The sequence below is a fragment of the Ambystoma mexicanum genome, unplaced genomic scaffold (assembly GCF_040938575.1).
Source record: "Ambystoma mexicanum isolate Mex_15411 unplaced genomic scaffold, UKY_AmexF1_1 Mex_scaf3, whole genome shotgun sequence".
Lineage (NCBI taxonomy): Eukaryota > Metazoa > Chordata > Amphibia > Caudata > Ambystomatidae > Ambystoma > Ambystoma mexicanum.
This window is the reverse complement of record NW_027182444.1, coordinates 4,300,673-4,444,851: the sequence shown is the minus strand read 5'-3', so window position 1 is coordinate 4,444,851 and position 144,179 is coordinate 4,300,673.

Here is a 144,179-nt window from a genome sequence, read left to right as displayed (position 1 = left end):
ATATCCAAATCCTTCCCCTTCCAAACCTGAGACCTTCCCTTTAGCATGAGATTTGATATCCAACTCGTTCCCATTCCAATCCTGAGACCCTTCTGATAGCATGAGATGTGATATCGCAATGCCTCTAATACCAAACCTGAGATCCTACCTCTAACATGAAATGTGATATCCAACTCCTGCCCTTTCCAAACCTGAGAGCCTTCCTATAGCATGAGATGTGATATCCAAGTCCTTCTCATTCCAATCCGGAGACCCTTCCTATAACATGAGATGTGATATCCAACTCCTTCCGATTCCAACCTGAGAGCCTTCCTATAGCATGAGATGGGATATCCAACTCCTTCCAAATCCAATCCTGATACCCTTCCGATAGCATGAGATGTGATATCCCAATGCTTCTACCAAACCTGAGACCCATACTATGACATGAGATCTGATATCAAACTCCTTCCCATTCCAATCCTGAGACCCTTCCTATAGCTTGAGATGTGATATCCAACTCCTTCCCTTTCCAATTCTGAGACCCTTCCTATACCATGAGACTTGATATCTCAATGCTTCTACCAAACCTGAGACCCATACTATGGCATGAGATGCGATATCAAACTCCTTCCCATTCCAATCCTGAGACCCTTCCTATAACATGAGATGTGAAATCCAAATCCTTCCCCTTCCAAACCTTAGACCCTTACTTTATCATGAGATGTGATATCCAACACCTTCCCATTCCAATCCTGAGACCCTTCCGATATCATGAGATTTGTTATCTCAATGCTTCTGATATCAAACTTGACACCCTCCCTATAGCATGAGATGTGATATCCAAGTCCTTACCATTCCAATCCTGAGACCCTTCCTATAGCATGAGATGTGATATCTCAATGCTTCTAATACCAAACCTGAGACCCTTAATATAACATGAGATGGGATATACAACTCCTTCACATTCAAATCCTGAGACCCTTCCGATTGCAGAGATGTGATATCTCAATGCTTATACCAAACCTGAGACCCTTCCTAGGGCATGAGATGTGATATCCAACTCCTTCCCATTCCAATCCTGAGACCCTTCCTATAGCATGAGATGTGATATCTCAATGCTTATACCAAACCTGAGACCATTCCTATAGCATGAGATGTGATATCCAAATCCTTCCCATTCCAATCCTGAGACCCTTCCTATAGCATGAGATGTGATATCTCAATGCCTCTAATACCAAACCTGAAATCCTTCCTCTAACATGAAATGTGATATCCAAATCCTTCCCTTTCCAAACCTGAGAGCCTACCTATAGCATGAGATGTGATATCCAACTCCTTCCCATTCCAATCCTGAGACCCTTCCTATAGCATGAGATGTGATATCTCAATGCTTATACCAAACCTGAGACCCTTCCTATAGCATGAGATGTGATATCCAAATCCTTCCCATTCCAATCCTGAGACCCTTCCTATAGCATGAGATGTGATATCTCAATGCCTCTAATACCAAACCTGAGATCCTTCCTCTAACATGAAATGTGATATCCAACTCATTCCCGTTCCAATCCTGAGACCCTTCCTATAGCAAGAATGTAATATCCAACTCCTTACCATTCCAATCCTGAGACCATTCCTATAGCATGAGATGTGATATCTCAATGCTTCTAATACCAAACCTGAGATCCTTCCTATGACATGAGATGTGATATCCAATTCCTTCCCATTCCAAACCTGAGACCCTTCCTACTGCATGTGATGTGATATCTCAATGCTTCTAATACCAAACCTGAGACCCGTCCTATAACATGAGTTGGGATATCCAACTCCTTCCCGTTCCAAACCTGAGACCCTTCCTATAGCATGAGATGTGATATTCAACTTCTTCCCATCCCAATACTGAGACACTTTCGATAGCAGAGATGTGATATCTCAATTCTTATACCAAACCTGAGACCCTTCCTATAACATGAGATGTGATATCCAACTCCTTCCCGTTGCAAACCTGAGAACCTTCCTATAGCAAGAGATGTGATATCAAACTCCTTCCCATTCCAATCCTGAGACCCTTCCTATAGCATGAGATGTGATATCTCAATGCTTCTAATACCAAACCTGAGACCCTTCCTATAACATGAGATGGGATATCCAACTCCTTCCCGTTCCAATCCTGAGACCCTTCCGATAGCAGAGATGTGAAATCTCAATGCTTATACCAAACCTGAGACCCTTCCTATGGCATGAGATGTCATATACAACTCCTTCCCATTCAAATCCTGAGACCCTTCCTATACTATGAGATGTGATATCTCAATGCTTATACCAAACCTGAGACCCTTCCTATAGCATGAGATGTGATATCCAACTTCTTCCCATTCCAATCCTGAGACCCTTCCTATAACATGAGATGTGATGTCTCAATGCTTCTAATACCAGACCTGAGATCCTTCCTATGGCATGAGATGTCATATAAAACTCCTTACCATTCCAATCCTGAGACCCTTCCTATAGCATGAGATGTGATATCCAACTCCTTCCAATTCCAATCCTGACACCCTTCCTATAGCATGAGATTTGATATCTCAATGCTTCTAATACCAAACCTGAGATCCTTCCGATAGCATGAGATGTGATATCTCAATGCTTCTAATACCAAACCTGAGATCATTCCTATAACACGAAATGTGATATCCAAATCCTTCGCCTTCCAAACCTGAGACCCTCCCTTTAGCATGAGATGTGATATCCAACTCCTTCCCATTCCAATCCTGAGACCCTTCTGATAGCATGAGATGTGATATCTCAATGCCTCTAATACCAAACCTGAGATCCTACCTCTAACATGAAATGTGATATCCAACTCCTTCCCCTTCCAAACCTGAGAGCCTTCCTATAGCATGAGATGTGATATCGAAGTATTTCCCATTCCAATCCTGATACCCTTCCGATAGCATGAGATGTTATATCTCAATCCCTCTAATACCAAACCTGAGATCCTTCAGATAGCATGAGATGTGATATCTCAATGCTTCTAATACCAAACCTGAGATCCTTCCTATAGCATGAGATGTGATATCCAACTTCTTCCCATTCCAATCCTGAGACCCTTCCTATAACATGAGATGTGATGTCTCAATGCTTCTAATACCAAACCTGAGATCCTTCCTATGGCATGAGATGTCATATAAAACTCCTTCCCATTCCATTCCTGAGACCCTTCTGATAGCATGAGATGTGATATCCAACTGCTTTCCATTCCAATCCTGAGACCCTTCCTATAGCATGAGATGTGATATCTCAATGCTTCTAATACCAAACCTGAGATCCTTCCAATAGCATGAGATGTGATATTTAATTCTTCTAATATCAAACCTGAGATCCTTCCTATAACATGAGATGTGATATCCAAATCCTTCCCCTTCCAAACCAGAGACCCTCCCTTTAGCATGAGATGTGATATCCAACTCCTTCCCATTCCAATCCTGAGACCGTTCTGATAGCATGAGATGTGATATCTCAATGCTTCTAATACCAAACCTGAGATCCTTCCAATAGCATGAGATGTGATATTTAATTCTTCTAATACCAAACCTGAGATTCTTCCTATAACACGAGATGTGATATCCAAATCCTTCCCCTTCCAAACCTGAGACCCTCCCTTTAGCATGAGATGTGATATCCAACTCCTTCCCATTCCAATCCTGAGACCCTTCTGATAGCATGAGATGTTATATCTCAATGCCTCTAATACCAAACCTGAGATCCTACCTCTAACATGAAATGTGATATCCACCTCCTTCCCCTTCCAAACCTGGGAGCCTTCCTATAACATGAGATGTGATATCCAACTCCTTCCCATTCCAATCCTGAGATCCTTCCTATAGCATGAGATGTGATGTCTCAATGCTTCTAATACCAAATCTGAGATCCTTCCTATAACATGAGATGTGATATCCAACTCCTTCCCATTCCAATCCTGAGACCCTTCCTATAGCATGAGATGTGATGTCTCAATGCTTCTAATACCAAATCTGAGATCCTTCCTATAACATGAAATGTGATATCCAACTCCTTCACTTTCCAAACGTGAGAGCCTCCATATAGCATGAGATGTGATATTCAAGTCCTTCCCATTCCAATCCTGAGACCCTTCCTATAGCATGAGATGTGATATCTCAATGCTTCTAATACCAAACCTGAGACCCTTCCTATAACATAAGATGGGATATCCAACTTCTTCCCATTCCAATCCTTAGACCCTTCCGATAGCAGAGATGTGATATCTCAATGCTTATACCAAACCTGAGACCCTTCCTATGGCATGAGATGTCATATACAACTCCTTCCCATTCCAATCCTGAGACCCTTCCTATAGCATGATATGTGATATCTGAATGCTTATACCAAACCTGAGACCCTTCCTATAGCATGAGATGTGATATCCAACTCCTTCCCATTCCAATCCTGAGACCCTTCCAATAGCATGAGATGTGATATCTCAATGCTTCTAATACCAAACCTGAGATCCTTCCGATAGCATGAGATGTGATATTTCAATTCTTCTAATACCAAACCTGAGATCCTTCCTATAACACGAGATGTGATATCCAAATCCTTCCCCTTACAAACCTGAGACCCTCCCTTTAGCATGAGATGTGATATCCAACTCCTTCCCATTCCAATCCTGAGACCCTTCTGATAGCATGAGATGTTATATCTCAATGCCTCTAATACCAAACCTGAGATCCTACCTCTAACATGAAATGTGATATCCAACTCCTTCCCCTTCCAAACCTTGGAGCCTTCCTATAACATGAGATGTGATATCAAAGTCCTTCCCATTCCAATCCTGAGACCCTTCCTATAACATGAGATGTGATATCCAATTCCTTCCCATTCCAATCCTGAGACCCTTCCTATAGCATGAGATGTGATGTCTCAATGCTTCTAATACCAAATCTGAGATCCTTCCTATAACATGAGATGTGATATCCAACTCCTTCTCATTCCAATCCGGAGACCCTTCCTATAACATGAGATGTGATATCCAACTCCTTCCGATTCCAACCTGAGAGCCTTCCTATAGCATGAGATGGGATATCCAACTCCTTCCAAATCCAATCCTGATACCCTTCCGATAGCATGAGATGTGATATCCCAATGCTTCTACCAAACCTGAGACCCATACTATGACATGAGATCTGATATCAAACTCCTTCCCATTCCAATCCTGAGACCCTTCCTATAGCTTGAGATGTGATATCCAACTCCTTCCCTTTCCAATTCTGAGACCCTTCCTATACCATGAGACTTGATATCTCAATGCTTCTACCAAACCTGAGACCCATACTATGGCATGAGATGCGATATCAAACTCCTTCCCATTCCAATCCTGAGACCCTTCCTATAACATGAGATGTGAAATCCAAATCCTTCCCCTTCCAAACCTTAGACCCTTACTTTATCATGAGATGTGATATCCAACACCTTCCCATTCCAATCCTGAGACCCTTCCGATATCATGAGATTTGTTATCTCAATGCTTCTGATATCAAACTTGACACCCTCCCTATAGCATGAGATGTGATATCCAAATCCTTACCATTCCAATCCTGAGACCCTTCCTATAGCATGAGATGTGATATCTCAATGCTTCTAATACCAAACCTGAGACCCTTCCTATAACATGAGATGGGATATACAACTCCTTCCCATTCCAATCCTGAGACCCTTCCGATTGCAGAGATGTGATATCTCAATGCTTATACCAAACCTGAGACCCTTCCTAGGGCATGAGATGTGATATCCAACTCCTTCCCATTCCAATCCTGAGACCCTTCCTATAGCATGAGATGTGATATCTCAATGCTTATACCAAACCTGAGACCCTTCCTATAGCATGAGATGTGATATCCAAATCTTTCCCATTCCAATCCTGAGACCCTTCCTATAGCATGAGATGTGATATCTCAATGCCTCTCATACCAAACCTGAAATCCTTCCTCTAACATGAAATGTGATATCCAACTCCTTCCCTTTCCAAACCTGAGAGCCTACCTATAGCATGAGATGTGATATCCAACTCCTTCCCATTCCAATCCTGAGACCCTTCCTATAGCATGAGATGTGATATCTCAATGCTTATACCAAACCTGAGACCCTTCCTATAGCATGAGATGTGATATCCAAATCCTTCCCATTCCAATCCTGAGGCCCTTCCTATAGCATGAGATGTGATATCTCAATGCCTCTAATACCAAACCTGAGATCCTTCCTCTAACATGAAATGTGATATCCAACTCATTCCCTTTCCAAACCTGAGAGCCTCCCAATAGCATGAGATGTTATATCCAAGTCCTTCCCATTCCAATCCTTAGACACTTCCTACAGCATGAGATGTCATATCTCAATGATTCTAATACCAAACCTGAGACCCGTCCTATAACATGAGATGGGATATCCAACTCCATCCCATTTCAATCCTGAGACACTTCCGATAGCAGAGATGTGATATCACAATGCTTATACCAAACCTGAGACCCTTCCTATAACATGAGATGTGATATCCAACTCCTTCCCGTTCCAAACCTGAGACCCTTCCTATAGCAAGAATGTAATATCCAACTCCTTACCATTCCAATCCTGAGACCATTCCTATAGCATGAGATGTGATATCTCAATGCTTCTAATACCAAACCTGAGATCCTTCCTATGACATGAGATGTGATATCCAATTCCTTCCCATTCCAAACCTGAGACCCTTCCTACAGCATGTGATGTGATATCTCAATGCTTCTAATACCAAACCTGAGACCCGTCCTATAACATGAGTTGGGATATCCAACTCCTTCTCGTTCCAAACCTGAGACCCTTCCTATAGCATGAGATGTGATATTCAACTTCTTCCCATCCCAATACTGAGACACTTTCGATAGCAGAGATGTGATATCTCAATTCTTATACCAAACCTGAGACCCTTCCTATAACATGAGATGTGATATCCAACTCCTTCCCGTTGCAAACCTGAGAACCTTCCTATAGCATGAGATGTGATATCCAACTCCTTCCCATTCCAATCCTGAGACCCTTCCTATAGCATGAGATGTGATATCTCAATACTTCTAATACCAAACCTGAGACCCTTCCTATAACATGAGATGGGATATCCAACTCCTTCCCGTTCCAATCCTGAGACCCTTCCGATAGCAGAGATGTGATATCTCAATGCTTATACCAAACCTGAGACCCTTCCTATGGCATGAGATGTCATATACAACTCCTTCCCATTCCAATCCTGAGACCCTTCCTATAGTATGAGATGTGATATCTCAATGCTTATACCAAACCTGAGACCCTTCCTATAGCATGAGATGTGATATCCAACTTCTTCCCATTCCAATCCTGAGACCCTTCCTATAACATGAGATGTGATGTCTCAATGCTTCTAATACCAGACCTGAGATCCTTCCTATGGCATGAGATGTCATATAAAACTCCTTACCATTCCAATCCTGAGACCCTTCCTATAGCATGAGATGTGATATCCAACTCCTTCCCATTCCAATCCTGAGACCCTTCCTATAGCATGAGATTTGATATCTCAATGCTTCTAATACCAAACCTGAGATCCTTCCGATAGCATGAGATGTGATATCTCAATGCTTCTAATACCAAACCTGAGATCATTCCTATAACACGAAATGTGATATCCAAATCCTTCGCCTTCCAAACCTGAGACCCTCCCTTTAGCATGAGATGTGATATCCAACTCCTTCCCATTCCAATCCTGAGACCCTTCTGATAGCATGAGATGTGATATCTCAATGCCTCTAATACCAAACCTGAGATCCTACCTCTAACATGAAATGTGATATCCAACTCCTTCCCCTTCCAAACCTGAGAGCCTTCCTATAGCATGAGATGTGATATCGAAGTATTTCCCATTCCAATCCTGATACCCTTCCGATAGCATGAGATGTGATATCTCAATCCCTCTAATACCAAACCTGAGATCCTTCAGATAGCATGAGATGTGATATCTCAATGCTTCTAGTACCAAACCTGAGATCCTTCCTATAGCATGAGATGTGATATCCAACTTCTTCCCATTCCAATCCTGAGACCCTTCCTATAACATGAGATGTGATGTCTCAATGCTTCTAATACCAAACCTGAGATCCTTCCTATGGCATGAGATGTCATATAAAACTCCTTCCCATTCCATTCCTGAGACCCTTCTGATAACATGAGATGTGATATCCAACTCCTTTCCATTCCAATCCTGAGACCCTTCCTATAGCATGAGATGTGATATCTCAATGCTTCTAATACCAAACCTGAGATCCTTCCAATAGCATGAGATGTGATATTTAATTCTTCTAATACCAAACCTGAGATCCTTCCTATAACATGAGATGTGATATCCAAATCCTTCCCCTTCCAAACCAGAGACCCTCCCTTTAGCATGAGATGTGATATCCAACTCCTTCCCATTCCAATCCTGAGACCGTTCTGATAGCATGAGATGTGATATCTCAATGCTTCTAATACCAAACCTGAGATCCTTCCAATAGCATGAGATGTGATATTTAATTCTTCTAATACCAAACCTGAGATCCTTCCTATAACACGAGATGTGATATCCAAATCCTTCCCCTTCCAAACCTGAGACCCTCCCTTTAGCATGAGATGTGATATCCAACTCCTTCCCATTCCAATCCTGAGACCCTTCTGATAGCATGAGATGTTATATCTCAATGCCTCTAATACCAAACCTGAGATCCTACCTCTAACATGAAATGTGATATCCACCTTCTTCCCCTTCCAAACCTGGGAGCCTTCCTATAACATGAGATGTGATATCCAACTCCTTCCCATTCCAATCCTGAGACCCTTCCTATAGCATGAGATGTGATGTCTCAATGCTTCTAATACCAAATCTGAGATCCTTCCTATAACATGAGATGTGATATCCAACTCCTTCCCATTCCAATCCTGAGACCCTTCCTATAGCATGAGATGTGATGTCTCAATGCTTCTAATACCAAATCTGAGATCCTTCCTATAACATGAAATGTGATATCCAACTCCTTCCCTTTCCAAACGTGAGAGCCTCCATATAGCATGAGATGTGATATTCAAGTCCTTCCCATTCCAATCCTGAGACCCTTCCTATAGCATGAGATGTGATATCTCAATGCTTCTAATACCAAACCTGAGACCCTTCCTATAACATAAGATGGGATATCCAACTTCTTCCCATTCCAATCCTGAGACCCTTCCGATAGCAGAGATGTGATATCTCAATGCTTATACCAAACCTGAGACCCTTCCTATGGCATGAGATGTCATATACAACTCCTTCCCATTCCAATCCTGAGACCCTTCCTATAGCATGATATGTGATATCTGAATGCTTATACCAAACCTGAGACCCTTCCTATAGCATGGGATGTGATATCCAACTCCTTCCCATTCCAATCCTGAGACCCTTCCAATAGCATGAGATGTGATATCTCAATGCTTCTAATAACAAACCTGAGATCCTTCCTATAACATGAGATGTGATATCCAAATGCTTCCCCTTCCAAACCAGATACCCTCCCTTTAGCATGAGATGTGATATCCAACTCCTTCCCATTCCAATCCTGAGACCGTTCTTATAGCATGAGATGTGATATCTCAATGCTTCTAATACCAAACCTGAGATCCTTCCGATAGCATGAGATGTGATATTTCAATTCTTCTAATACCAAACCTGAGATCCTTCCTATAACACGAGATGTGATATCCAAATCCTTCCCCTTACAAACCTGAGACCCTCCCTTTAGCATGAGATGTGATATCAAACTCCTTCCCATTCCAATCCTGAGACCCTTCTGATAGCATGAGATGTTATATCTCAATGCCTCTAATACCAAACCTGAGATCCTACCTCTAACATGAAATGTGATATCCAACTCCTTCCCCTTCCAAACCTTGGAGCCTTCCTATAACATGAGATGTGATATCAAAGTCCTTCCCATTCCAATCCTGAGACCCTTCCTATAACATGAGATGTGATATCCAATTCCTTCCCATTCCAATCCTGAGACCCTTCCTATAGCATGAGATGTGATGTCTCAATGCTTCTAATACCAAATCTGAGATCCTTCCTATAACATGAGATGTGATATCCAACTCCTTCCCATTCCAATCCTGAGACCCTTCCTATAGCATGAGATGTGATATCTCAATGCTTATATCAAACCTGAGACCCTTCCTATAGCATGAGATGTGATATCCAAATCCTTCCCATTCCAATCCTGAGACCCTTCCTATAGCATGAGATGTGATATCTCAATGCCTCTAATACCAAACCTGAGATCCTTCCTCTAACATGAAATGTGATATCCAAATCCTTCACCTTTCCAAACCTGAGAGCCTACCTATAGCATGAGATGTGATATCCAACTCCTTCCCATTCCAATCCTGAGACCCTTCCTATAGCATGAGATGTGATATCTCAATGCTTATACCAAACCTGAGACCCTTCCTATAGCATGAGATGTGATATCCAAATCCCTCCCATTCCAATCCTGAGACCCTTCCTATAGCATGAGATGTGATATCTCAATGCCTATAATACCAAACGTGAGATCCTTCCTCTAACATGAAATGTGATATCCAACTCCTTCCCTTTCCAAACCTGAGAGCCTACCTATAGCATGAGATGTGATATCCAAGTCCTTCCCATTCCAATCCTTAGACACTTCCTACAGCATGAGATGTGATATCTCAATGATTCTAATACCAAACCTGAGACCCGTCCTATAACATGAGATGGGATATCCAACTCCTTCCCATTTCAATCCTGAGACACTTCCGATAGCAGAGATGTGATATCTCAATGCTTATTTCAAACCTGAGACCCTTCCTCTAACATGAGATGTGATATCCAACTCCTTCCCGTTCCAAACCTGAGACCCTTTCTATAGCATATGTGATATCCAACTCCTTCCCATTACAAACATGAGACCCTTTCTATAGCAAGAATGTAATATCCAACTCCTTCCCATTCCAATCCTGAGACCATTTCTATAGCATGAGATGTGATATCTCAATGCTTCTAATACCAAACCTGAGATCCTTCCTATGACATGAGATGTGATATCCAATTCCTTCCCATTCCAAACCTGAGACCCTTCCTATAGCATGAGATGTGATATCTCAATGCTTCTAATACCAAACCTGAGATCCTTCCTATAACATGAGATGTGATATCCAAATCCTTCCCCTTCCAAACCAGAGACCCTCCCTTTAGCATGAGATGTGATATCCAACTCCTTTCCATTCCAATCCTGAGACCGTTCTGATAGCATGAGATGTGATATCTCAATGCTTCTAATACCAAACCTGAGATCCTTCCGATAGCATGAGATGTGATATTTCAATTCTTCTAATACCAAACCTGAGATCCTTCCTATAACACGAGATGTGATATCCAAATCCTTCCCCTTCCAAACCTGAGACCCTCCCTTTAGCATGAGATGGGATATCCAACTACTTCCAAATCCAATCCTGAGACCCTTCCTATAGCATGAGATGTGATATCTCAATGCTTCTAATACCAAACCTGAGATCCTTCCAATAGCATGAGATGTGATATTTAATTCTTCTAATACCAAACCTGAGATCCTTCCTATAACATGAGATGTGATATCCAAATCCTTCCCCTTCCAAACCAGAGACCCTCCCTTTAGCATGAGATGTGATATCCAACTCCTTCCCATTCCAATCCTGAGACCGTTCTGATAGCATGAGATGTGATATCTCAATGCTTCTAATACCAAACCTGAGATCCTTCCAATAGCATGAGATGTGATATTTAATTCTTCTAATACCAAACCTGAGATCCTTCCTATAACACGAGATGTGATATCCAAATCCTTCCCCTTCCAAACCTGAGACCCTCCCTTTAGCATGAGATGTGATATCCAACTCCTTCCCATTCCAATCCTGAGACCCTTCTGATAGCATGAGATGTTATATCTCAATGCCTCTAATACCAAACCTGAGATCCTACCTCTAACATGAAATGTGATATCCACCTCCTTCCCCTTCCAAACCTGGGAGCCTTCCTATAACATGAGATGTGATATCGAAGTCCTTCCCATTCCAATCCTGAGACCCTTCCTATAACATGAGATGTGATATCCAACTCCTTCCCATTCCAATCCTGAGACCCTTCCTATAGCATGAGATGTGATATCCAACTCCTTCCCATTCCAATCCTGAGACCCTTCTGATAGCATGAGATGTTATATCTCAATGCCTATAATACCAAACGTGAGATCCTTCCTCTAACATGAAATGTGATATCCAACTCCTTCCCTTTCCAAACCTGAGAGCCTACCTATAGCATGAGATGTGATATCCAAGTCCTTCCCATTCCAATCCTTAGACACTTCCTACAGCATGAGATGTGATATCTCAATGATTCTAATACCAAACCTGAGACCCGTCCTATAACATGAGATGGGATATCCAACTCCTTCCCATTTCAATCCTGAGACACTTCCGATAGCAGAGATGTGATATCTCAATGCTTATTTCAAACCTGAGACCCTTCCTCTAACATGAGATGTGATATCCAACTCCTTCCCGTTCCAAACCTGAGACCCTTTCTATAGCATATGTGATATCCAACTCCTTCCCATTACAAACATGAGACCCTTTCTATAGCAAGAATGTAATATCCAACTCCTTCCCATTCCAATCCTGAGACCATTCCTATAGCATGAGATGTGATATCTCAATGCTTCTAATACCAAACCTGAGATCCTTCCTATGACATGAGATGTGATATCCAATTCCTTCCCATTCCAAACCTGAGACCCTTCCTATAGCATGAGATGTGATATCTCAATGCTTCTAATACCAAACCTGAGATCCTTCCTATAACATGAGATGTGATATCCAAATCCTTCCCCTTCCAAACCAGAGACCCTCCCTTTAGCATGAGATGAGATATCCAACTCCTTTCCATTCCAATCCTGAGACCGTTCTGATAGCATGAGATGTGATATCTCAATGCTTCTAATACCAAACCTGAGATCCTTCCGATAGCATGAGATGTGATATTTCAATTCTTCTAATACCAAACCTGAGATCCTTCCTATAACACGAGATGTGATATCCAAATCCTTCCCCTTCCAAACCTGAGACCCTCCCTTTAGCATGAGATGGGATATCCAACTACTTCCAAATCCAATCCTGAGACCCTTCCTATAGCATGAGATGTGATATCTCAATGCTTCTAATACCAAACCTGAGATCCTTCCAATAGCATGAGATGTGATATTTAATTCTTCTAATACCAAACCTGAGATCCTTCCTATAACATGAGATGTGATATCCAAATCCTTCCCCTTCCAAACCAGAGACCCTCCCTTTAGCATGAGATGTGATATCCAACTCCTTCCCATTCCAATCCTGAGACCGTTCTGATAGCATGAGATGTGATATCTCAATGCTTCTAATACCAAACCTGAGATCCTTCCAATAGCATGAGATGTGATATTTAATTCTTCTAATACCAAACCTGAGATCCTTCCTATAACACGAGATGTGATATCCAAATCCTTCCCCTTCCAAACCTGAGACCCTCCCTTTAGCATGAGATGTGATATCCAACTCCTTCCCATTCCAATCCTGAGACCCTTCTGATAGCATGAGATGTTATATCTCAATGCCTCTAATACCAAACCTGAGATCCTACCTCTAACATGAAATGTGATATCCACCTCCTTCCCCTTCCAAACCTGGGAGCCTTCCTATAACATGAGATGTGATATCGAAGTCCTTCCCATTCCAATCCTGAGACCCTTCCTATAACATGAGATGTGATATCCAACTCCTTCCCATTCCAATCCTGAGACCCTTCCTATAGCATGAGATGTGATGTCTCAATGCTTCTAATACCAAATCTGAGATCCTTCCTATAACATGAGATGTGATATCCAACTCCTTCCCATTCCAATCCTGAGACCCTTCCTATAGCATGAGATGTGATGTCTCAATGCTTCTAATACCAAATCTGAGATCCTTCCTATAACATGAAATGTGATATCCAACTCCTTCCCTTTCCAAACGTGAGAGCCTCCATATAGCATGAGATGTGATATTCAAGTCCTTCCCATTCCAATCCTGAGACCCTTCCTATAGCATGAGATGTGATATCTCAATGCTTCTAATACCAAACCTGAGACCCTTCCTATAACATAAAATGGGATATCCAACTCCTTCCCATTCCAATCCTGAGACCCTTCCGATAGCAGAGATGTGATATCTCAATGCTTATACCAAACCTGAGACCCTTCCTATGGCATGAGATGTCATATACACCTCCTTCCCATTCCAATCCTGATACCCTTCCTATAGCATGATATGTGATATCTGAATGCTTATACCAAACCTGAGACCCTTCCTATAGCATGAGATGTGATATCCAACTCCTTCCCATTCCAATCCTGAGACCCTTCAAATAGCATGAGATGTGATATCTCAATGCTTCTAATAACAAACCTGGGATCCTTCCTATAACATGAGATGTGATATACAAATGCTTCCCCTTCCAAACCAGAGACCCTCCCTTTAGCATGAGATGTGATATCCAACTCCTTCCCATTCCAATCCTGAGACCGTTCTTATAGCATGAGATGTGATATCTCAATGCTTCTAATACCAAACCTGAGATCCTTCCGATAGCATGAGATGTGATATTTCAATTCTTCTAATACCAAACCTGAGATCCTTCCTATAACACGAGATGTGATATCCAAATCCTTCCCCTTACAAACCTGAGACCCTCCCTTTAGCATGAGATGTGATATCCAACTCCTTCCCATTCCAATCCTGAGACCCTTCTGATAGCATGAGATGTTATATCTCAATGCCTCTAATACCAAACCTGAGATCCTACCTCTAACATGAAATGTGATATCCAACTCCTTCCCCTTCCAAACCTTGGAGCCTTCCTATAACATGAGATGTGATATCAAAGTCCTTCCCATTCCAATCCTGAGACCCTTCCTATAACATGAGATGTGATATCCAATTCCTTCCCATTCCAATCCTGAGACCCTTCCTATAGCATGAGATGTGATGTCTCAATGCTTCTAATACCAAATCTGAGATCCTTCCTATAACATGAGATGTTATATCCAACTCCTTCCCATTCCAATCCTGAGACCCTTCCTATAGCATGAGATGTGATATCTCAATGCTTATACCAAACCTGAGACCCTTCCTATAGCATGAGATGTGATATCCAAATCCTTCCCATTCCAATCCTGAGACCCTTCCTATAGCATGAGATGTGATATCTCAATGCCTCTAATACCAAACCTGAGATCCTTCCTCTAACATGAAATGTGATATCCAAATCCTTCCCTTTCCAAACCTGAGAGCCTACCTATAGCATGAGATGTGATATCCAACTCCTTCCCATTCCAATCCTGAGACCCTTCCTATAGCATGAGATGTGATATCTCAATGCTTATACCAAACCTGAGACCCTTCCTATAGCATGAGATGTGATATCCAAATCCCTCCCATTCCAATCCTGAGACCCTTCCTATAGCATGAGATGTGATATCTCAATGCCTATAATACCAAACCTGAGATCCTTCCTCTAACATGAAATGTGATATCCAACTCCTTCCCTTTCCAAACCTGAGAGCCTACCTATATCATGAGATGTGATATCCAAGTCCTTCCCATTCCAATCCTCAGACACTTCCTACAGCATGAGATGTGATATCTCAATGATTCTAATACCAAACCTGAGACCCGTCCTATAACATGAGATGGGATATCCAACTCCTTCCCATTTCAATCCTGAGACACTTCCGATAGCAGAGATGTGATATCTCAATGCTTATTCCAAACCTGAGACCCTTCCTCTAACATGAGATGTGATATCCAACTCCTTCCCGTTCCAAACCTGAGACCCTTCCTATAGCATATGTGATATCCAACTCCTTCCCATTACAAACATGAGACCCTTTCTATAGCAAGAATGTAATATCCAACTCCTTCCCATTCCAATCCTGAGACCATTCCTATAGCATGAGATTTGATATCTCAATGCTTCTAATACCAAACCTGAGATCCTTCCTATGACATGAGATGTGATATCCAATTCCTTCCCATTCCAAACCTGAGACCCTTCCTATAGCATGAGATGTGATATCTCAATGCTTCTAATACCAAACCTGAGATCCTTCCTATAACATGAGATGTGATATCCAAATCCTTCACCTTCCAAACCAGAGACCTTCCCTTTATCATGAGATGTGATATACAACTCCTTTCCATTCCAATCCTGAGACCGTTCTGATAGCATGAGATGTGATATCTCAATGCTTCTAATACCAAACCTGAGATCCTTCCGATAGCATGAGATGTGATATTTCAATTCTTCTAATACCAAACCTGAGATCCTTCCTATAACACGAGATGTGATATCCAAATCCTTCCCCTTCCAAACCTGAGACCCTCCCTTTAGCATGAGATGGGATATCCAACTACTTCCAAATCCAATCCTGATACCCTTCCAATAGCATGAGATGTGATATCTCAATCCCTCTAATACCAAACATTAGATCCTTCCGATAGCATGAGATGTGATATCTCAATGCTTCTAATACCAAACGTGACATCTTTCCCATAACATGAGATGTGATATCAAAATCCTTCCCCTTCCAAACCTGAGACCCTCCCTTTAGCATGAGATGTGATATCCAACTCCTTCCCAGTCCAATCCTGAGACCCTTCTGATAGCATGAGATGTTATATCTCAATGCCTCTAATACCAAACCTGAGATCCTACCTTTAACATGAAATGTGATATCCAACTCCTTCCCCTTCCAAACCTGGGAGCCTTCCTATAACATGAGATGTGATATCGAAGTCCTTCCCATTCCAATCATGAGACCCTTCCTATAACATGAGATGTGATATCCAACTCCTTCCCAATCCAATCCTGAGACCCTTCCTATAGCATGAGATGTGATGTCGCAATGCTTCTAATACCAAATCTGAGATCCTTCCTATAACATGAGATGTGATATCCAACTCCTTCCCATTCCAATCCTGAGACCCTTCCTATAGCATGAGATGTGATATCTCAATGCTTATACCAAACCTGAGACCCTTCCTATAGCATGAGATGTGATATCCAACTCCTTCCCATTCCAATCCTGAGACCCTTCCTATAACATGAGATGTGATGTCTCAATGCTTCTAATACCAAACCTGAGATCCTTCCTATGGCATGAGATGTCATATAAAACTCCTTCCCATTCCATTCCTGAGACCCTTCCTATTGCATGAGATGTGATGTCTCAATGCTTCTAATACCAAATCTGAGATCCTTCCTATAACATGAGATGTGATATCCAACTCCTTCCCATTCCAATCCTGAGACCCTTCCTGTAGCATGAGATGTGATATCTCAATGCTTATACCAAACCTGAGACCCTTCCTATAGCATGAGATGTGATATCCAAGTCCTTCCCATTCCAATCCTGAGACCCTTCCTATAGCATGAGATGTGATATCTCAATGCCTCTAATACCAAACCTGAGATCCTTCCTCTAACATGAAATGTGATATCCAACCCCTTCCCATTCCAATCCTGAGACCCTTCCTATAGCATGAGATGTGATGTCTCAATGCTTCTAATACCAAATCTGAGATCCTTCCTATAACATGAGGTGTGATATCCAACTCCTTCCCATTCCAATCCTGAGACCCTTCCTATAGCATGAGATGTGATATCTCAATGCTTATACCAAACCTGAGAGCCTTCCTATAGCATGAAATGTGATATCCAAATCCTTCCCATTCCAATCCTGAGACCCTTCCTATAGCATGAGATGTGATATCTCAATGCTTCTAATACCAAACCTGAGATCCTTCCGATATCATGAGATGTGATATCTCAATGCTTCTAATACCAAACCTGAGATCATTCCTATAACACAAGATGTGATATCCAAATCCTTCCCCTTCCAAACCTGAGACCCTCCCTTTAGCATGAGATGTGATATCCAACTCCTTCCCATTCCAATCCTGAGACCCTTCTGATAGCATGAGATGTTATATCTCAATGCCTCTAATACCAAACCTGAGATCCTACCCCTAACATGAAATGTGATATCCAACTCCTTCCCCTTCCAATCCTGAGACCCTTCCTATAACATGAGATGTGATATCCAACTCCTTCCCATTCCAATCCTGAGACCCTTCCTATTGCATGAGATGTGATGTCTCAATGCTTCTAATACCAAATCTGAGATCCTTCCTATAACATGAGATGTGATATCCAACTCCTTCCCATTCCAATCCTGAGACCCTTCCTGTAGCATGAGATGTGATATCTCAATGCTTATACCAAACCTGAGACCCTTCCTATAGCATGAGATGTGATATCCAAGTCCTTGCCATTCCAATCCTGAGACCCTTCCTATAGCATGAGATGTGATATCTCAATGCCTCTAATACCAAACCTGAGATCCTTCCTCTAACATGAAATGTGATATCCAACTCCTTCCCATTCCAATCCTGAGACCCTTCCTATAGCATGAGATGTGATGTCTCAATGCTTCTAATACCAAATCTGAGATCCTTCCTATAACATGAGGTGTGATATCCAACTCCTTCCCATTCCAATCCTGAGACCCTCCCTATAGCATGAGATGTGATATCTCAATGCTTATACCAAACCTGAGAGCCTTCCTATAGCATGAAATGTGATATCCAAATTCTTCCCATTCCAATCCTGAGACCCTTCCTATAGCATGAGATGTGATATCTCAATGCTTCTAATACCAAACCTGAGATCCTTCCGATATCATGAGATGTGATATCTCAATGCTTCTAATAGCAAACCTGAGATCATTCCTATAACACAAGATGTGATATCCAAATCCTTCCCCTTCCAAACCTGAGACCCTCCCTTTAGCATGAGATGTGATATCCAACTCCTTCCCATTCCAATCCTGAGACCCTTCTGATAGCATGAGATGTGATATTCAATGCCTCTAATACCAAACCTGAGATCCTACCTCTAACATGAAATGTGATATCCAACTCCTTCCCTTTCCAAACGTGAGAGCCTCCATATAGCATGAGATGTGATATTCAAGTCCTTCCCATTCCAATCCTGAGACCCTTCCTATAGCATGAGATGTGATATCTCAATGCTTCTAATACCAAACCTGAGACCCTTCCTATAACATAAGATGGGATATCCAACTCCTTCCCATTCCAATCCTGAGACCCTTCCGATAGCAGAGATGTGATATCTCAATGCTTATACCAAACCTGAGACCCTTCCTATGGCATGAGATGTCATATACAACTCCTTCCCATTCCAATCCTGCGACCCTTCCTATAGCATGATATGTGATATCTCAATGCTTATACCAAACCTGAGACCCTTCCTATAGCATGAGATGTGATATCCAGCTCCTTCCCATTCCAATCTTGAGACCCTTCCTATAACATGAGATGTGATATCTCAATGCCTCTAATACCAAACCTGAGATCCTTCCTCTAACATGAAATGTGATATCCAACTCCTTCCCTTTCCAAACCTGAGAGCCTACCTATAGCGTGAGATGTGATATCCAAGTCCTTCCCATTCCAATCCTGAGACCCTTCCTATAGCATGAGATGTGAAATCTCAATGCTTATACCAAACCTGAGACCCTTCCTATAGCATGAGATGTGATATCCAAATCCTTCCCATTCCAAACCTGAGATCCTTCCGATAGCATGAGATGTGATATTTCAATTCTTCTAATACCAAACCTGAGATCCTTCCTATAACACGAGATGTGATATCCAAATCCTTCCCCTTACAAACCTGAGACCCTCCCTTTAGCATGAGATGTGATATCCAACTCCTTCCCATTCCAATCCTGGGACCCTTCTGATAGCATGAGATGTTATATCTCATTGCCTCTAATACCAAACCTGAGATCCTACCTCTAACATGAAATGTGATATCCAACTCCTTCCCCTTCCAAACCTTGGAGCCTTCCTATAACATGAGATGTGATATCAAAGTCCTTCCCATTCCAATCCTGAGACCCTTCCTATAACATGAGATGTGATATCCAATTCCTTCCCATTCCAATCCTGAGACCCTTCCTATAGCATGAGATGTGATGTCTCAATGCTTCTAATACCAAATCTGAGATCCTTCCTATAACATGAGATGTGATATCCAACTCCTTCCCATTCCAATCCTGATACCCTTCCTATAGCATGAGATGTGATATCTCAATGCTTATACCAAACCTGAGACCCTTCCTATATCATGAGATGTGATATCCAAATCCTACCCATTCCAATCCTGAGACCCTTCCTATAGCATGAGATGTGATATCTCAATGCCTCTAATACCAAACCTGATATCCTTCCTCTAACATGAAATGTGATATCCAAATCCTTCCCTTTCCAAACCTGAGAGCCTACCTATAGCATGAGATGTGATATCCAACTCCTTTCCATTCCAATCCTGAGACCCTTCCTATAGCATGAGATGTGATATCTCAATGCTTATACCAAACCTGAGACCCTTCCTATAGCATGAGATGTGATATCCAAATCCCTCCCATTCCAATCCTGAGACCCTTCCTATAGCATGAGATGTGATATCTCAATGCCTATAATACCAAACCTGAGATCCTTCCTCTAACATGAAATGTGATATCCAACTCCTTCCCTTTCCAAACCTGAGAGCCTACCTATAGGATGAGATGTGATATCCAAGTCCTTCCCATTCCAATCCTTAGACACTTCCTACAGCATGAGATGTGATATCTCAATGATTCTAATACCAAACCTGAGACCCGCACTATAACAAGAGATGGGATATCCAACTCCTTCCCATTTCAATCCTGAGACACTTCTGATAGCAGAGATGTGATATCTCAATGCTTATTCCAAACCTGAGACCCTTCCTCTAACATGAGATGTGATATCCAACTCCTTCCCGTTCCAAACCTGAGACCTTTCCTATAGCATATGTGATATCCAACTCCCTCCCATTACAAACATGAGACCCTTTCTATAGCAAGAATGTCATTTCCAACTCCTTCCCATTCCAATCCTGAGACCATTCCTATAGCATGAGATGTGATATCTCAATGCTTCTAATACCAAACCTGAGATCCTTCCTATGACATGAGATGTGATATCCAATTCCTTCCCATTCCAAACCTGAGACCCTTCCTATAGCATGAGATGTGATATCTCAATGCTTCTATTACCAAACCTGAGATCCTTCCTATAACATGAGATGTGATATCCAAATCCTTCCCCTTCCAAACCAGAGACCCTCCCTTTAGCATGAGATGTGATATCCAACTCCTTTCCATTCCAATCCTGAGACCGTTCTGATAGCATGAGATGTGATATCTCAATGCTTCTAATACCAAACCTGAGATCCTTCCGATAGCATGAGATGTGATATTTCAATTCTTCTAATACCAAACCTGAGATCCTTCCTATAACACGAGATGTGATATCCAAATCCTTCCCCTTCCAAACCTGAGACCCTCCCTTTAGCATGAGATGGGATATCCAACTACTTCCAAATCCAATCCTGATATCCTTCCGATAGCATGAGATGTGATATCTCAATCGCTCTAATACCAAACCTGAGATCCTTCCGATAGCATGAGATGTGATATCTCAATGCTTCTAATAACAAACGTGAGACCCTTCCTATAACATGAGATGTGATATCCAAATCCTTCCCATTCCAATCTTGAGACCCTTCCTATAACATGAGATGTGATATCCAACTCCTTCCCAGTCCAATCCTGAGACCCTTCTGATAGCATGAGATGTTATATCTCAATGCCTCTAATACCAAACCTGAGATCCTACCTCTAACATGAAATGTGATATCCAACTCCTTCCCCTTCCAAACCTGGGAGCCTTCCTATAACATGAGATGTGATATTGAAGTCCTTCCCATTCCAATCCTGAGACCCTTCCTATAACATGAGATGTGATATCCAACTCCTTCCCATTCCAATCCTGAGACCCTTCCTATAGCATGAGATGTGATGTCTCAATGCTTCTAATACCAAATCTGAGATCCTTCCTATAACATGAGATGTGATATCCAACTCCTTCCCATTCCAATCCTGAGACCCTTCCTATAGCATGAGATGTGATATCTCAATGCTTATACCAAACCTGAGACCCTTCCTATAGCATGAGATGTGATATCCAACTCCTTCCCATTCCAATCCTGAGACACTTCCTATAACATGAGATGTGATGTCTCAATGCTTCTAATACCAAACCTGAGATCCTTCCTATGGCATGAGATGTCATATAAAACTCCTTCCCATTCCATTCCTGAGACCCTTCCTATAGCATGAAATGTGATATCGAACTCCTTCCCATTCCAATCCTGAGACCCTTCCTATAGCATGAGATGTGATATCTCAATGCTTCTAATAACAAACCTGAGATCCTTCCTATAACATGAGATGTGATATCCAAATCCTTCCCCTTCCAAACCAGAGGCCCTCCCTTTAGCATGAGATGTGATATCCAACTCCTTCCCATTCCAATCCTGAGACCGTTCTGATAGCATGAGATGTGATATCTCAATGCTTCTAATACCAAACCTGAGATTCTTCCAATAGCATGAGATGTGATATTTAATTCTTCTAATACCAAACCTGAGATCCTTCCTATAACACGAGATGTGATATCCAACTCCTTCCCATTCCAATCCTGAGACCCTTCTGATAGCATGAGATGTTATATCTCAATGCCTCTAATACCAAACCTGAGATCCTACCTCTAACATGAAATGTGATATCCAACTCCTTCCCCTTCCAAACCTGGGAGCCTTCCTATAACATGAGATGTGATATTGAATTCCTTCCCATTCCAATCCTGAGACCCTTCCTATAACATGAGATGTGATATCCAACTCCTTCCCATTCCAATCCTGAGACCCTTCCTATTGCATGAGATGTGATGTCTCAATGCTTCTAATACCAAATCTGAGATCCTTCCTATAACATGAGATGTGATATCCAACTCCTTCCCATTCCAATCCTGAGACCCTTCCTGTAGCATGAGATGTGATATCTCAATGCTTATACCAAACCTGAGACCCTTCCTATAGCATGAGATGTGATATCCAAGTCCTTCCCATTCCAATCCTGAGACCCTTCCTATAGCATGAGATGTGATATCTCAATGCCTCTAATACCAAACCTGAGATCCTTCCTCTAACATGAAATGTGATATCCAACTCCTTCCCATTCCAATCCTGAGACCCTTCCTATAGCATGAGATGTGATGTCTCAATGCTTCTAATACCAAATCCGAGATCCTTCCTATAACATGAGGTGTGATATCCAACTCCTTCCCATTCCAATCCTGAGACCCTTCCTATAGCATGAGATGTGATATCTCAATGCTTATACCAAACCTGAGACCCTTCCTATAGCATGAAATGTGATATCCAAATCCTTCCCATTCCAATCCTGAGACCCTTCCTATAACATGAGATGTGATATCTCAATGCCTCTAATACCAAACCTGAGATCCTTCCGATATCATGAGATGTGATATCTCAATGCTTCTAATACCAAACCTGAGATCATTCCTATAACATGAGATGTGATATCCAAATCCTTCCCCTTCCAAACCTGAGACCCTCCCTTTAGCATGAGATGTGATATCCAACTCCTTCCCATTCCAATCCTGAGACCCTTCTGATAGCATGAGATGTGATATTTAATGCCTCTAATACCAAACCTGAGATCCTACCTCTAACATGAAATGTGATATCCAACTCCTTCCCTTTCCAAACGTGAGAGCCTCCATATAGCATGAGATGTGATATTCAAGTCCTTCCCATTCCAATCCTGAGACCCTTCCTATAGCATGAGATGTGATATCTCAATGCTTCTAATACCAAACCTGAGACCCTTCCTATAACATAAAATGGGATATCCAACTCCTTCCCATTCCAATCCTGAGACCCTTCCGATAGCAGAGATGTGATATCTCAATGCTTATACCAAACCTGAGACCCTTCCTATGGCATGAGATGTCATATACAACTCCTTCCCATTCCAATCCTGAGACCCTTCCTATAGCATGATATGTGATATCTCAATGCTTATACCAAACCTGAGACCCTTCCTATAGCATGAGATGTGATATCCAACTCCTTCCCATTCCAATCCTGAGACCCTTCCTATAACATGAGATGTGATATCTCAATGCCTCTAATACCAAACCTGAGATCCTTCCTCTAACATGAAATGTGATATCCAACTCCTTCCCTTTCCAAACCTGAGAGCCTACCTATAGCGTGAGATGTGATATCCAAGTCCTTCCCATTCCAATCCTTAGACACTTCCTACAGCATGAGATGTGATATCTCAATGATTCTAATACCAAACCTGAGACCCGTCCTATAACATGAGATGGGATATCCAACTCCTTCCCATTTCAATCCTGAGACACTTCTGATAGCAGAGATGTGATATCTCAATGCTTATACCAAACCTGAGACCCTTCCTATAACATGAGATGTGATATCCAACTCCTTCCCGTTCCAAACCTGAGACCCTTCCAATAGCATATGTTATATCCAACTCCTTCCCATTCCAAACATGAGACCCTTCCTATAGCAAGAATGTAATATCCAACTCCTTACCATTCCAATCCTGAGACCATTCCTATAGCATGAGATGTGATATCTCAATGCTTCTAATACCAAACCTGAGATCCTTCCTATGACATGAGATGTGATATCCAATTCCTTCCCATTCCAAACCTGAGACCCTTCCTACAGCATGTGATGTGATATCTCAATGCTTCTAATACCAAACCTGAGACCCTTCCTATAACATGAGATGTGATATCCAACTCCTTCCCGTTCCAAACCTGAGAACCTTCCTATAGCATGAGATGTGATATCCAACTCCTTCCCATTCCAATCCTGAGACCCTTCCGATAGCATGAGATGTGATATCTCAATGCCTCTAATACCAAACCTGAGATCCTTCCGATAGCACGAGATGTGATATCTCAATGCTTCTAATACCAAACCTGAGATCCTTCCTATAACATGAGATGTGATATCCAAATCCTTCCCCTTCCAAACCTGAGACCTTCCCTTTAGCATGAGATTTGATATCCAACTCGTTCCCATTCCAATCCTGAGACCCTTCTGATAGCATGAGATGTGATATCTCAATGCCTCTAATACCAAACCTGAGATCCTACCTCTAACATGAAATGTGATATCCAACTCCTTCCCTTTCCAAACCTGAGAGCCTTCCTATAGCATGAGATGTGATATCCAAGTCCTTCCCATTCCAATCCGGAGACCCTTCCTATAACATGAGATGTGATATCCAACTCCTTCCGATTACAACCTGAGAGCCTTCCTATAGCATTAGATGGGATATCCAACTCCTTCCAAATCCAATCCTGATACCCTTCCAATAGCATGAGATGTGATATCCCAATGCTTCTACCAAACCTGAGACCCATACTATGACATGAGATCTGATATCAAACTCCTTCCCATTCCAATCCTGAGACCCTTCCTATAGCTTGAGATGTGATATCCAACTCCTTCCCTTTCCAATTCTGAGACCCTTCCTATACCATGAGACTTGATATCTCAATGCTTCTACCAAACCTGAGACCCATACTATGGCATGAGATGCGATATCAAACTCCTTCCCATTCCAATCCTGAGACCCTTCCTATAACATGAGATGTGATATCCAAATCCTTCCCCTTCCAAACCTTAGACCCTTACTTTATCATGAGATGTGATATCCAACACCTTCCCATTCCAATCCTGAGACCCTTCCGATATCATGAGATTTGTTATCTCAATGCTTCTGATATCAAACCTGACACCCTCCCTATAGCATGAGATGTGATATCCAAGTCCTTACCATTCCAATCCTGAGACCCTTCCTATAGCATGAGATGTGATATCTCAATGCTTCTAATACCAAACCTGAGACCCTTCCTATAACATGAGATGGGATATACAACTCCTTCCCATTCCAATCCTGAGACCCTTCCGATTGCAGAGATGTGATATCTCAATGCTTATACCAAACCTGAGACCCTTCCTATAACATGAGATGTCATATACAAATCCTTCCCATTCCAATCCTGAGACCCTTCCTATAGCATGAGATGTGATGTCTCAATGCTTCTAATACCAAACCTGAGATCCTTCCTATAACATGAGATGTGATATCCAACTCCTTCCCATTCCAATCCTGAGACACTTCCTATAGCATGAGAAGTGATATCTCCATGCTTATACCAAACCTGAGACCCTTCCTATAGCATGAGATGTGATATCCAAATCCTTCCCATTCCAATCCTGAGACCCTTCCTATAGCATGAGATGTGATATCTCAATGCTTATACCAAACCTGAGAGCCTACCTATAGCATGAGATGTGATATCCAAGTCCATCCCATTCCAATTCTTAGGCCCTTCCTACAGCATGCGATGTGATATCTCAATGATTCTAATACCAAACCAGAGACCCGTCCTATAACATGAGATGTGATATCCAACTCCTTCCCGTTCCCAACCTGAGACCCTTCCTATAGCATATGTGATATCCAACTCCTTCCCATTCCAAACATGAGACCCTTCCTATAGCAAGAATGTAATATCCAACTCCTACCCATTCCAATCCTGAGACCATTCCTATAGCATGAGATGTGATATCTTAATGCTTCTAATATCAAACCTGAGATACTTCCAATGACATGAGATGTAATATCCAATTCCTTCCCATTCCAAACCTGAGACCCTTCCTACAGCATGAGATGTGATATCCAACTCCTTCCCATCCCAATCCTGAGACACCTCCGATAGCAGAGATGTGATATCTCAATGCTTATACCAAACCTGAGACTCTTCCTATAACATGAGATGTGATATCCAACTGCTTCCCGTTCCAAACCTGAGACCCTTCCTATAGCATGAGATGTGATATCCAACTCCTTCCCATTCCAATCCTGAGACCCTTCCGATAGCATGAGATGTGACATCTCAATGCTTCCAATACCAAACCTGTGATCCTTCCTATAACATGAGATGTGATATCCAAATCCTTCCCCTTCCAAACCTGAGACCCTCCCTTTAGCATGAGATGTGATATCCAACTCCTTCCTATTCCAATCCTGACACCCTTCTGATAGCATGAGATGTGATATCTCAATGCCTCTAATAACAAACCTGAGATCCTACCTCTAACATGAAATGTGATATCCAACTCCTTTCCTTTCCAAACGTGAGACCGTCCCAATAGCATGAGATGTGATATCCAAGTCCTTCCCATTCCAATCCTGAGACCCTTCCTATAGCATGAGATGTGATATATCAATGCTTCTAATACCAAACCTGAGATCCTTCCTATGACATGAGATGTGATATCCAAATCCTTCCCATTCCAATCCTGAGACCCTTCCTATAGCAAGAGATGTGATATCCAAATCCTTCCCATTCCAATCCTGAGACCCTTCCTATAACATGAGATGTGATATCCAACTCCTTCCCATTCCAACCTGAGACACTTCCTATAGCATGAGAAGGGATATCCAACTCCTTCCCAATCCAATCCTGAGACCCTTCCGATAGCAGAGATGTGATATCTCAATGCTTATACCAAACCTGAGACCCTTCCTATGGCATGAGATGTGATATCCAACTCCTTGCCATTCAAATCCTGAGACCCTTCCTATAGCATGAGATGTGATATCTCAATGCTTCTACCAAACCTGAGACCCTTCCTTTAGCATGAGATGTGATATCCAAATCCTTCACATTCCAATCCTGAGACCCTTCCTATAGCATGAGATGTGATATCCAACTCCTTCCCATTCCAATCCTGAGACCCTTCCTATAGCATGAGAAGTGATATCTCCATGCTTATACCAAACCTGAGACCCTTCCTATAGCATGAGATGTGATATCCAAATCCTTCCCATTCCAATCCTGAGACCATTCCTATAGCATGAGATGTGATATCTCAATGCGTATACCAAACCTGAGAGCCTACCTATAGCATGAGATGTGATATCCAACTCCTTCCCATTCCAACCTGAGACACTTCCTATAGCATGAGAAGGGATATCCAACTCCTTCCCAATCCAATCCTGAGACCCTTCCGATAGCAGAGATGTGATATCTCAATGCTTATACCAAACCTGAGACCCTTCCTATGGCATGAGATGTGATATCCAACTCCTTGCCATTCAAATCCTGAGACCCTTCCTATAGCATGAGATGTGATATCTCAATGCTTCTACCAAACCTGAGACCCTTCCTTTAGCATGAGATGTGATATCCAAATCCTTCACATTCCAATCCTGAGACCCTTCCTATAGCATGAGATGTGATATCTCAATGCTTCTAATACCAAACCTGAGATCCTTCCTATAACATGAGATGTGATATCCAATTCCTTCCCATTCCAAACCTGAGACCCTTCCTATTGGATGAGATGTGATATCCAACTCCTTCCCATTCCAACCCTGAGACCCTTCCTATACCATGAGATGTGATATCTCAATGCTTCTAATACCAAACCTGGGACCCGTCCTATAACATGAGATATGATATCCAAATCAATCCCCTTCCAAACCTGAGACCCTTCCTTTAGCATGAGATGTGATATCCAAATACTTCCCATTCCAATCCTAAAACCTTTCCTATAGCATGAGATGTGATATCTCAATGTTTCTAATAGAAAACCTGAGACCCTTCCTATAGCAAGAGATGTGATATCCAAATCCTTCACATTCCAACCCGAGACCCTTCCTATAGCATGAGAAGGGATATCCAACTCCTTCCCAATCCAATCCTGAGACCCTTCCGATAGCAGAGATGTGATATCCAACTAGATGTCATATCCAACTCCTTCCCATTCCAAACCTGAGACCCTTCCTTTAGCATGAGATGTGATAGCCAAATCCTTCACATTCCAATCCGGAGACCCTTCCTATAGCATGAGATGTGATATCTCAATGCTTCTAATACCAAACCAGAGATCCTTCCTATAACATGAGATGTGATATCCAACTCCTTCCCATTCCAAACCTGAGACCCTTCCGATAGCAGAGATGTGATATCTCAATGCTTATACCAGACCTTAGACCCTTCCTATAACATGAGATGTGATATCCAACTCCTTCCCATTCCAATCCTGAGACAAATCCTATAGCATGAGATGTGATATCACAATGCTTCTAATACCAAACCTGAGACCCGTCCTATAACATGAGATGTGATATCCAAATCCTTCCCCTTCCAAACCTGAGACCCTTTCTTTAGCATGAGATGTGATATCCAGCTCCTCCCATTCCAATCCTGAGACCCTTCCGATAGCATGAGATGTGATATCTCAATGCTTCTAATATCAAAACTGAGACCCTTCTGATAGCAGAGATGTGATATTTCAATGCTTACACCAAACCTGAGACCCTTCCTATAGCATGAGATGTGATATCCAACTCCTTCCGATTCCAATCCTGAGACCCTTCCTATAGCATGAGATGTGATATCGCAATGCTTCTACCAAAACTGAGACCCTTCCTTTAGCATGAGATGTGATATCCAAATCCTTCCCCTTCCAAACCTGAGACCCTCCCTTTAGCATGAGATGTGATATCCAACTCCTTCCCATTCCAATCCATATACCGTTCTGATAGCATGAGATGTGATATCTCAATGCCTCTAATACCAAACCTGAGATCCTACCTATAACATGAAATGTGATATCCAACTCCTTCCCTTTCCAAACCTGAGAGCCTTCCTACAGCATGAGATGTGATATCCAAGTCCTTCCCATTCCAACCTGAGACCCTTCCTATAGCATGAGATGGGATATCCAACTCCTTCCAAATCCAATCCTGATACCCTTCCGATAGCATGAGATGTGATATCCCAATGCTTCTACAAAACCTGAGACCCATACCATGGCATGAGATGTGATATCAAACTCCCGTCCTATACCATGAGACTTGATATCTCAATGCTTCTAATACCAAACCTGAGACCGGTCCAATAACATGAGATATGATATCCAAATCCTTCCCCTTCCAAACCTTAGACCCTTCCTTTATCATGAGATGTGATATCCAAGTCCTTCCCATTCCATTCCTGAGACCCTTTCTATAGCATGAGATGTGATATCTCAATGCTTCTAATACCAAACCTGAGACCCTTCCTATAACATGAGATGTGATATCCAAGTCCTTCCCATTCCAATCCTGAGACCCTTCCTATAGCATGAGATGTGATATCTCAATGCTTCTAATACCAAACCTGAGACCCTTCCTATAACATGAATTGTGATATCCAAGTCCTTCCCATTCCAATAATGAGACCCTTCCTATACCATGAGATGTGATATCTCAATGCTTCTAATACCAAACCTGGGACCCGTCCTATAACATGAGATATGATATCCAAATCCTTCCCCTTCCAAACCTGAGACCCTTCCTTTAGCATGAGATGTGATATCCAAATCCTTCCCATTCCAATCCTGAAACCCTTCCTATAGCATGAGATGTGATATCTCAATGTTTCTAATAAAAAACCTGAGACCCTTCCTATAGCAAGAGATGTGATATCCAAATCCTTCCCATTTCAATCTTGAGACCCTTCCTATAACATGAGATGTGATATCCAACTCCTTCCCATTCCAATCCTGAGACCCTTCCTATAGCATGAGAAGTGATATCTCCATGCTTATACCAAACCTGAGACCCTTCCTATAGCATGAGATGTGATATCCAAATCCTTCCCATTCCAATCCTGAGACCCTTCCTATAGCATGAGATGTGATATCCAAGTCCATCCCATTCCAATCCTTAGACCCTTCCTACAGCATGCGATGTGATATCTCAATGATTCTAATACCAAACCAGAGACCCGTCCTATAACATGAGATGGGATATCCAACTCCTTCCCATTCCAATCCTGAGCCACTTCCGATAGCAGAGATGTGATATCTCAATGCTTATACCAAACCTGAGACCCTTCCTATAACATGAGATGTGATATATCAATGCTTCTAATACCAAACCTGAGATCCTTCCTATGACATGAGATGTGATTTCCAAATCCTCCCTATTCCAATCCTGAGACCCTTCCTATAGCAAGAGATGTGATATCCAAATCCTTCCCATTACAATCCTGAGACCCTTCCTATAACATGAGATGTGATATCCAACTCCTTCCCATTCCAACCTGAGACACTTCCTATAGCATGAGAAGGGATATCCAACTCCTTCCCAATCCAATCCTGAGACCCTTCCGATAGCAGAGATGTGATATCTCAATGCTTATACCAAACCTGAGACCCTTCCTATGGCATGAGATGTGATATCCAACTCCTTGCCATTCAAATCCTGAGACCCTTCCTATAGCATGAGATGTGATATCTCAATGCTTCTACCAAACCTGAGACCCTTCCTTTAGCATGAGATGTGATATCCAAATCCTTCCCATTCCAACCTGAGACCCTTCCTATAGCATAGGGAGGGATATCCAACTCCTTCCCAATCCAATCCTGAGACCCTTCCGATAGCAGAGATGTGATATCTCAATGCTTATACCAAACCTGAGACCCTTCCTATGGCATGAGATGTGATATCCAACTCCTTGCCATTCAAATCCAGAGACCCTCCCTATAACAAGAGATGTCATATCCAACTCCTTCCCATTCCAAACCTGAGACCCTTCCTTTAGCATGAGATGTGATATCCAAATCCTTCACATTCCAATCCGGAGACCCTTCCTATAGCATGAGATGTGATATCTCAATGCTTCTAATACCAAACCTGAGATCCGTCCTATAACATGAGATGTGATATCCAACTCCTTCCCATTCCAAACCTGAGACCCTTCCGATAGCATGAGATGTGATATCTCAATGCGTCAAAAACCAAACATGAGAACCATCCTATAACATGAGATGTGAAATACAAATCCTTCCCTTCCCAAACCTGAGACTCTTCCTATAGCATGAGATGTGATATCTCAATGCTTCTACCAAACCTGAAACCCTTCCTATAGCATGAGATGTGATATCCAACTCCTTCCCATTCCAATCCTGAGACACATCGTATAGCATGAGATGTGATATCACAATGCTTCTAATACCAAACGTGAGACCCGTCCTATAACATGATATGTGATATCCAAATCCTTCCCCTTCCAAACCTGAGACCCTTCCTTTAGCATGAGATGTGATATCCAGCTCCTCCCATTCCAATCCTGAGACCCTTCCGATAGCATGAGATGTGATATCTCAATGCTTCTAATATCAAAACTGAGACCCTCCCTATAGCATGAGATGTGATATCTAAGTCCTTCCCATTCCAATCCTGAGACCCTTCCGATAGCAGAGATGTGATATTTCAATGCTTATACCAAACCTGAGACCCTTCCTATAGCATGAGATGTGATATCCAACTCCTTCCGATTCCAATCCTGAGACCCTTCCTATAGCATGAGATGTGATATCGCAATGCTTCTACCAAAACTGAGACCCTTCCTTTAGCATGAGATGTGATATCCAACTCCTTCCCATTCCAATCCTGAGACCCTTCCTATAGCATGAGATGTGATATCTCAATGCTTCTAATACCAAACCTGAGATCCTTCCTATAACATGAGATGTGATATCCAACTCCTTCCCATTCCAATCCTGATACCCTTCTGATAGCATGAGATGTGATATCTCAATGCCTCTAATACCAAACCTGAGATCCTACCTCTAACATGAAATGTGATATCCAACTCCTTCACTTTCCAAACCTGAGAGCCTTCCTACAGCATGAGATGTGATATCCAAGTCCTTCCCATTCCAATCCTGAGACCCTTCCTATAACATGAGATGTGATATCCAACTCCTTCCCATTCCAACCTGAGACCCTTCCTATAGCATGAAATGTGATATCCAACTCCTTCACTTTCCAAACCTGAGAGCCTTCCTACAGCATGAGATGTGATATCCAAGTCCTTCCCATTCCAATCCTGAGACCATTCCTATAACATGAGATGTGATATCCAACTCCTTCCCATTCCAACCTGAGACCCTTCCTATAACATGAGATGTGATATCCAAGTCCTTCCCATTCCAATCCTGAGACCCTTCCTATAGCATGAGATGTGATATCTCAATGCTTCTAATACCAAACCTGAGACCCTTCCTATAACATGAATTGTGATATCCAAGTCCTTCCCATTCCAATCCTGAGACCCTTCCGATAGCAGAGATGTGATATCTCAATGCGTATACCAAACCTGAGACCCTTCCGATAGCATGAGATGTGATATCTCAATGCTTCTAATACCAAACCTGAGATCCTTCCTATAACATGAGATGTGATGTCCAAATCCTTCCCCTTCCAAACCTTAGACCCTCCCTTTAGCATGAGATGTGATATCCAACTCCTTCCCATTCCAATCCTGAGACCCTTCTGATGGCATGAGATGTGATATCTCAATGCCTCTAATACCAAACCTGAGATCCTACCTCTAACATGAAATGTGATATCCAACTCCTTCCCCTTCCAACCCTGAGAGCCTTCCTATAGAATGAGATGTGATATCCAAGTCCTTCCCATTCCAATCCTGAGACTCTTCCTATAACATGAGATGTGATATCCAACTCCTTCCCATTCCAACCTTAGACCCTTCCTATAGCATGAGATGGGATATCCAACTCCTTCCAAATCCAATCCCGATACCCTTCCTATGGCATGAGATGTGATATCCAACTCCTTGCCATTCAAATCCTGAGACCCTTCCTATAGCATGAGATGTGATATCTCAATGCTTCTACCAAACCTGAGACCCTTCCTTTAGCATGAGATGTGATATCCAAATCCTTCCCATTCCAACCTGAGACCCTTCCTATAGCATAGGGAGGGATATCCAACTCCTTCCCAATCCAATCCTGAGACCCTTCCGATAGCAGAGATGTGATATCTCAATGCTTATACCAAACCTGAGACCCTTCCTATGGCATGAGATGTGATATCCAACTCCTTGCCATTCAAATCCAGAGACCCTCCCTATAACAAGAGATGTCATATCCAACTCCTTCCCATTCCAAACCTGAGACCCTTCCTTTAGCATGAGATGTGATATCCAAATCCTTCACATTCCAATCCGGAGACCCTTCCTATAGCATGAGATGTGATATCTCAATGCTTCTAATACCAAACCTGAGATCCGTCCTATAACATGAGATGTGATATCCAACTCCTTCCCATTCCAAACCTGAGACCCTTCCGATAGCATGAGATGTGATATCTCAATGCGTCAAAAACCAAACATGAGAACCATCCTATAACATGAGATGTGAAATACAAATCCTTCCCTTCCCAAACCTGAGACTCTTCCTATAGCATGAGATGTGATATCTCAATGCTTCTACCAAACCTGAAACCCTTCCTATAGCATGAGATGTGATATCCAACTCCTTCCCATTCCAATCCTGAGACACATCGTATAGCATGAGATGTGATATCACAATGCTTCTAATACCAAACGTGAGACCCGTCCTATAACATGATATGTGATATCCAAATCCTTCCCCTTCCAAACCTGAGACCCTTCCTTTAGCATGAGATGTGATATCCAGCTCCTCCCATTCCAATCCTGAGACCCTTCCGATAGCATGAGATGTGATATCTCAATGCTTCTAATATCAAAACTGAGACCCTCCCTATAGCATGAGATGTGATATCTAAGTCCTTCCCATTCCAATCCTGAGACCCTTCCGATAGCAGAGATGTGATATTTCAATGCTTATACCAAACCTGAGACCCTTCCTATAGCATGAGATGTGATATCCAACTCCTTCCGATTCCAATCCTGAGACCCTTCCTATAGCATGAGATGTGATATCGCAATGCTTCTACCAAAACTGAGACCCTTCCTTTAGCATGAGATGTGATATCCAACTCCTTCCCATTCCAATCCTGAGACCCTTCCTATAGCATGAGATGTGATATCTCAATGCTTCTAATACCAAACCTGAGATCCTTCCTATAACATGAGATGTGATATCCAACTCCTTCCCATTCCAATCCTGATACCCTTCTGATAGCATGAGATGTGATATCTCAATGCCTCTAATACCAAACCTGAGATCCTACCTCTAACATGAAATGTGATATCCAACTCCTTCACTTTCCAAACCTGAGAGCCTTCCTACAGCATGAGATGTGATATCCAAGTCCTTCCCATTCCAATCCTGAGACCCTTCCTATAACATGAGATGTGATATCCAACTCCTTCCCATTCCAACCTGAGACCCTTCCTATAGCATGAAATGTGATATCCAACTCCTTCACTTTCCAAACCTGAGAGCCTTCCTACAGCATGAGATGTGATATCCAAGTCCTTCCCATTCCAATCCTGAGACCATTCCTATAACATGAGATGTGATATCCAACTCCTTCCCATTCCAACCTGAGACCCTTCCTATAACATGAGATGTGATATCCAAGTCCTTCCCATTCCAATCCTGAGACCCTTCCTATAGCATGAGATGTGATATCTCAATGCTTCTAATACCAAACCTGAGACCCTTCCTATAACATGAATTGTGATATCCAAGTCCTTCCCATTCCAATCCTGAGACCCTTCCGATAGCAGAGATGTGATATCTCAATGCGTATACCAAACCTGAGACCCTTCCGATAGCATGAGATGTGATATCTCAATGCTTCTAATACCAAACCTGAGATCCTTCCTATAACATGAGATGTGATGTCCAAATCCTTCCCCTTCCAAACCTTAGACCCTCCCTTTAGCATGAGATGTGATATCCAACTCCTTCCCATTCCAATCCTGAGACCCTTCTGATGGCATGAGATGTGATATCTCAATGCCTCTAATACCAAACCTGAGATCCTACCTCTAACATGAAATGTGATATCCAACTCCTTCCCCTTCCAACCCTGAGAGCCTTCCTATAGAATGAGATGTGATATCCAAGTCCTTCCCATTCCAATCCTGAGACTCTTCCTATAACATGAGATGTGATATCCAACTCCTTCCCATTCCAACCTTAGACCCTTCCTATAGCATGAGATGGGATATCCAACTCCTTCCAAATCCAATCCCGATACCCTTCCGATAGCATGAGATGTGATATCCCAATGCTTCTACAAAACCTGAGACCCATACCATGGCATGAGATGTGATATCAAACTCCTTCCCATTCCAATCCTGAGACCCTTCCTATAGCTTGAGATGTGATATCCAACTCCTTCCCATTCCAATTCTGAGACCCGTCCTATACCATGAGACTTGATATCTCAATGCTTCTAATACCAAACCTGAGACCGGTCCTATAACATGAGATGTGATACCCAAATTCTTCCCCTTCCAAACCTTAGACCCTTCCTATAGCATGAGATGTGATATCTCAATGCTTCTAATACCAAACCTGAGACCCTTCCTATAACGAGATGGGATATCCAACTCCTTCCCATTCCAATCCTGAGACCCTTCCGATAGCAGAGATGTGATATCTCAATGCTTATACCAAACCTGAGACCCTTCCTATGGCATGAGATGTCTTATACAACTCCTTCCGATTCCAATCCTGAGACCCTTCCTATAGCTTGAGATGTGATATCAAACTCCTTCCCATTCAATGTGATATCCAACTCCTTCCCATTCCAATCCTGAGACCCTTCCTATACCATGAGATGTGATATTTCAATGCTTCTAATACCAAACCTGAGACCCGTCCTAAAACATGAGATGTGAGATCCAAATCCTTCCCCTTCCAAACCTGAGACCTTTCCTTTAGCATGAGATGTGATATCCAACTCCTTCCCATTCCAAACCTGAGACCCTTCCTATAGCATGAGATGTTATATCTTAATGCTTCTAAAACCAAACCTGAGAACCATCCTATAACATGTGAACTCCAAATCCTTCCCTTTCCAAACCTGAGACCCTTCCGATAGCATGAGATGTGGTATCTCAATGCTACTAAAACCAAACATGAGAACCATCCTATAACATGAGATGTGAAATCCAAATCCTTCCCTTTCCAAACCTGAGACCCTTCCTATAGCTTGAGATGTGATATCAAACTCCTTCCCATTCCAATCCTGAGATAGCTTGAGATGTGATAGCCAACTCCTTTCCATTCCAATCCTGAGACCCTTCCTATACCATGAGATGTGATATCTCAATGCTTCTAATACCAAACCTGAGACCCATCCTATAACATGAGATGTGATACCCAAATCCTTCCCCTTCCAAACCTTAGACCCTTCCTATAGCATGAGATGTGATATCTCAATGCTTCTAATACCAAACCTGAGACCCTTCCTATAACGAGATGGGATATCCAACTCCTTCCCATTCCAATCCTGAGACCCTTCCGATAGCAGAGATGTGATATCTCAATGCTTATACCAAACCTGAGACCCTTCCTATGGCATGAGATGTCATATACAACTCCTTCCGATTCCAATCCTGAGACCCTTCCTATAGCATGAGATGTGATATCTCAATGCTTCTAATACCAAACCTGAGATCCTTCCTATAACATGAGATGTGATATCAAACTCCTTCCCATTCCAAACCTGAGACCCTTCCGATAGCATGAGATGTGATATCTCAATGCTTCTAAAACCAAACATGAGAACCATCCTATAACATGAGATGTGAAATCCAAATCATTCCCTTTCCAAACCTGAGACCCTTCCTATAGCTTGAGATGTGATATCAAACTCCTTTCCATTCAATGTGATATCCAACTCCTTCCCATTCCTATCCTGAGACCCTTCCTATACCATGAGATGTGATATTTCAAAGCTTCTAATACCAAACCTGAGACCCGTCCTAAAACATGAGATGTGAGATCCAAATCCTACCCCTTCCAAACCTGAGACCTTTCCTTTAGCATGAGATGTGATATCCAACTCCTTCCCATTCCAAACCTGAGACCCTTCCTATAGCATGAGATGTTATATCTTAATGCTTCTAAAACCAAACCTGAGAACCATCCTATAACATGTGAAATCCAAATCCTTCCCTTCCAAACCTGAGACCCTTCCGATAGCATGAGATGTGATATCTCAATGCTACTAAAACCAGACATGAGAACCATCCTATAACATGAGATGTGAAATCCAAATCCTTCCCTTTCCAAACCTGAGACCCTTCCTATAGCATGAGATGTTATATCTTAATGCTTCTAAAACCAAACCTGAGAACCATCCTATAACATGTGAAATCCAAATCCTTCCCTTCCAAACCTGAGACCCTTCCGATAGCATGAGATGTGATATCTCAATGCTACTAAAACCAAACATGAGAACCATCCTATAACATGAGATGTGAAATCCAAATCCTTCCCTTTCCAAACCTGAGACCCTTCCTATAGCTTGAGATGTGATATCAAACTCCTTCCCATTCCAATCCTGAGATAGCTTGAGATGTGATAGCCAACTCCTTCCCATTCCAATCCTGAGACCCTTCCTATACCAGGAGATGTGATATCTCAATGCTTCTAATACCAAACTTGAGACCCGTCCTAAAACATGAGATGTGAGATCCAAATCCTTCCCCTTCCAAACCTGAGACCCTTCCTATAGCTTGAGATGTGATATCAAACTCCTTCCCATTCCAATCCTGAGATAGCTTGAGATGTGATATCCGACTCCATCCCATTCCAATCCTGAGACCCTTCCTATAACGAGATGTGATATCCAACTCCTTCCCATTCCAATCCTTAGACCCTTCCTACAGCATGCGATGTGATATCTCAATGATTCTAATACCAAACCAGAGACCCGTCCTATAACATGAGATGGGATATCCAACTCCTTCCCATTCCAATCCTGAGCCACTTCCGATAGCAGAGATGTGATATCTCAATGCTTATACCAAACCTGAGACCCTTCCTATAACATGAGATGGGATATCCAACTCCTTCCCGTTCCAAACCTGAGACACTTCCTATAGCATATGTGATATCCAACTCCTTCCCATTCCAAACATGAGACCCTTCCTATAGCAAGAATGTAATATCCAACTCCTACCCATTCCAATCCTGAGACCATTCCTATAGCATGAGCTGTGATATATCAATGCTTCTAATACCAAACCTGAGATCCTTCCTATGACATGAGATGTGATATCCAAATCCTTCCCATTCCAATCCTGAGACCCTTCCTATAGCAAGAGATGTGATATCCAAATCCTTCCCATTCCAATCCTGAAACCCTTCCTATAACATGAGATGTGATATCCAACTCCTTCCCATTCCAACCTGAGACACTTCCTATAGCTTGAGATGTGATAGCCAACTCCTTCCCATTCCAATCCTGAGACCCTTCCTATACCAGGAGATGTGATATCTCAATGCTTCTAATACCAAACTTGAGACCCGTCCTAAAACATGAGATGTGAGATCCAAATCCTTCCCCTTCCAAACCTGAGACCCTTCCTATAGCTTGAGATGTGATATCAAACTCCTTCCCATTCCAATCCTGAGATAGCTTGAGATGTGATATCCGACTCCATCCCATTCCAATCCTGAGACCCTTCCTATAACGAGATGTGATATCCAACTCCTTCCCATTCCAATCCTTAGACCCTTCCTACAGCATGCGATGTGATATCTCAATGATTCTAATACCAAACCAGAGACCCGTCCTATAACATGAGATGGGATATCCAACTCCTTCCCATTCCAATCCTGAGCCACTTCCGATAGCAGAGATGTGATATCTCAATGCTTATACCAAACCTGAGACCCTTCCTATAACATGAGATGGGATATCCAACTCCTTCCCGTTCCAAACCTGAGACACTTCCTATAGCATATGTGATATCCAACTCCTTCCCATTCCAAACATGAGACCCTTCCTATAGCAAGAATGTAATATCCAACTCCTACCCATTCCAATCCTGAGACCATTCCTATAGCATGAGCTGTGATATATCAATGCTTCTAATACCAAACCTGAGATCCTTCCTATGACATGAGATGTGATATCCAAATCCTTCCCATTCCAATCCTGAGACCCTTCCTATAGCAAGAGATGTGATATCCAAATCCTTCCCATTCCAATCCTGAAACCCTTCCTATAACATGAGATGTGATATCCAACTCCTTCCCATTCCAACCTGAGACACTTCCTATAGCATGAGAAGGGATATCCAAATCCTTCCCAATCCAATCCTGAGACCCTTCCGATAGCAGAGATGTGATATCTCAATGATTATACCAAACCTGAGACCCTTCCTATGGCATGAGATGTGATATCCAACTCCTTGCCATTCAAATCCTGAGACCCTTCCTATAGCATGAGATGTGATATCTCAATGCTTCTAGCAAACCTGAGACCCTTCCTTTAGCATGAGATGTGATATCCAAATCGTTCACATTCCAATCCTGAGACCCTTCCGATAGCAGAGATGTGATATCTCAATGCTTATACCAAACCTGAGACCCTTCCTTTAGCATGAGATGTGATATCCAAATCCTTCACATTCCAATCCTGAGACCCTTACTATAGCATGAGATGTGATATCCAACTTCTTCCCATTCCAATCCTGAGACCCTTCCTATAGCATGAGAAGTGATATCTCCATGCTTATACCAAACCTGAGACCCTTCCTATAGCATGAGATGTGATATCCAAATCCTTCCCATTCCAATCCTGAGACCCTTCCTATAGCATGAGATGTGATATCTCAATGCTTATACCAAACCTGAGAGCCTACCTATAGCATGAGATGTGATATCCAACTCCTTCCCATTCCAACCTGAGAACCTTCCTATAGCATGAGAAGGGATATCCAACTCCTTCCCAATCCAATCCTGAGACCCTTCCGATAGCAGAGATGTGATATCTCAATGCTTATACCAAACCTGAGACCCTTCCTAAGGCATGAGATGTGATATCCAACTCCTTGCCATTCAAATCCTGAGACCCTTCCTATAGCATGAGATGTGATATCTCAATGCTTCTACCAAACCTGAGACCCTTCCTTTAGCATGAGATGTGATATCCAAATCCTTCACATTCCAATCCTGAGACCCTTCCTATAGCATGAGATGTGATATCTCAATGCTTCTAATACCAAACCTGAGATCCTTCCTATAACATGAGATGTGATATCCAATTCCTTCCCATTCCAAACCTGAGACCCTTCCTATTGGATGAGATGTGATATCCAACTCCTTCCCATTCCAACCCTGAGACCCTTCCGATAGCAGAGATGTGATATCTCAATGCTTATACCAAACCTGAGACACTTCCTAAGGCATGAGATGTGATATCCAACTCCTTGCCATTCAAATCCTGAGACCCTTCCTATAGCATGAGATGTGATATCTCAATGCTTCTACCAAACCTGAGACCCTTCCTTTAGCATGAGATGTGATATCCAAATCCTTCACATTCCAATCCTGAGACCCTTCCTATAGCATGAGATGTGATATCTCAATGCTTCTAATACCAAACCTGGGACCCGTCCTATAACATGAGATATGATATCCAAATCAATCCCCTTCCAAACCTGAGACCCTTCCTTGAGCATGAGATGTGATATCCAAATACTTCCCATTCCAATCCTAAAACCTTTCCTATAGCATGAGATGTGATATCTCAATGTTTCTAATAAAAAACCTGAGACCCTTCCTATAGCAAGAGATGTGATATCCAAATCCTTCCCATTCCAATCCTGAGACCCTTCCTATAACATGAGATGTGATATCCAACTCCTTCCCATTCCAACCCGAGACCCTTCCTATAGCATGAGAAGGGATATCCAACTCCTTCCCAATCCAATCCTGAGACCCTTCCTATACCATGAGATGTGATATCTCAATGCTTCTAATACCAAACCTGGGACCCGTCCTATAACATGAGATTTGATATCCAAATCAATCCCCTTCTAAACCTGAGACCCTTCCTTTAGCATGAGATGTGATATCCAAATACTTCCCATTCCAATCCTAAAACCTTTCCTATAGCATGAGATGTGATATCTCAATGTTTCTAATAAAAAACCTGAGACCCTTCCTATAGCAAGAGATGTGATATCCAAATCCTTCCCATTCCAATCCTGAGACCCTTCCTATAACATGAGATGTGATATCCAACTCCTTCCCGTTCCAAACCTGAGACCCTTCCTATAGCATATGTGATATCCAACTCCTTCCCATTCCAAACATGAGACCCTTCCTATAGCAAGAATGTAATATCCAACTCCTTACCATTCCAATCCTGAGACCATTCCTATAGCATGTGATGTGATATCTCAATGCTTCTAATACCAAACCTGAGATCCTTCCTATGACATGAGATGTGATATCCAATTCCTTCCCATTCCAAACCTGAGACCCTTCCTACAGCATGTGATGTGATATCTCAATGCTTCTAATACCAAACCTGAGACCCGTCCTATAACATGAGTTGGGATATCCAACTCCTTCCCATTCCAACCCGAGACCCTTCCTTTAGCATGAGAAGGGATATCCAACTCCTTCCCAATCCAATCCTGAGACCCTTCCGATAGCAGAGATGTGATATCCAACTCCTTGTCATTCAAATCCTGAGACCCTCCCTATAACAAGAGATGTCATATCCAACTCCTTCCCATTCCAAACCTGAGACCCTTCCTTTAGCATGAGATGTGATATCCAAATCCTTCACATTCCAATCCGGAGACCCTTCCTATAGCATGAGATGTGATATCTCAATGCTTCTAATACCAAACCTGAGATCCTTCCTATAACATGAGATGTGATATCCAACTCCTTCCCATTCCAAACCTGAGACCCTTCCGATAGCATGAGATGTGATATCTCAATGCTTCAAAAACCAAACATGAGAACCATCCTATAACATGAGATGTGAAATCCAAATCCTTCCCTTCCCAAACCTGAGACTCTTCCTGTAGCATGAGATGTGATATCTCAATGCTTCTACCAAACCTGAAACCCTTCCTATAGCATGAGATGTGATATCCAACTCCTTCCCATTCCAATCCTGAGACACATCCTATAGCATGAGAAGTGATATCACAATGCTTCTAATACCAAACCTGAGACCCTTCCTATAACATGAGATGTGATATCCAAATCCTTCCCCTTCCAAACCTGAGACCCTTCCTTTAGCATGAGATGTGATATCCAGCTCCTCCCATTCCAATCCTGAGACCCTTCCGATAGCATGAGATGTGATATCTCAATGCTTCTAATATCAAAACTGAGACCATCCCTATAGCATGAGATTTGATATCTAAGTCCTTCCCATTCCAATCCTGAGACCCTTCCGATAGCAGAGATGTGATATTTCAATGCTTACACCAAACCTGAGACCCTTCCTATAGCATGAGATGTGATATCCAACTCCTTCCGATTCCAATCCTGAGACCCTTCCTATAGCATGAGATGTGATATCGCAATGCTTCTACCAAAACTGAGACCCTTCCTTTAGCATGAGATGTGATATCCAACTCCTTCACATTCCAATCCTGAGACCCTTCCTATAGCATGAGATGTGATATCTCAATGCTTCTAATACCAAACCCCTGAGATCCTTCCTATGGCATGAGATGTCATATAAAACTCCTTCCCATTCCAATCCTGAGACCCTTCCTATAGCATGAGATGTGAAATCCAACTCCTCCCCATTCCAATCCTGAGACCCTTCCTATAGCATGAGATTTGATATCTCAATGCTTCTAATACCAAACCTGAGATCCTTCCGATAGCATGAGATGTGATATCTCAATGCTTCTAATACCAAACCTGAGATCATTCCTATAACACGAGATGTGATATCCAAATCCTTCCCCTTCCAAACCTGAGACCCTCCCTTTAGCGTGAGATGTGATATCCAACTCCTTCCCATTCCAATCCTGAGACCCTTCTGATAGCATGAGATGTGATATCTCAATGCCTCTAATACCAAACCTGAGATCTTACCTCTAACATGAAATGTGATATCCAACTCCTTCCCCTTCCAAACCTGGGAGCCTTTCTATAACATGAGATGTGATATCGAAGTCCTTCCCATTCCAATCCTGAGACCCTTCCTATAACATGAGATGTGATATCCAACTCCTTCTCATTCCAATCCTGAGACCCTTCCTATAGCATGAGATGTGATGTCTCAATGCTTCTAATACCAAATCTGAGATCCTTCCTATAACATGAGATGTGATATCCAACTCCTTCCCCTTCCAAACCTGAGAGCCTTCCTATAGCATGAGATGTGATATCGAAGAATTTCCCATTCCAATCCTGAGACCCTTCCTGTAACATGAGATGTGATATCCAACTCCTTCCCAGTCCAACCTGAGACCCTTCCTATAGCATGAGATGGGATATCCAACTACTTCCAAATCCAATCCTGATACCCTTCCGATAGCATGCGATGTGAAATCTCAATGCTTTTAATACCAAACGTGAGATCCTTCCTATAACATGAGATGTGATATCAAAATCCTTCCCCTTCCAAACCTGAGACCCTCCCTTTAGCATGAGATGTGATATCCAACTCTTTCCCATTCCAATCCTGAGACCCTTCTGATAGCATGAGATGTGATATTCAATGCCTCTAATACCAAACCTGAGATCCTACCTCTAACATGAAATGTGATATCCAACTCCTTCCCTTTCCAAACGTGAGACCCTCCCTATAGCATGAGATGTGATATCCAAGTCCTTCCCATTCCAATCCTGAGACCCTTCCTATAGCATGAGATGTGATATCTCAATGCTTCTACTACCAAACCTGAGACCCTTCCTATAACATAAGATGGGATATCCAACTCCTTCCCATTCCAATCCTGAGACCCTTCCGATAGCAGAGATGTGATATCTCAATGCTTATACCAAACCTGAGACCCTTCCTATGGCATGAGATGTCATATACAACTCCTTCCCATTCCAATCCTGAGACCCTTCCTATAGCATGAGATGTGATATCTCAATGCTTATACCAAACCTGAGACCCTTCCTATAGCATGAGATGTGATATCCAACTCCTTCCCATTCCAACCCTGAGACCCTTCCTATAACATGAGATGTGATGTCTCAATGCTACTAATACCAAACCTGAGATCCTTCCTATGGCATGAGATGTCATATAAAACTCCTTCCCATTCCATTCCTGAGACCCTTCTTATAGCATGAGATGTGATATCCAACTCCTTCCCATTCCAATCCTGAGACCCTTCCTATAGCATGAGATGTGATATCTCAATACCTCTAATACCAAACCTGAGATCCTTCCTATAACATGAGATATGATATCGAAGTATTTCCCATTCCAATCCTGAGACCCTTCCTGTAACATGAGATGTGATATCCAACTCCTTCCCAGTCCAACCTGAGACCCTTCCTATAGCATGAGATGGGATATCCAACTACTTCCAAATCCAATCCTGATACCCTTCCGATAGCATTAGATGTGATATCTCAATCCCTCTAATACCAAACCTGAGATCCTTCCGATAGCATGAGATGTGAAATCTCAATGCTTTTAATACCAAACGTGAGATCCTTCCTATAACATGAGATGTGATATCAAAATCCTTCCCCTTCCAAACCTGAGACCCTCCCTTTAGCATGAGATGTGATAACCAACTCTTTCCCATTCCAATCCTGAGACCCTTCTGATAGCATGAGATGTGATATTCAATGCCTCTAATACCAAACCTGAGATCCTACCTCTAACATGAAATGTGATATCCAACTCCTTCCCTTTCCAAACGTGAGACCCTCCCTATAGCATGAGATGTGATATCCAAGTCCTTCCCATTCCAATCCTGAGACCCTTCCTATAGCATGAGATGTGATATCTCAATGCTTCTACTACCAAACCTGAGACCCTTCCTATAACATAAGATGGGATATCCAACTCCTTCCCATTCCAATCCTGAGACCCTTCCGATAGCAGAGATGTGATATCTCAATGCTTATACCAAACCTGAGACCCTTCCTATGGCATGAGATGTCATATACAACTCCTTCCCATTCCAATCCTGAGACCCTTCCTATAGCATGAGATGTGATATCTCAATGCTTATACCAAACCTGAGACCCTTCCTATAGCATGAGATGTGATATCCAACTCCTTCCCATTCCAACCCTGAGACCCTTCCTATAACATGAGATGTGATGTCTCAATGCTACTAATACCAAACCTGAGATCCTTCCTATGGCATGAGATGTCATATAAAACTCCTTCCCATTCCATTCCTGAGACCCTTCTTATAGCATGAGATGTGATATCCAACTCCTTCCCATTCCAATCCTGAGACCCTTCCTATAGCATGAGATGTGATATCTCAATACTTCTAATACCAAACCTGAGATCCTTCCTATAACATGAGATATGATATCCAAATCCTTCCCCTTCCAAACCTGAGACCCTCCCTTTAGCATGAGATGGGATATCCAACTACTTCCAAATCCAATCCTGATACCCTTCCGATAGCATGAGATGTGATATCTCAATCCCTCTAATACCAAACCTGAGATCCTTCCGATAGCATGAGATGTGATATCTCAATGCTTCTAATACCAAACGTGAGATCCTTCCCATAACATGAGATGTGATATCAAAATCCTTCCCCTTCCAAACCTGAGACCCTCCCTTTAGCATGAGATGTGATATCCAACTCCTTCCCATTCCAATCCTGAGACCCTTCTGATAGCATGAGATGTTATATCTCATGCCTCTAATACCAAACCTGAGATTCTACCTCTAACATGAAATGTGATATCCAACTCCTTCCCCTTCCAAACCTGGGAGCCTTTCTATAACATGAGATGTGATATCGAAGTCCTTCCCATTCCAATCCTGAGACCCTTCCTATAACATGAGATGTGATATCCAACTCCTTCTCATTCCAATCCTGAGACCCTTCCTATAGCATGAGATGTGATGTCTCAATGCTTCTAATACCAAATCTGAGATCCTTCCTATAACATGAGATGTGATATCCAACTCCTTCCCATTCCAATCCTGAGACCCTTCCTATAACATGAGATGTGATATCTCAATGCTTATACCAAACCTGAAATCCTTCCTCTAACATGAAATGTGATATCCAACTCCTTCCCTTTCCAAACCTGAGAGCCTACCTATAGCATGAGATGTGATATCCAACTCCTTCCCATTCCAATCCTGAGACCCTTCCTAAAGCATGAGATGTGATATCTCAATGCTTATACCAAACCTGAGACCCTTCCTATAGCATGAGATGTGATATCCAAATCCTTCCCATTCCAATCCTGAGACACTTCCTATAGCATGAGATGTGATATCTCAATGCCTCTAATACCAAACCTGAGATCCTTCCTCTAACATGAAATGTGATATCCAACTCCTTCCCTTTCCAAACCTGAGAGCCTACCTATAGCGTGAGATGTGATATCCAAGTCCTTCCCATTCCAATCCTTAGACACTTCCTACAGCATGAGATGTGATATCTCAATGATTCTAATACCAAACCTGAGACCCGTCCTATAACATGAGAGGGGATATCCAACTCCTTCCCATTTCAATCCTGAGACACTTCCGATAGCAGAGATGTGATATCTCAATGCTTATACCAAACCTGAGACCCTTCCTATAACATGAGATGTGATATCCAACTCCTTCCCGTTCCAGACCTGAGACCCTTCCTATAGCATATGTGATATCCAACTCCTTCCCATTCCAAACATGAGACCCTTCCTATAGCAAGAATGTAATATCCAACTCCTTACCATTCCAATCCTGAGACCATTCCTATAGCATGTGATGTGATATCTCAATGCTTCTAATACCAAACCTGAGATCCTTCCTATGACATGAGATGTGATATCCAATTCCTTCCCATTCCAAACCTGAGACCCTTCCTACAGCATGTGATGTGATATCTCAATGCTTCTAATACCAAACCTGAGACCCGTCCTATAACATGAGTTGGGATATCCAACTCCTTCCCGTTCCAAACCTGAGATCCTTCCTATAGCATGAGTTGTGATATTCAACTCCTTCCCATTCCAATCCTGAGACCCTTCTGATAGCATGAGATGTTATATCTCATGCCTCTAATACCAAACCTGAGATTCTACCTCTAACATGAAATGTGATATCCAACTCCTTCCCCTTCCAAACCTGGGAGCCTTTCTATAACATGAGATGTGATATCGAAGTCCTTCCCATTCCAATCCTGAGACCCTTCCTATAACATGAGATGTGATATCCAACTCCTTCTCATTCCAATCCTGAGACCCTTCCTATAGCATGAGATGTGATGTCTCAATGCTTCTAATACCAAATCTGAGATCCTTCCTATAACATGAGATGTGATATCCAACTCCTTCCCATTCCAATCCTGAGACCCTTCCTATAACATGAGATGTGATATCTCAATGCTTATACCAAACCTGAAATCCTTCCTCTAACATGAAATGTGATATCCAACTCCTTCCCTTTCCAAACCTGAGAGCCTACCTATAGCATGAGATGTGATATCCAACTCCTTCCCATTCCAATCCTGAGACCCTTCCTAAAGCATGAGATGTGATATCTCAATGCTTATACCAAACCTGAGACCCTTCCTATAGCATGAGATGTGATATCCAAATCCTTCCCATTCCAATCCTGAGACACTTCCTATAGCATGAGATGTGATATCTCAATGCCTCTAATACCAAACCTGAGATCCTTCCTCTAACATGAAATGTGATATCCAACTCCTTCCCTTTCCAAACCTGAGAGCCTACCTATAGCGTGAGATGTGATATCCAAGTCCTTCCCATTCCAATCCTTAGACACTTCCTACAGCATGAGATGTGATATCTCAATGATTCTAATACCAAACCTGAGACCCGTCCTATAACATGAGAGGGGATATCCAACTCCTTCCCATTTCAATCCTGAGACACTTCCGATAGCAGAGATGTGATATCTCAATGCTTATACCAAACCTGAGACCCTTCCTATAACATGAGATGTGATATCCAACTCCTTCCCGTTCCAGACCTGAGACCCTTCCTATAGCATATGTGATATCCAACTCCTTCCCATTCCAAACATGAGACCCTTCCTATAGCAAGAATGTAATATCCAACTCCTTACCATTCCAATCCTGAGACCATTCCTATAGCATGTGATGTGATATCTCAATGCTTCTAATACCAAACCTGAGATCCTTCCTATGACATGAGATGTGATATCCAATTCCTTCCCATTCCAAACCTGAGACCCTTCCTACAGCATGTGATGTGATATCTCAATGCTTCTAATACCAAACCTGAGACCCGTCCTATAACATGAGTTGGGATATCCAACTCCTTCCCGTTCCAAACCTGAGATCCTTCCTATAGCATGAGTTGTGATATTCAACTCCTTCCCATTCCAATCCTGAGACCCTTCCGATAGCATGAGATGTGATATCTCAATGCCTCTAATACCAAACCCGAGATCCTTCCGATAGCACGAGATGTGATATCTCAATGCTTCTAATACCAAACCTGAGATCCTTCCTATAACATGAGATGTGATATCCAAATCCTTCCCCTTCCAAACCTGAGACCTTCCCTTTAGCATGAGATTTGATATCCAACTCGTTCCCATTCCAATCCTGAGAGCCTTCCTATAGCATGAGATGTGATATCCAAGTCCTTCTCATTCCAATCCGGAGACCCTTCCTATAACATGAGATGTGATATCCAACTCCTTCCGATTCCAACCTGAGACCCTTCCTATAGCATGAGATGGGATATCCAACTCCTTCCAAATCCAATCCTGATACCCTTCCGATAGCATGAGATGTGATATCCCAATGCTTCTACCAAACCTGAGACCCATACTATGACATGAGATCTGATATCAAACTCCTTCCCATTCCAATCCTGAGACCCTTCCTATAGCTTGAGATGTGATATCCAACTCCTTCCCTTTCCAATTCTGAGACCCTTCCTATACCATGAGACTTGATATCTCAATGCTTCTACCAAACCTGAGACCCATGCTATGGCATGAGATTTGATATCAAACTCCTTCCCATTCCAATCCTGAGACCCTTCCTATAACATGAGATGTGATATCCAAATCCTTCCGCTTCCAAACCTTAGACCCTTACTTTATCATGAGATGTGATATCCAACTCCTTCGCATTCCAATCCTGAGACCCTTCCGATATCATGAGATTTGTTATCTCAATGCTTCTAATATCAAACTTGACACCCTCCCTATAGCATGAGATGTGATATCCAAGTCCTTCCCATTCCAATCCTATGACCCTTCCTATAGCATGAGATGTGATATCTCAATGCTTCTAATACCAAACCTGAGACCCTTCCTATAACATGAGATGGCATATCCAACTCCTTCCCATTCCAATCCTGAGTCTCTTCCGATAGCAGAGATGTGATATCTCAATGCTTATACCAAACCTGAGACCCTTCCTGTGGCATGAGATGTCATATACAACTCCTTCCCATTCCAATCCTAAGATCCTTCCTATAGCTTGAGATGTGATATCAAACTCCTTTCCATTCAATGTGATATCCAACTCCTTCCCATTCCTATCCTGAGACCCTTCCTATACCATGAGATGTGATATTTCAAAGCTTCTAATACCAAACCTGAGACCCGTCCTAAAACATGAGTTGTGAGATCCAAATCCTACCCCTTCCAAACCTGAGACCTTTCCTTTAGCATGAGATGTGATATCCAACTCCTTCCCATTCCAAACCTGAGACCCTTCCTATAGCATGAGATGTTATATCTTAATGCTTCTAAAACCAAACCTGAGAACCATCCTATAACATGTGAAATCCAAATCCTTCCCTTCCAAACCTGAGACCCTTCCGATAGCATGAGATGTGATATCTCAATGCTACTAAAACCAAACATGAGAACCATCCTATAACATGAGATGTGAAATCCAAATCCTTCCCTTTCCAAACCTGAGACCCTTCCTATAGCTTGAGATGTGATATCAAACTCCTTCCCATTCCAATCCTGAGATAGCTTGAGATGTGATAGCCAACTCCTTCCCATTCCAATCCTGAGACCCTTCCTATACCAGGAGATGTGATATCTCAATGCTTCTAATACCAAACTTGAGACCCGTCCTAAAACATGAGATGTGAGATCCAAATCCTTCCCCTTCCAAACCTGAGACCCTTCCTATAGCTTGAGATGTGATATCAAACTCCTTCCCATTCCAATCCTGAGATAGCTTGAGATGTGATATCAGACTCCATCCCATTCCAATCCTGAGACCCTTCCGATAGCATGAGATGTGATAGCTCAATGCTTCTAATATCAAAACTGAGACCCTCCCTATAGTATGAGATGTGATATCTAAGTCCTTCCCATTCCTATCCTGAGACCCTTCCGATAGCAGAGATGTGATATCTCAATGCTTATACCAAACCTGATGACCCTTCCTATGGCATGAGATGTGATATCCAACTCCTTCCCATTCCAATCCTGAGTTTCTTCCTATAGCATGAGATGTGATATCTCAATGCTTCTATCGAACCTGAGACCCTTCCTTTAGCATGAGATGTGATATCCAACTCCTTGCCATTCCAATCCTGAGACCCTTCCTATAACATGAGACGTGATATCCAACTCCTTCCCATTCCAATCCTGAGACTCCTCCTATAGCATGAGATGTGATATCTCAATGCTTCTAATACCAAACCTGGGACCCGTCCTATAACATGAGATATGATATCCAAATCCTTCCCCTTCCAAACCTGAGACCCTTCCTTTAGCATGAGATGTGATATCCAAATCCTTCCCATTCCAATCCTGAAACCCTTCGTATAGCATGAGATGTGATATCTCAATGTTTCTAATAAAAAACCTGAGACTCTTCCTATAGCAAGAGATGTGATATCCGAATCCTTCCCATTCCAATCCTGAGACCCTTCCTATAACGAGATGTGATATCCAACTCCTTCCCATTCCAATCCTTAGACCCTTCCTACAGCATGCGATGTGATATCTCAATGATTCTAATACCAAACCAGAGACCCGTCCTATAACATGAGATGGGATATCCAACTCCTTCCCATTCCAATCCTGAGCCACTTCCGATAGCAGAGATGTGATATCTCAATGCTTATACCAAACCTGAGACCCTTCCTATAACATGAGATGGGATATCCAACTCCTTCCCGTTCCAAACCTGAGACACTTCCTATAGCATATGTGATATCCAACTCCTTCCCATTCCAAACATGAGACCCTTCCTATAGCAAGAATGTAATATCCAACTCCTACCCATTCCAATTCTGAGACCATTCCTATAGCATGAGATGTGATATATCAATGCTTCTAATACCAAACCTGAGATCCTTCCTATGACATGAGATGTGATATCCAAATCCTTCCCATTCCAATCCTGAGACCCTTCCTATAGCAAGAGATGTGATATCCAAATCCTTCCCATTCCAATCCTGAAACCCTTCCTATAACATGAGATGTGATATCCAACTCCTTCCCATTCCAACCTGAGACACTTCCTATAGCATGAGAAGGGATATCCAAATCCTTCCCAATCCAATCCTGAGACCCTTCCGATAGCAGAGATGTGATATCTCAATGATTATACCAAACCTGAGACCCTTCCTATGGCATGAGATGTGATATCCAACTCCTTGCCATTCAAATCCTGATACCCTTCCTATAGCATGAGATGTGATATCTCAATGCTTCTAGCAAACCTGAGACCCTTCCTTTAGCATGAGATGTGATATCCAAATCGTTCACATTCCAATCCTGAGACCCTTCCGATAGCAGAGATGTGATATCTCAATGCTTATACCAAACCTGAGACCCTTCCTTTAGCATGAGATGTGATATCCAAATCCTTCACATTCCAATCCTGAGACCCTTACTATAGCATGAGATGTGATATCCAACTTCTTCCCATTCCAATCCTGAGACCCTTCCTATAGCATGAGAAGTGATATCTCCATGCTTATACCAAACCTGAGACCCTTCCTATAGCATGAGATGTGATATCCAAATCCTTCCCATTCCAATCCTGAGACCCTTCCTATAGCATGAGATGTGATATCTCAATGCTTATACCAAACCTGAGAGCCTACCTATGGCATGAGATGTGATATCCAACTCCTTCCCATTCCAACCTGAGACACTTCCTATAGCATGAGAAGGGATATCCAACTCCTTCCCAATCCAATCCTGAGACCCTTCCGATAGCAGAGATGTGATATCTCAATGCTTATACCAAACCTGAGACCCTTCCTAAGGCATGAGATATGATATCCAAATCAATCCCCTTCCAAACCTGAGACCCTTCCTTTAGCATGAGATGTGATATCCAAATACTTCCCATTCCAATCCTAAAACCTTTCCTATAGCATGAGATGTGATATCTCAATGTTTCTAATAAAAAACCTGAGACCCTTCCTATAGCAAGAGATGTGATATCCAAATCCTTCCCATTCCAATCCTGAGACCCTTCCTATAACATGAGATGTGATATCCAACTCCTTCCCATTCCAACCCGAGACCCTTCCTATAGCATGAGAAGGGATATCCAACTCCTTCCCAATCCAATCCTGAGACCCTTCCGATAGCAGAGATGTGATATCCAACTCCTTGCCATTCAAATCCTGAGACCCTCCCTATAACAAGAGATATCATATCCAACTCCTTCCCATTCCAAACCTGAGACCCTTCCTTTAGCATGAGATGTGATATCCAAATCCTTCACATTCCAATCCGGAGACCCTTCCTATAGCATGAGATGTGATATCTCAATGCTTCTAATACCAAACCTGAGATCCTTACTATAGCATGAGATGTGATATCCAACTTCTTCCCATTCCAATCCTGAGACCCTTCCTATAGCATGAGATGTGATATCTCAATGCTTATACCAAACCTGAGAGCCTACCTATAGCATGAGATGTGATATCCAACTCCTTCCCATTCCAACCTGAGACACTTCCTATAGCATGAGAAGGGATATCCAACTCCTTCCCAATCCAATCCTGAGACCCTTCCGATAGCAGAGATGTGATATCTCAATGCTTATACCAAACCTGAGACCCTTCCTAAGGCATGAGATGTGATATCCAACTCCTTGCCATTCAAATCCTGAGACCCTTCCTATAGCATGAGATGTGATATCTCAATGCTTCTACCAAACCCGAGACCCTTCCTTTAGCATGAGATGTGATATCCAAATCCTTCACATTCCAATCCTGAGACCCTTCCTATAGCATGAGATGTGATATCTCAATGCTTCTAATACCAAACCTGAGATCCTTCCTATAACATGAGATGTGATATCCAATTCCTTCCCATTCCAAACCTGAGACCCTTCCTATTGGATGAGATGTGATATCCAACTCCTTCCCATTCCAACCCTGAGACCCTTCCTATACCATGAGATGTGATATCGCAATGCTTCTAATACCAAACCTGGGACCCGTCCTATAACATGAGATATGATATCCAAATCAATCCCCTTCCAAACCTGAGACCCTTCCTTTAGCATGAGATGTGATATCCAAATACTTCCCATTCCAATCCTAAAACCTTTCCTATAGCATGAGATGTGATATCTCAATGTTTCTAATAAAAAACCTGAGACCCTTCCTATAGCAAGAGATGTGATATCCAAATCCTTCCCATTCCAATCCTGAGACCCTTCCTATAACATGAGATGTGATATCCAACTCCTTCCCATTCCAACCCGAGACCCTTCCTATAGCATGAGAAGGGATATCCAACTCCTTCCCAATCCAATCCTGAGACCCTTCCGATAGCAGAGATGTGATATCCAACTCCTTGCCATTCAAATCCTGAGACCCTCCCTATAACAAGAGATATCATATCCAACTCCTTCCCATTCCAAACCTGAGACCCTTCCTTTAGCATGAGATGTGATATCCAAATCCTTCACATTCCAATCCGGAGACCCTTCCTATAGCATGAGATGTGATATCTCAATGCTTCTAATACCAAACCTGAGATCCTTCCTATAACATGAGATGTGATATCCAACTCCTTCCCATTCCAAACCTGAGACCCTTCCGATAGCATGAGATGTGATATCTCAATGCTTTAAAAACCAAACATGAGAACCATCCTATAACATGAGATGTGAAATCCAAATCCTTCCCTTCCCAAACCTGAGACTCTTCCTATAGCATGAGATGTGATATCTCAATGCTTCTACCAAACCTGAAACCCTTCCTATAGCATGAGATGTGATATCCAACTCCTTCCCATTCCAATCCTGAGACACATCCTATAGCATGAGAAGTGATATCACAATGCTTCTAATACCAAACCTGAGACCCTTCCTATAACATGAGATGTGATATCCAAATCCTTCCCCTTCCAAACCTGAGACCCTTCCTTTAGCATGAGATGTGATATCCAGCTCCTCCCATTCCAAACCTGAGACTCTTCCTATAGCATGAGATGTGATATCTCAATGCTTCTACCAAACCTGAAACCCTTCCTATAGCATGAGATGTGATATCCAACTCCTTCCCATTCCAATCCTGAGACACATCCTATAGCATGAGAAGTGATATCACAATGCTTCTAATACCAAACCTGAGACACTTCCTATAGCATGAGAAGGGATATCCAAATCCTTCCCAATCCAATCCTGAGACCCTTCCGATAGCAGAGATGTGATATCTCAATGATTATACCAAACCTGAGACCCTTCCTATGGCATGAGATGTGATATCCAACTCCTTGCCATTCAAATCCTGAGACCCTTCCTATAGCATGAGATGTGATATCTCAATGCTTCTAGCAAACCTGAGACCCTTCCTTTAGCATGAGATGTGATATCCAAATCGTTCACATTCCAATCCTGAGACCCTTCAGATAGCAGAGATGTGATATCTCAATGCTTATACCAAACCTGAGACCCTTCCTTTAGCATGAGATGTGATATCCAAATCCTTCACATTCCAATCCTGAGACCCTTACTATAGCATGAGATGTGATATCCAACTTCTTCCCATTCCAATCCTGAGACCCTTCCTATAGCATGAGAAGTGATATCTCCATGCTTATACCAAACCTGAGACCCTTCCTATAGCATGAGATGTGATATCCAAATCCTTCCCATTCCAATCCTGAGACCCTTCCTATAGCATGAGATGTGATATCTCAATGCTTATACCAAACCTGAGAGCCTACCTATAGCATGAGATGTGATATCCAACTCCTTCCCATTCCAACCTGAGACACTTCCTATAGCATGAGAAGGGATATCCAACTCCTTCCCAATCCAATCCTGAGACCCTTCCGATAGCAGAGATGTGATATCTCAATGCTTATACCAAACCTGAGACCCTTCCTAAGGCATGAGATATGATATCCAAATCAATCCCCTTCCAAACCTGAGACCCTTCCTTTAGCATGAGATGTGATATCCAAATACTTCCCATTCCAATCCTAAAACCTTTCCTATAGCATGAGATGTGATATCTCAATGTTTCTAATAAAAAACCTGAGACCCTTCCTATAGCAAGAGATGTGATATCCAAATCCTTCCCATTCCAATCCTGAGACCCTTCCTATAACATGAGATGTGATATCCAACTCCTTCCCATTCCAACCCGAGACCCTTCCTATAGCATGAGAAGGGATATCCAACTCCTTCCCAATCCAATCCTGAGACCCTTCCGATAGCAGAGATGTGATATCCAACTCCTTGCCATTCAAATCCTGAGACCCTCCCTATAACAAGAGATATCATATCCAACTCCTTCCCATTCCAAACCTGAGACCCTTCCTTTAGCATGAGATGTGATATCCAAATCCTTCACATTCCAATCCGGAGACCCTTCCTATAGCATGAGATGTGATATCTCAATGCTTCTAATACCAAACCTGAGATCCTTACTATAGCATGAGATGTGATATCCAACTTCTTCCCATTCCAATCCTGAGACCCTTCCTATAGCATGAGAAGTGATATCTCCATGCTTATACCAAACCTGAGACCCTTCCTATAGCATGAGATGTGATATCCAAATCCTTCCCATTCCAATCCTGAGACCCTTCCTATAGCATGAGATGTGATATCTCAATGCTTATACCAAACCTGAGAGCCTACCTATAGCATGAGATGTGATATCCAACTCCTTCCCATTCCAACCTGAGACACTTCCTATAGCATGAGAAGGGATATCCAACTCCTTCCCAATCCAATCCTGAGACCCTTCCGATAGCAGAGATGTGATATCTCAATGCTTATACCAAACCTGAGACCCTTCCTAAGGCATGAGATGTGATATCCAACTCCTTGCCATTCAAATCCTGAGACCCTTCCTATAGCATGAGATGTGATATCTCAATGCTTCTACCAAACCTGAGACCCTTCCTTTAGCATGAGATGTGATATCCAAATCCTTCACATTCCAATCCTGAGACCCTTCCTATAGCATGAGATGTGATATCTCAATGCTTCTAATACCAAACCTGAGATCCTTCCTATAACATGAGATGTGATATCCAATTCCTTCCCATTCCAAACCTGAGACCCTTCCTATTGGATGAGATGTGATATCCAACTCCTTCCCATTCCAACCCTGAGACCCTTCCTATACCATGAGATGTGATATCTCAATGTTTCTAATAAAAAACCTGAGACTCTTCCTATAGCAAGAGATGTGATATCCGAATCCTTCCCATTCCAATCCTGAGACCCTTCCTATAACGAGATGTGATATCCAACTCCTTCCCATTCCAATCCTTAGACCCTTCCTACAGCATGCGATGTGATATCTCAATGATTCTAATACCAAACCAGAGACCCGTCCTATAACATGAGATGGGATATCCAACTCCTTCCCATTCCAATCCTGAGCCACTTCCGATAGCAGAGATGTGATATCTCAATGCTTATACCAAACCTGAGACCCTTCCTATAACATGAGATGGGATATCCAACTCCTTCCCGTTCCAAACCTGAGACACTTCCTATAGCATATGTGATATCCAACTCCTTCCCATTCCAAACATGAGACCCTTCCTATAGCAAGAATGTAATATCCAACTCCTACCCATTCCAATTCTGAGACCATTCCTATAGCATGAGATGTGATATATCAATGCTTCTAATACCAAACCTGAGATCCTTCCTATGACATGAGATGTGATATCCAAATCCTTCCCATTCCAATCCTGAGACCCTTCCTATAGCAAGAGATGTGATATCCAAATCCTTCCCATTCCAATCCTGAAACCCTTCCTATAACATGAGATGTGATATCCAACTCCTTCCCATTCCAACCTGAGACACTTCCTATAGCATGAGAAGGGATATCCAAATCCTTCCCAATCCAATCCTGAGACCCTTCCGATAGCAGAGATGTGATATCTCAATGATTATACCAAACCTGAGACCATTCCTATGGCATGATATGTGATATCCAACTCCTTGCCATTCAAATCCTGAGACCCTTCCTATAGCATGAGATGTGATATCTCAATGCTTCTAGCAAACCTGAGACCCTTCCTTTAGCATGAGATGTGATATCCAAATCGTTCACATTCCAATCCTGAGACCCTTCCGATAGCAGAGATGTGATATCTCAATGCTTATACCAAACCTGAGACCCTTCCTTTAGCATGAGATGTGATATCCAAATCCTTCACATTCCAATCCTGAGACCCTTACTATAGCATGAGATGTGATATCCAACTTCTTCCCATTCCAATCCTGAGACCCTTCCTATAGCATGAGAAGTGATATCTCCATGCTTATACCAAACCTGAGACCCTTCCTATAGCATGAGATGTGATATCCAAATCCTTCCCATTCCAATCCTGAGACCCTTCCTATAGTATGAGATGTGATATCTCAATGCTTATACCAAACCTGAGAGCCTACCTATAGCATGAGATGTGATATCCAACTCCTTCCCATTCCAACCTGAGACACTTCCTATAGCATGAGAAGGGATATCCAACTCCTTCCCAATCCAATCCTGAGACCCTTCCGATAGCAGAGATGTGATATCTCAATGCTTATACCAAACCTGAGACCCTTCCTAAGGCATGAGATATGATATCCAAATCAATCCCCTTCCAAACCTGAGACCCTTCCTTTAGCATGAGATGTGATATCCAAATACTTCCCATTCCAATCCTAAAACCTTTCCTATAGCATGAGATGTGATATCTCAATGTTTCTAATAAAAAACCTGAGACCCTTCCTATAGCAAGAGATGTGATATCCAAATCCTTCCCATTCCAATCCTGAGACCCTTCCTATAACATGAGATGTGATATCCAACTCCTTCCCATTCCAACCCGAGACCCTTCCTATAGCATGAGAAGGGATATCCAACTCCTTCCCAATCCAATCCTGAGACCCTTCCGATAGCAGAGATGTGATATCCAACTCCTTGCCATTCAAATCCTGAGACCCTCCCTATAACAAGAGATATCATATCCAACTCCTTCCCATTCCAAACCTGAGACCCTTCCTTTAGCATGAGATGTGATATCCAAATCCTTCACATTCCAATCCGGAGACCCTTCCTATAGCATGAGATGTGATATCTCAATGCTTCTAATACCAAACCTGAGATCCTTACTATAGCATGAGATGTGATATCCAACTTCTTCCCATTCCAATCCTGAGACCCTTCCTATAGCATGAGAAGTGATATCTCCATGCTTATACCAAACCTGAGACCCTTCCTATAGCATGAGATGTGATATCCAAATCCTTCCCATTCCAATCCTGAGACCCTTCCTATAGCATGAGATGTGATATCTCAATGCTTATACCAAACCTGAGAGCCTACCTATAGCATGAGATGTGATATCCAACTCCTTCCCATTCCAACCTGAGACACTTCCTATAGCATGAGAAGGGATATCCAACTCCTTCCCAATCCAATCCTGAGACCCTTCCGATAGCAGAGATGTGATATCTCAATGCTTATACCAAACCTGAGACCCTTCCTAAGGCATGAGATGTGATATCCAACTCCTTGCTTGCCATTCAAATCCTGAGACCCTTCCTATAGCATGAGATGTGATATCTCAATGCTTCTACCAAACCTGAGACCCTTCCTTTAGCATGAGATGTGATATCCAAATCCTTCACATTCCAATCCTGAGACCCTTCCTATAGCATGAGATGTGATATCTCAATGCTTCTAATACCAAACCTGAGATCCTTCCTATAACATGAGATGTGATATCCAATTCCTTCCCATTCCAAACCTGAGACCCTTCCTATTGGATGAGATGTGATATCCAACTCCTTCCCATTCCAACCCTGAGACCCTTCCTATACCATGAGATGTGATATCTCAATGTTTCTAATAAAAAACCTGAGACTCTTCCTATAGCAAGAGATGTGATATCCGAATCCTTCCCATTCCAATCCTGAGACCCTTCCTATAACGAGATGTGATATCCAACTCCTTCCCATTCCAATCCTTAGACCCTTCCTACAGCATGCGATGTGATATCTCAATGATTCTAATACCAAACCAGAGACCCGTCCTATAACATGAGATGGGATATCCAACTCCTTCCCATTCCAATCCTGAGCCACTTCCGATAGCAGAGATGTGATATCTCAATGCTTATACCAAACCTGAGACCCTTCCTATAACATGAGATGGGATATCCAACTCCTTCCCGTTCCAAACCTGAGACACTTCCTATAGCATATGTGATATCCAACTCCTTCCCATTCCAAACATGAGACCCTTCCTATAGCAAGAATGTAATATCCAACTCCTACCCATTCCAATTCTGAGACCATTCCTATAGCATGAGATGTGATATATCAATGCTTCTAATACCAAACCTGAGATCCTTCCTATGACATGAGATGTGATATCCAAATCCTTCCCATTCCAATCCTGAGACCCTTCCTATAGCAAGAGATGTGATATCCAAATCCTTCCCATTCCAATCCTGAAACCCTTCCTATAACATGAGATGTGATATCCAACTCCTTCCCATTCCAACCTGAGACACTTCCTATAGCATGAGAAGGGATATCCAAATCCTTCCCAATCCAATCCTGAGACCCTTCCGATAGCAGAGATGTGATATCTCAATGATTATACCAAACCTGAGACCATTCCTATGGCATGATATGTGATATCCAACTCCTTGCCATTCAAATCCTGAGACCCTTCCTATAGCATGAGATGTGATATCTCAATGCTTCTAGCAAACCTGAGACCCTTCCTTTAGCATGAGATGTGATATCCAAATCGTTCACATTCCAATCCTGAGACCCTTCCGATAGCAGAGATGTGATATCTCAATGCTTATACCAAACCTGAGACCCTTCCTTTAGCATGAGATGTGATATCCAAATCCTTCACATTCCAATCCTGAGACCCTTACTATAGCATGAGATGTGATATCCAACTTCTTCCCATTCCAATCCTGAGACCCTTCCTATAGCATGAGAAGTGATATCTCCATGCTTATACCAAACCTGAGACCCTTCCTATAGCATGAGATGTGATATCCAAATCCTTCCCATTCCAATCCTGAGACCCTTCCTATAGTATGAGATGTGATATCTCAATGCTTATACCAAACCTGAGAGCCTACCTATAGCATGAGATGTGATATCCAACTCCTTCCCATTCCAACCTGAGACACTTCCTATAGCATGAGAAGGGATATCCAACTCCTTCCCAATCCAATCCTGAGACCCTTCCGATAGCAGAGATGTGATATCTCAATGCTTATACCAAACCTGAGACCCTTCCTAAGGCATGAGATATGATATCCAAATCAATCCCCTTCCAAACCTGAGACCCTTCCTTTAGCATGAGATGTGATATCCAAATACTTCCCATTCCAATCCTAAAACCTTTCCTATAGCATGAGATGTGATATCTCAATGTTTCTAATAAAAAACCTGAGACCCTTCCTATAGCAAGAGATGTGATATCCAAATCCTTCCCATTCCAATCCTGAGACCCTTCCTATAACATGAGATGTGATATCCAACTCCTTCCCATTCCAACCCGAGACCCTTCCTATAGCATGAGAAGGGATATCCAACTCCTTCCCAATCCAATCCTGAGACCCTTCCGATAGCAGAGATGTGATATCCAACTCCTTGCCATTCAAATCCTGAGACCCTCCCTATAACAAGAGATATCATATCCAACTCCTTCCCATTCCAAACCTGAGACCCTTCCTTTAGCATGAGATGTGATATCCAAATCCTTCACATTCCAATCCGGAGACCCTTCCTATAGCATGAGATGTGATATCTCAATGCTTCTAATACCAAACCTGAGATCCTTACTATAGCATGAGATGTGATATCCAACTTCTTCCCATTCCAATCCTGAGACCCTTCCTATAGCATGAGAAGTGATATCTCCATGCTTATACCAAACCTGAGACCCTTCCTATAGCATGAGATGTGATATCCAAATCCTTCCCATTCCAATCCTGAGACCCTTCCTATAGCATGAGATGTGATATCTCAATGCTTATACCAAACCTGAGAGCCTACCTATAGCATGAGATGTGATATCCAACTCCTTCCCATTCCAACCTGAGACACTTCCTATAGCATGAGAAGGGATATCCAACTCCTTCCCAATCCAATCCTGAGACCCTTCCGATAGCAGAGATGTGATATCTCAATGCTTATACCAAACCTGAGACCCTTCCTAAGGCATGAGATGTGATATCCAACTCCTTGCTTGCCATTCAAATCCTGAGACCCTTCCTATAGCATGAGATGTGATATCTCAATGCTTCTACCAAACCTGAGACCCTTCCTTTAGCATGAGATGTGATATCCAAATCCTTCACATTCCAATCCTGAGACCCTTCCTATAGCATGAGATGTGATATCTCAATGCTTCTAATACCAAACCTGAGATCCTTCCTATAACATGAGATGTGATATCCAATTCCTTCCCATTCCAAACCTGAGACCCTTCCTATTGGATGAGATGTGATATCCAACTCCTTCCCATTCCAACCCTGAGACCCTTCCTATACCATGAGATGTGATATCTCAATGCTTCTAATACCAAACCTGGGACCCGTCCTATAACATGAGATATGATATCCAAATCAATCCCCTTCCAAACCTGAGACCCTTCCTTTAGCATGAGATGTGATATCCAAATACTTCCCATTCCAATCCTAAAACCTTTCCTATAGCATGAGATGTGATATCTCAATGTTTCTAATAAAAAACCTGAGACCCTTCCTATAGCAAGAGATGTGATATCCAAATCCTTCCCATTCCAATCCTGAGACCCTTCCTATAACATGAGATGTGATATCCAACTCCTTCCCATTCCAACCCGAGACCCTTCCTATAGCATGAGAAGGGATATCCAACTCCTTCCCAATCCAATCCTGAGACCCTTCCGATAGCAGAGATGTGATATCCAACTCCTTGCCATTCAAATCCTGAGACCCTCCCTATAACAAGAGATATCATATCCAACTCCTTCCCATTCCAGACCTGAGACCCTTCCTTTAGCATGAGATGTGATATCCAAATCCTTCACATTCCAATCCGGAGACCCTTCCTATAGCATGAGATGTGATATCTCAATGCTTCTAATACAAAACCTGAGATCCTTCCTATAACATGAGATGTGATATCCAACTCCTTCCCATTCCAAACCTGAGACCCTTCCGATAGCATGAGATGTGATATCTCAATGCTTTAAAAACCAAACATGAGAACCATCCTATAACATGAGATGTGAAATCCAAATCCTTCCCTTCCCAAACCTGAGACTCTTCCTATAGCATGAGATGTGATATCTCAATGCTTCTACCAAACCTGAAACCCTTCCTATAGCATGAGATGTGATATCCAACTCCTTCCCATTCCAATCCTGAGACACATCCTATAGCATGAGAAGTGATATCACAATGCTTCTAATACCAAACCTGAGACCCTTCCTATAACATGAGATGTGATATCCAAATCCTTCCCCTTCCAAACCTGAGACCCTTCCTTTAGCATGAGATGTGATATCCAGCTCCTCCCATTCCAATCCTGAGACCCTTCCGATAGCATGAGATGTGATATCTCAATGCTTCTAATATCAAAACTGAGACCCTCCCTATAGCATGAGATTTGATATCTAAGTCCGTCCCATTCCAATCCTGAGACCCTTCCGATAGCAGAGATGTGATATTTCAATGCTTACACCAAACCTGAGACCCTTCCTATAGCATGAGATGTGATATCCAACTCCTTCCGATTCCAATCCTGAGACCCTTCCTATAGCATGAGATGTGATATCGCAATGCTTCTACCAAAACTGAGACCCTTCCTTTAGCATGAGATGTGATATCCAACTCCTTCACATTCCAATCCTGAGACCCTTCTTATAGCATGAGATGTGATATCTCAATGCTTCTAATACCAAACCCCTGAGATCCTTCCTATGGCATGAGATGTCATATAAAACTCCTTCCCATTCCAATCCTGAGACCCTTCCTATAGCATGAGATGTGAAATCCAACTCCTCCCCATTCCAATCCTGAGACCCTTCCTATAACATGAGATTTGATATCTCAATGCTTCTAATACCAAACCTGAGATCCTTCCGATAGCATGAGATGTGATATCTCAATGCTTCTAATACCAAACCTGAGATCATTCCTATAACACGAGATGTGATATCCAAATCCTTCCCCTTCCAAACCTGAGACCCTCCCTTTAGCGTGAGATGTGATATCCAACTCCTTCCCATTCCAATCCTGAGACCCTTCTGATAGCATGAGATGTGATATCTCAATGCCTCTAATACCAAACCTGAGATCTTAACTCTAACATGAAATGTGATATCCAACTCCTTCCCCTTCCAAACCTGAGAGCCTTCCTATAGCATGAGATGTGATATCGAAGTATTTCCCATTCCAATCCTGAGACCTTTCCTGTAACATGAGATGTGATATCCAACTCCTTCCCAGTCCAACCTGAGACCCTTCCTATAGCATGAGATGGGATATCCAACTACTTCCAAATCCAATCCTGATACCCTTCCGATAGCATGAGATGTGAAATCTCAATGCTTTTAATACCAAACGTGAGATCCTTCCTATAACATGAGATGTGATATCAAAATCCTTCCCCTTCCAAACCTGAGACCCTCCCTTTAGCATGAGATGTGATATCCAACTCTTTCCCATTCCAATCCTGAGACCCTTCTGATAGCATGAGATGTGATATTCAATGCCTCTAATACCAAACCTGAGATCCTACCTCTAACATGAAATGTGATATCCAACTCCTTCCCTTTCCAAACGTGAGACCCTCCCTATAGCATGAGATGTGATATCCAAGTCCTTCCCATTCCAATCCTGAGACCTTTCCTATAGCATGAGATGTGATATCTTAATGCTTCTACTACCAAACCTGAGACCCTTCCTATAACATAAGATGGGATATCCAACTCCTTCCCATTCCAATCCTGAGACCCTTCCGATAGCAGAGATGTGACATCTCAATGCTTATACCAAACCTGAGACCCTTCCTATGGCATGAGATGTCATATACAACTCCTTCCCATTCCAATCCTGAGACCCTTCCTATAGCATGAGATGTGATATCTCAATGCTTATACCAAACCTGAGACCCTTCCTATAGCATGAGATGTGATATCCAACTCCTTCCCATTCCAACCCTGAGACCCTTCCTATAACATGAGATGTGATGTCTCAATGCTACTAATACCAAACCTGAGATCCTTCCTATGGCATGAGATGTCATATAAAACTCCTTCCCATTCCATTCCTGAGACCCTTCTTATAGCATGAGATGTGATATCCAACTCCTTCCCATTCCAATCCTGAGACCCTTCCTATAGCATGAGATGTGATATCTCAATACTTCTAATACCAAACCTGAGATCCTTCCTATAACATGAGATATGATATTGAAGTATTTCCCATTCCAATCCTGAGACCCTTCCTGTAACATGAGATGTGATATCCAACTCCTTCCCAGTCCAACCTGAGACCCTTCCTATAGCATGAGATGGGATATCCAACTACTTCCAAATCCAATCCTGACACCTTCCGATAGCATGAGATGTGATATCTCAATCCCTCTAATACCAAACCTGAGATACTTCCGATAGCATGAGATGTGAAATCTCAATGCTTTTAATACCAAACGTGAGATCCTTCCTATAACATGAGATGTGATATCCAAATCCTTCCCCTTCCAAACCTGAGACCCTTCCTTTAGCATGAGATGTGATATCCAGCTCCTCCCATTCCAATCCTGAGACCCTTCCGATAGCATGAGATGTGATATCTCAATGCTTCTAATATCAAAACTGAGACCCTCCCTATAGCATGAGATTTGATATCTAAGTCCGTCCCATTCCAATCCTGAGACCCTTCCGATAGCAGAGATGTGATATTTCAATGCTTACACCAAACCTGAGACCCTTCCTATAGCATGAGATGTGATATCCAACTCCTTCCGATTCCAATCCTGAGACCCTTCCTATAGCATGAGATGTGATATCGCAATGCTTCTACCAAAACTGAGACCCTTCCTTTAGCATGAGATGTGATATCCAACTCCTTCACATTCCAATCCTGAGACCCTTCTTATAGCATGAGATGTGATATCTCAATGCTTCTAATACCAAACCCCTGAGATCCTTCCTATGGCATGAGATGTCATATAAAACTCCTTCCCATTCCAATCCTGAGACCCTTCCTATAGCATGAGATGTGAAATCCAACTCCTCCCCATTCCAATCCTGAGACCCTTCCTATAGCATGAGATTTGATATCTCAATGCTTCTAATACCAAACCTGAGATCCTTCCGATAGCATGAGATGTGATATCTCAATGCTTCTAATACCAAACCTGAGATCATTCCTATAACACGAGATGTGATATCCAAATCCTTCCCCTTCCAAACCTGAGACCCTCCCTTTAGCGTGAGATGTGATATCCAACTCCTTCCCATTCCAATCCTGAGACCCTTCTGATAGCATGAGATGTGATATCTCAATGCCTCTAATACCAAACCTGAGATCTTACCTCTAACATGAAATGTGATATCCAACTCCTTCCCCTTCCAAACCTGAGAGCCTTCCTATAGCATGAGATGTGATATCGAAGTATTTCCCATTCCAATCCTGAGACCTTTCCTGTAACATGAGATGTGATATCCAACTCCTTCCCAGTCCAACCTGAGACCCTTCCTATAGCATGAGATGGGATATCCAAATACTTCCAAATCCAATCCTGATACCCTTCCGATAGCATGAGATGTGAAATCTCAATGCTTTTAATACCAAACGTGAGATCCTTCCTATAACATGAGATGTGATATCAAAATCCTTCCCCTTCCAAACCTGAGACCCTCCCTTTAGCATGAGATGTGATATCCAACTCTTTCCCATTCCAATCCTGAGACCCTTCTGATAGCATGAGATGTGATATTCAATGCCTCTAATACCAAACCTGAGATCCTACCTCTAACATGAAATGTGATATCCAACTCCTTCCCTTTCCAAACGTGAGACCCTCCCTATAGCATGAGATGTGATATCCAAGTCCTTCCCATTCCAATCCTGAGACCTTTCCTATAGCATGAGATGTGATATCTTAATGCTTCTACTACCAAACCTGAGACCCTTCCTATAACATAAGATGGGATATCCAACTCCTTCCCATTCCAATCCTGAGACCCTTCCGATAGCAGAGATGTGACATCTCAATGCTTATACCAAACCTGAGACCCTTCCTATGGCATGAGATGTCATATACAACTCCTTCCCATTCCAATCCTGAGACCCTTCCTATAGCATGAGATGTGATATCTCAATGCTTATACCAAACCTGAGACCCTTCCTATAGCATGAGATGTGATATCCAACTCCTTCCCATTCCAACCCTGAGACCCTTCGTATAACATGAGATGTGATGTCTCAATGCTACTAATACCAAACCTGAGATCCTTCCTATGGCATGAGATGTCATATAAAACTCCTTCCCATTCCATTCCTGAGACCCTTCTTATAGCATGAGATGTGATATCCAACTCCTTCCCATTCCAATCCTGAGACCCTTCCTATAGCATGAGATGTGATATCTCAATACTTCTAATACCAAACCTGAGATCCTTCCTATAACATGAGATATGATATTGAAGTATTTCCCATTCCAATCCTGAGACCCTTCCTGTAACATGAGATGGGATATCCAACTACTTCCAAATCCAATCCTGATACCCTTCCGATAGCATGAGATGTGATATCTCAATCCCTCTAATACCAAACCTGAGATCCTTCCGATAGCATGAGATGTGAAATCTCAATGCTTTTAATACCAAACGTGAGATCCTTCCTATAACATGAGATGTGATATCAAAATCCTTCCCCTTCCAAACCTGAGACCCTCCCTTTAGCATGAGATGTGATATCCAACTCTTTCCCGTTCCAATCCGGAGACCCTTCTGATAGCATGAGATGTGATATTCAATGCCGAGATCCTACCTCTAACATGAAATGTGATATCCAACTCCTTCCCTTTCCAAACGTGAGACCCTCCCTATAGCATGAGATGTGATATCCAAGTCCTTCCCATTCCAATCCTGAGACCCTTCCTATAGCATGAGATGTGATATCTCAATGCTTCTACTACCAAACCTGAGACCCTTCCTATAACATAAGATGGGATATCCAACTCCTTCCCATTCCAATCCTGAGACCCTTCCGATAGCAGAGATGTGATATCTCAATGCTTATACCAAACCTGAGACCCTTCCTATGGCATGAGATGTCATATACAACTCCTTCCCATTCCAATCCTGAGACCCTTCCTATAGCATGAGATGTGATATCTCAATGCTTATACCAAACCTGAGACCCTTCCTATAGCATGAGATGTGATATCCAACTCCTTCCCATTCCAACCCTGAGACCCTTCCTATAACATGAGATGTGATGTCTCAATGCTACTAATACCAAACCTGAGATCCTTCCTATGGCATGAGATGTCATATAAAACTCCTTCCCATTCCATTCCTGAGACCCTTCTTATAGCATGAGATGTGATATCCAACTCCTTCCCATTCCAATCCTGAGACCCTTCCTATAGCATGAGATGTGATATCTCAATACTTCTAATACCAAACCTGAGATCCTTCCTATAACATGAGATATGATATCCAAATCCTTCCCCTTCCAAACCTGAGACCCTCCCTTTAGCATGAGATGGGATATCCAACTACTTCCAAATCCAATCCTGATACCCTTTCGATAGCATGAGATGTGATATCTCAATCCCTCTAATACCAAACCTGAGATCCTTCCGATAGCATGAGATGTGATATCTCAATGCTTCTAATACCAAACGTGAGATCCTTCCCATAACATGAGATGTGATATCAAAATCCTTCCCCTTCCAAACCTGAGACCCTCCATTTAGCATGAGATGTGATATCCAACTCCTTCCCATTCCAATCCTGAGACCCTTCTGATAGCATGAGATGTTATATCTCATGCCTCTAATACCAAACCTGAGATTCTACCTCTAACATGAAATGTGATATCCAACTCCTTCCCCTTCCAAACCTGGGAGCCTTTCTATAACATGAGATGTGATATCAAAGTCCTTCCCATTCCAATCCTGAGACCCTTCCTATAACATGAGATGTGATATCCAACTCCTTCTCATTCCAATCCTGAGACCCTTCCTATAGCATGAGATGTGATGTCTCAATGCTTCTAATACCAAATCTGAGATCCTTCCTATAACATGAGATGTGATATCCAACTCCTTCCCATTCCAATCCTGAGACCCTTCCTATAGCATGAGATGTGATATCTCAATGCTTATACCAAACCTGAAATCCTTCCTCTAACATGAAATGTGATATCCAACTCCTTCCCTTTCCAAACCTGAGAGCCTACCTATAGCATGAGATGTGATATCCAACTCCTTCCCATTCCAATCCTGCGACCCTTCCTATAGCATGAGATGTGATATCTCAATGCTTATACCAAACCTGAGACCCTTCCTATAGCATGAGATGTGATATCCAAATCCTTCCCATTCCAATCCTGAGACACTTCCTATAGCATGAGATGTGATATCTCAATGCCTCTAATACCAAACCTGAGATCCTTCCTCTAACATGAAATGTGATATCCAACTCCTTCCCTTTCCAAACCTGAGAGCCTACCTATAGCGTGAGATGTGATATCCAAGTCCTTCCCATTCCAATCCTTAGACACTTCCTACAGCATGAGATGTGATATCTCAATGATTCTAATACCAGACCTGAGACCCGTCCTATAACATGAGATGGGATATCCAACTCCTTCCCATTTCAATCCTGAGACACTTCCGATAGCAGAGATGTGATATCTCAATGCTTATACCAAAACTGAGACCCTTCCTATAACATGAGATTTGATATCCAACTCCTTCCCGTTCCAAACCTGAGACCCTTCCTATAGCATATGTGATATCCAACTCCTTCCCATTCCAAACATGAGACCCTTCCTATAGCAAGAATGTAATATCCAAATCCTTACCATTCCAATCCTGAGACCATTCCTATAGCATGTGATGTGATATCTCAATGCTTCTAATACCAAACCTGAGATCCTTCCTATGACATGAGATGTGATATCCAATTCCTTCCCATTCCAAACCTGAGACCCTTCCTACAGCATGTGATGTGATATCTCAATGCTTCTAATACCAAACCTGAGACCCGTCCTATAACATGAGTTGGGATATCCAACTCCTTCCCGTTCCAAACCTGAGATCCTTCCTATAGCATGAGATGTGATATTCAACTCCTTCCCATTCCAATCCTGAGACCCTTCCGATAGCATGAGATGTGATATCTCAATGCCTCTAATACCAAACCTGAGATCCTTCCGATAGCACGAGATGTGATATCTCAATGCTTCTAATACCAAACCTGAGATCCTTCCTATAACATGAGATGTGATATCCAAATCCTTCCCCTTCCAAACCTGAGACCTTCCCTTTAGCATGAGATTTGATACTCGTTCCCATTCCAATCCTGAGAGCCTTCCTATAGCATGAGATGTGATATCCAAGTCCTTCCCATTCCAATCCTTAGACACTTCCTACAGCATGAGATGTGATATCTCAATGCTTCTAATACCAAACCAGAGATCCTTCCTATAACATGAGATGTGATATCTCAATACTTCTAATACCAAACCTGAGATCCTTCCTATAACATGAGATATGATATCGAAGTATTTCCCATTCCAATCCTGAGACCCTTCCTGTAACATGAGATGTGATATCCAACTCCTTCCCAGTCCAACCTGAGACCCTTCCTATAGCATGAGATGGGATATCCAACTACTTCCAAATCCAATCCTGATACCCTTCCGATAGCATGAGATGTGATATCTCAATCCCTCTAATACCAAACCTGAGATCCTTCCGATAGCATGAGATGTGAAATCTCAATGCTTTTAATACCAAACGTGAGATCCTTCCTATAACATGAGATGTGATATCAAAATCCTTCCCCTTCCAAACCTGAGACCCTCCCTTTAGCATGAGATGTGATATCCAACTCTTTCCCATTCCAATCCTGAGACCCTTCTGATAGCATGAGATGTGATATTCAATGCCTCTAATACCAAACCTGAGATCCTACCTCTAACATGAAATGTGATATCCAACTCCTTCCCTTTCCAAACGTGAGACCCTCCCTATAGCATGAGATGTGATATCCAAGTCCTTCCCATTCCAATCCTGAGACCCTTCCTATAGCATGAGATGTGATATCTCAATGCTTCTACTACCAAACCTGAGACCCTTCCTATAACATAAGATGGGATATCCAACTCCTTCCCATTCCAATCCTGAGACCCTTCCGATAGCAGAGATGTGATATCTCAATGCTTATACCAAACCAGAGACCCTTCCTATGGCATGAGATGTCATATACAACTCCTTCCCATTCCAATCCTGAGACCCTTCCTATAGCATGAGATGTGATATCTCAATGCTTATACCAAACCTGAGACCTTTCCTATAGCATGAGATGTGATATCCAACTCCTTCCCATTCCAACCCTGAGACCCTTCCTATAACATGAGATGTGATGTCTCAATGCTACTAATACCAAACCTGAGATCCTTCCTATGGCATGAGATGTCATATAAAACTCCTTCCCATTCCATTCCTGAGACCCTTCTTATAGCATGAGATGTGATATCCAACTCCTTCCCATTCCAATCCTGAGACCCTTCCTATAGCATGAGATGTGATATCTCAATACTTCTAATACCAAACCTGAGATCCTTCCTATAACATGAGATATGATATCCAAATCCTTCCCCTTCCAAACCTGAGACCCTCCCTTTAGCATGAGATGGGATATCCAACTACTTCCAAATCCAATCCTGATACCCTTCCGATAGCATGAGATGTGATATCTCAATCCCTCTAATACCAAACCTGAGATCCTTCCGATAGCATGAGATGTGATATCTCAATGCTTCTAATACCAAACGTGAGATCCTTCCCATAACATGAGATGTGATATCAAAATCCTTCCCCTTCCAAACCTGAGACCCTCCCTTTAGCATGAGATGTGATATCCAACTCCTTCCCATTCCAATCCTGAGACCCTTCTGATAGCATGAGATGTTATATCTCATGCCTCTAATACCAAACCTGAGATTCTACCTCTAACATGAAATGTGATATCCAACTCCTTCCCCTTCCAAACCTGGGAGCCTTTCTATAACATGAGATGTGATATCGAAGTCCTTCCCATTCCAATCCTGAGACCCTTCCTATAACATGAGATGTGATATCCAACTCCTTCTCATTCCAATCCTGAGACCCTTCCTATAGCATGAGATGTGATGTCTCAATGCTTCTAATACCAAATCTGAGATCCTTCCTATAACATGAGATGTGATATCCAACTCCTTCCCATTCCAATCCTGAGACCCTTCCTATAGCATGAGATGTGATATCTCAATGCTTATACCAAACCTGAAATCCTTCCTCTAACATGAAATGTGATATCCAACTCCTTCCCTTTCCAAACCTGAGAGCCTACCTATAGCATGAGATGTGATATCCAACTCCTTCCCATTCCAATCCTGCGACCCTTCCTATAGCATGAGATGTGATATCTCAATGCTTATACCAAACCTGAGACCCTTCCTATAGCATGAGATGTGATATCCAAATCCTTCCCATTCCAATCCTGAGACACTTCCTATAGCATGAGATGTGATATCTCAATGCCTCTAATACCAAACCTGAGATCCTTCCTCTAACATGAAATGTGATATCCAACTCCTTCCCTTTCCAAACCTGAGAGCCTACCTATAGCGTGAGATGTGATATCCAAGTCCTTCCCATTCCAATCCTTAGACACTTCCTACAGCATGAGATGTGATATCTCAATGATTCTAATACCAGACCTGAGACCCGTCCTATAACATGAGATGGGATATCCAACTCCTTCCCATTTCAATCCTGAGACACTTCCGATAGCAGAGATTTGATATCTCAATGCTTATACCAAACCTGAGACCCTTCCTATAACATGAGATTTGATATCCAACTCCTTCCCGTTCCAAACCTGAGACCCTTCCTATAGCATATGTGATATCCAACTCCTTCCCATTCCAAACATGAGACCCTTCCTATAGCAAGAATGTAATATCCAAATCCTTACCATTCCAATCCTGAGACCATTCCTATAGCATGTGATGTGATATCTCAATGCTTCTAATACCAAACCTGAGATCCTTCCTATGACATGAGATGTGTTATCCAATTCCTTCCCATTCCAAACCTGAGACCCTTCCTACAGCATGTGATGTGATATCTCAATGCTTCTAATACCAAACCTGAGACCCGTCCTATAACATGAGTTGGGATATCCAACTCCTTCCCGTTCCAAACCTGAGATCCTTCCTATAGCATGAGATGTGATATTCAACTCCTTCCCATTCCAATCCTGAGACCCTTCCGATAGCATGAGATGTGATATCTCAATGCCTCTAATACCAAACCTGAGATCCTTCCGATAGCACGAGATGTGATATCTCAATGCTTCTAATACCAAACCTGAGATCCTTCCTATAACATGAGATGTGATATCCAAATCCTTCCCCTTCCAAACCTGAGACCTTCCCTTTAGCATGAGATTTGATACTCGTTCCCATTCCAATCCTGAGAGCCTTCCTATAGCATGAGATGTGATATCCAAGTCCTTCCCATTCCAATCCTTAGACACTTCCTACAGCATGAGATGTGATATCTCAATGCTTCTAATACCAAACCAGAGATCCTTCCTATAGCATGAGATGTGATATCTCAATACTTCTAATACCAAACCTGAGATCCTTCCTATAACATGAGATATGATATCGAAGTATTTCCCATTCCAATCCTGAGACCCTTCCTGTAACATGAGATGTGATATCCAACTCCTTCCCAGTCCAACCTGAGACCCTTCCTATAGCATGAGATGGGATATCCAACTACTTCCAAATCCAATCCTGATACCCTTCCGATAGCATGAGATGTGATATCTCAATCCCTCTAATACCAAACCTGAGATCCTTCCGATAGCATGAGATGTGAAATCTCAATGCTTTTAATACCAAACGTGAGATCCTTCCTATAACATGAGATGTGATATCAAAATCCTTCCCCTTCCAAACCTGAGACCCTCCCTTTAGCATGAGATGTGATATCCAACTCTTTCCCATTCCAATCCTGAGACCCTTCTGATAGCATGAGATGTGATATTCAATGCCTCTAATACCAAACCTGAGATCCTACCTCTAACATGAAATGTGATATCCAACTCCTTCCCTTTCCAAACGTGAGACCCTCCCTATAGCATGAGATGTGATATCCAAGTCCTTCCCATTCCAATCCTGAGACCCTTCCTATAGCATGAGATGTGATATCTCAATGCTTCTACTACCAAACCTGAGACCCTTCCTATAACATAAGATGGGATATCCAACTCCTTCCCATTCCAATCCTGAGACCCTTCCGATAGCAGAGATGTGATATCTCAATGCTTATACCAAACCTGAGACCCTTCCTATGGCATGAGATGTCATATACAACTCCTTCCCATTCCAATCCTGAGACCCTTCCTATAGCATGAGATGTGATATCTCAATGCTTATACCAAACCTGAGACCTTTCCTATAGCATGAGATGTGATATCCAACTCCTTCCCATTCCAACCCTGAGACCCTTCCTATAACATGAGATGTGATGTCTCAATGCTACTAATACCAAACCTGAGATCCTTCCTATGGCATGAGATGTCATATAAAACTCCTTCCCATTCCATTCCTGAGACCCTTCTTATAGCATGAGATGTGATATCCAACTCCTTCCCATTCCAATCCTGAGACCCTTCCTATAGCATGAGATGTGATATCTCAATACTTCTAATACCAAACCTGAGATCCTTCCTATAACATGAGATATGATATCCAAATCCTTCCCCTTCCAAACCTGAGACCCTCCCTTTAGCATGAGATGGGATATCCAACTACTTCCAAATCCAATCCTGATACCCTTCCGATAGCATGAGATGTGATATCTCAATCCCTCTAATACCAAACCTGAGATCCTTCCGATAGCATGAGATGTGATATCTCAATGCTTCTAATACCAAACGTGAGATCCTTCCCATAACATGAGATGTGATATCAAAATCCTTCCCCTTCCAAACCTGAGACCCTCCCTTTAGCATGAGATGTGATATCCAACTCCTTCCCATTCCAATCCTGAGACCCTTCTGATAGCATGAGATGTTATATCTCATGCCTCTAATACCAAACCTGAGATTCTACCTCTAACATGAAATGTGATATCCAACTCCTTCCCCTTCCAAACCTGGGAGCCTTTCTATAACATGAGATGTGATATCGAAGTCCTTCCCATTCCAATCCTGAGACCCTTCCTATAACATGAGATGTGATATCCAACTCCTTCTCATTCCAATCCTGAGACCCTTCCTATAGCATGAGATGTGATGTCTCAATGCTTCTAATACCAAATCTGAGATCCTTCCTATAACATGAGATGTGATATCCAACTCCTTCCCATTCCAATCCTGAGACCCTTCCTATAGCATGAGATGTGATATCTCAATGCTTATACCAAACCTGAAATCCTTCCTCTAACATGAAATGTGATATCCAACTCCTTCCCTTTCCAAACCTGAGAGCCTACCTATAGCATGAGATGTGATATCCAACTCCTTCCCATTCCAATCCTGCGACCCTTCCTATAGCATGAGATGTGATATCTCAATGCTTATACCAAACCTGAGACCCTTCCTATAGCATGAGATGTGATATCCAAATCCTTCCCATTCCAATCCTGAGACACTTCCTATAGCATGAGATGTGATATCTCAATGCCTCTAATACCAAACCTGAGATCCTTCCTCTAACATGAAATGTGATATCCAACTCCTTCCCTTTCCAAACCTGAGAGCCTACCTATAGCGTGAGATGTGATATCCAAGTCCTTCCCATTCCAATCCTTAGACACTTCCTACAGCATGAGATGTGATATCTCAATGATTCTAATACCAGACCTGAGACCCGTCCTATAACATGAGATGGGATATCCAACTCCTTCCCATTTCAATCCTGAGACACTTCCGATAGCAGAGATGTGATATCTCAATGCTTATACCAAACCTGAGACCCTTCCTATAACATGAGATTTGATATCCAACTCCTTCCCGTTCCAAACCTGAGACCCTTCCTATAGCATATGTGATATCCAACTCCTTCCCATTCCAAACATGAGACCCTTCCTATAGCAAGAATGTAATATCCAAATCCTTACCATTCCAATCCTGAGACCATTCCTATAGCATGTGATGTGATATCTCAATGCTTCTAATACCAAACCTGAGATCCTTCCTATGACATGAGATGTGATATCCAATTCCTTCCCATTCCAAACCTGAGACCCTTCCTACAGCATGTGATGTGATATCTCAATGCTTCTAATACCAAACCTGAGACCCGTCCTATAACATGAGTTGGGATATCCAACTCCTTCCCGTTCCAAACCTGAGATCCTTCCTATAGCATGAGATGTGATATTCAACTCCTTCCCATTCCAATCCTGAGACCCTTCCGATAGCATGAGATGTGATATCTCAATGCCTCTAATACCAAACCCGAGATCCTTCCGATAGCACGAGATGTGATATCTCAATGCTTCTAATACCAAACCTGAGATCCTTCCTATAACATGAGATGTGATATCCAAATCCTTCCCCTTCCAAACCTGAGACCTTCCCTTTAGCATGAGATTTGATACTCGTTCCCATTCCAATCCTGAGAGCCTTCCTATAGCATGAGATGTGATATCCAAGTCCTTCCCATTCCAATCCTTAGACACTTCCTACAGCATGAGATGTGATATCTGAATGCTTCTAATACCAAACCAGAGATCCTTCCTATAACATGAGATGTGATATCCAACTCCTTCCCATTCCAAACCTGAGACCCTTCCGATAGCATGAGATGTGATATCTCAATGCTTCAAAAACCAAACATGAGAACCATCCTATAACATGAGATGTGAAATCCAAATCCTTCCCTTCTCAAACCTGAGACTCTTCCTATAGCATGAGATGTGATATCTCAATGCTTCTACCAAACCTGAAACCCTTCCTATAGCATGAGATGTGATATCCAACTCCTTCCCATTCCAATCCTGAGACACATCCTATAGCATGAGATGTGATATCACAATGCTTCTAATACCAAACGTGAGACCCGTCCTATAACATGAGATGTGATATCCAAATCCTTCCCCTTCCAAACCTGAGACCCTTCCTTTAGCATGAGATGTGATATCCAGTTCCTCCCATTCCAATCCTGAGACCCTTCCGATAGCATGAGATGTGATATCTCAATGCTTCTAATATCAAAACTGAGACCCTCCCTATAGCATGAGATGTGATATCTAAGTCCTTCCCATTCCAATCCTGAGACCCTTCCGATAGCAGAGATGTGATATTTCAATGCTTATACCAAACCTGAGACCCTTCCTATAGCATGAGATGTGATATCCAACTCCTTCCGATTCCAATCCTGAGACCCTTCCTATAGCATGAGATGTGATATCGCAATGCTTCTACCAAAACTGAGACCCTTCCTTTAGCATGAGATGTGATATCTAACTCCTTCCCATTCCAATCCTGAGACCCTTCCTATAGCATGAGATATGATATCTCAATGCTTCTAATACCAAACCTGAGATCCTTCCTATAACATGAGATGTGATATCCAACTCCTTCCCATTCCAATCCTGAGACCCTTCCTCTAGCATGAGATGTGATATCTCAATGCTTCTAATACCAAACCTGAGATCCTTCCGATAGCATGAGATGTGATATCTCAATGCTTCTAATACCAAACCTGAGATCCTTCCTATAACATGAGATGTGATATCCAAATCCTTCCCCTTCCAAACCTGAGACCCTCCCTTTAGCATGAGATGTGATATCCAACTCCTTCCCATTCCAATCCTGATACCCTTCTGATAGCATGAGATGTGATATCTCAATGCCTCTAATACCAAACCTGAGATCCTACCTCTAACATGAAATGTGATATCCAACTCCTTCCCTTTCCAAACCTGAGAGCCTTCCTACAGCATGAGATGTGATATCCAAGTCCTTCCCATTCCAATCCTGAGACCCTTCCTATTACATGAGATGTGATATCCAACTCCTTCCCATTCCAACCTGAGACCCTTCCTATAGCATGAGATGGGATATCCAACTCCTTCCAAATCCAATCCTGATACCCTTCCGATAGCATGAGATGTGATATCCCAATGCTTCTACAAAACCTGAGACCCATACCATGGCATGAGATGTGATATCAAACTCCCGTCCTATACCATGAGACTTGATATCTCAATGCTTCTAATACCAAACCTGAGACCGGACAAATAACATGAGATGTGATATCCAAATCCTTCCACTTCCAAACCTTAGACCCTTCCTTTATCATGAGATGTGATATCCAAGTCCTTCCCATTCCATTCCTGACACCCTTCCTATAGCATGAGATGTGATATCTCAATGCTTCTAATACCAAACCTGAGACCCTTCCTATAACATGAGATGTGATATCCAAGTCCTTCCCATTCCAATCCTGAGACCCTTCCTATAGCATGAGATGTGATATCTCAATGCTTCTAATACCAAACCTGAGACGCTTCCTATAACATGAATTGTGATATCCAAGTCCTTCCTATTCCAATCCTGAGACCCTTCCGATAGCAGAGATGTGATATCTCAATGCTTATACCAAACCTGAGACCCTTCCTATGGCATGAGATGTCTTATACAACTCCTTCCGATTCCAATCCTGAGACCCTTCCTATAGCTTGAGATGTGATATCAAACTCCTTCCCATTCAATGTGATATCCAACTCCTTCCCATTCCAATCCTGAGACCCTTCCTATACCATGAGATGTGATATTTCAATGCTTCTAATACCAAACCTGAGACCCGTCCTAAAACATGAGATGTGAGATCCAAATCCTTCCCCTTCCAAACCTGAGACCTTTCCTTTAGCATGAGATGTGATATCCAACTCCTTCCCATTCCAAACCTGAGACCCTTCCTATAGCATGAGATGTTATATCTTAATGCTTCTAAAACCAAACCTGAGAACCATCCTATAACATGTGAAATCCAAATCCTTCCCTTCCAAACCTGAGACCCTTCCGAAAGCATGAGATGTGATATCTCAATGCTACTAAAACCAAACATGAGAACCATCCTATAACATGAGATGTGAAATCCAAATCCCTCCCTTTCCAAACCTGAGACCCTTCCTATAGCTTGAGATGTGATATCAAACTCCTTCCCATTCCAATCCTGAGATAGCTTGAGATGTGATAGCCAACTCCTTCCCATTCCAATCCTGAGACCTTTCCTATACCATGAGATGTGATATCTCAATGCTTCTAATACCAAACTTGAGACCCGTCCTAAAACATGAGATGTGAGATCCAAATCCTTCCCCTTCCAAACCTGAGACCCTTCCTATAGCTTGAGATGTGATATTTCAATGCTTCTAATATCAAAACTGAGACCCTCCCTATAGTATGAGATGTGATATCTAAGTCCTTCCCATTCCTATCCTGAGACCCTTCCGATAGCAGAGATGTGATATCTCAATGCTTATACCAAACCTGATGACCCTTCCTATGGCATGAGATGTGATATCCAACTCCTTCCCATTCCAATCCTGAGTTCCTTCCTATAGCATGAGATGTGATATCTCAATGCTTCTATCAAACCTGAGACCCTTCCTTTAGCATGAGATGTGATATCCAACTCAGTGCCATTCCAATCCTGAGACGCTTCCTATAACATGAGACGTGATATCCAACTCCTTCCCATTCCAATCCTGAGACTCCTCCTATAGCATGAGATGTGATATCTCAATGCTTCTAATACCAAACCTGGGACCCGTCCTATAACATGAGATATGATATCCAAATCCTTCCCCTTCCAAACCTGAAACCCTTCCTATAGCATGAGATGTGATATCTCAATGTTTCTAATAAAAAACCTGAGACCCTTCCTATAGCAAGAGATGTGATATCCAAATCCTTCCCATTCCAATCCTGAGACCCTTCCTATAACGAGATGTGATATCCAACTCCTTCCCATTCCAACCTGAGACCCTTCCTATAGCATGAGAAGGGATATCCAACTCCTTCCCATTCCAATCCTTAGACCCTTCCTACAGCATGCGATGTGATATCTCAAAGATTCTAATACCAAACCAGAGACCCGTCCTATAACATGAGATGGGATATCCAACTCCTTCCCATTCCAATCCTGAGCCACTTCCGATAGCAGAGATGTGATATCTAAATGCTTATACCAAACCTGAGGCCCTTCCTATAACATGAGATGTGATATCCAACTCCTTCCCGTTCCAAACCTGAGACACTTCCTATAGCATATGTGATATCCAACTCCTTCCCATTCCAAACATGAGACCCTTCCTATAGCAAGAATGTAATATCCAACTCCTACCCATTCCAATCCTGAGACCATTCCTATAGCATGAGATGTGATATATCAATGCTTCTAATACCAAACCTGAGATCCTTCCTATGACATGAGATGTGATATCCAAATCCTTCCCATTCCAATCCTGAGACCCTTCCTATAGCAAGAGATGTGATATCCAAATCCTTCCCATTCCAACCTGAGACACTTCCTATAGCATGAGAAGGGATATCCAACTCCTTCCCAATCCAATCCTGAGACCCTTCTGATAGCAGAGATGTGATATCTCAATGCTTATACCAAACCTGAGACCCTTCCTATGGCATGAGATGTGATATCCAACTCCTTGCCATTCAAATCCTGAGACCCTTCCTATAGCATGAGATGTGATATCTCAATGCTTCTACCAAACCTGAGACCCTTCCTTTAGCATGAGATGTGATATCCAAATCCTTCACATTCCAATCCTGAGACCCTTCCTATAGCATGAGATGTGATATCCAACTCCTTCCCATTCCAATCCTGAGACCCTTCCTATAGCATGAGAAGTGATATCTCCATGCTTATACCAAACCTGAGACGCTTCCTATAACATGAGATGTGATATCCAACTCCTTCACATTCCAATCCTGAGACCCTTCCTATAGCATGAGATGTGATATCTCAATGCTTCTAATACCAAACCTGAGATCCTTCCTATAACATGAGATGTGATATCCAATTCCTTCCCATTCCAAACCTGAGACCCTTCCTATTGGATGAGATGTGATATCCAACTCCTTCCCATTCCAACCCTGAGACCCTTCCTATACCATGAGATGTGATATCTCAATGCTTCTAATACCAAACCTGGGACCCGTCCTATAACATGAGATATGATATCCAAATCAATCCCCTTCCAAACCTGAGACCCTTCCTTTAGCATGAGATGTGATATCCAAATACTTCCCATTCCAATCCTAAAACCCTTCCTATAGCATGAGATGTGATATCTCAATGTTTCTAATAAAAAACCTGAGACCCTTCCTATAGCAAGAGATGTGATATCCAAATCCTTCCCATTCCAATCCTGAGACCCTTCCTATAACATGAGATGTGATATCCAACTCCTTCCCATTCCAACCCGAGACCCTTCCTATAGCATGAGAAGGGATATCCAACTCCTTCCCATTCCAATCCGGAGACCCTTCCTATAGCATGAGATGTGATATCTCAATGCTTCTAATACCAAACCTGAGATCCTTCCTATAACATGAGATGTGATATCCAACTCCTTCCCATTCCAAACCTGAGACCCTTCCGATAGCATGAGATGTGATATCTCAATGCTTCAAAAACCAAACATGAGAACCATCCTATAACATGAGATGTGAAATCCAAATCCTTCCCTTCCCAAACCTGAGACTCTTCCTATAGCATGAGATGTGATATCTCAATGCTTCTACCAAACCTGAAACCCTTCCTATAGCATGAGATGTGATATCCAACTCCTTCCCATTCCAATCCTGAGACACATCCTATAGCATGAGATGTGATATCACAATGCTTCTAATACCAAACCTGAGACCCGTCCTATAACATGAGATGTGATATCCAAATCCTTCCCCTTCCAAACCTGAGACCCTTCCTTTAGCATGAGATGTGATATCCAGCTCCTCCCATTCCAATCCTGAGACCCTTCCGATAGCATGAGATGTGATATCTCAATGCTTCTAATATCAAAACTGAGACCCTCCCTATAGCATGAGATGTGATATCTAAGTCCTTCCCATTCCAATCCTGAGACCCTTCCGATAGCAGAGATGTGATATTTCAATGCTTACACCAAACCTGAGACCCTTCCTATAGCATGAGATGTGATATCCAACTCCTTCCGATTCCAATCCTGAGACCCTTCCTATAGCATGAGATGTGATATCGCAATGCTTCTACCAAAACTGAGACCCTTCCTTTAGCATGAGATGTGATATCCAACTCCTTCCCATTCTAATCCTGAGACCCTTCCTATAGCATGAGATGTGATATCTCAATGCTTCTAATACCAAACCTGAGATCCTTCCTATAACATGAGATGTGATATCCAACTCCTTCCCATTCCAATCCTGAGACCCTTCCTATAGCATGAGATGTGATATCTCAATGCTTCTAATACCAAACCTGAGATCCTTCCGATAGCATGAGATGTGATATCTCAATGCTTCTAATACCAAACCTGAGATCCTTCCTATAACATGAGATGTGATATCCAAATCCTTCCCCTTCCAAACCTGAGACCCTCCCTTTAGCATGAGATGTGATATCCAACTCCTTCCCATTCCAATCCTGATACCCTTCTGATAGCATGAGATGTGATATCTCAATGCCTCTAATACCAAACCTGAGATCCTACCTCTAACATGAAATGTGATATCCAACTCTTTCCCTTTCCAAACCTGAGAGCCTTCCTACAGCATGAGATGTGATATCCAAGTCCTTCCCATTCCAACCTGAGACCCTTCCTATAGCATGAGATGGGATTTCCAACGCCTTCTAAATCCAATCCTGATACCCTTCCGATAGCATGAGATGTGATATCTCAATGCTTCTAATACCAAACCTGAAACCCTTCCTATAACATGAGATGTGATATCCAAGTCCTTCGTATTCCAATCCCGAGACCCTTCCTATAGCATGAGATGTGATATCAATGCTTCTAATACCAAACCTGAGACCCTTCCTATAACATGAATTGTGATATCCAAGTCCTTCCCATTCCAATCCTGAGACCCTTCCGATAGCAGGGATGTGATATCTCAATGCTTATACCAAACCTGAGACCCTTCCGATAGCATGAGATGTGATATCTCAATGCTTCTAATACCAAACCTGAGATCCTTCCTATAACATGAGATGTGATGTCCAAATCCTTCCCCTTCCAAACCTTAGACCCTCCCTTTAGCATGAGATGTGATATCCAACTCCTTCCCATTCCAATCCTGAGACCCTTCTGATGGCAAGAGATGTGATATCTCAATGCCTCTAATACCAAACCTGAGATCCTACCTCTAACATGAAATGTGATATCCAACTCCTTCCCCTTCCAACCCTGAGAGCCTTCCTATAGAATGAGATGTGATATCCAAGTCCTTCCCATTCCAATCCTGAGACCCTTCCTATAACATGAGATGTGATATCCAACTCCTTCCCATTCCAACCTTAGACCCTTCTTATGGCAAGAGATGGGATATCCAACTCCTTCCAAATCCAATCCCGATACCCTTCCGATAGCATGAGATGTGATATCCCAATGCTTCTACAAAACCTGAGACCCATACCATGGCATGAGATGTGATATCAAACTCCTTCCCATTCCAATCCTGAGACCCTTCCCATAGCCTGAGATGTGATATCCAACTCCTTCCCATTCCAATTCTGAGACCCCTCCTATACCATGAGACTTGATATCTCAATGCTTCTAATACCAAACCTGAGACCGGTCCTATAACATGAGATGTGATACCCAAATCCTTCCCCTTCCAAACCTTAGACCCTTCCTATAGCATGAGATGTGATATCTCAATGCTTCTAATACCAAACCTGAGACCCTTCCTATAACGAGATGGGATATCCAACTCCTTCCCATTCCAATCCTGAGACCCTTCCGATAGCAGAGATGTGATATCTCAATGCTTATACCAAACCTGAGACCCTTCCTATGGCATGAGATGTCTTATACAACTCCTTCCGATTCCAATCCTGAGACCCTTCCTATAGCTTGAGATGTGATATCAAACTCCTTCCCATTCAATGTGATATCCAACTCCTTCCCATTCCAATCCTGAGACCCTTCCTATACCATGGGATGTGATATTTCAATGCTTCTAATACCAAACCTGAGACCCGTCCTAAAACATGAGATGTGAGATCCAAATCCTTCCCCTTCCAAACCTGAGACCTTTCCTTTAGCATGAGATGTGATATCCAACTCCTTCCCATTCCAAACCTGAGACCCTTCCTATAGCATGAGATTTTATATCTTAATGCTTCTAAAACCAAACCTGAGAACCATCCTATAACATGTGAACTCCAAATCCTTCCCTTTCCAAACCTGAGACCCTTCCGATAGCATGAGATGTGGTATCTCAATGCTACTAAAACCAAACATGAGAACCATCCTATAACATGAGATATGAAATCCAAATCCTTCCCTTTCCAAACCTGAGACCCTTCCTATAGCTTGAGATGTGATATCAAACTCCTTCCCATTCCAATCCTGAGATAGCTTGAGATGTGATAGCCAACTCCTTTCCATTCCAATCCTGAGACCCTTCCTATACCATGAGATGTGATATCTCAATGCTTCTAATACCAAACCTGAGACCCGTCCTATAACATGAGATGTGATACCCAAATCCTTCCCCTTCCAAACCTTAGACCCTTCCTATAGCATGAGATGTGATATCTCAATGCTTCTAATACCAAACCTGAGACCCTTCCTATAACGAGATGGGATATCCAACTCCTTCCCATTCCAATCCTGAGACCCTTCCGATAGCAGAGATGTGATATCTCAATGCTTATACCAAACCTGAGACCCTTCCTATGGCATGAGATGTCATATACAACTCCTTCCGATTCCAATCCTGAGACCCTTCCTATAGCATGAGATGTGATATCTCAATGCTTCTAATACCAAACCTGAGATCCTTCCTATAACATGAGATGTGATATCAAACTCCTTCCCATTCCAAACCTGAGACCCTTCCGATAGCATGAGATGTGATATCTCAATGCTTCTAAAACCAAACATGAGAACCATCCTATAACATGAGATGTGAAATCCAAATCATTCCCTTTCTAAACCTGAGACCCTTCCTATAGCTTGAGATGTGATATCAAACTCCTTCCCATTCAATGTGATATCCAACTCCTTCCCATTCCAATCCTGAGACCCTTCCTATACCATGAGATGTGATATTTGAATGCTTCTAATACCAAACCTGAGACCCGTCCTAAAACATGAGATGTGAGGTCCAAATCCTTCCCCTTCCAAACCTGAGAACTTTCCTTTAGCATGAGATGTGATATCCAACTCCTTCCCATTCCAAACCTGAGACCCTTCCTATAGCATGAGATGTTATATCTTAATGCTTCTAAAACCAAACCTGAGAACCATCCTATAACATATGAAATCCAAATCCTTCCCTTCCAAACCTGAGAACCTTCCGATAGCATGAGATGTGATATCTCAATGCTACTAAAACCAAACATGAGAACCATCCTATAACATGAGATGTGAAATCCAGATCCTTCCCTTTCCAAACCTGAGACCCTTCCTATAGCTTGAGATGTGATATCAAACTCCTTCCCATTCCAATCCTGAGATAGCTTGAGATGTGATAGCCAACTCCTTCCCATTCCAATCCTGAGACCCTTCCTATACCATGAGATGTGATATCTCAATGCTTCTAATACCAAACTTGAGACCCGTCCTAAAACATGAGATGTGAGATCCAAATCCTTCCCCTTCCAAACCTGAGACCCTTCCTATAGCTTGAGATGTGATATCAAACTCCTTCCCATTCCAATCCTGAGATAGCTTGAGATGTGATAGCCAACTCCTTCCCATTCCAATCCTGAGACCCTTCCTATACCATGAGATGTGATATCTCAATGCTTCTAATACCAAACTTGAGACCCGTCCTAAAACATGAGATGTGATATCCAACTCCATCCCATTCCAATCCTGAGACCCTTCCGATAGCATGAGATGTGATAGCTCAATGCTTCTAATATCAAAACTGAGACCCTCCCTATAGTATGAGATGTGATATCTAAGTCCTTCCCATTCCTATCCTGAGACCCTTCCGATAGCAGAGATGTGATATCTCAATGCTTATACCAAACCTGATGACCCTTCCTATGGCATGAGATGTGATATCCAACTCCTTCCCATTCCAATCCTGAGTTCCTTCATGAGATGTGATATCTCAATGCTTCTATCAAACCTGAGACCCTTCCTTTAGCATGAGATGTGATATCCAACTCCTTGCCATTCCAATCCTGAGACCCTTCCTATAACATGAGACGTGATATCCAACTCCTTCCCATTCCAATCCTGAGACTCCTCCTATAGCATGAGATGTGATATCTCAATGCTTCTAATACCAAACCTGGGACCCGTCCTATAACATGAGATATGATATCCAAATCCTTCCCCTTCCAAACCTGAAACCCTTCCTATAGCATGAGATGTGATATCTCAATGTTTCTAATAAAAAACCTGAGACCCTTCCTGTTAGGAAAGATTTCGTTATTGTAGGGAACTTTCCTTCCATGTGGCAACCCCTAAACTTTTTGCTATTGTTTTCAACCTGTTTTCTTGACTTTGCCAGAGAAGTGCAGCCTTCTGCTGTACTCCTCTGGGCTTTCGCTCCTTTCTTACGGGGAAACTGACATGCCCTTAAGACAGTCAGTACCGGGGAACGCTGTTTCCCGTAGTTTCTTTTATCGTGTCGCCATTTTAGTGCAACACGACACAAGAGGGCACTGTAACCTAAGTTACAGCTCTCTTGGGTCTCTAGCCTTCTACAGACCCTAGACACTCTTGTAGGATGGTTTTTGGATCGGTGCAAGTCATTCAGGGACTGGGCTGGTGGCAGCGATCATTTGGTTTATTTTGAGCTCCTTTTGCCGTTCTGAGCACGTTTTTGCCGCGAACACAAAAGGGTGGCCCGGCTACACAAAATGGCCGGACCACGAGGCTCCTTTGTCTAGTCCACTGTCCGTCTTGCTCCCTTTACCTTCCCCCGGGTCAGGCGACCCGGGGCCTTCCTTATTTGGGCATGTAGTTTCCCGCGAAACACGGTTGCGTTCGCGGGCTTCTACATGTCGTTTGAGTGCCCCCAGGATGTGGGCTGGGCTGTCTGGTCCCAATACACATCCTGGGTGCCAGAGAGTCTAGGGTGGTGCGAATGCCTGGGACCACCGTGGTCCGTGATTGGTCCACGTATGGTATGTGTGTTGATGAGCGGATCTCCCATTGGCTCCCCTCCGTTTTGGCGCGAAGGGAACCGTGGATAAGAGGGAGCTGGAAACACCACTACCATGTCGATCTCCTGAGTTCTTACGAACCCAGGGATACAGGAGCCAAGTATCCTGCGAACACGAGGCTGGACCGAGGAATCGCTGGTGACCCCCTGAAGAACTTCTGCTCCTCATTGCTGTCGTCCGGTGAAGCCCTTTCCACCTAAGATCGAACAAGAAGGCCTGTACTGGCGCTTCGACCTATTGGAATAGCAGGACCAGCTATTCCCGGCACCTTCATCAACTCCTGCTGTAAGCCTTCGGAAGTGTCTCTGGGCCATCCAGTTGACTGACCAGCTTACTAAGGAGGCCTGCTCTGTAATCGCCGACAGGTTGGGTGGTATTCCGAGTCCGGGGCATGCTCACACGCTTCGTTTGCTTAGCAGTCCTAAGCTAGAGGTGAGCAGTGCTCGTTTGGCTTGAATACACCCGGCCGTTCCGTTGCCCTGCTGTGGCGACAAAACTGTGCTTGTTTCTTCGATCGGGACGTCTTTTTACTCTGCACGACGACGAGACGTTCCCTGCTCTTCAGAACCTGCCAGAAGCTGTATCTATCGAGGAGAAGCTCGGGCCTGCTTGCTTCGGGGACCGGTGAGTAGATTAGCTAGGATCTGGTCGCCCTCCTGCAGTGCCCCTTGCTTTTCCCCGCTGTAAATACAGCACCCCTTGTCCGTACTCGCGCCCTGCTTCTGCCTCACAGTGGAGGCTGCGCTAGAGTCGCGGACCGTGTTCTCCTTCATTAGAGCTCCCTACAGAGCTGTTCAACGTCCTCCGAAGAGCTTCACCTTCTGCCCATTGGCACCGGCGTGTGCAGGTACTTTTGAGCGCTAGGCTCCACTCTTCGTAGGGATTGGACTACCATCCAGTTAGGGGCCTCAGAAGGCGGACATATCACTCGCATTGGTTCGCACTGCCTGTTTTCCTTCCCCTGCAGGTGGATAACATATTTCGTGCTGCTAATGCTGTGAAACTGTGTATTCTGTATATATATTGGGTGGATAGTGTATGTGTTGGTTTAATATCGTTGTATATTGCTGCTTTTACTGTGGTTATTAGTTTCAAGGCCTTATAATAAATGTGTATCTATTTTTGATATAAACAACTGTTTGGAGTAGTTTGTAAGCGCTCTTGCTTTGTGTGCTCATTGCGGGCTTTCAGTCACCCTCACCCCTCTTGAGACCTAGTCTTGACCGCCGCGATCGCTACCTTGATTGGTCTGGCTTGTCCAGAGGTTACCCTGTTCCAAGTAATTAGGTTGGCCTTCTGAACCTCTGCGCCACCAGGACAGAGTTCAGAAATCCGTCTTAACAAATTGGTGTACAGCGGTGGGATACGACTGAAGGTATCCAGTGTTGCGCACGAGCTAAGGCGTTTTCAGGTTATTCCAACCAGGACACGCAGTAAAGTATTGAATATAACGTTAAAAAGGCCATAGTCCTATCGACAGTATGGAAACGAATACTTTGTTAACCTTAAATGCTTCGAAATCTGAAACATTGAAGAAGATGTGTGCGGAGAGAGGGGTTTCCTCTCAAGGCACTAAATTGGAAATGATCCAGAGAATCGTGGCGTGGCAAGAAGCGCAGCTTGACGCTATAACTTCCGAGGACAGTGCAGAAGGTGGTGGGGCTGCTCTCACTGGCAGAACCGACGGTTCTGCCGCTGCACTGATCCATCACGACCACGAGGACAGGGAGGATGTAATGTCTAACGTTTCCTCTGCCAGTGTTGATGGGGAGGCTATGCTTGAATTCAAGAAGCAAGAGCTGCGGTTTAGGCAGCAGGAGCTTGAATTCAGCATAGCCAAACTGAAAATCGACCAGGCAGAAAAACAAAAAGACAGGGATCACCAGTTGGAACTGGCCAAGCTTCAGTTCGCAAATGGGTCCAAGGGTCCTGGACATGGTTCTGGGGCTTCCTCTCATCCACGGTTTCCAAAAGATCTGCTCAGTGTGTATGAGGAACGAAATGACATTATGGACTGGTTAAATGCGTTTGAGTATGCATGCGAGGTTCAAGAGGTTGATAATGCGGATAAGATTGCATGGTTACTCAGCAGACTGCCCCATTCTGGTTGCAGTGCCATTATGGAAATGTCGAAGGCTGAGCGCGCTGATTTTGCAATGTTGAAGCAGACTCTCATTTTAAAGTTTGGGAAGACTCCGACCCAATATTTGAAAAGGTTTAGAGAGTATAAGAAAAAGGAAGGTGGTACTTGGGTGTCGTATGTAGCTGAGTCCCTGAAAAACTTGACTGGCTGGGTTGAAGGTTATAAGGTTTCTACCTTCGAAGGCATGATCAATCTGGTCATGCTGGAACACATTTTTGCTTCTTCTTCCCCGGAGCTTAAGCAGCATTTGGCCGATTCGAAGGAGATAGATCCTAAGAAGCTGGCCATTGCAGCAGATTTATGGGTGTCACATCGAGTGTCCCATAAGGACAAAACTCATCCTGGTAAGCAGGAGGAAGGGAAAAAGTCCAAAGATGTGGAGGGTGGGGAATCTGCTAAATCTTCTTCCCCTAAGGGCCACAAAAAGAAAAATAAGGGTAAGCCATCCGAGAACTCACAGGGTAGTGGAGGTTCGCCTCCGAAACAGAACTCTGGTTATAATAAGCCTCCCTACGTAAACAGACCCAATGGGGCTTGTTTTTCTTGTGGAGCAACTGACCATGTGAAGGGGGATCCCCGTTGTAAGGTTAGACCTTTGGGGGTCCACTCCGCTAATCTGGCCTTCTCCTCCTACGAGGAAGAAGAGATTACAGGAGCATCCTTCTCCTCAGACTCATTTCCCAGCGGAATAGAGGCTGAGGTAGTTTTAGTGTCCCTGGGTTCCTGGGAGCCTAAAGTCGCAGAGGCGTATGCTAGGATTCCGGATAATACCAAGCACTACTTTAAAGACAGTGTGCTGATCAATGGAGTGGATACTCCAGCTCTTAGGGATAGTGGGTGCAGTCGAACTGTAGTGGATTCTACCTTGGTAGACTCAGAGGAAGTTGCCAGAGCTACTCTGATGCCCACTAAGTTGGCTGACGGCCCCCTCCGTATGTTTCCCGTGATCCCTGTTAATCTAACTTTAAATGGTACAGCAGTTAGGATTCCAGTGAGCATTCAGAGAAACGTCCCGGGAAAGGTCTTGTTGGGCAATGATCTCAGAGCTCTAGGGCTCGTAGGAGACACTGCCGAAAGACCCTACACACGGTCTCAAGCACGGGCAGCATTGGCCAAGTCCAATACGCCGCCCCAGCCGAAGGGGAAACCCAAGGCGAAAGGAGTCAACAAGTCCCGACGGGGGAAAGAGAATATTCCCCCGAACTCGCCTACCACTGCGGTGGAGGGAGTTGGTCAATCGCCCGAGCCTGACGAGGAGGTGGCGATGCCTGAAGTGTTCGACCCCAACGACCATCCTGAACTAAAAGACTTGTTAGTTGAAGGAGGTCCTGATAGGGACGACTTCAGTAAGGGCCAACGTGAGTGCCCATCTCTGGAAGGCCTAAGGAGACAGGCCTGCTCCCAGCTTGAGGGTGAACCTCCTGGGAAGCATCGGATTTATTGGGAAGGTGGACTCCTGTACAGTGAGCCCACAGAGTCTACAGAAGGAGACCATAGGAGGTTGGTGGTTCCCCTTTCTGTTAGACCCTTCCTCCTGCAGTTGGCGCATGAAGTTCCCCTTGCTGGTCACCTTGGAATGAAGAGGACCAAGCAAAGGTTATCTATGCACTTCTACTGGCCCAAGATGGGGGTGCAAGTAGAAAGTCACTGCAGGAGTTGTGCCTCCTGCCAGTTGTCTGGTAAGGTTGGCGCGACAATCCAAGCTCCGTTGGTACCGCTCCCAGTTGTGGGGGTACCATTTGAAAGGGTAGGGATCGACATCGTTGGTCCCCTTGACCCGCAAACATCCTCAGGCAATAGGTTTATCCTGGTGCTGGTCGACCATGCAACCAGGTATCCTGAGGCCATCCCATTAAAGACTGTAACTGCCAAGTCAGTTGCAAAAGCGTTACTCGGCATATTTACTAGGGTTGGCTTCCCTAAAGAAGTTGTGTCAGATCGTGGCAGCAACTTTATGTCGAAGTATATGCAGGCTATGTGGAAAGAATGTGGGGTCACCTACAAGTTCTCTTCTGCATACCACCCCCAGACCAATGGTCTGGTGGAGCGTTTCAACAGAACGCTAAAGAGCATGATTGGGGCTCTGGAGGAGCCCCAGAGGAGGAAATGGGACCTTCTTTTACCATGCTTGTTGTTTGCCTACAGAGAGGTACCACAGGAGGGTGTTGGCTTCAGCCCCTTCGAACTTCTGTTCGGTCATCCCGTACGGGGACCCTTAGCCATCGTCAAAGAGGGATGGGAGATGCCCACTCCCCCTGTTACTACCAATGTAGTTGACTATGTGCTAGGGCTCAGAAAACGGATGGTACTCCTGATGGGCTTGGCTAGTGAAAAGTTGAAGGCCGGACAAGCGCTGGTGAAACATTGGTACGACCAGAAAGCTTCCTTAATTCACTTTACCCCTGGTCAGCAAGTCCTGATCATGAACCCTATAAGGCCTCGCGCTTTACAGGACAAATGGTCAGGCCCTTACACAGTGGTGGAGCCCCTGGGTGAGGTGAACTATTTAGTGGACCTTGGAAGGCCTGGACAGGCTCCAAAAGTGTTCCACGTAAATAGGCTGAAGGCTTTCGTCCCAAGAGTCGAAATCGCAGCACTGCTACTGGCGTCAGACGTTGAGGAAGAGGAGTCAGAACCTCTTCCCGACCTGTTCCAAAGCGGTCCTTCAGATAGCTCCGTTGAGGGTGTCCGAGTGGCCCCTCACCTGACTTCTGATCAGCAGGCTGAGGTGAAAAGTTTGCTTAGGCAGTTTTCCCCCCTGTTTTCACAGTCGCCTGGTTTGACACCTTGGTGCAAACATAACATTGACACAGGAGACAGTGTACCTACCAAAAGTAGGGGATACAGGATGTCGGATAAAGTACGGTCTTATATTAAGACCGAGGTCAACAAGATGTTAGACCTTGGGGTGATTGAACCCTCTAGTAGTCCTTGGTCCAGTCCTGTGGTTCTGGTTCCAAAAGCAGGCACTTCTGAATTGAGGTTCTGCGTGGATTACAGGGCTCTGAATGCTGTCACCAAGACAGACGCTCACCCCTTGCCTCGAACTGACGAGCTGGTGGATACCTTGGGTGCCTCCAAGTACCTCAGCACGTTTGACCTGACTGCGGGCTATTGGCAAATAGCTTTAGCAGAACATGCCAAGGAGAAGACAGCATTTTCAACTCCCGACGGGCTTTACCAATTCCGGGTAATGCCGTTCGGATTGAAGAATGCACCTGCCACTTTCCAGAGGCTTGTGAATCATGTGTTGAATGGGTTGGACGAATTCTGTCTTGCATATCTGGACGATATAGCAGTTTTCAGTGCCACCTGGGAAGACCATGTGAAACACCTCGGGATTGTGCTCCAGGCTCTTCAGAAAGCCCACTTGACCATAAAGGCGAGTAAATGCCAGATTGGACAAGGCTCAGTGGTTTACCTTGGGCATGAAGTAGGTGGAGGAAGGATACAGCCTCTCCCCAGTAAAGTACAAGCAGTACAAGACTGGCCTACCCCCACTACACAAACCCAAGTGAGAGCCTTCTTAGGACTCACGGGTTATTACCGCAATTTTATGGCAGACTATGGCACCATAGCTGCTCCTCTGACTGCCCTCACAACTCCGAAGAAACCCAAGAAGGTAACTTGGACTGACGAGTGTGAGAAGGCCTTCAATGGCTTGAAAGACTCCTTGTGCCAGGCCCCTGTGCTCAGGGCCCCTGATTATCAAAGACCTTTTATCGTGCAGACGGATGCCTCTGACACTGGGATAGGAGCTGTACTATCACAAGTAGATGAGAAGGGTAAGGAACACCCTATCGGTTTTATTAGTCGCCAGCTTAAGGACAGAGAGCTCAGATGGTCCACGGTAGAGAAAGAATGTTTCTCTGTTGTGTGGGCCCTAAGGAAGCTGCGGCCCTACCTCTATGGGACCCACTTCACTGTGCAGACTGACCATAAGCCGTTAAAGTGGCTAATGAACATGAAGGGGGAGAATCCAAAGTTGCTTAGGTGGTCCATAAGTCTACAAGGCTTCGACTTCACTATTGAGCATAGGCCAGGTGTCCAACATAGCAATGCTGATGGGTTGTCCAGAATGTTTTACCGACCTGAACAAGAGACTCATCCAGGGGTGGATTAGTTCCCCCTGTCCATAGTCTGGGAGGGGCGAGTGTTAGGAAAGATTTCGTTATTGTAGGGAACTTTCCTTCCATGTGGCAACCCCTAAACTTTTTGCTATTGTTTTCAACCTGTTTTCTTGACTTTGCCAGAGAAGTGCAGCCTTCTGCTGTACTCCTCTGGGCTTTCGCTCCTTTCTTACGGGGAAACTGACATGCCCTTAAGACAGTCAGTACCGGGGAACGCTGTTTCCCGTAGTTTCTTTTATCGTGTCGCCATTTTAGTGCAACACGACACAAGAGGGCACTGTAACCTAAGTTACAGCTCTCTTGGGTCTCTAGCCTTCTACAGACCCTAGACACTCTTGTAGGATGGTTTTTGGATCGGTGCAAGTCATTCAGGGACTGGGCTGGTGGCAGCGATCATTTGGTTTATTTTGAGCTCCTTTTGCCGTTCTGAGCACGTTTTTGCCGCGAACACAAAAGGGTGGCCCGGCTACACAAAATGGCCGGACCACGAGGCTCCTTTGTCTAGTCCACTGTCCGTCTTGCTCCCTTTACCTTCCCCCGGGTCAGGCGACCCGGGGCCTTCCTTATTTGGGCATGTAGTTTCCCGCGAAACACGGTTGCGTTCGCGGGCTTCTACATGTCGTTTGAGTGCCCCCAGGATGTGGGCTGGGCTGTCTGGTCCCAATACACATCCTGGGTGCCAGAGAGTCTAGGGTGGTGCGAATGCCTGGGACCACCGTGGTCCGTGATTGGTCCACGTATGGTATGTGTGTTGATGAGCGGATCTCCCATTGGCTCCCCTCCGTTTTGGCGCGAAGGGAACCGTGGATAAGAGGGAGCTGGAAACACCACTACCATGTCGATCTCCTGAGTTCTTACGAACCCAGGGATACAGGAGCCAAGTATCCTGCGAACACGAGGCTGGACCGAGGAATCGCTGGTGACCCCCTGAAGAACTTCTGCTCCTCATTGCTGTCGTCCGGTGAAGCCCTTTCCACCTAAGATCGAACAAGAAGGCCTGTACTGGCGCTTCGACCTATTGGAATAGCAGGACCAGCTATTCCCGGCACCTTCATCAACTCCTGCTGTAAGCCTTCGGAAGTGTCTCTGGGCCATCCAGTTGACTGACCAGCTTACTAAGGAGGCCTGCTCTGTAATCGCCGACAGGTTGGGTGGTATTCCGAGTCCGGGGCATGCTCACACGCTTCGTTTGCTTAGCAGTCCTAAGCTAGAGGTGAGCAGTGCTCGTTTGGCTTGAATACACCCGGCCGTTCCGTTGCCCTGCTGTGGCGACAAAACTGTGCTTGTTTCTTCGATCGGGACGTCTTTTTACTCTGCACGACGACGAGACGTTCCCTGCTCTTCAGAACCTGCCAGAAGCTGTATCTATCGAGGAGAAGCTCGGGCCTGCTTGCTTCGGGGACCGGTGAGTAGATTAGCTAGGATCTGGTCGCCCTCCTGCAGTGCCCCTTGCTTTTCCCCGCTGTAAATACAGCACCCCTTGTCCGTACTCGCGCCCTGCTTCTGCCTCACAGTGGAGGCTGCGCTAGAGTCGCGGACCGTGTTCTCCTTCATTAGAGCTCCCTACAGAGCTGTTCAACGTCCTCCGAAGAGCTTCACCTTCTGCCCATTGGCACCGGCGTGTGCAGGTACTTTTGAGCGCTAGGCTCCACTCTTCGTAGGGATTGGACTACCATCCAGTTAGGGGCCTCAGAAGGCGGACATATCACTCGCATTGGTTCGCACTGCCTGTTTTCCTTCCCCTGCAGGTGGATAACATATTTCGTGCTGCTAATGCTGTGAAACTGTGTATTCTGTATATATATTGGGTGGATAGTGTATGTGTTGGTTTAATATCGTTGTATATTGCTGCTTTTACTGTGGTTATTAGTTTCAAGGCCTTATAATAAATGTGTATCTATTTTTGATATAAACAACTGTTTGGAGTAGTTTGTAAGCGCTCTTGCTTTGTGTGCTCATTGCGGGCTTTCAGTCACCCTCACCCCTCTTGAGACCTAGTCTTGACCGCCGCGATCGCTACCTTGATTGGTCTGGCTTGTCCAGAGGTTACCCTGTTCCAAGTAATTAGGTTGGCCTTCTGAACCTCTGCGCCACCAGGACAGAGTTCAGAAATCCGTCTTAACACTTCCTATAGCAAGAGATGTGATATCCAAATCCTTCCCATTCCAATCCTGAGACCCTTCCTATAACGAGATGTGATATCCAACTCCTTCCCATTACAACCTGAGACCCTTCCTATAGCATGAGAAGGGATATCCAACTCCTTCCCATTCCAATCCTTAGACCCTTCCTACAGCATGCGATGTGATATCTCAATGATTCTAATACCAAACCAGAGACCCGTCCTATAACTTGAGATGGGATATCTCAATGCTTCTAATACCAAACCTGAGATACTTCCGATAGCATGAGATGTGATATCTCAATGCTTCTAATACCAAAATTGAGATCCTTCCTATAACATGAGATGTGATATCCAAATCCTTCCCCTTCCAAACCTGAGACCCTCCCTTTAGCATGAGATGTGATATCCAACTCCTTCCCATTCCAATCCTGATACCCTTCTGATAGCATGAGATGTGATATCTCAATGCCTCTAATACCAAACCTGAGATCCTACCTCTAACATGAAATGTGATATCCAACTCCTTGCCTTTCCAAACCTGCGAGCCTTCCTACAGCATGAGATGTGATATCCAAGTCCTTCCCATTCCAATCCTGAGACCCTTCCTATAGCATGAGATGTGATATCCAACTCCTTCCCATTCCAACCTGAGACCCTTCCTATAGCATGAGATGGGATATCCAACTCCTTCCAAATCCAAACCTGAAACCCTTCCAATAGCATGAGATGTGATATCCCAATGCTTCTACAAAACCTGAGACCCATATCATGGCATGAGATGTGATATCAAACTCCAGTCCTATACCATGAGACTTGATATCTCAATGCTTCTAATACCAAACCTGAGACCGGTCCAATAACATGAGATGTGATATCCAAATCCTTCCCCTTCCAAACCTTAGACCCTTCCTTTATCATGAGATGTGATATCCAAGTCCTTCCCATTCCATTCCTGAGACCCTTCCTATAGCATGAGATGTGATATCTCAATGCTTCTAATACCAAACCTGAGACCCTTCCTATAACATGAGATGTGATATCCAAGTCCTTCCCATTCCAATCCTGAGACCCTTCCTATAGCATGAGATGTGATATCTCAATGCTTCTAATACCAAACCTGAGACCCTTCCTATAACATGAATTGTGATATCCAAGTCCTTCCCATTCCAATCCTGAGACCCTTCCGATAGCAGAGATTTGATATCTCAATGCTTATACCAAACCTGAGACCCTTCCGATAGCATGAGATGTGATATCTTAATGCTTCTAATACCAAACCTGAGATCCTTCCTATAACATGAGATGTGATATCCAAATCCTTCCCCTTCCAAACCTGAGACCCTCCCTTTAGCATGAGATGTGATATCCAACTCCTTCCCATTCCAATCCTGATACCCTTCTGATAGCATGAGATGTGATATCTCAATGCCTCTAATACCAAACCTGAGATCCTACCTCTAACATGAAATGTGATATCCAACTCCTTGCCTTTCCAAACCTGCGAGCCTTCCTACAGCATGAGATGTGATATCCAAGTCCTTCCCATTCCAATCCTGAGACCCTTCCTATAACATGAGATGTGATATCCAACTCCTTCCCATTCCAACCTGAGACCCTTCCTATAGCATGAGATGGGATATCCAACTCCTTCCAAATCCAAACCTGAAACCCCTCCAATAGCATGAGATGTGATATCCCAATACTTCTACAAAACCTGAGACCCATATCATGGCATGAGATGTGATATCAAACTCCCGTCCTATACCATGAGACTTGATATCTCAATGCTTCTAATACCAAACCTGAGACCGGTCCAATAACATGAGATGTGATATCCAAATCCTTCCCCTTCCAAACCTTAGACCCTTCCTTTATCATGAGATGTGATATCCAAGTCCTTCCCATTCCATTCCTGAGACCCTTCCTATAGCATGAGATGTGATATCTCAATGCTTCTAATACCAAACCTGAGACCCTTCCTATAACATGAGATGTGATATCCAAGTCCTTCCCATTCCAATCCTGAGACCCTTCCTATAGCATGAGATGTGATATCTCAATGCTTCTAATACCAAACCTGAGACCCTTCCTATAACATGAATTGTGATATCCAAGTCCTTCCCATTCCAATCCTGAGACCCTTCCGATAGCAGAGATTTGATATCTCAATGCTTATACCAAACCTGAGACCCTTCCGATAGCATGAGATGTGATATCTTAATGCTTCTAATACCAAACCTGAGATCCTTCCTATAACATGAGATGTGATATCCAAATCCTTACCCTTCCAAACCTTAGACCCTCCCTTTAGCATGAGATGTGATATCCAACTCCTACCCATTCCAATCCTGAGACCCTTCTGATAGCATGAGATGTGATATCTCAATGCCTCTAATACCGAACCTGAGATACAACCTCTAACATGAAATGTGATATCCAACTCCTTCCCCTTCCAACCCTGAGAGCCTTCCTATATAATGAGATGTGATATCCAAGTCCTTCCCATTCCAATCTGAGACCCTTCCTATAACATGAGATGTGATATCCAACTCCTTCCCATTCCAACCTTAGACCCTTCCTATAGCATGAGATGGGATATCCAACTCCGTCCAAATCCAATCCTGATACCCTTCCGATAGCATGAGATGTGATATCCCAATGCCTCTACAAAACCCGAGACCCATACCATGGCATGAGATGTGATATCAAACTCCTTCCCATTCCAATCCTGAGACCCTTCCTATAGCTTGAGATGTGATATCCAACTCCTTCCCATTCCAATTCTGAGACCCGTCCTATACCATGAGACTTGATATCTCAATGCTTCTAATACCAAACCTGAGACCGGTCCTATAACATGAGATGTGATATCCAAATCCTTCCCCTTCCAAACCTTAGACCCTTCCTATAGCATGAGATGTGATATCTCAATGCTTCTAATACCAAACCTGAGACCCTTCCATTAACAAGATGGGATATCCAACTCCTTCCCATTCCAATCCTGAGACCCTTCTGATAGCAGAGATGTGATATCTCAATGCTTATACCATACCTGTGACCCTTCCTATGGCATGAGATGTCATATACAACTCCTTCCGATTCCAATCCTGAGACCCTTCCTATAGAATGAGATGTGATATCTCACTGCTTCTAATACCAAACCTGAGATGTGATATCCAACTCCTTCCCATTCCAAACCTTTGCTTCTATCAAACCTGAAACCCTTCCTTTAGCATGAGATGTGATATCCAACTCCTTCCCATTCCAATCCTGAGACCCTTCCTATAACATGACGTGATATCCAACTCCTTCCCATTCCAATCCTGCGACTCTTCCTATAGCATGAGATGTGATATCTCAATGCTTCTAAAACCAAACAGGAGAACCATCCTATAACATGAGATGTGAAATCCAAATCATTCCCTTTCCAAACCTGAGACCCTTCCTATAGCTTGAGATGTGATATCAAACTCCTTCCCATTCAATGTGATATCCAACTCCTTCCCATTCCAATCCTGAGACCCTTCCTATACCATGAGATGTGATATCTCAATGCTTCTAATACCAAACCTGAGACCCGTCCTAAAACATGAGATGTGAGATCCAAATCCTTCCCCTTCCAAACCTGAGACCTTTCCTTTAGCATGAGATGTGATATCCAACTCCTTCCCATTCCAAACCTGAGACCCTTCCTATAGCATGAGATGTTATATCTTAATGCTTCTAAAACCAAACCTGAGAACCATCCTATAACATGTGAAATCCAAATCCTTCCCTTTCCAAACCTGAGACCCTTCCGATAGCATGAGATGTGATATCTCAATGCTGCTAAAACCAAACATGAGAACGATCCTATAACATGAGATGTGAAATCCAAATCCTTCCCTTTCCAAACCTGAGACCCTTCCTCTAGCTTGAGATGTGATATCAAACTCCTTCCCATTCCAATCCTGAGATAGCTTGAGATGTGATATCCAACTCCTTCCCATTCCAATCCTGAGACCCTTCCTATACCATGAGATTTGATATCTCAATGCTTCTAATACCAAACCTGAGACCCGTCCTAAAACATGAGATGTGAGATCCAAATCCTTCCCCTTCCAAACCTGAGACCCTTCCTATAGCTTGAAATGTGATATCAAACTCCTTCCCATTCCAATCCTGAGAAAGCTTGAGATGTAATATCCAACTCCATCCCATTCCAATCCTGAGACCCTTCCGATAGCATGAGATGTGATATCTCAATGCTTCTAATATCAAAACTGAGACCCTCCCTATAGTATGAGATGTGATATCTAAGTCCTTCCCATTCCTATCCTGAGACCCTTCCGATAGCAGAGATGTGATATCTCAATGCTTATACCAAACCTGATGACCCTTCCTATGGCATGAGATGTGATATCCAACTCCTTCCCATTCCAATCCCGAGTTCCTTCCTATAGCATGAGATGTGATATCTCAATGCTTCTATCAAACCTGAGACCCTTCCTTTAGCAGGAGATGTGATATCCAACTCCTTCCCATTCCAATCCTGAGACCCTTCCTATAACATGAGACGTGATATCCAACTCCTTCCCATTCCAATCCTGAGACTCTTCCTATAGCATGAGATGTGATATCTCAGTGCTTCTAATACCAAACCTGGGACCCGTCCTATAACATGAGATATGATATCCAAATCCTTCCCCTTCCAAACCTGAGACCCTTCCTTTAGCATGAGATGTGATATCCTATTCCTTCCCATTCCAATCGTGAAACCCGTCCTATAGCATGAGATGTGATATCTCAATGTTTCTAATAAAAAACCTGAGACCCTTCCTATAGCAAGAGATGTGATATCCAAATCCTTCCCATTCCAATCCTGAGACCCTTCCTATAACGAGATGTGATATCCAACTCCTTCCCATTCCAATCCTGAGTTCCTTTCTATAGCATGAGATGTGATATCTCAATGCTTCTATCAAACCTGAGACCCTTCCTTTAGCAGGAGATGTGATATCCAACTCCTTCCCATTCCAATCCTGAGACCCTTCCTATAACATGAGACGTGATATCCAACTCCTTCCCATTCCAAACCTTAGACCCTCCCTTTAGCATGAGATGTGATATCCAACTCCTACCCATTCCAATCCTGAGACCCTTCTGATAGCATGAGATGTGATATCTCAATGCCTCTAATACAAAACCTGAGATACAACCTCTAACATGAAATGTGATATCCAACTCATTCCCCTTCCAACCCTGAGAGCCTTCCTATATAATGAGATGTGATATCCAAGTCCTTCCCATTCCAGTCTGAGACCCTTCCTATAACATGAGATGTGATATCCAACTCCTTCCCATTCCAACCTTAGACCCTTCCTATAGCATGAGATGGGATATCCAACTCCTTCCAAATCCAATCCTGATATCCTTCCGATAGCATGAGATGTGATATCCCAATGCCTCTACAAAACCCGAGACCCATACCATGGCATGAGATGTGATATCAAACTCCTTCCCATTCCAATCCTGAGACCCTTCCTATAGCTTGAGATGTGATATCCAACTCCTTCCCATTCCAATTCTGAGACCCGTCCTATACCATGAGACTTGATATCTCAATGCTTCTAATACCAAACCTGAGACCGGTCCTATAACATGAGATGTGATATCCAAATCCTTCCCCTTCCAAACCTTAGACCCTTCCTATAGCATGAGATGTGATATCTCAATGCTTCTAATACCAAACCTGAGACCCTTCCTTTAATGAGATGGGATATCCAACTCCTTCCCATTCCAATACTGAGACCCTTCTGATAGCAGAGATGTGATATCTCAATGCTTATACCAAACCTGTGACCCTTCCTATGGCATGAGATGTCATATAACACTCCTTCCGATTCCAATCCTGAGACCCTTCCTATAGAATGAGATGTGATATCTCACTGCTTCTAATACCAAACCTAAGATGTGATATCCAACTCCTTCCCATTCCAAACCTTTGCTTCTATCAAACCTGAAACCCTTCCTTTAGCATGAGATGTGATATCCAACTCCTTCCCATTCCAATCCTGAAACCCTTCCTATAACATGACGTGATATCCAACTCCTTCCCATTCCAATCCTGAGACTCTTCCTATAGCATGAGATGTGATATCTCAATGCTTCTAAAAACCAAACAGGAGAACCATCCTATAACATGAGATGTGAAATCCAAATCATTCCCTTTCCAAACCTGAGACCCTCCCTTTAGCATGAGATGTGATATCCAACTCCTACCCATTCCAATCCTGAGACCCTTCTGATAGCATGAGATGTGATATCTCAATGCTTCTAATACCAAACCTGAGACCCGTCCTAAAACATGAGATGTGAGATCCAAATCCTTCCCCTTCCAAACCTGAGACCTTTCCTTTAGCATGAGATGTGATATCCAACTCCTTCCCATTCCAAACCTGAGACCCTTCCTATAGCATGAGATGTTATATCTTAATGCTGCTAAAACCAAACATGAGAACGATCCTATAACATGAGATGTGAAATCCAAATCCTTCCCTTTCCAAACCTGAGACCCTTCCTCTAGCTTGAGATGTGATATCAAACTCCTTCCCATTCCAATCCTGAGATAGCTTGAGATGTGATATCCAACTCCTTCCCATTCCAATCCTGAGACCCTTCCTATACCATGAGATGTGATATCTCAATGCTTCTAATACCAAACCTGAGACCCGTCCTAAAACATGAGATGTGAGATCCAAATCCTTCCCCTTCCAAACCTGAGACCCTTCCTATAGCTTGAAATGTGATATCAAACTCCTTCCCATTCCAATCCTGAGATAGCTTGAGATGTGATATCCAACTCCATCCCATTCCAATCCTGAGACCCTTCCGATAGCATGAGATGTGATATCTCAATGCTTCTAATATCAAAACTGAGACCCTCCCTATTGTATGAGATGTGATATCTAAGTCCTTCCCATTCCTATCCTGAGACCCTTCCGATATCAGAGATGTGATATCTCAATGCTTATACCAAACCTGATGACCCTTCCTATGGCATGAGATGTGATATCCAACTCCTTCCCATTCCAATCCTGAGTTCCTTCCTATAGCATGAGATGATATCTCAATGCTTCTATCAAACCTGAGACCCTTCCTTTAGCAGGAGATGTGATATCCAACTCCTTCCCATTCCAATCCTGAGTTCCTTCCTATAGCATGAGATGTGATATCTCAATGCTTCTATCAAACCTGAGACCCTTCCTTTAGCAGGAGATGTGATATCCAACTCCTTCCCATTCCAATCCTGAGACTCTTCCTATAGCATGAGATGTGATATCTCAATGCTTCCAATACCAAACCTGGGACCCGTCCTATAACATGAGATATGATATCCAAATCCTTCCCCTTCCAAACCTGAGACCCTTCCTTTAGCATGAGATGTGATATCCAAATCCTTCCCATTCCAATCCTGAGACCCTTCCTATAACGAGATGTGATATCCAACTCCTTCCCAACCTGAGACCCTTCCTATAGCATGAGAAGGGATATCTCAATGCTTCTAATACCAAACCTGGGACCCGTCCTATAACATGAGATATGATATCCAAATCCTTCCCCTTCCAAACCTGAGACCCTTCCTTTAGCATGAGATGTGATAACCAAATCCTACCCATTCCAATCCTGAAACCCTTCCTATAGCCTGAGATGTGATATCTCAATGTTTCTAATAAAAAACCCGAGACCCTTCCTATAGCAAGAGATGTGATATCCAAATCCATCCCATTCAGAACTTGAGACCCTTCCTATAACATGAGATGTGATATCCAAATCTTGCCCATTCCAATCTTGAGACCCTTCCTATAACATGAGATGTGATATCCAACTCCTTCCCAATCCAACCTGAAATCCTTCCTATAGCATGAGAAGTGATATCCAACTCCTTCCCAATCCAATCCTGAGACCCTTCCGATAGCAGAGATGTGATATCTCAATGCTTATACCAAACCTGAGAACCTTCCTATGGCATGAGATGTGATATCCAACTCCTTCCCATTCCAATCCTGAGACCCTTCCTATATCATGAGATGTGATTTCTCAATGCTTCTTCCAAACCTGAGACCCTTCCTATAACATATGTGATATCCAACTCCTTCCCTTTCCAAACCTGAGACCCTTCCGATAGCATGAGATGTGATATCTCAATGCTTCTGAAACCAAACATGAGAACCATCCTATAAAATGAGATGTGAAATCCAAATCCTTCCCTTCCCAAACCTGAGACCCTTCCTATAGCTTGAGATGTGATATCAAACTCCTTCCCGTTCCAATCCTGAGATAGCTTGAGATGTGATATCCAACTCCGTCCCATTCCAATCCTGAGACCCTTATTATACCATGAGATGTGATATCTCAATTTACCAAAACGCGAGGAAAGCACATTTTCTAGCTATTTTTGCTAGTTTTTACCACTTTTCAATACGTCTAACGGGTTACAGCTATATCTGGAATAATGGGTGTTATAAAGCATTCTGAGCACCGTGTATCTTTTGAAGCTCATTTGTTGATTTGAAGGCAGCGGGAAGAGGAGAGAAGGCAGGGAACACGCGTCTAAACCAGAGAGCTGGGAAGCGAGTGTTTGCAACGCGAAACGGTGCAGGGAGCAGGGACAGAAAGGAAGAACGCCTATGAGGAGGAGCAGCGTCTAAACCAGAGAGCAGGGAAGCGAGTGTGTGCAACGCGAAACGGTGCAGGGAGCAGGGACAGAAAGGGAGAACTCCTCTGAGGAGGAACAGCTGGTAGCTTTCTTTGGAGATGAGAACTTGATCACCATGGGAGAGGATTGTTGAGAGGGTTACAGAGGGGGATGTCTGAGATCAGAAAATACTGAGTATTCCATGCAGTGTGTAGGGCCAGCGACATGAAGAGTTGCAGATCTCGTAAAAGTCCAGGTCAGGAAGCATAAAGGTTCATGTTGAATTCTCCAAGTAGGCGGAGTTGAGTGGTAGGAGGCTAGGATGGAGAAGTCCATCCACTGAGTGAAGAAGGGGGTAGGCAAATAGCCACGGTGAGAGAATGGCCAGGAAAGAGAGAATGCATGCAGACAAGGCATTCGTGAGAGGAGTCGGCCTGCAAAGGAAAGCAATTTACTACAGGAATCAAGGATACTCCCCCCCCCCCAAGAACGCTTGGATCTGGGCATGGAGAGGAACTTGTCATCAGGGAGGAAAGTGCCAAAGCTCGAGCCAGCGCTGGCCGTCAACCATGTCTTGGTTAGACCAAGGACATCAAGGTCGGGTTCTTCCAGGAAATGGCAGATGTCAGATGAGTGTTTGAAACTGAGTGAGAATTGAGAGTGGGGAGGGGTACAAATCAGTAATCCCTGCGGAGGTGTAGAAGGAGCCTAACCTAGGGCAGATGAGGAAGGAGAGAGGAAAGGAAGCAGAAGAAGGGAGAGAAGAGACAGCAGGAGTGCATGATCAATCCGGGAGCTAGGATTGGTGAGAAGGTTAGACGGGGAGGTCTGAGTCTCAGGATTGGAATGGGAAGTTCGATATCGTATAGGAAGGGTCTGAGGATTGGTATTAAAAGCATTGGGATATCACATCTCATGCTATCGGAAGAGTCTCAGGATTGGAATGGGAAGGAGTTGGATATGACATCTCTTATTATAGGGAGGGTCTCAGGTTTGGTATTAGAAGCACTGAGATATCAAATCACATCCTTTAAGAAGGGACTCGAGTTTGGTATTTTAAGGAGTGAGAGTAAATCTCATCCTATCGGAAGGGGCTCGGGTTTGGTATTGGAAGAAATGAGATTTCAAATCTCAGGCTGTGGGAATGGTCTCGGGTTTGGAATGGGAAGGAGTTGGATATCACATATACTACGGGAAGGGCCTCAGGTTTGGTATTAGAAGCATAGAGATATCACATCTCCTGTTATAGGAAGGGTCTCAGGATTGGAATGGGAAGGAGTTGGATATCACATCTCATGCTATAGGGAGGTTCTCAAGTTTGATATTAGAAGCATTGAGATATCACATATGCTATTGGAAGGGTCTCAGTATTGGAATTGGAAGGAGTTGGATATCACATCTCATGCTATAGGGAGGTTCTCAGGTTTGATATTAGAAGGTTTGAGATATCACATCTAATGCTATCGGAAGTGTGTCAGGATTGGAATGGGAAGGAGTTGGATATCACATCTCATGCTAAAGGAAAGGTCTCAGGTTTGGAAGGGGAAGGATTTGGTACTCACATCTCATGTTTTAGGACGGGTCTCAGGTTTGGTATTAGAAGCATTGAGATATCACATCTCATGGTATAATAAGGGTCTCAGGATTGGAATGGGACGGAGTTGGATATCACATCTCAAGCTATCTCAGGATTGGAATGGGAAGGAATTTGATATCACATCTCAAGCTATAGGAAGGGTCTCAGGTTTGGGAAGGGAAGGATTTGGATTTCACATCTCATGTTATAGGATGGTTCTCATGTTTGGTTTTAGAAGCATTGAGATATCACATCTCATGCTATCGGAAGGGTCTCAGGCTTGGAATGGGAAGGAGTTGGATATCACATCTCATGTTATAGGAAGGATCTCAGGTTTGGTATTAGAAGCATTGAGATATCACATCTCATGCTATAGGAAGGGTCTCAGGATTGGAATGGTAAGGATTTGGATATCACATCTCATGCTAAAGGAAGGGTCTCAGGTTTGGTAGAAGCATAGATATATCACATCTTATGCTATAGGAAGGGTCTCAGGATTGGAATGGGAAGGAGTTGGATATCACATCTCATGCCATAGGAAGGGTCTCAGGTTTGGTATAAGCATTGAGATATCACATCTCTGCTATCAGAAGGGTCTCAGGATTGGATTGGGAAGGAGTTGGATATCCCTTCTCATGCTATAGGAAGGATCTCAGGTTGGAATGGGAAGGAGTTGGATATCACATCTCATGTTATAGGAAGGGTCTCAAGATTGGAATGGGAAGGATTTGGATATCACATCTCTTGCTATAGGAAGGGTCTCGGGTTTTTTATTAGAAACATTGAGATATCACATCTCATGCTATAGGAAGGGTTTCAAGATTGGAATGGGAAGGATTTGGATATCACATCTCATGCTAAAGGAAGGGTCTCAGGTTTGGAAGGGGAAGGATTTGGATATCATATCTCATGTTATAGGACGGGTCCCAGGTTTGGTATTAGAAGCATTGAGATATCACATCTCATGGTATAGGAAGGGTCTCAGGATAGGAATGGGAAGGAGTTGGATATCACATCTCATCCAATAGGAAGGGTCTCAGGTTTGGAATGGGAAGGAATTGGATATCACATCTCATGCTAAAGGAAGGGTCTCAGGTTTGCAAGGGGAAGGATTTGGGTATCATATCTCATGTTATAGGACGGGTCCCAGGTTTGGTATTAGAAGCATTGAGATATCACATATGGTATAGGAAGGGTCTCAGGATTGGAATGGGAAGGAGTTGGATATCACATCTCATCCAATAGGAAGGGTCTCAGGTTTTTTATTAGAAGCATTGAGATATCACATCTCATGGTATAGGAAGGGTCTCAGGATTGGAATGGGAAGGAGTTGGATATCCCTTCTCATGCTATAGGAAGGGTCTCAGGTTGGAATGGGAAGGAGTTGGATATCACATCTTGTTATAGGAAGGGTCTCAGGATTGGAATGGGAAGGATATGGATATCACATCTCTTGCTATAGGAAGGGTCTCGGGTTTTTTATTAGAAACATGAGATATCACATCTCATGCTATAGGAAGGGTCTCAGGTTGGAATGGGAAGGAGTTGGATATCACATCTCGTTATAGGAAGGGTCTCAGGATTGGAATGGGAAGGATTTGGATATCACATCTCATGCTAAAGGAAGGGTCTCAGGTTTGGAAGGGGAAGGATTTGGATATCATATCTCATGTTATAGGACGGGTCCCAGGTTTGGTATTAGAAGCATTGAGATATCACCTCTCATGGTATAGGAAGGGTCTCAGGATTGGAATGGGAAGGAGTTGGATATCACATCTCATCCAATAGGAAGGGTCTCAGGTTTGGAATGGGAAGGAATTGGATATCACATCTCATGTTATAGGAAGGATCTCTGGATTGGAATGGGAAGGATTTGGATATCACATCTCTTGCTATAGGAAAGGTCTCAGGTTTTTTATTAGAAGCATTGAGATATCACTTCTCATGGTATAGGAAGGGTCTCAGGATTGGAATGGGAAGGAGTTGGATATCCCTTCTCATGCTATAGGAAGGGTCGCAGGTTGGAATGGGAAGGAGTTGGATATCACATCTCGTTATAGGAAGGATCTCAGGTTGGAATGGGAAGGAGTTGGATATCACATCTCATGTTATAGGAAGGGTCTCAAGATTGGAATGGGAAGGATTTGGATATCACATCTCTTGCTATAGGAAGGGTCTCGGGTTTTTTATTAGAAACATTGAGATATCACATCTCATGCTATAGGAAGGGTTTCAGGATAGGAATGGGAAGGAGTTGGATATCACATCTCATCCAATAGGAAGGGTCTCAGGTTTGGAATGGGAAGGAATTGGATATCATATCTCATGTTATAGGACGGGTCCCAGGTTTGGTATTAGAAGCATTGAGATATCACATCTCATGGTATAGGAAGGGTCTCAGGATAGGAATGGGAAGGAGTTGGATATCACATCTCATCCAATAGGAAGGGTCTCAGGTTTGGAATGGGAAGGAATTGGATATCACATCTCATGTTATAGGAAGGATCTCAGGATTGGAATGGGAAGGATTTGGATATCACATCTCATGCTAAAGGAAGGGTCTCAGGTTTGGAAGGGGAAGGATTTGGGTATCATATCTAATGTTATAGGACGGGTCCCAGGTTTGGTATTAGAAGCATTGAGATATCACATATGGTATAGGAAGGGTCTCAGGATTGGAATGGGAAGGATTTGGATATCACATCTCATGCTAAAGGAAGGGTCTCAGGTTTGGAAGGGGAAGGATTTGGGTATCATATCTCATGTTATAGGACGGGTCCCAGGTTTGGTATTAGAAGCATTGAGATATCACCTCTCATGGTATAGGAAGGGTCTCAGGATTGGAATGGGAAGGAGTTGGATATCACATCTCATCCAATAGGAAGGGTCTCAGGTTTGGAATGGGAAGGAATTGGATATCACATCTCATGTTATAGGAAGGATCTCAGGATTGGAATGGGAAGGATTTGGATATCACATCTCTTGCTATAGGAAAGGTCTCAGGTTTTTTATTAGAAGCGTTGAGATATCACATCTCATGTTATAGGAAGGGTCTCAGGATTGGAATGGGAAGGAGTTGGATATCCCTTCTCATGCTATAGGAAGGGTCTCAGGTTGGAATGGGAAGGAGTTGGATATCACATCTCGTTAAAGGAAGAGTTTCAGGATTGGAATGGGAAGGATTTGGATATCACATCTCTTGCTATAGGAAGGGTCTCAGGTTTTTTATTAGAAACATTGAGATATCACATCTCATGCTATAGGAAGGGTTTCAGGATTGGAATGGGAAGGATTTGGATATCACATCTCATGGTAAAGGAAGGGTCTCAGGTTTGGAAGGGGAAGGATTTGGATATCATATCTCATGTTATAGTACGGGTCCCAGGTTTGGTATTAGAAGCATTGAGATATCACATCTCATGCTATAGGAAGAGTCTCAGGATTGGAATGGGAAGGAGTTGGATATCACGTCTCATGTTATAGGAAGGGTCTCAGGATTGGAATGGGAAGGAGTTGGATATCACATCTCATGCTAAAAGGAAGGGTCTCAGGTTTGATAGAAGCATTGAGATATCACATCTCATGCTATAGGAAGGGTCATCAGGTTTGGTATAAGCATTGAGATATCACATCTCTGCTATCGGAAGGGTCTCAGGATAGGAATGGGAAGGACTTAGATATCACATCTCATACTATAGGGAGGGTCTCAGTTTTGATATTAGAAGCATTGAGATATCACATCTCATGCTATCGGAAGGGTCTCAGGATTGGAAGGGGAAGGATTTGGATCTCACATCTCATGTTTTAGGACGGGTCTCAGGTTTGGTATTAGAAGCATTGAGATATCACATCTCATGGTATAGGAAGGGTCTCAGGATTGGAATGAAAAGGATTTGGATATCACATCTCATGTTATAGGACCGGTCTCAGGTTTGGTATTAGAAGCATTGAGATATCAAGTCTCATGGTATAGGAAGGGTCTCAGGATTGGAATGGGAAGGAGTTGGATATCACATCTCAAGCTATCTCAGGATTGGAATGGGAAGGAGTTGGATATCACATCTCATCCAATAGGAAGGGTTTCAGGTTTGGAATGGGAAGGAATTGGATATCACATCTCATGTTATAGGAAGGATCTCAGGATTGGAATGGGAAGGATTTGGATATCACATCTCTTGCTATAGGACCGGTCTCAGGTTTTTTATTAGAAACATTGAGATATCACATCTCATGCTATAGGAAAGGTTTTAGGATTGGAATGGGAAGTATTTGGATATCACATCTCATGCTAAAGGAAGGGTCTCAGGTTTGGAAGGGGATTGATTTGGATATTATATCTCATGTTATAGGAAGGATCTCAGGTTTGGTATTAGAAGCATTGAGATATCACATCTCATGCTATCGGAAGGGTCTCAGGTTTGGTATAAGCATTGAGATATCACATCTCTGCTATCGGAAGGGTCTCAGGATTGGAATGGGAAGGACTTGGATATCACAATTCATGTTATAGGAAGGGTCTCAGGTTTGGTATTAGAAGCATTGAGATATCACATCTCATGCTATAGGAAGGGTCTCAGGAATGGAATGGGAAGGACTTGGATATCACATCTCATGATAAAGGAAGGGTCTAAAGTTTGGAAGGGGAAGGATTTGGATATCACATCTCATGTTATTGGACCGGTCTCAGGTTTGGTATTAGAAGCATTGAGATATCAAGTATCATGGTATAGGACAGGAGTTTGATATCACATCTCATGCCATGGTATGGGTCTCAGGTTTTGTAGAAGCATTGGGATATCACATCTCATGCTATCGGAAGGGTATCAGGATTGGATTTGGAAGGAGTTGGATATCCCATCTCATGCTATAGGAAGGGTCTCAGGTTGGAATGGGAAGGAGTTGGATATCACATCTCATGTTATAGGAAGGGTCTCAGGATTGGAATGGGAAGGACTTGGATATCACATCTCATGCTGTAGGAAGGCTCTGAGGTTTGGAAAGGGAAGGAGTTGGATATCACATTTCATGTTAGAGGTAGGATCTCAGGTTTGGTGTTAGAGGCATTGAGATATCACATCTCATGCTATCAGAAGGGTATCAGGATTGGAATGGGAAGGATTTGGATATCACATCTCATGCTAAAGAGAGGGTGTCAGGTTTAAAGGGGAAGGATTTGGATATCACATCTCATGTTATAGGAAGGATCTCAGGTTTGGTATTAGAAGTTTTGAGATATCACATCTCATACTATAGGAAGGGTCTCAGGATTGGAATGGGAAGGAGTTGGATATCACATCTCATGTTATAGGAAGGATCTCAGGTTTGGTATTAGAAGCATTGAGATATCACATCTCATGCTATAGGAAGGGTCTCAGGATTGGAATGGGAAGGAGTTGGATATCACATCTCGTGCTAAAGGAAGGGTCTCAGTTTTGTTAGAAGCATTGAGATATCACATCTCATGCTATAGGAAGGGTCTCAGGATTGGAATGGGAAGGAGTTAGATATCACATCTCATGCTATAGGAAGGGTCTCAGGTTTGGTATAAGCATTGAGATATCACATCTCTGCTATCGGAAGGGTCTCAGGATTGGAATGGGAAGGACTTAGATATCACATCTGATGCTATAGGGAGGGTCTCAGTTTTGATATTAGAAGCATTGAGATATCACATCTCATGGTATAGGAAGGGTCTCAGGATTGGAATGGGAAAGAGTTGGATATCCCTTCTCATGCTATAGGAAGGGTCTCAGGTTGGAATGGGAAGGAGTTGGATATCACATCTCATGTTATAGGAAGGATCTCAGGTTTGGTATTAGAAGCATTGAGATATCACATCTCATGCTATAGGAAGGGTCTCAGGATTGGAATGGGAAGGAGTTGGATATCACATCTCGTGCTAAAGGAAGGGTCTCAGTTTTGGTAGAAGCATTGAGATATCACATCTCATGCTATAGGAAGGGTCTCAGGATTGGAATGGAAAGGAGTTGGATATCACATCTCATGCTATAGGAAGGGTCTCAGGTTTGGTATAAGCATTGAGATATCACATCTCTGCTATCGGAAGGGTCTCAGGATTGGAATGGGAAGGACTTAGATATCACATCTGATGCTATAGGGAGGGTCTCAGTTTTGATATTAGAAGCATTGAGATATCACATCTCATGGTATAGGAAGGGTCTCAGGATTGGAATGGGAAGGAGTTGGATATCCCTTCTCATGCTATAGGAAAGGTCTCAGGTTGGAATGGGAAGGAGTTGGATATCACATCTCGTTATAGGAAGGGTCTCAGGATTGGAATGGGAAGGATATGGATATCACATCTCTTGCTATAGGAAGGGCCTCGGCTTTTTTATTAGAAACATTGAGATATCACATCTCATGGTATAGGAAGGGTCTCAGGATTGGAATGGGAAGGAGTTGGATATCCCTTCTCATGCTATAGGAAGGGTCTCAGGTTGGAATGGGAAGGAGTTGGATATCACATCTCGTGCTAAAGGAAGGGTCTCAGGTTTGGAAGGGGAAGGATTTGGATATCATATCTCATGTTATAGGACAGGTCCCAGGTTTGGTATTAGAAGCATTGAGATGTCACATCTCATGGTATAATAAGGGTCTCAGGATTGGAATGGGAAGGAGTTGGATATCACATCTCATCCAATAGGAAGGGTCTCAGGTTTGGAATGGGAAGGAATTGGATATCACATCTCATCACATGTTATAGGAAGGATCTCAGGTTTGGTATTAGAAGCATTGAGATATCACATCTCATGCTATCGGAAGGGTCTCAGGATTGGAATGGGAAGGAGCTGGATATCACATCTCATGCTATAGGAAGGGTCTCAGGTTTGGAACTGGAAGGAGTTGGATATCACATCTCATATTATAGGAAGAGTCTCAGGTTTGGTATAAGCATTGAGATATCACATCTCTGCAATCGGAAGTGTCTCAGGATTGGGATGGGAAGGAGTTGGATATCCCATCTCATGTTATAGGACGGGTCTCTGGTTTGGTATTAGAATCATTGAGATATCACATCGCATGCTTTAGGAAGGGTCTAAGGATTGGAATGGGAAGGAGTTGGATATCCCTTCTCATGCTATAGGAAGGGTCTCAGGTTGGAATGGGAAGGAGTTGGATATCACATCTCGTTATAGGAAGGGTCTCAGGATTGGAATGGGAAGGATTTGGATATCACATCTCTTGCTATAGGAAGGGTCTCAGGTTTTTATTAGAAACATTGAGATATCACATCTCATGCTATAGGAAGGGTTTCAGGATTGGAATGGGAAGGATTTGGATATCACATCTCATGCTAAAGGAAGGGTCTCAGGTTTGGAAGGGGAAGGATTTGAATATCATATCTCATGTTATAGGACGGGTCCCAGGTTTGGTATTAGAAGCATTGAGATATCACATCTCATGCTATAGGAGGAGTCTCAGGATTGGAATGGGAAGAAGTTGGATATCACGTCTCATGTTATAGGAAGGGTCTCAGGATTGGAATGGCAAGGAGTTGGATATCACATCTCATGCTAAAGGAAGGGTCTCAGGTTTGATAGAAGCATTGAGATATCACATCTCATGCTATAGGAAGGAACTCAGGATTGGAATGGGAAGGAGTTGGATATCACATCTCATGCCATAGGAAGGGTCATCAGGTTTGGTATAAGCATTGAGATATCACATCTCTGCTATCGGAAGGGTCTCAGGATAGGAATGGGAAGGACTTAGATATCACATCTCATATTATAGGGAGGGTCTCAGTTTTGATATTAGAAGCATTGAGCTATCACATCTCATGCTATCAGAAGGGTCTCAGGATTGGAATGGGAAGGAGTTTGATATCACATCTCAAGCTATAGGAAGGGTCTCAGGTTTGGAAGGGGAAGGATTTGGATCTCACATCTCATGTTTTAGGACGGGTCTCAAGTTTGGTATTAGAAGGATTGAGATATCACATCTCATGGTATAGGAAGGGTCTCAGGATTGGAATGGGAAGGAGTTGGCTATCACATCTCAAACTATCTCAGGATTGGAATGGGAAGGAGTTTGATATCACATCTCAAGCTATAGGAAGGGTCTCAGGTTTGGAATGGGAAGGATTTGGATTTCACATCTCATGTTATAGGATGGTTCTCATGTTTGGTTTTAGCAGCATTGAGATATCACATCTCATGCTATCGGAAGGGTCTCAGGTTTGGAAGGGAACAATTTGGATTTCACATGTTATAGGATGGTTCTCAGGTTTGGTTTTAGAAGCATTAAGATATAACATATCATGCTATAGGAAGGGTCTCAGGTTTGGAATGGGAAGGAGTTGGATATCACATCTCATGCTAAAGGAAAGGTCTCAGGTTTGGAAGGGGAAGGATTTGGATCTCACATCTCATGTTTTCGGACGGGTCTCAGGTTTGCTATTAGAAGCATTCAAATATCACATCTCATGGTATAGGAAGGGTCTCAGGATTGGAATGGGAAGGAGTTGGATATCACATTGAATGGGAAGGAGTTTGATATCACATCTCAAGCTATAGGAAGGGTCTCAGGTTTGGAAAGGGAATGATTTGGATTTCACATCTCATGTTATAGGATGGTTCTCATGTTTGGTTTTAGAAGCATTGAGATATCACATCTCATGCTATCTGAAGGGTCACAGGTTTGGAATGGGAAGGAGTTTGATATCACATCTCATGTTATAGGAAGAATCTCAGGTTTGGTATTAGAAGCATTGAGATATCACATCTCATGCTATAGGAAGGGTCTCATGATTGGAATTGGAAGGAGTTGTATATGACATCTCATGCCATAGGAAGGGTCTCAGGTTTGGTATAAGCATTGAGATATCACATCTCTGCTATCGGAAGGGTCTCAGGATTGGAATGGGAAGGAGTTGGATATCCCAACTCGCTATAGGAAAGGTCTCAGGTTTTTTATTAGAAGCGTTGAGATATCACATCTCATGGTATAGGAAGGGTCTCAGGATTGGAATGGGAAGGAGTTGGATATCCCTTCTCATGCTATAGGAAGGGTCTCAGGTTGGAATGGGAAGGAGTTGGATATCACATCTCGTTATAGGAAGGGTCTCAGGATTGGAATGGGAAGGATTTGGATATCACATCTCTTGCTATAAGAAGGGTCTCAGGTTTTTTATTAGAAACATTGAGATATCACATCTCATGCTATAGGAAGGGTTTCAGGATTGGAATGGGAAGGATTTGGATATCACATCTCATGGTAAAGGAAGGGTCTCAGGTTTGGAAGGGGAAGGATTTGGATATCATATCTCATGTTATAGTACGGGTCCCAGGTTTGGTATTAGAAGCATTGAGATATCACATCTCATGCTATAGGAAGAGTCTCAGGATTGGAATGGGAAGGAGTTGGATATCACGTCTCGAAGGGTCTCAGGATTGGAATGGGAAGGAGTTGGATATCACATCTCATGCTAAAGGAAGGGTCTCAGGTTTGATAAAAGCATTGAGATATCACATCTCATGCTATAGGAAGGAACTCAGGATTGGAATGGGAAGGAGTTGGATATCACATCTCATGCCATAGGAAGGGTTATCAGGTTTGGTATAAGCATTGAGATATCACATCTCTGCTATCGGAAGGGTCTCAGGATAGGAATGGGAAGGACTTAGATATCACATCTCATACTATAGGGAGGGTCTCAGTTTTGATATTAGAAGCATTGAGATATCACATCTCATGCTATCGGAAGGGTCTCAGGATTGGAATGGGATGGAGTTGGATATCACATCTCAAGCTATCTCAGGATTGGAATGGGAAGGAGTTTGATATCACATCTCAAGCTATAGGAAGGGTCTCAGGTTTGGAAGGGGAAGGATTTGGATCTCACATCTCATGTTTTAGGACGGATCTCAGGTTTGGTATTAGAAGCATTGAGATATCACATCTCATGGTATAGGAAGGGTCTCAGGATTGGAATGGGAAGGAGTTGGATATCACATCTCAAGCTATCTCAGGATTGGAATGGGAAGGAGTTGGATATCACATCTCATCCAATAGGAAGGGTCTCAGGTTTGGAATGGGAAGGAATTGGATATCACATCTCATGTTATAGGAAGGATCTCAGGATTGGAATGGGAAGGATTTGGATATCACATCTCTTGCTATAGGAAGGGCCTCAGGTTTGGAAAGGGAATGATTTGGATTTCACATCTCATGTTATAGGATGGTTCTCAGGCTTGGTTTTAGAAGCATTGAGATATCACATCTCATGCTATAGGAAGAGTCTCAGGATTGGAATGGGAAGGAGTTGGATATTACGTCATGCTATAGGAAGGGTCTCAGGATTAGAATGGTAAGGAGTTGAATATCACATCTCATGCTAAAGGAAGGGTCTCAGGTTTGATAGAAGCAAAGGTTTGTAATGGGAAGGAGTTTGATATCACATCTCATGTTATAGGAAGGATCTGAGGTTTGGTATTAGAAACATTGAGATATCACGTCTCATGCTATAGGAAGGGTCTCAGGATTGGAATGGGAAGGAGTTGGATATCACATATCACGCTAAAGGAAGGGTCTCAGGTTTGGTATAAGCATTGAGATATCCCATCTCATGGTATAGGAAGGGTCTCAGGATTGGAATGGGAAGGAGTTGGATATCCCTTCTCATGCTATAGGAAGGGTCTCAGGTTGGAATGGGAAGGAGTTGGATACCACATCTCGTTATAGGAAGGGTCTCAGGATTGGAATGGGAAGGATTTGGATATCACATCTCTTGCTATAGGAAGGGTCTCAGGCTTTTTATTAGAAACATTGAGATATCACATCTCATGCTATAGGAAGGGTTTCAGGATTGGAATGGGAAGGATTTGGATATCACATCTCATGCTAAAGGAAGGGTCTCAGGTTTGGAAGGGGGAGGATTTGTATATCACATCTCTTGCTGTAGGAAGGGTCTCAGGTTTTTTATTAGAAACATTGAGATATCACATCTCATGCTATAGGAAGGGTTTCAGGATTGGAATGGGAAGGATTTGGATATCACATCTCATGCTAAAGGAAGGGTCTCAGGTTTGGAAGGGGAAGGATTTGGATATCATATCTCATGTTATAGGACGGGTCCCACGTTTGGTATTAGAAGCATTGAGATATCACATCCCATGCTATAGGAAGAGTCTCAGGATTGGAATGGGAAGGAGTTGGATATCACGTCTCATGATATAGGAAGGGTCTCAGGATTGGAATGGGAAGGAGTTGGATATCACATCTCATGCTAAAGGAAGGGTCTCAGGTTTGATAGAAGCATTGATATATCACATCTCATGCTATAGGAAGGAACTCAGGATTTCAATGGGAAGGAGTTGGATATCACATCTCATGCCATAGGAAGGGTGATCAGGTTTGGTATAAGCATTGAGATATCACATCTCTGCTATCGGAAGGGTCTCAGGATAGGAATGGGATGGAGTTGGATATCACATCTCAAGCTATCTCAGGATTGGAATGGGAAGGAGTTTGATATCACATCTCAAGCCATAGGAAGGATCTCAGGTTTGGAAGGGGAAGGATTTGGATCTCACATCTCATGTTTTAGGACGGGTCTCAGGTTTGGTATTAGAAGCATTGAGATATCACATCTCATGGTATAGGAAGAGTCTCAGGATTGGAATGGGAAGGAGTTGGATATCACATCTCAAGCTATCTCAGGATTGGAATAGGAAGGAGTTTGATATCACATCTCAAGCTATAGGAAGGGTCTCAGGTTTGGAAAGGGAAGGATTTGGATTTCACATCTCATGTTATAGGATGGTTCTCATGTTTGGTTTTAGAAGCATTGAGATATCACATCTCATGCTATAGGAAGGGTCTCAGGATTGGAATGAAAAGGATTTGGATATCACATCTCATGTTATAGGACCGGTCTCAGGTTTGGTATTAGAAGCATTGAGATATCAAGTCTCATGGTATAGGAAGGGTCTCAGGATTGGATTGGATATCACATCTCAAGCTATCTCAGGATTGGAAAGGGAAGGATTTGGATTTCACATCTCATGTTATAGGATGGTTCTCAGGTTTGGTTTTAGAAGCATTAAGATATAACATCTCATGCTATAGGAAGGGTCTCAGGTTTGGAATGGGAAGGAGTTGGATATCACATCTCATGCTAAAGGAAAGGTCTCAGGTTTGGAAGGGGAAGGATTTGGATCTCACATCTCATGTTTTAGGAAGGGTCTCAGGTTTGGTATTGGAAGCATTGAGATATCACATCTCATGGTATAGGAAGGGTCTCAGGATTGGAATGGGAAGGAGTTTTATATCACATTGAATGGGAAGGAGTTTGATATCACATCTCAAGCTATAGGAAGGGCCTCAGGTTTGGAAAGGGAATGATTTGGATTTCACATCTCATGTTATAGGATGGTTCTCATGCTTGGTTTTAGAAGCATTGAGATATCACATCTCATGCTATAGGAAGAGTCTCAGGGTTGAAATGGGAAGGAGTTGGATATCACGTCATGCTATAGGAAGGGTCTCAGGATTGGAATGGTAAGGAGTTGGATACCACATCTCATGCTAAAGGAAGGGTCTCAGGTTTGATAGAAGCAAAGGTTTGTAATGGGAAGGAGTTTGATATCACATCTCATGTTATAGGAAGGATCTGAGGTTTGGTATTAGAAGCATTGAGATATCACATCTCATGCTATAGGAAGGGTCTCAGGATTGGAATGGGAAGGAGTTGGATATCACATATCACGCTAAAGGAAGGGTCTCAGGTTTGGTATAAGCATTGAGATATCCCATCTCATGCTATAGGAAGGGTCTCAGGATTGGAATCGGAAGGAGTTGTATATGACATCTCATGCCATAGGAAGGGTCACAGGTTTGGTATAAGCATTGAGATATCACATCTCTGCTATCGGAAGGGTCTCAGGATTGGAATGGGAAGGAGTTGGATATCCCATCTCGTTATAGGAAGGGTCTCAGGTTTGGTATTAGAAGCAATGAGATATCACATCTCATGCTATAGGAAGGGTCTAAGGTTTGGAAGGGGAAGGATTTGGATATCACATCTCATGTTATAGGACCGGTCTCAGGTTTGGTATTAGAAGCATTGAGATATCACATCTCATGCTATCGGAAGGCTCTCAGGGTTGGAAAGGGAAGGAGTTGGATATCACATTTCATGTTAGAGGTAGGATCTCAGGTTTGGTATTAGGGGCATTGAGATATCACATCTCATGCTATCAGAAGGGTCTCAGGATTGGAATGGGAAGGAGTTGGATATCACATCTCATACTAAAGGGAGCGTCTAAGGTTTGGAAGGGGAAGGATTTGGATATCACATCTCATGTTATAGGAAGGATCTCAGGTTTGGTATTAGAAGCATTGAGATATCACATCTCATGCTATCGGAAGGGTCTCAGGTTTGGTATAAGCATTGAGATATCACATCTCTGCTATCGGAAGGGTCTCAGGATTGGAATGGGAAGGACTTGGATATCACAATTCATGTTATAGGAAGGGTCTCAGGTTTGGTATTAGAAGCATTGAGATATCACAGCTCATGCTATAGGAAGGGTCTCAGGAATGGAATGGGAAGGACTTGGATATCACATCTCATGATAAAGGAAGGGTCTAAGGTTTGGAAGGGGAAGGATTTGGATATCACATCTCATGTTATTGGACCGGTCTCAGGTTTGGTATTAGAAGCATTGAGATATCAAGACTCATGGTATAGGACGGGAGTTTGATATCACATCTCATTCCATGGTATGGGTCTCAGGTTTTGCAGAAGCATTGGGATATCACATCTCATGCTATCGGAAGGGTATCAGGATTGGATTTGGAAGGAGTTGGATATCCCATCTCATGCTATAGGAAGGGTCTCAGGTTGGAATGGGAAGGAGTTGGATATCACATCTCATGTTATAGGAAGGATCTCAGGATTGTAATGGGAAGGACTTGGATATCACATCTCATGCTGTAGGAAGGCTCTCAGGTTTGGAAAGGGAAGGAGTTGGATATCACATTTCATGTTAGAGGTAGGGTCTTAGGATTGGAATGGGAAGAAGTTTGATATCACATCTCATGCCATGGTATGGGTCTCAGGTTTTGTAGAGGCATTGGGATATCACATCTCATGCTATCGGAAGGGTATCAGGATTGGATTTGAATAGGAGTTGGATATCCCATCTAATGCTATAGGAAGGGTCTAAGGTTGGAATGGGAAGGAGTTGGATATCACATCTCATGTTATAGGAAGGGTCTCAGGATTGGAATGGGAAGGACTTGGATATCACATCTCATTCTATAGGAAGGCTCTCAGGGTTGGAAGGGGAAGGAGTTCGATATCACATTTCATGTTAGAGGTAGGATCTCAGGTTTGGTATTAGAGGAATTGAGATATCACATCTCATGCTATCAGAAGGGTCTCAGGATTGGAATGGGAAGGAGTTGGATATCATCTCATGCTAAAGGGACCGTCTAAGGTTTGGAAGGGGAAGGATTTGGATATCACATCTCATGTTATAGGAAGGATCTCAGGTTTGGTATTAGAAGCATTGAGATATCACATCTCATGCTATCGGAAGGGTCTCAGGTTTGGTATAAGCATTGAGATATCACATCTCTGCTATCGGAAGGGTCTCAGGATTGGAATGGGAAGGACTTGGATATCACAATTCATGTTATAGGAAGGGTCTCAGGTTTGGTATTAGAAGCATTGAGATATCACATCTCATGCTATAGGAAGGGTCTCAGGAATGGAATGGGAAGGACTTGGATATCACATCTCATGATAAAGGAAGGGTCTAAAGTTTGGAAGGGGAAGGATTTGGATATCACATCTCATGTTATTGGACCGGTCTCAGGTTTGGTATTAGAAGCATTGAGATATCAAGTCTCATGGTATAGGACGGGAGTTTGATATCACATCTCATGCCATGGTATGGGTCTCAGGTTTTGTAGAAGCATTGGGATATCACATCTCATGCTATCGGAAGGGTATCAGGATTGGATTTGGAAGGAGTTGGATATCCCATCTCATGCTATAGGAAGGGTCTCAGGTTGGAATGGGAAGGAGTTGGATATCACATCTCATGTTATAGGAAGGGTCTCAGGATTGGAATGGGAAGGACTTGGATATCACATCTCATGCTGTAGGAAGGCTCTGAGGTTTGGAAAGGGAAGGAGTTGGATATCACATTTCATGTTAGAGGTAGGATCTCAGGTTTGGTGTTAGAGGCATTGAGATATCACATCTCATGCTATCAGAAGGGTATCAGGATTGGAATGGGAAGGATTTGGATATCACATCTCATGCTAAAGAGAGGGTCTCACGTTTAAAGGGGAAGGATTTGGATATCACATCTCATGTTATAGGAAGGATCTCAGGTTTGGTATTAGAAGCATTGAGATATCACATCTCATACTATAGGGAGGGTCTCAGGATTGGAATGGGAAGGAGTTGGATATCACATCTCGTGTTATAGGAAGGATCTCAGGTTTGGTATTAGAAGCATTGAGATATCACATCTCATGCTATAGAAAGGGTCTCAGGATTGGAATGGGAAGGAGTTGGATATCACATCTCGTGCTAAAGGAAGGGTCTCAGTTTTGGTAGAAGCATTGAGATATCACATCTCATGCTATAGGAAGGGTCTCAGGATTGGAATGGGAAGGAGTTGGATATCACATCTCATGCTATAGGAAGGGTCTCAGGTTTGGTATAAGCATTGAGATATCACATCTCTGCTATCGGAAGGGTCTCAGGATTGGAATGGGAAGGACTTAGATATCACATCTGATGCTATAGGGAGGGTCTCAGTTTTGATATTAGAAGCATTGAGATATCACATCTCATGGTATAGGAAGGGTCTCAGGATTGGAATGGGAAGGAGTTGGATATCCCTTCTCATGCTATAGGAAGGGTCTCAGGTTGGAATGGAAAGGAGTTGGATATCACATCTCGTTATAGGAAGGGTCTCAGGATTGGAATGGGAAGGATATGGATATCACATCTCTTGCTATAGGAAGGGTCTCAGGTTGGAATGGGAAGGAGTTGGATATCCCTTCTCATGCTATAGGAAGGGTCTCAGGTTGGAATGGGAAGGAGTTGGATATCCCTTCTCATGCTATAGGAAGGGTCTCAGGTTGGAATGGGAAGGAGTTGGATATAACATCTCATGTTATAGGAAGGATCTCAGGTTTGGTATTAGAAGCATTGAGATATCACATCTCATGCTATAGGAAGGGTCTCAGGATTGGAATGGGAAGGAGTTGGATATCACATCTCCTGCTAAAGGAAGGGTCTCAGTTTTGGTAGAAGCATTGAGATATCACATCTCATGCTATAGGAAGGGTCTCAGGATTGGAATGGGAAGGAGTTGGATATCACATCTCATGCTATAGGAAGGGTCTCAGGTTTGGTATAAGCATTGAGATATCACATCTCTGCTATCGGAAGGGTCTCAGGATTGGAATGGGAAGGACTTAGATATCACATCTGATGCTATAGGGAGGGTCTCAGTTTTGATATTAGAAGCATTGAGATATCACATCTCATGGTATAGGAAGGGTCTCAGGATTGGAATGGGAAGGAGTTGGATATCCCTTCTCATGCTATAGGAAGGGTCTCAGGTTGGAATGGGAAGGAGTTGGATATCACATCTCGTTATAGGAAGGGTCTCAGGATTGGAATGGGAAGGATATGGATATCACATCTCTTGCTATAGGAAGGGCCTCGGCTTTTTTATTAGAAACATTGAGATATCACATCTCATGGTATAGGAAGGGTCTCAGGATTGGAATGGGAAGGAGTTGGATATCCCTTCTCATGCTATAGGAAGGGTCTCAGGTTGGAATGGGAAGGAGTTGGATATCACATCTCGTGCTAAAGGAAGGGTCTCAGGTTTGGAAGGGGAAGGATTTGGATATCATATCTCATGTTATAGGACGGGTCCCAGGTTTGGTATTAGAAGCATTGAAATGTCACATCTCATGGTATAGGAAGGGTCTCAGGATTGGAATGGGAAGGAGTTGGATATCACATCTCATCCAATAGGAAGGGTCTCAGGTTTGGAATGGGAAGGAATTGGATATCACATCTCATGTTATAGGAAGGATCTCATGATTGGAATGGGAAGGATTTGGATATCACATCTCTTGCTATAGGAAGGGTCTCAGGTTTTTTATTAGAAGCATTGAGATACCACATCTCATGGTATAGGAAGGGTCTCAGGATTGGAATGGGAAGGATTTGGATATCACATCTCTTGCTATAGGAAGGGTCTCAGGTTTTTTATTAGAAACATTGAGATATCACATCTCATGCTATAGGAAGGGTTTCAGGATTGGAATGGGAAGGATTTGGATATGATATGATATGATATGATATGGTATTTGTAACGCGCCTATACACAAGTGTTTCAAGCCGCGACGAGGCAGGGAGGGAGGGAAACAAGGGGAAGACAGACAAACGATCCTACTAGGCCAGGTGTCATTCAGATCGCGCAAGTGCAGAGGTAAGGGGAAAAGGAGAAAGTGCAGGGGGAGGAGGTGGGGGGGAAAGTGCAGTACAAGGTAAGTAGCGTAATAAAATAATAAATAATAAATAATAAATAATAAATAAAAGGGCCAGCTGGTGGCAAGTGCGAGGTAAGTGCAGAGCAAGTGCTGGGAAGGGGGCTGTAGGGATGCAGTGACAGTCCCACAGTGCAGAGGGAGCCAGGGAGGCAGTGCAAGTGGAGAGTGGCTGGGCCCTGGACTGAGGTCACTGAGAGTGGCCCAGATGCAGGTTTAGTGCAGACTTCAGTGGGGAGTTAAGCAGGTTTAGCAGGGGAGAGGGAGAGAGAAGGCAGAAGCGAAGAGGAAGGTTTTGAGGTGCTTCCGGAACCGGAGATGGTTCTCCTCAAGTTTCAGGGAGGCAGGAAGGGTGTTCCAGAGGGAGGCCCCTGCTGCGGTGAGAGATCTACCCCCAGCTCGTTGCTTCGAGAAGCGGCTGACCATGAGGGAGTTGGAGACGGATGAGCGAAGGGCTCGTGAAGGAAGATATTTAGGAAGAGAGAGTTGAAGGTATTTAGGCCCTAGGCCCCAGAAGGCTTTGTGGACAATGCAGAGGGTTTTGAACTTAATCCTCGCAGCCACTGGGAGCCAGTGAAGAGATTTCAGTCCTGGAGAGATACGGTCCCTGGGCTTGAGGCCAAGGACAAGTCTCGCAGTTCTGTTCTGGATAAGTTGCAGAGGGCGGAGAGTGGAGGCAGGCAGATTAAGATAGAGGCTGTTACAGTAGTCCAGCCTTGAGAGAACCAGGGCTCTGGAGACAGTGAGCTTCTGGGGGAAGGAGAGGAAGGGAAGAATACCTCTGAGGAGGTGCAGCTGGTAGTGTGACTTCTTAGAGACGTCAGATATATGAGGAGAGAAGGAGAGTGTGGAGTCAAAGATGACCCCGAGGTTTTTGGCCTTGCAGGTAGGGGCAGGAAGGTATCAGATATCACATCTCATGCTAAAGGAAGGGTCTCAGGTTTGGAAGGGGAAGGATTTGGATATCATATCTCATGTTATAGGACGGGTCCCAGGTTTGGTATTAGAAGCATTGAGATTTCACATCTCATGCTATAGGAAGAGTCTCAGGATTGGAATGGGAAGGAGTTGGATATCACTCTCATGTTATAGGAAGGGTCTCAGGATTGGAAAGGGACGGAGTTGGATATCACATCTCATGCTAAAGGAAGGGTCTCAGGGTTGATAGAAGCATTGAGATATCACATCTAATGCTATAGGAAGGAACTCAGGATCGGAATGGGAAGGAGTTGGATATCACATCTCATGCCATAGGAAGGGTCATCAGGTTTGGTATAAGCATTGAGATATTACATCTCTGCTATCGGAAGGGTCTCAGGATAGGAATGGGAAGGACTTAGATATCACATCTCATACTATAGGGAGGGTCTCAGTTTTGATATTAGAAGCATTGAGATATCACATCTCATGCTATCGGAAGGGTCTCAGGATTGGAATGGGAAGGAGTTGGATATCACATCTCATGTTATAGGAAGGATCTCAGGTTTGGTATTGGAAGCATTGAGATATCACATCTCATGCTATAGGAAGGGTCTCAGGATTGGAATGTGAAGAATTGGATATCACATCTCATGCTAAAGGAAGGGTCTCAGGTTTGGTAGAAGCATAGAGATATCACATCTCATGCTATAGGAAGGGTCTCAGGATTGGAATGGGAAGGAGTTGGATATCACATCTCATGCCATAGGAAGGGTCTCAGGTTTGGTATAAGCATTGAGATATCACATCTCTGCTATCGGAAGGGTCTCAGGATTGGATTGGGAAGGAGTTGGATATCCCTTCTCATGCTTTAAGAAGGATCTCAGGTTGGAATGGGAAGGAGTTGGATATCACATCTCATGTTATAGGAAGGGTCTCAAGATTGGAATGGGAAGGATTTGGAAATCACATCTCTTGCTATAGGAAGGGTCTCAGGTTTTTTATTAGAAACATTGAGATATCACATCTCATGTTATAGGAAGGGTTTCAGGATTGGAATGGGAAGGATTTGGATATCACATCTCATGCTAAAGGAAGGGTCTCAGGTTTGGAAGGGGAAGGATTTGGATATCATATCTCATGTTATAGGACGGGTCCCAGGTTTGGTATTAGAAGCATTGAGATATCACCTCTCATGGTATAGGAAGGGTCTCAGGATTGGAATGGGAAGGAATTGGATATTACATCTCATGTTATAGGAAGGATCTCAGGATTGGAATGGGAAGGATTTGGATATCACATCTCTTGCTATAGGAAGGGTCTCAGGTTTTTTATTAGAAGCATTGAGATATCACATCTCATGCTATAGGAAGGGTCTCAGGATTGGAATGGGAAGGAGTTGGATATCCCTTCTCATGCTATAGGAAGGGTCTCAGGTTGGAATGGGAAGGAGTTGGATATCACATCTCGTTATAGGAAGGGTCTCAGGATTGGAATGGGAAGGATTTGGATATCACATCTCTTGCTATAGGAAGGGTCTCAGGTTTTTTATTAGAAACATTGAGATATCACATCTCATGCTATAGGAAGGGTTTCAGGATTGGAATGGGAAGGATTTGCATATCACATCTCATGGTAAAGGAAGGGTCTCAGGTTTGGAAGGGGAAGGATTTGAATATCATATCTCATGTTATAGGACGGGTCCCAGGTTTGGTATTAGAAGCATTGAGATATCACATCTCATGCTATAGGAAGAGTCTCAGGATTGGAATGGGAAGGAGTTGGATATCACGTCTCATGTTATAGGAAGGGTCTCAGGATTGGAATGGGAAGGAGTTGGATATCACATCTCATGCTAAAGGAAGGGTCTCAGGTTTGATAGAAGCATTGAGATATCACATCTCATGCAATAGGAAGGAACTCAGGATTGGAATGGGAAGGAGTTGGATATCACATCTCATGCCAAAGGAAGGGTCGTCAGGTTTGGTATAAGCATTGAGATATCACATCTCCGCTATTGGAAGGGTCTCAGGATAGGAATGGGAAGGACTTAGATATCACATCTCATACTATAGGGAGGGTCTCAGTTTTGATATTAGAAGCATTGAGATATCACATCTCATGCTATCGGAAGGGTCTCAGGATTGGAATGGGAAGGAGTTGGATATCACATCTCATGTTATAGGAAGGATCTCAGGTTTGGTATTAGAAGCATTGAGATATCACATCTCATGCTATAGGAAGGGTCTCAGGTTTGGAATGTGAAGGATTTGGATATCACATCTCATGCTAAAGGAAGGGTCTCAGGTTTGGTAGAAGCATAGAGATATCACATCTCATGCTATAGGAAGGGTCTCAGGATTGGAATGGGAAGGAGTTGGATATCACATCTCATGCCATAGGAAGGGTCTCAGGTTTGGTATAAGCATAGAGATATCACATCTCATGCTATAGGAAGGGTCTCAGGTTTGGTATTAGAAGCATTGAGATATCACATCTCATGCTATAGGAAGGGTCTCAGGATTGGAATGTGAAGAATTTGGATATCACATCTCATGCTAAAGGAAGAGTCTCAGGTTTGGTAGAAGCATAGAGATATCACATCTCATGCTATAGGAAGGGTCTCAGGATTGGAATGGGAAGGATTTGGATATCACATCTCTTGCTATAGGAAGGGTCTCGGGTTTTTTATTAGAAACATTGAGATATCACATCTCATGCTATAGGAAGGGTCTCAGGTTTGGTATTAGAAGCATTGAGATATCACATCTCATGCTATAGGAAGGGTCTCAGGATTGGAATGTGAAGAATTTGGATATCACATCTCATGCTAAAGGAAGAGTCTCAGGTTTGGTAGAAGCATAGAGATATCACATCTCATGCTATAGGAAGGGTCTCAGGATTGGAATGGGAAGGATTTGGATATCACATCTCATGCAAAAGGAAGGGTCTCAGGTTTGGAAGGGGAAGGATTTGGATATCATATCTCATGTTATAGGACGGGTCCCAGGTTTGGTATTAGAAGCATTGAGATATCACCTCTCATGGTATAGGAAGGGTCTCAGGATTGGAATGGGAAGGAGTTGGATATCACATCTCATCCAATAGGAAGGGTCTCAGGTTTGGAATGGGAAGGAATTGGATATCACATCTCATGTTATAGGAAGGATCTCAGGATTGGAATGGGAAGGATTTGGATATCACATCTCTTGCTATAGGAAAGGTCTCAGGTTTTTTATTAGAAGCATTGAGATATCACATCTCATGGTATAGGAAGGGTCTCAGGATTGGAATGGGAAGGAGTTGGATATCCCTTCTCATGCTATAGGAAGGGTCTCAGGTTGGAATGGGAAGGAGTTGGATATCACATCTCGTTATAGGAAGGGTCTCAGGATTGGAATGGGAAGGAGTTGGATATCACATCTCATGTTATAGGAAGGATCTCAGGTTTGGTATTAGAAGCATTGAGATATCACATCTCATGCTATAGGAAGGGTCTCAGGTTTGGAATGTGAAGGATTTGGATATCACATCTCATGCTAAAGGAAGGGTCTCAGGTTTGGTAGAAGCATAGAGATATCACATCTCATGCTATAAGAAGGGTCTCAGGATTGGAATGGGAAGGAGTTGGATATCACATCTCATGCCATAGGAAGGGTCTCAGGTTTGGTATAAGCATAGAGATATCACATCTCATGCTATAGGAAGGGTCTCAGGATTGGAATGGGAAGGATTTGGATATCACATCTCTTGCTATAGGAAGGGTCTCGGGTTTTTTATTAGAAACATTGAGATATCACATCTCATGCTATAGGAAGGGTCTCAGGTTTGGTATTAGAAGCATTGAGATATCACATCTCATGCTATAGGAAGGGTCTCAGGATTGGAATGTGAAGAATTTGGATATCACATCTCATGCTAAAGGAAGAGTCTCAGGTTTGGTAGAAGCATAGAGATATCACATCTCATGCTATAGGAAGGGTCTCAGGATTGGAATGGGAAGGATTTGGATATCACATCTCTTGCTATAGGAAGGGTCTCGGGTTTTTTATTAGAAACATTGAGATATCACATCTCATGCTATAGGAAGGGTCTCAGGTTTGGTATTAGAAGCATTGAGATATCACATCTCATGCTATAGGAAGGGTCTCAGGATTGGAATGTGAAGAATTTGGATATCACATCTCATGCTAAAGGAAGAGTCTCAGGTTTGGTAGAAGCATAGAAATATCACATCTCATGCTATAGGAAGGGTCTCAGGATTGGAATGGGAAGGATTTGGATATCACATCTCATGCTAAAGGAAGGGTCTCAGGTTTGGAAGGGGAAGGATTTGGATATCATATCTCATGTTATAGGACGGGTCCCAGGTTTGGTATTAGAAGCATTGAGATATCACCTCTCATGGTATAGGAAGGGTCTCAGGATTGGAATGGGAAGGAGTTGGATATCACATCTCATCCAATAGGAAGGGTCTAAGGTTTGGAATGGGAAGGAATTGGATATCACATCTCATGTTATAGGAAGGATCTCAGGATTGGAATGGGAAGGATTTGGATATCACATCTCTTGCTATAGGAAAGGTCTCAGGTTTTTTATTAGAAGCATTGAGATATCACGTCTCATGGTATAGGAAGGGTCTCAGGATTGGAATGGGAAGGAGTTGGATATCCCTTCTCATGCTATAGGAAGGGTCTCAGGTTGGAATGGGAAGGAGTTGGATATCACATCTCGTTATAGGAAGGGTCTCAGGATTGGAATGGGAAGGATTTGTATATCACATCTCTTGCTATAGGAAGGGTCTCAGGTTTTTTATTAGAAACATTGAGATATCACATCTCATGCTATAGGAAGGGTTTCAGGATTGGAATGGGAAGGATTTGGATATCACATCTCAAACCTGAGACCCTTCCTATGGAATGCGATGTCATATACAACTCCTTCCCATTTCAATCCTGAGACCATTCCTATAGCATGAGATGTGATATCTCAATGCTTATACCAAACCTGAGACCCTTCCTATAGCATGAGATGTGATATCCAACTCCTTCCCATTCCAATCCTGAGACCCTTCCTATAGCATGAGATGTGATATCCAACTTCTTCCCATTCCAATCCTGAGACCCTTCCTATAGCATGAGATTTGATATCTCAATGCTTCTAATACCAAACCTGAGATCTTTCCGATAGCATGAGATGTGATATCTCAATGCTTCTAATACCAAACCTGAGATCATTCCTATAACACGAGATGTGATATCCAAATCCTTCCCCTTCCAAACCTGAGACCCTCCCTTTAGCATGAGATGTGATATCCAACTCCTTCCCATTCCAATCCTGAGACCCTTCTGATAGCATGAGATGTGATATCTCAATGCCTCTAATACCAAACCTGAGATCTTACCTCTAACATGAAATGTGATATCCAACTCCTTCCCATTCCAATCCTGAGACCCTTCCTATAGCATGAGATGTGATATCTCAATGCTTCTAATACCAAACCTGAGACCCTTCCTATAACATAAGATGGGATATCCAACTCCTTCCCATTCGAATCCTGAGACCCTTCCGATAGCAGAGATGTGATATCTCAATGCTTATACCAAACCTGAGACCCTTCCTATAGCATGAGATGTCATATACAACTCCTTCCCATTCCAATCCTGAGACCATTCCTATAGCATGAGATGTGATATCTCAATGCTTATACCAAACCTGAGACCCTTCCTATAGCATGGGATGTGATATCCAACTCCTTCCCATTCCAATCCTGGGACCCTTCCTATAACATGAGATGTGATGTCTCAATGCTTCTAATACCAAACCTGAGATCCTTCCTATGGCATGAGATGTCATATAAAACTCCTTCCCATTCCAATCCTGAGACCCTTCCTATAGCATGAGATGTGATATCCAACTTCTTCCCATTCCAATCCTGAGACCCTTCCTATAGCATGAGATTTGATATCTCAATGTTTCTAATACCAAACCTGACATCCTTCCGATAGCATGAGATGTGATATCTCAATGCTTCTAATACCAAACCTGAGATCATTCCTATAACACGAGATGTGATATCCAAATCCTTCCCCTTCCAAACCTGAGACCCTCCCTTTAGCATGAGATGTGATATCCAACTCCTTCCCATTCCAATCCTGAGACCCTTCTGATAGCATGAGATGTGATATCTCAATGCCTCTAATACCAAACCTGAGATCTTACCTCTAACATGAAATGTGATATCCAACTCCTTCCCCTTCCAAACCTGAGAGCCTTCCTATAGCATGAGATGTGATATCGAAGTATTTCCCATTCCAATCCTGAGACCCTTCCTGTAACATGAGATGGGATATCCAACTCCTTCCCAGTCCAACCTGAGACCCTTCCTATAGCATGAGATGGGATATCCAACTACTTCCAAATCCAATCCTGATACCCTTCCCATAGCATGAGATGTGATATCTCAATCCCTCTAATACCAAACCTGAGATCCTTCCGATAGCATGAGATGTGATATCTCATTGCTTTTAATACCAAACGTGAGATCCTTCCTATAACATGAGATGTGATATCAAAATCCTTCCCCTTCCAAACCTGAGACCCTCCCTTTAGCATGAGATGTGATATCCAACTCTTTCCCATTCCAATCCTGAGACCCTTCTGATAGCATGAGATGTGATATTCAATGCCTCTAATACCAAACCTGCGATCCTACCTCTAACATGAAATGTGATATCCAACTCCTTCCCTTTCCAAACGTGAGACCCTCCCTATAGCATGAGATGTGATATCCAAGTCCTTCCCATTCCAATCCTGAGACCCTTCCTATAGCATGAGATGTGATATCTCAATGCTTCTACTACCAAACCTGAGACCCTTCCTATAACATAAGATGGGATATCCAACTCCTTCCCATTCCAATCCTGAGACCCTTCCTATAGCATGAGATGTGATATCTCAATGCTTATACCAAACCTGAGACCCTTCCTATAGCATGATTTGTGATATCCAACTCCTTCCCATTCCAATCCTGAGACCCTTCCTATAACATGAGATGTGATGTCTCAATGCTTCTAATACCAAACCTGAGATCCTTCCTATGGCATGAGATTTCATATAAAACTCCTTCCCATTCCATTCCTGAGACCCTTCCTATAGCATGAGATGTGATATCCAACTCCTTCCCATTCCAATCCTGAGACCCTTCCTATAGCATGAGATGTGATATCTCAATGCTTCTAATACCAAACTGAGATCCTTCCTATAACATGAGATGTGATATCCAAATCCTTCCCCTGCCAAACCTGAGACCCTCCCTTTAGCATGAGATGGGATATCCAACTACTTCCAAATCCAATCCTGATACCCTTCCGATAGCATGAGATGTGATATCTCAATCCCTCTAATACCAAACCTGAGATCCTTCCGATAGCATGAGATGTGATATCTCAATGCTTCTAATACCAAACGTGAGATCCTTCCTATAACATGAGATGTGATATCAAAATCCTTCCCCTTCCAAACCTGAGACCCTCCCTTTAGCATGATATGTGATATCCAACTCCTTCCCATTCCAATCCTGAGACCCTTCTGATAGCATGAGATGTTATATCTCAATGCCTCTAATACCAAACCTGAGATCCTACCTCTAACATGAAATGTGATATCCAGCTCCTTCCCCTTCCAAACCTGGGAGCCTTCCTATAACATGAGATTTGATATCGAAGTCCTTCCCATTCCAATCCTGAGACCCTTCCTATAACATGAGATGTGATATCCAACTCCTTCCCATTCCAATCCTGAGACCCTTCCTGTAGCATGAGATGTGATGTCTCAATGCTTCTAATACCAAATCTGAGATCCTTCCTATGGCATGAGATGTCATATACAACTCCTTCCCATTCCAATCCTGAGACCCTTCCTATAGCATGAGATGTGATATCTCAATGCTTATACCAAACCTGAGACCCTTCCTATAGCATGAGAGGTGATATCCAACTTCTTCCCATTCCAATCCTGAGACCCTTCCTATAACATGAGATGTGATGTCTCAATGCTTCTAATACCAAACCTGAGATCATTCCTATAACACGAGATGTGATATCCAAATCCTTCCCCTTCCAAACCTGAGACCCTCCCTTTAGCATGAGATATGATATCCAACTGCTTCCCATTCCAATCCTGAGACCCTTCTGATAGCATGAGATGTGATATCTCAATGCCTCTAATACCAAACCTGAGATCTTACCTCTAACATGAAATGTGATATCCAACTCCTTCCCCTTCCAAACCTGAGAGCCTTCCTATAGCATGAGATGTGATATCGAAGTATTTCCCATTCCAATCCTGAGACCCTTCCTGTAACATGAGATGTGATATCCAACTCCTTCCCAGTCCAACCAGAGACCCTTCCTATAGCATGAGATGGGATATCCAACTACTTCCAAATCCAATCCTGAGAACCTTCCTATAGCATGAGATGTGATATCTCAATGCTTCTAATACCAAACCTGAGATCCTTCCTATAACATGAGATGTGATATCCAACTTCTTCCCATTCCAATCCTGAGACCCTTCCTATAGCATGAGATTTGATATCTCAATGCTTCTAATACCAAACCTGAGATCCTTCCGATAGCATGAGATGTGATATCTCAATGCTTCTAATACCAAACCTGAGATCATTCCTATAACACGAGATGTGATATCCAAATCCTTCCCCTTCCAAACCTGAGACCCTCCCTTTAGCATGAGATGTGATATCCAACTCCTTCCCATTCCAATCCTGAGACCCATCTGATAGCATGAGATGTGATATCTCAATGCCTCTAATACCAAACCTGAGATCTTACCTCTAACATGAAATGTGATATCCAACTCCTTCCCATTCCAATCCTGAGACCCTTCCTATAGCATGAGATGTGATATCTCAATGCTTCTAATACCAAACCTGAGACCCTTCCTATAACATAAGATGGGATATCCAACTCCTTCCCATTCGAATCCTGAGACCCTTCCGATAGCAGAGATGTGATATCTCAATGCTTATACCAAACCTGAGACCCTTCCTATAGCATGAGATGTCATATACAACTCCTTCCCATTCCAATCCTCAGACCATTCCTATAGCATGAGATGTGATATCTCAATGCTTATACCAAACCTGAGACCCTTCCTATAGCATGGGATGTGATATCCAACTCCTTCCCATTCCAATCCTGAGACCCTTCCTATAACATGAGATGTGATGTCTCAATGCTTCTAATACCAAACCTGAGATCCTTCCTATCGCATGAGATGTCATATAAAACTCCTTCCCATTCCGATCCTGAGACCCTTCCTATAGCATGAGATGTGATATCCAACTTCTTCCCATTCCAATCCTGAGACCCTTCCTATAGCATGAGATTTGATATCTCAATGCTTCTAATACCAAACCTGACATCCTTCCGATAGCATGAGATGTGATATCTCAATGCTTCTAATACCAAACCTGAGATCATTCCGATAACACGAGATGTGATATCCAAATCCTTCCCCTTCCAAACCTGAGACCCTCCCTGTAGCATGAGATGTGATATCCAACTCCTTCCCATTCCAATCCTGAGACCCTTCTGATAGCATGAGATGTGATATCTCAATGCCTCTAATACCAAACCTGAGATCTTACCTCTAACATGAAATGTGATATCCAACTCCTTCCCCTTCCAAACCTGAGAGCCTTCCTATAGCATGAGATGTGATATCGAAGTATTTCCCATTCCAATCCTGAGACCCTTCCTGTAACATGAGATGAGATATCCAACTCCTTCCCAGTCCAACCTGAGACCCTTCCTATAGCATGAGATGGGATATCCAACTACTTCCAAATCCAATCCTGATACCCTTCCCATAGCATGAGATGTGATATCTCAATCCCTCTAATACCAAACCTGAGATCCTTCCGATAGCATGAGATGTGATATCTCATTGCTTTTAATACCAAACGTGAGATCCTTCCTATAACATGAGATGTGATATCAAAATCCTTCCCCTTCCAAACCTGAGACCCTCCCTTTAGCATGAGATGTGATATCCAACTCTTTCCCATTCCAATCCTGAGACCCTTCTGATAGCATGAGATGTGATATTCAATGCCTCTAATACCAAACCTGCGATCCTACCTCTAACATGAAATGTGATATCCAACTCCTTCCCTTTCCAAACGTGAGACCCTCCCTATAGCATGAGATGTGATATCCAAGTCCTTCCCATTCCAATCCTGAGACCCTTCCTATAGCATGAGATGTGATATCTCAATGCTTCTACTACCAAACCTGAGACCCTTCCTATAACATAAGATGGGATATCCAACTCCTTCCCATTCCAATCCTGAGACCCTTCCGATAGCAGAGATGTGATATCTCAATGCTTATACCAAACCGGAGACCCTTCCTATGGCATGAGATGTCATATACAACTCCTTCCCATTCCAATCCTGAGACCCTTCCTATAGCATGAGATGTGATATCTCAATGCTTATACCAAACCTGAGACCCTTCCTATAGCATGATATGTGATATCCAACTCCTTCCCATTCCAATCCTGAGACCCTTCCTATAACATGAGATGTGATGTCTCAATGCTTCTAATACCAAACCTGAGATCCTTCCTATGGCATGAGATTTCATATAAAACTCCTTCCCATTCCATTCCTGAGACCCTTCCTATAGCATGAGATGTGATATCCAACTCCTTCCCTTTCCAATCCTGAGACCCTTCCTATAGCATGAGATGTGATATCTCAATGCTTCTAATACCAAACTGAGATCCTTCCTATAACATGAGATGTGATATCCAAATCCTTCCCCTGCCAAACCTGAGACCCTCCCTTTAGCATGAGATGGGATATCCAACTACTTCCAAATCCAATCCTGATACCCTTCCGATAGCATGAGATGTGATATCTCAATCCCTCTAATACCAAACCTGAGATCCTTCCGATAGCATGAGATGTGATATCTCAATGCTTCTAATACCAAACGTGAGATCCTTCCTATAACATGAATTGTGATATCAAAATCCTTCCCCTTCCAAACCTGAGACCCTCCCTTTAGCATGATATGTGATATCCAACTCCTTCCCATTCCAATCCTGAGACCCTTCTGATAGCATGAGATGTTATATCTCAATGCCTCTAATACCAAACCTGAGATCCTACCTCTAACATGAAATGTGATATCCAGCTCCTTCCCCTTCCAAACCTGGGAGCCTTCCTATAACATGATATTTGATATCGAAGTCCTTCCCATTCCAATCCTGAGACCCTTCCTATAACATGAGATGTGATATCCAACTCCTTCCCATTCCAATCCTGAGACCCTTCCTGTAGCATGAGATGTGATGTCTCAATGCTTCTAATACCAAATCTGAGATCCTTCCTATGGCATGAGATGTCATATACAACTCCTTCCCATTCCAATCCTGAGACCCTTCCTATAGCATGAGATGTGATATCTCAATGCTTATACCAAACCCGAGACCCTTCCTATAGCATGAGATGTGATATCCAACTTCTTCCCATTCCAATCCTGAGACCCTTCCTATAACATGAGATGTGATGTCTCAATGCTTCTAATACCAAACCTGAGATCCTTCCGATAGCATGAGATGTGATATCTCAATGCTTCTAATACCAAACCTGAGATCATTCCTATAACACGAGATGTGATATCCAAATCCTTCCCCTTCCAAACCTGAGACCCTCCCTTTAGCATGAGATATGATATCCAACTGCTTCCCATTCCAATCCTGAGACCCTTCTGATAGCATGAGATGTGATATCTCAATGCCTCTAATACCAAACCTGAGATCTTACCTCTAACATGAAATGTGATATCCAACTCCTTCCCCTTCCAAACCTGAGAGCCTTCCTATAGCATGAGATGTGATATCGAAGTATTTCCCATTCCAATCCTGAGACCCTTCCTGTAACATGAGATGTGATATCCAACTCCTTCCCAGTCCAACCTGAGACCCTTCCTATAGCATGAGATGGGATATCCAACTACTTCCAAATCCAATCCTGAGAACCTTCCTATAGCATGAGATGTGATACCTCAATGCTTCTAATACCAAACCTGAGATCCTTCCTATAACATGAGATGTGATATCCAAATCCTTCCCCTTCCAAACCTGAGACCCTCCCTTTAGCATGAGATGGGATATCCAACTACTTCCAAATCCAATCCTGATACCCTTCCGATAGCATGAGATGTGATATCTCAATCCCTCTAATACCAAACCTGAGATCCTTCCGATAGCATGAGATGTGATATCTCAATGCTTCTAATACCAAACGTGAGATCCTTCCTATAACATGAGATGTGATATCAAAATCCTTCCCCTTCCAAACCTGAGACCCTCCCTTTAGCATGATATGTGATATCCAACTCCTTCCCATTCCAATCCTGAGACCCTTCTGATAGCATGAGATGTTATATCTCAATGCCTCTAATACCAAACCTGAGATCCTACCTCTAACATGAAATGTGATATCCAACTCCTTCCCCTTCCAAACCTGGGAGCCTTCCTATAACATGAGATGTGATATCGAAGTCCTTCCCATTCCAATCCTGAGACCCTTCCTATAACATGAGATGTGATATCCAACTCCTTCCCATTCCAATCCTGAGACCCTTCCTGTAGCATGAGATGTGATGTCTCAATGCTTCTAATACCAAATCTGAGATCCTTCCTATAACATGAGATGTGATATCCAACTCCTTCCCATTCCAATCCTGAGACCCTTCCTATAGCATGAGATGTGACATCTCAATGCTTATACCAAACCTGAGACCCTTCCTATAGCATGAGATGTGATATCCAAATCCTTCCCATTCCAATCCTGAGACCCTTCCTATAGCATGAGATGTGATATCTCAATGACTCTAATACCAAACCTGAGATCCTACCTCTAACATGAAATGTGATATCCAACTCCTTCCCCTTCCAAACCTGGGAGCCTTCCTATAACATGAGATGTGATATCTAAGTCCTTCCCATTCCAATCCTGAGACCCTTCCTATAACATGAGATGTGATATCCAACTCCTTCCCATTCCAATCCTGAGACCCTTCCTATAGCATGAGATGTGATGTCTCAATGCTTCTAATACCAAATCTGAGATCCTTCCTATAACATGAAATGTGATATCCAACTCCTTCCCTTTCCAAACCTGAGAGCCTACCTATAGCATGAGATGTGATATCCAACTCCTTCCCATTCCAATCCTGAGACCCTTCCTATAGCATGAGATGTGATATCTCAATGCTTATACCAAACCTGAGACCCTTCCTATAGCATGAGATGTGATATCCAAATCCTTCCCATTCTAATCCTGAGACCCTTCCTATAGCATGAGATGTGATATCTCAATGCCTCTAATACCAAACCTGAAATCCTTCCTCTAACATGAAATGTGATATCCAACTCCTTCCCTTTCCAAACCTGAGAGCCTACCTATAGCATGAGATGTGATATCCAACTCCTTCCCATTCCAATCCTGAGACCCTTCCTATAGCATGAGATGTGATATCTCAATGCTTATACCAAACCTGAGACCCTTCCTATAGCATGAGATGTGATATCCAAATCCTTCCCATTCCAATCCTGAGACCCTTCCAATAGCATGAGATGTGATATCTCAATGCCTCTAATACCAAACCTGACATCCTTCCTCTAACATGAAATGTGATATCCAACTCCTTCCCTTTCCAAACCTGAGAGCCTACCTATAGCATGAGATGTTATATCCAAGTCCTTCCCATTCCAATCCTTAGACACTTCCTACAGCATGAGATGTGATATCTCAATGCTTCTAATACCAAACCTGAGATCCTTCCGATAGCATGAGATGTGATATCTCAATGCTTCTAATACCAAACCTGAGATCCTTCTGATAGCATGAGATGTGATATCTCAATGCTTCTAATACCAAACCTGAGATCATTCCTATAACACGAGATGTGATATCCAAATCCTTCCCCTTCCAAACCTGAGACCCTCCCTTTAGCATGAGATATGATATCCAACTGCTTCCCATTCCAATCCTGAGACCCTTCTGATAGCATGAGATGTGATATCTCAATGCCTCTAATACCAAACCTGAGATCTTACCTCTAACATGAAATGTGATATCCAACTCCTTCCCCTTCCAAACCTGAGAGCCTTCCTATAGCATGAGATGTGATATCGAAGTATTTCCCATTCCAATCCTGAGACCCTTCCTGTAACATGAGATGTGATATCCAACTCCTTCCCAGTCCAACCTGAGACCCTTCCTATAGCATGAGATGGGATATCCAACTACTTCCAAATCCAATCCTGAGAACCTTCCTATAGCATGAGATGTGATATCTCAATGCTTCTAATACCAAACCTGAGATCCTTCCTATAACATGAGATGTGATATCCAAATCCTTCCCCTTCCAAACCTGAGACCCTCCCTTTAGCATGAGATGGGATATCCAACTACTTCCAAATCCAATCCTGATACCCTTCCGATAGCATGAGATGTGATATCTCAATCCCTCTAATACCAAACCTGAGATCCTTCCGATAGCATGAGATGTGATATCTCAATGCTTCTAATACCAAACGTGAGATCCTTCCTATAACATGAGATGTGATATCAAAATCCTTCCCCTTCCAAACCTGAGACCCTCCCTTTAGCATGATATGTGATATCCAACTCCTTCCCATTCCAATCCTGAGACCCTTCTGATAGCATGAGATGTTATATCTCAATGCCTCTAATACCAAACCTGAGATCCTACCTCTAACATGAAATGTGATATCCAACTCCTTCCCCTTCCAAACCTGGGAGCCTTCCTATAACATGAGATGTGATATCGAAGTCCTTCCCATTCCAATCCTGAGACCCTTCCTATAACATGAGATGTGATATCCAACTCCTTCCCATTCCAATCCTGAGACCCTTCCTGTAGCATGAGATGTGATGTCTCAATGCTTCTAATACCAAATCTGAGATCCTTCCTATAACATGAGATGTGATATCCAACTCCTTCCCATTCCAATCCTGAGACCCTTCCTATAGCATGAGATGTGACATCTCAATGCTTATACCAAACCTGAGACCCTTCCTATAGCTTGAGATGTGATATCCAAATCCTTCCCATTCCAATCCTGAGACCCTTCCTATAGCATGAGATGTGATATCTCAATGACTCTAATACCAAACCTGTGATCCTACCTCTAACATGAAATGTGATATCCAACTCCTTCCCCTTCCAAACCTGGGAGCCTTCCTATAACATGAGATGTGATATCTAAGTCCTTCCCATTCCAATCCTGAGACCCTTCCTATAACATGATATGTGATATCCAACTCCTTCCCATTCCAATCCTGAGACCCTTCCTATAGCATGAGATGTGATGTCTCAATGCTTCTAATACCAAATCTGAGATCCTTCCTATAACATGAAATGTGATATCCAACTCCTTCCCTTTCCAAACCTGAGAGCCTACCTATAGCATGAGATGTGATATCCAACTCCTTCCCATTCCAATCCTGAGACCCTTCCTATAGCATGAGATGTGATATCTCAATGCTTATACCAAACCTGAGACCCTTCCTATAGCATGAGATGTGATATCCAAATCCTTCCCATTCTAATCCTGAGACCCTTCCTATAGCATGAGATGTGATATCTCAATGCCTCTAATACCAAACCTGAAATCCTTCCTCTAACATGAAATGTGATATCCAACTCCTTCCCTTTCCAAACCTGAGAGCCTACCTATAGCATGAGATGTGATATCCAACTCCTTCCCATTCCAATCCTGAGACCCTTCCTATAGCATGAGATGTGATATCTCAATGCTTATACCAAACCTGAGACCCTTCCTATAGCATGAGATGTGATATCCAAATCCTTCCCATTCCAATCCTGAGACCCTTCCTATAGCATGAGATGTGATATCTCAATGCCTCTAATACCAAACCTGACATCCTTCCTCTAACATGAAATGTGATATCCAACTCCTTCCCTTTCCAAACCTGAGAGCCTACCTATAGCATGAGATGTTATATCCAAGTCCTTCCCATTCCAATCCTTAGACACTTCCTACAGCATGAGATGTGATATCTCAATGATTCTAATACCAAACCTGAGACCCGTCCTATAACATGAGATGGGATATCCAACTCCTTCCCATTTCAATCCTGAGACACTTCCGATAGCAGAGATGTGATATCTCAATGCTTTTACCAAACCTGATACCCTTCCTATAACATGAGATGTGATATCCAACTCCTTCCCGTTCCAAACCTGAGACCCTTCCTATAGCATATGTGATATCCAACTCCTTCCCATTCCAAACATGAGACCCTTCCTATAGCAAGAATGTAATATCCAACTCCTTACCATTCCAATCCTGAGACCATTCCTATAGCATGAGATGTGATATCTCAATGCTTCTAATACCAAACCTGAGATCCTTCCTATGACATGAGATGTGATATCCAATTCCTTCCCATTCCAAACCTGAGACCCTTCCTACAGCATGTGATGTGATATCTCAATGCTTCTAATACCAAACCTGAGACCCGTCCTATAACATGAGTTGGGATATCCAACTCCTTCCCGTTCCAAACATGAGACCCTTCCTATAGCATGAGATGTGATATTCAACTCCTTCCCATCCCAATACTGAGACACTTTTGATAGCAGAGATGTGATATCTCAATTCTTATACCAAACCTGAGACCCTTCCTGTAACATGAGATGTGATATCCAACTCCTTCCCGTTCCAATCCTGAGAACCTTCCTATAGCATGAGATGTGATATCTCAATGCCTCTAATACCAAACCTGAGATCCTTCCGATAGCACGAGATGTGATATCTCAATGCTTCTAATACCAAACCTGAGATCCTTCCTATACCATGAGATGTGATATCCAAATCCTTCCCCTTCCAAACCTGAGACCTTCCCTTTAGCATGAGATTTGATATCCAACTCGTTCCCATTCCAATCCTGAGACCCTTCTGATAGCATGAGATCCTACCTCTAACATGAAATGTGATATCCAACTCCTTCCCTTTACAAACCTGAGAGCCTTCCTATAGCATGAGATGTGATATCCAAGTCCTTCTCATTCCAATCCGGAGACCCTTCCTATAACATTGTTAGGAAAGATTTCGTAATTGTAGGTAATTTTCCTTCCATGTGGCAACCCCTAAACTTTTTGCTGTTGTTTGTCACCTTGTTCTTGACTTTGCCAGAGAAGTGCAGCCTTCTGCCGCACTCCTCTGGGCTTTCGCTCCTTTTCTTATGGGGAAACTGACATGCCCTTAAGACAGTCAGTACCGGGGAACGCTGTTTCCCGTAGTTTCTTTTATCATGTTGCGGCTTTAGTGCAACATGACACAAGAGGGCACTGTAAGCTAAGTTACAGCTCTCTTGGGTCTCTAGCCTTCTACAGGCCCTAGATACTCGTTTAGGATTGTATTTGATCGGTGCAAGTAATTCAGGGACAGGAATGGTGGCAGCGATCGTTTTTTGTATTTTGAGCTCCTTTTGGCGTTCTAAGCGCGTTTTTCGCGCTGAACCCAAAATGGTGGCCTGGCTCCCAAAATGGCCAGACCACGAGGCTCCCTTGTCCTGTCTACTGACCGTCTTGCTCCCTTCACCTTCCCCAGGTCGAGCCGACCCGGGGCCTTCCTTATTTGGGCATGTACTTTCCCGCGAAACACGGATGCTTTCGCGGGCTTCTACATGTCGTATGTGTGCCTCCAGTGTGTGGGCTGGGATGTCTGGTCCCAATACACATCCTGGGTGCCAGAGAGTCTAGGGTGGTGTGAATGCCTGGGACCACCGTGGTCCGTGATTGGTCCACGAATGGTGTGAGTGTTGATGAGCGGATCTCCCATTGGGTCCCCTCCGTTTTGGCGCGAAGGGAACCGTGGATAAGAGGGGGCTGGAAACACCACTACCATGTCGATCTCCTGAGTTCTCACGAACGAAGGAATACAGGAGCCAAGTATCCTGCAACCAAGAGGCTGGACCGAGGAATCACTGGTGACCCGCTGAAGGACTCCTCCTCTGCACTGCTGTCGCCTTGTGAAACCCTTTTCACCTTTGATCGAACCAGAAGGCCTGTACTGGTACTTCGACCCCTTGGAATAGCGGGAACAGCTATTCTCGGCATCTTCACCATCTCCTGCCAGTAAGCCTTCGGAAGCGTCTCTGGGCCATCCAGCTGACTGACCAGCTTACACGGGAGTCTTGCTCTGTAACCGCCGCCAGGTTGTGTAGTTTCTCGAGTCCTTGTCACTCTCGCACGCTTCGTACACTTGGCGTTCCCAGGTCTGAAGTGAGTAGTGTACATTGGGCTCAGATACACACGGCCGCTCCGTTGCTCTGCTGGAGTGACAAACTGTGCGGGTTTCTTCGATTGGGACGTCTTTTTACTCAACACGACGACGAGGCGTTCCCTGCTCTTCTGAAACCTGCCAGCTGCTGAAACTGACGCGGAGAAGCCTGGGCCTGCTTGCATCGGGGACCGGTGAGTAGCATAGCTAGGATCTGGTTGCCCTCCTGCAGGAGCCCATTGCTTTTCCCCGCTGTGTAAAACAGCACCCTTTTCCGTACTCGCGCTCTGCTTTTGCCCACTGTGGAGGCTGCGCTTGAGTCGCGGAACTTGTTCTTCTTCTTTAGTGCACTAATCTGAACTGCCTGACTTCCTTCGAAGAGCTTCTCCTTTTGCCCGTTGGCACCAGCGCGTGCAGGTACTTTGAGCACAAGGC